The sequence below is a fragment of the Anolis sagrei genome, chromosome 2 (genome assembly GCF_037176765.1).
Source record: "Anolis sagrei isolate rAnoSag1 chromosome 2, rAnoSag1.mat, whole genome shotgun sequence".
NCBI classification, from domain to species: domain Eukaryota; kingdom Metazoa; phylum Chordata; class Lepidosauria; order Squamata; family Dactyloidae; genus Anolis; species Anolis sagrei.
Genome location: NC_090022.1, coordinates 243778723 through 243900399, shown reverse-complemented (window position 1 = coordinate 243900399; position 121677 = coordinate 243778723). Strand labels below are relative to the sequence as shown.

Here is a 121677-nt window from a genome sequence, read left to right as displayed (position 1 = left end):
ACAGAGGGCCAGGTCACAGTCATTCAAACTGTTGGAGGGCCGGTGCTGAAGATGGAAGGCCGACCGGACTCTGTACCCGATTGTTTCCATCAGTGCCTCGAGGCCATTACTGGATGGCTGCGTGCCAGCAGGTTGAGGGTGAATCCAGCAAAGATGGAGATCCTATGGCTGGGTGGACCGGGCAGTGGGGACATCCAGCTGCCTACCCTGGATGGCGAGGCGCTATGCCCGTCATCATTGGTAAAGAGTCTGGGAGTCCTTTTGGACCCTCTGCTGACGATGGAGGCCCAGGTCTCCACCGTTAGCAGAACCGCCTTCTTTCATCTGCGGCAGGCTAGACGGCTGGCCCCCTGCCTGTCCAGGGATGACCTAGCTACGGTGATCCAGGCTACGATCATCTCAAGACTGGACTACTGTAACACCCTCTACATTGGCCTTCCTCTGTCGGTGATCCGGAAGCTCAAGTTGGTACAAAATGCAGCTGCTCGGCTTCTTGCGGAAATTCCAATGAGATGCCACATAACCCCAATCTTACTACAGCTGCATTGGTTACCAATTGAGCACCGGATCACTTTCAAAGGGATGGTACTCACCTTTAAGGCCTTGCATGGTCTGAGGCCGATGTACCCGAGGGACCGCCTCACCCCCTACCAACCCCAGAGATCCCTCCGTTCTGAGGACCAAGATCTATTGGAAGTTCCCACTGTCAAGACCTTGCATCTAACGGCAACCAGACGCAGAGCCTTCACAGCAGTGGCACCATCACTCTGGAATACTCTGCCACCTGAAGTCCGTGCCTTGCGGGACTTACCAGCTTTCCGCAGGGCATGTAAGACATACCTGTTTCGACAGGCTTTTAATGTTTGATACTGCTGTTTTTAAATTGTTTTAAATTGCTTTTAAATTTTGTTAGATTTTAGCCATTCTTGTAAGCCGCTCCGAGCCCCAGGGGAGTGGCGGCATATAAGTTCAATTAATTAATTAATTAATAATTTGAAAAAAAAAACATGAATGAATTCCTATGCACACTGCACATATCTTATTTGTAGTGCAAAATACACTTAAAAACAATACAATAATTAAAATGAACAATTTTAACAAATATAAACTTATTAGTATTTCAATGGGAAATGTGGGCTTGCTTTTGGCTGATGAGATAGGATTGTTGTTGTGTGCTTTCAAGTCGTTTCAGACTTAGGTTGACCCTGAGTGAGGGCCGGGTAAATGACATTGAAGGGCCGCATCCAGGCCCCGGGCCTTAGTTCGAGGACCCCTGCAGTAGTCTGTTCAGGATGTAACAAGAGCATGGACCACTGTGGCCAAGTCAGACTTCCCAAGGTACGGGCGCAGCTGGCGGACAAGTTTTAGTTGTGCATAAACTCTCCCGTCCACCGCCAAGACCTGGGTTTCCAGGCTCAGCTATGAGTCCAGGATCACTCCCAAGCTTGTCATGTCTAAACATTTCTATTCAGAAGTACAAGCCATTGAGTTCAATGTCTTCCTCCCATGCAAATGTGTACAACAGTGCAGTCTTACAGCACAATCCCATACAAAATAGTGGTTTTGTTTTGATTGTCACCCAGTCCGTTCAGTCGTACCAGATTGCTGATCCTTGTTGTGATTTTGTATTTCTTCAATGCCTCAGTGGTAATGTAAGTCTGGAATAATCTGGGAAATCCAAATAGCAGCCCTTAATGTGAGTTACCAGGGCCCACTATAAAGCCGAGAGACCTTCGCAGTCCATTTTGCTCCGTTCTCTTTCAAGGCCAATTGAGAGACAAGGGGCCAGTTAATAACAACCAGGTCACTGCAAATGACTGGGTACTTAACTGCAATTAAACTAGCACAGTATTGATTGGATAGATCTGGCCTTTTCATGTTTGGGAGCTGAAAGCGTTTCATCTTTGTTAAAATACACAAAGGGTGTAATGGGTGTCATGTTCCAAATATCTGCTCCCAGGCATAATGGGTTTGTTTATACACCTCAGCAGATTGGAGACGAAGAATCCCCTTACAAAGCCTGTTCTATCAATTTTGCTGAGGAGCAAATCTCTTGGATCATAAGAGTTACTCCCAAGTATGTTTGCATACAGATGTAGCCTCAGATTCATATTTGTTTGCACTGCTAAGAAGATATCAGGGACAGAATAACCTTTGCCCAATACCCTAAAGCAGGGATGGGGAAACATGTGAGCCTTATGACTTTGTTGGACTACAATCTCCATCATTGTTTCCCATTGATCATGTCAGCTAAAGCTGGTGAGAGCTGAAACCCAAGTATGTCTGGAGGAACATACATGCAAGCAAACAGCAAACAATGCACAAGTATCTATAATGACATAGAACAAAAATGTAGGAACATACATTTCTCAACTCTTCTCTGAAGAGTTAGACCAACTTGTTTCTGCCATTATGTAGATGTTACACAGTATTTGTTCCTCTACCCAATACAGTAAGTAGATAGGTAAATATAATTTTGGCTAGAGTCTATCTGTGGTGTAGGATCTTCCAAAAAGAGATACATAAAGATATCGCACTATCAGGTTTGTTTGTTTGTTTGTTTGTTTTTGCAGTAAACCACATCATGAGAAGAAAGGAAAGCTTAGAGAATTATGCTGGGGAAAATGGAAGGAAAAAGGAAGAGGGGCCGACCAAGGGCAAGATGGATGGATGGCATCCTTGAAGTGACTGGATTGACCTTGAAGGAGCTGGGGGTGATGACGGCCAACAGGGAGCTCTGGCGCGGACTGGTCCATGAGATCACGAAGAGTCGGAAATGACTGAACAAATGAACAACAACTATCTGATAGGAGGCCCTGGTAGCACAACAGGTTAAACTGCTGAGCTGCTGAACTTCCTGGCCAAAAGGTTGGTGGTTCGAATCCAGGGATCGGGATGAGCTCCCACTGTTAGCCCCAGCTTCTTCCAATCAGCAGTTCAAAAACATGCAAATGTGAGTAGATCAATAGGTACCGCTTCTGTGGGAAGGGAATGGCACTCCATGCAGTCATGCTGTCCACATGACCTAGGAGGTGTCTGTAGAAAAAGCTGGCTATTCAGCTTAGAAATGGAGAGGAACACACACACACAAACACACCAGAGTTGTCAGCTAAAGCTGGTGAGAGCTGAAACCCAAGTATGTCTGGAGGAACATACATTTCTCAACTCTTCTCTGAAGAGTTAGACCAACTTGTTTCTGCCATTATGTAGATATTACACAGTATTTGTTCCTCTACCCAATTATATTCGGCTTAGAAATGGAGATGAGCACACACACACACACACCAGAGTTGGAGCTAAAGCTGGTGAGAGCTGAAACCCAAGTATTTGGTTTAGAAATGGAGATGAACACACACACACACACCCCAGAGTTGGAGAAAACGACTTATTATCAAGGGGAAACCTTTACCTTTAAACCCTAATAAAATTCAAACTTAAAGATGATTTCTCACCAACATCATTATAAACAAAAGTTATGCTTATATATAGTCTATTTAGTTGTCCCCGTTAGCAACAACTCCAGTCCTGGGACGTACTAGTTCTTTACATTCCAAGCTATAGTAGAAAAAGGGTGTGGGGGAAGGGTGATACATAACTAAGGATTGTATAAAGTGTCATTTAAGAAATATTTACTTTTGGAATAATATATACTGAAATAAGTTCTGCATGGCAAAAGTTTGTTAATTGTTGGGATGTATCAAATAAAATGTGTAATAAACACTATCGTAGAAAAATATCTAATATTCTGAAAACATCCTTAACTAATATGTGTGAATACATTTCATAAAGTTCATGAGTACATGTGTCTCTAAATCACCTGTCAACCTAGGGCGACCCCATGAATTCCCCAGAATTTTCTTAGGCAAGAAATGCCTCCGCCTGAAACTTACAGTACCTGGTATTCTTCATTGGGCTCTTATTCCAATACTAATTAGGGGTGACTTTGCTTTGTTTTCAAGATCAGGCAGGATGTGTTGTCTTCACGATATTTTGCCCCCATCATAAGGCTCATACGGGTGGCCTGAGACTGCTGGATATGTTATGCTCTCTGCCGGCAATGTTCAGAATACCTGTATTTCTTTTGCCTTTTTTCCCAGGTCATTGCTAACACTCCAGCATGCAGATTTACAACAATGTGCAAATCATGTTGCAAATGGTATCAGCTGTGCATGAATCAATGAGCCATAGGCAAGGGGCAACATCAAGAAACCAGATGGTATGAGAATCACCTTCTCTGTTTACATTTCAATAAATCTGAGTGCTGATTCTTATGAAACTTCATCAACTTACAACCATTTTGAAGCTACTTTATGCATTTGTCTTTGTGCACACACAAAAGCTTATATTTATTTATTTTATTTATATCTCAACTTTTGTTTTTCAACATGGGGCCCAAAACATCTTTCAGTATTACTTAAAACAAATTTTCTGTACTGTTCCATTATCCGGCAGACTCCAAAAGGGGGCCAATTTTCGCTAGTTTATTTACTATTTATTTACTATATTTGTACACCGCCCCACTCAGCCCAGAGGCAACGCGAGGTGGTAGTTATTCCCTCTGCCCCCCCCCCACCATACACACACTTTCCCATATCATAAATGATGGTTGTTTCAACTATAGCTGATTTCTGTTCTGCCTTCATTCTAAGTAGATTTGTAGATCCTCCAACATCACAAGTTACGCGATAGAGTTCCACTGGAGGATCTAGAGCACTGGTTCTCAACCTGTCGGTTCCCAGATGTTTTGCCCTTCAACTCTCAGAAATCCTAACAGCTGTTAAATAGGCTGGGATTTCTGGGAGTTGTAGGCCAAAATACTTGAAGACCCACAGGTTGAGAACTATTGATCCAGAGATTCCTAGAGAGTATACTTCTCAAGGCACCTGGAAGTCCTCTAGTGTGTCTCTGTGTGAGCTTGCAAGAGAATGTAGACATACCTAAGTTATCTGATTTTTTAAAAGTCATGTTTAAATTTGTGGGGTTTTTTTCACTTTTGTGGGCATCCTGCACCCTTAACCCCATCCTGATTGAGATTGATAATTCTAGCTCAGGCAGCAAAATATCTTAGGCCACCCAGGGTGTTAAGCAGCCTCAGCAAAATTAATAAATACATACATACATAAAAATGCAGAGGCTGGGAGAGTTACTTTTTTGAACTGAAACTCTCACAATCTTTTAGCCAGCATGACTACTGACCACCCAAGACTAGGAATTGTAATTAAAAAGTAACTTTTCTGAGCTGTGATTCATGTGATTGTCTATGCTTGCACCATTCAGTTAAATAATACTGAACGATGGTACTGTTTTTCAGTTCACGACTTCAATCAATCTTCACAATGATTCCCAAACATCAGTGTTCCAGATGTTTTGGACTTCAAATTTATGACCACTGGCAAGGTTGACTGGGGTTGCTGGGAGTTGAAGTCCTAAACACCTGGAGGACCGGCATTTTGGACGACTGATGAAGAGAAAGGTATCTGCAGCACTCTACTTGAGGAAATCCCTCCGGTGTTCCATGTTTATGTTCCAAGAAATAGGTCCCACTGGATGCTGTGGTACTTACTTTAAAGTAAATACATATGCTGATACTAAACAATGAGGATGATTCCATGGCCATAATGTTGTGGTTGAAGCATTCAAATCTTTGAAATGTAGGTCCAACATAATTGTTTCAGTAGCATTTGAATGCTAGGTTGCCTGGTTCCCTATTCTGGAGGAAGCTGTGCATCTCCTTTTGCATTTAGAGATCCTGGAATTGAAATGGTGCCTTTCTGATTTGCAAATCAAATAACCAGCAGTTGTTTTGTTCAGGAAATAGTCAGATATAATGTGTGCCATGCAAATTGCTGGCAAAGAAATTACTCAAGGGCAAATTTTGAAAAAGTCACCTTTTGACTGCAACAACCACTCAACTATGTATAATAACTAGTAGCTATGTTGACTGGAGAAGTCTAGAAACTGTAGTATTCAAAAGTAACTGTTCCAACCTCTGATCAGGAATACATAGAAGCTTTCAGAGGTCCAAGACAATGCTGTTTATCTTAGGATTCACCCAAGTATGCTGACACCATCCCTGCATTTCTCTATGGACCTGTTCTTTCTCTAATTCAGTTGACCTTCTGCCAATTGTGTTGTTGTTTTTAATGAAATGTTTTTGATATGTTCATAGGAAAGCAGATTCATTAAAGAAATATAATTTTATTGAAGCCATCCTCTTATATGCAAATGATATTTCATTGAAAAGACAACTTTTTTTATGCTCGAGGGGCTTTTGGCTATTTTTTTTTAAGCCTCCCATTTATTGTTGTTTGTGGTGAGAACTGCAATTTGGCAAATGTGACTTAATTGAACAAATTGGAATCCCAGTGAAATCTGGAGTGGGGGGAAGGTTTTGGGGTGGTCACTTCAGTCAGGTGAATGCCTAGGTCACTGCGACTTAAATTATGGGTCCAGACCCCAAATGGGGTCTCTTTACCTCAATGTTGGAGTCATGAAAAATTTGGCAACAGTAAAAGGTTTCTGAGTGCTACCTAGGCATTTTCACAAATCTGTTAGCAACAACATGCAATATTTACAGAGGACTCTGCAGAAAATGCTTCAGCCAAACTTCATAAAAAGGAAAATCAGTCTGCTTAGCATAGCTTGGAAATGTTGATTTATTATCACTAAATGTTTAATTTTAGTAACTATTTTACATACCATCATTTTCGGGGTCATGTTAAAAATTATGGGGTGGAAAGGAGTCACAAGTGGAAAAAGTTTAAGAAGCCTTGACTTAGGTCACCTCATCACTCCCACCACTGAAGTGTAGCTCTGTATGAGTGTCTGGAAAAGTTAATGTCACCCCTTTTGGGAAGGATTTTGTGTTGAATATGATCTTTTGAATAAATACTGCTGCACAATTTTGCAGGTCAGCATTTCATCTCCACCAGCAATGCCGACTTCATTTTATAGAAGTGCAGGTAACCAATCAGAACAATGAAAATTAAGCAAATATGTCCATGTATCGTGGGAGTTTAAAAAAACAGCACCTACACATAGTAGAAACTCCCTCTTGTACATAATACAGATCTTGTGTGGCTTCCCCAACTGATTTTAAGTTAGATTAAAACAGGTATGCTTGGCATTAAAGGGGTCAAACCAGGGCAGGGATAATGTGCAATGGAGCTGGGATACAACTCTCATGTAGATTCAGTCTTGGTTGGTTTAATGTTCTAAAGAGCAGTAAGTTCTAGTGTTTCGTGTTGGAAGAATATAGATTGCTTCCTTCTTCTGCAGGTTCAGCTGGCTTGTCCTGCAGTTATGTTACACTTTCTTGATATCTAAACATTTGACTGTTTAGATCAGTGGTTTCCAACCTTTTTTTGACCAGGGACCATTTTACCAGGGACTACTTTCCAACATTAGTACCAAAGGGGTTACAAATCAGTTTTTGGTCAACTTTAGATTCAGTTTGGTTATTTGGGGTGCTGATTCAGAAAATTGTATTGGATAGACCACGTCCACTCTAGATTCTGATACAGAATATATGCCATCCATTAATCGCCTTCTAGAGCCGATGTGGTAGTAGTAATCTTTCGTGAGTAGTCAGCCTCTCCCCTCTCAACAGCCACGTTGTCTCAGCACTATAAAAGGGTTTTGCAAGACCAGTCACTCTCATTGCCGCATGGTTTTGAGGCAACAATGTAGTAATGGTGAGGCCGCAGACTATATTTTCGTTCTTGGGGACCACTAGTGGTCTACGGACCACAGGTTGGGAACCACTGGTTTAGATAGTCCTAGATTTTCAGCAGAACACAACATCCTTAGAGATTGGGAGCTAATTTGGTAGGAACCTTCCCTCTGTCCAGCATGTCATTTAACTTTATTAAATCTGCCTGTTGAATTTATTTTCTTCCTCTTCAGAACTGCAGAATGGCTCCTTTCAATGGCTCCGCGGTTTAGCTTACTCTCGTAATGCTACTCCATTTCCATTCTACAGGTTGTCTCTGACATAATATACTCTTTTATTTCACAGGAAACTGAGAGCATGAATAGATATCAGGCTCATTTGTTACCAGATACTTTGCAGTTCCAATCGAACATGCATTAGCTAAATAGCTTGCTTTTCAGCCCTCTCGGCACATCTCCAGTGCCTTTTTCAGCACTCTCTTCTCCTCTTGTCACAAAGGATGCAGGCTAACAGTATTATTCTAAGGAGAAGCCAGAACAGCCATCAACCAGTGCAGAGGAGAAGGCCTTCATAAAGGTGGTAATGTTATACTGTTGGCTTTGTTTGGATCTAGACAGCAAAACAGATAAACTTTTCTATTCATGGCAGATGAGACCTTTCCGAAGTTCTGCCAAAGTCCTGTCACCTCTTTCTGAGTTGCAGGTCAATAGACATCCTAGAGCTTCATGCAGAAAGGCAAATTACTCTCTTTTCCAAAAATAGCCCCTGCTGTGCCTCTGGCAGAGCAAGAAGGAGGAATAGTTGGCCACAGCATTAGAACGAGGCAGCAGCTGTGGTGGGCACCAGGCACTGAAAGAGACTATTTTTGGACTACGATCCCCTCATGTCAATGCTGATTGGGGGATCTGGAGTTGTAGTTTTAAAAAAGGAACTTATGCAAATTATGCTAGAACTTATAGCATAATAACTTTAGGATGGTTTGCTCCTCCTGGCTAAGTCCTCCCTGTTCAACTGTTCCTTGGTTCTTCTTGCCTTAGTAGCCTCGTGTTGACATCTCATGCCTGTGCAGGGAATATCCCCTTTCCAATTTACCCACTTCAGGTTTGATAATCCCCCATGTCCGTTTGATACATGAGGCAGAAAATACCTGTCCCTGTCTGTGATAGTAAAAGTAAAATACAGGCAGTCCCCGAGTTACAAACATCTGACTTACAAATGATTCATAGTTAAGAACGGGGGTGAAACAACAGGAAGTGAAATAAATCTACCCTTGGGAAGAGAAAATCACTCTTGGAAGAATTATCATGGGGGAAAGGTGTCCCCACTGAAGCTTTATCATCAATTCTTGTTTCCACAACAAGCCACATTTTTCAAAATCCGATCATTATAGGAACAGAAGGTGAGGTGAAATTTTCTGAAGAGGAGCACAGACAGAAAAACAAACACCACTGGGGTGTTAACCTTTCACTATGGTGTTGAAAAGATGTGTGTATGTGTGTGTGTGTGTATGAGCCCCCAGTGGTGCAGCGAGTTAAACCACTGAGCTGCTGTACTTGCTGACCAAAAGGTCAGAGGTTGAAATCCGAGCAGGGTGAGCTCCTGCTGTTATCCCCAACTTCTGCCTACCGAACAGTTTGAAAACATGAAAATGTGAGTTCAATAGTACCGCTCCGGCGGGAAGGAAATGGTGCTCCATGCAGTCATGCTGGCCACATGACCTTGGAGGCATTTACAGGCTCTTGTTGTTGTTTATTCATTCAGTTGCTTCCGACTCTTTATGACCTCATGGGCCAGCCCATGCCAGAGCTCCCTGTCAGCCATCACCACCCTCAGCTCCTTTAAGGTCAAGCCAGGATACCATCCATCCATCTTGCCCTTGGTCAGCCTCTCTTCCTTTTTTCCTTCCACTTTCCCCAGCATCATTGTCTTCTCTAAGCTTTCCTGTCTTCTCATGATGTGACCAAAGTAGTTCATATTTGCCTCTAATATCCTTCCCTCCTGTGAGTAGTTGGGCTTTATTTCCTGAAGCATGGACTGGTTGGATCTTCTTGCAGTCCTAGGCACTCTCAGAATTTTCCTCCAGCACCACAGTTCAAAAGCGTCTATCTTTCTTTGCTCAGCCTTCCCTATGGTCCAGCTGTCACATCCATAGGTTACTACGGGGAATATCATTGCTTTGACTATGTGGATATTCGTTGCCAGTGTGATGTGTCTACTCTTCACTATTTTATCGAGATTGGTCATTGCTCTCCTCCCAAGAAGTAAGCGTCTCCTGATTTCCTGGCTGCAGTCTGCATCTGCAGTAATCTTTGCACCTAGAAATACAAAGTCTGTCACTGTCTCCATGTTTTCTCCCTCTATTTGCTAGCTATCAATCCATCTTGTTGCCATAATCTTGGGTTTTTTTTAATGTTTAACTGTGACCCAGCTTTTGTAGGCTCTTCGGCTTAGAAATGGAGATGAGTACCACCACCACCCCGCCCAGAGTCAGACATAACTAGACTTAATGTCAAGGGAAAACCGTTACCCTATCTATCTATCTATCTATCTATCTATCTATCTATCTATCTATCTATCTATCTATCGCAAACCACTTTGAGTCACCTGTGGGCTCAGAAAGGCGGTATACAAATACAGTAAATCTATATCTATCTATCTATCATCTATCATAGAATCATAGAATCAAAGAGTTGGAAGAGACCTCATGGGCCATCCAGTCCAAGCCCCTGCCAAAAAGCAGGACTATTGTATTCAAATCACCCCTGACAGATGGCCATCCAACCTCTGTTTAAAAGCTTCCAAAGAAGGAGCCTCCACCACACTCTGGGGCAGAGAGTTCCACTGCTGAACGGCTCTCACAGTCAGGAAGTTCTTCCTCATGTTCAGATGGAATCTCCTCTCTTGTAGTTTGAAGCCATTGTTCTGCGTCCTAGTCTCCAGGGAAGCAGAAAACAAGCTTGCTCCCTCCTCCCTGTGGCTTCCTCTCACATATTTATACATGGCTATCATATCCCCTCTCAGCCTTCTCTTCTTCAGGCTAAACATGCCCAGCTTCTTAAGCCGCTCCTCATAGGGCTTGTTCTCCAGACCCTTGATCATTTTAGTCGCTCTCCTCTGGACACATTCCAGCTTGTCAATATCTCTCTTGAATTGTGGTGCCCAGAACTGGACACAATATTCCAGATGTGGTCTAACCAAAACAGAATAGAGGGGTAGCATTACTTCCCTAGATCTAGACACTATGCTCCTATTGATGCAGGCCAAAATCCCATTGGCTTTTTTTGCCGCCACATCACATTGTTGGCTCATGTTTAACTTGTTGTCCATGAGGACTCCAAGATCTTTTTCACACGTACTGCTCTCGAGCCAGGCATCCCCCATTCCCCATTCTATCTATCTAAATCAATCAATCAATCATCTGCAGTTACACTTAAAAATGTACCTGTTCTGACTTGCAGGCAAATTCATCTTAAAAGCAAACCTATGGAACTTATCTTGTTTGTAACTTGGGGACTGCCTATAATAGCAAAGAAAATATCGAAGCCCTTTCATATAATCCTAAATCTGAGGAAGGTCATTTGGTGTAACTACTAGCAGGACAAGACCTGTATTCATCTATCTATATCTGTGATGGTGAACCTATGACACACGTGTCAGCACTGACACGCATGGCTATTTTTGATGACACGCAGACACATGCAGCCGCATACAGAGAAGTACACCTTATAAGAGCCAATCTAATTCCATCCTTAAATTTGTAAAAGGCTCTACAAATTTAACATCTGCACATCTGAGCATTGTTCACTCCATAACTCAGCATGGATTATATATTTTTCTTATTTAATCTATAAATATTGCAAAATTATGGTGTGTTTTTCTCTCTCGAAGTGACACCCCACGCAAGTTATGCTCAGGTTTTGGGGGAATTTTGACACACCAAGCTCAAAAGGTTGCCCACCACTGATCTATATGCTTCCCTCCCTAAGAGGGACACTAAAGGTGTAACTAACTACATTGTAGAATTAAACAGCACACTTCAACTGCCATGGTTCAGTGCTGTGGAATCACGGGAACACTGTACAATCAGGTTACAAGACATAATTTGCAAACCCCTAATGCTACAGAAATTTATTCCGAATGACCTGTTGTTGAGGTATCCACCAGCATATCATTAAAGGCATTATAGTCGATGGTAAAGTGCATAGTAATCATCACAGACCACTTTCCATAGTCACTCTAATCATCATTACAAATTAAAGTTATGTTGAATACTAAATTAAATATGACTACAAACGATTTTCAAAAAGCAAATTAATTTTTAATACCAAGAAATTTTATTATAACAGCTATATCAGAGTCATTCTTATACTAAGAAATAATCAATTTGATGAACTCTAAATTAACAAAAATAATTAATTTGATTATTTGTGAATGGTGGAGCACTTTGTTTTGCTAACATTCGGAAAAGTAAGCAAGGTCTAAGGCTCAACATTTCTGTTGTTGTGCGATGTGTCCCAGTTATGCCTCCTGCTAAGAAAAGTATTAAATAACAAAGCTTTAAAAAACTTAGATAAAATAGGTGTGGCTCTGAGTCCGTGTGGCTCTGAGTCTCCTTGTGGAGAGAAAAAGCCGGATATAAATAAACATAATAATAATTGTTGTTGTCATTGTCGTCGTCATCATCATCATCTCAAGCATTTAACCAACCTGAAAAGTGGCCACTGGCCCTCCCACAATTGTATCTCCACAACACATTTGTTCCACAACAGTCTAATGCAGTTGCCCTTCTGGAAATCCTCATTTTAAAAGCTATGGCCAAAATAAAAGGCATCTGAGAATACATCAGGCAAGACTATAAAGTATCCCATATGCATCTCATTTTCATAAACCTATTACGTTCTGATCCAGCAGAGCCAATCTTTTAAAAAACGGTAAATCTTATTAATTACATTATCTGCCTGGGGGTGAAAATGGAGAAATGGAATGGGCTTTTATTCTGCCACTTGCATTAAGAGAAAACATTTTATGCTTCTGTGTCCAGATCATTTGGTATCGAAGTGCTTTTGCATTAGCAGTTTATTAATTTTACATAAACTATTCCTGCTTCAGTGGAAAGGCATTTGGAAGACACTTGGAGTAGCAGCAACAATAAAGCAAGATTCATCCTACCCATCTCTCCGTCCTCCGTTTTATGGGAAACCGAAATATACATTTAAGGAAAACAATACATAATGCAATTTCTACTGATTGTCAATTCAACTTTTGTATTCATGATAGGCCACCCAAATGCAAATTAGGAATATGCTTCACAGGAGTTTGTAATCAAAGCTTTGGAAACAGTGTGTTGTCGAAGTCTTCCATGGCTAGAATCAATGGATTGCTGTGTGTTTTCCAGGCTGTATGGCCATGTTCCAGAAGCATTCTCTCCTGATGTTTCACCCACATCTATGGCAGGCATCCTCAACCTCTGAAGATGCCTACCATAGATGTGGGCAAAACTTCAGAAAAGAATACTTCAGGAACATGTCCATACAGCCCGGAAAACTCACAGCAACCCTTTGGAAACAGTTCTCACAATGAAGAAAAATGCTGTTATATTTCTAGAGCTGAAAACAATGTCTATTGCATGGCTTATCCTTTCAGCAACTCTACTGAAAGATCCTATTCCATGTACCATGCAAGAGAAAGTTCACGTCAGAAATATGGGTCAAGTATGTAGACCAATATAAATATTTCATGCATAATGTCCAACCTGCTATTACATATTTATAAGGAGCAGTCCCAAGCACATAGCCACACATGCAATAAATACGCAGCAGGTTGGGGAGGAAAAGCAACTCAAAACCAAACTAAAGCCTTTCTTGGCAGATAATGCCCACTGCAGGTCTAACTACTCATCTTGAAAGAAGGCCGCTGAATTAGTGGGATTTATTTCGAATTAATCATGTATAGAAATGATGTTGCATCTGAGACAACTGCAGGTGCATCGAGGGTTAAAAATATTATATTAATTAGCTTTAGAAGTGTTGGTTGAGTGTGCTAATTGTGCTCAAGAAGCAAACATGATATTAAAGATTTATGGAAATAGGAGGAAAGGAGACTTCTGGGACAATTAAAAGTAACCCAGGCCCAAGGCAGCATCTCTCAGAAGAATTTTCCGCATAATCAGTTGTGCTTTGAAATGTATCAAACAGCAGGACACCTCTGGTTCTTCCACAAATAAATGTACAGAGGAGAGGGTTGGGATCACTGTCCACTTTTCTAGGTCTTTCTTTTATCACCCCGTTTATATCCATCTCCTATCCATTATTGGTTCTTGGCATCTTCTTTGTTTGCCCTGCACTAAACAAAAAGATGATTTCTTTTTGCTCCACTTAGGCAGAAAAAAATGAAATGCAAAGATACAGAATGAGTGACGCCTGGCTCGAGAGCAGTACATGTGGAAAATATCTTGGAGTTCTCGTGGACAGGAAGATGAACATTAGCAAACAATGTGATGTGGCAGCTAAAAATACCAATGGGTTTTGGGCCTGCATATATAGGAGTATAGTGTCCGTCTAGATGCAGGGAAGTCCTGCTACCCTTCTATTCTGCCTTGGTCAGACCACACCTGGAATACCGTGTCCAATTCTGAGCACCACAATTGAAGGGAGATGTTGACAAGCTGGAAAGTGTCCATAGGAGGGCAACTAAAATGATCAAGGATCTGGAGAACAAGCCCTATGAGGAGCAGTTTAAAGATCTGGGCATGTTTAGCCTGAAGAAGAGAAGGCTGAAAGGAGACATAATGGCCATGTATAAATATATGAGGGGAAGTCAAAGGGAGGAGGGAGCAAGCTTATTTTCTGCTGACTTGGAGACTAGGACATGGAACAATGGCTTCAAACTACTGGAAAAGATTTTCCACCTTAACATTAGGAAGGACTTCCTGACTCTGAGAGCTGTCCAGCAGTGGAACCCTCTGCCCTGGAATGTGGTGGAGGCTCCTTCTTTGGAGGCTTTTAAGCAGAGGCTGGATAGCCATCTGTCTGGAGTGCTTTGAATGCTATTTTCCTGCTTCTTAGCAGGGGGTTGGACTGGATGGCCCACGAGGTCTCTTACAACTATGATTCTATGATTCTAGAACAATTTGTGCAACTATATGTCATCTCACTCTCTAAGCACAATCATGGTGCTATTCAAGAAGCAGTAAGGGCAAGAGGTATTACTAAGGAAATTGTAAAATTGAAGTATTACTTCTCTATATTTATCAAAGTCCAGAGGAATTTGGAGAGGTGTAGTGTGCAAAGGTGAATTTATAGGCTCTGACCAAATACCTGTGCAATGAAATTAAGCAAAACAGAAAGGAGAAAAGCTTGGGAACACAGGATTAGTAGCATGTACAGATCTTAGGAATAACAAATGTTGCATCTCTTCTTACATTAGTTTCTGTACCAGTAATAGAGATAATATTTTCAAATTCTTTGAGCATGCACAGGGAAAGCTGGGGTGCCTGTCAGCTATAGCTTTGAAGGATCAACCCTGGGAATACTTGGATGAGAAACCACCAATGAGTCCTGTAGGCTGTAGGCTATCTTTCAGAGGAAGGAACTTGGAAAACCAACTCTGAGTATTCCTTGCCTAAGGAACTCCTTGAACTAATGGCACTCCCTTTCCGTGGTGGTGAGAGGGAACAGGCTATGTTGATAGTAGCAATACTGCTGGTAGGGTCTCCTATTCCAGACATGCTTTTGCCAAGGAGCCAGACTAAATGTGCCAAACAGCTACTGGGCAGCAACAGTAGTGGGGAATGATGCTACAAGAGGATCTTTCAGATACAAAAGCAGTGACAGTGTGATTAATGCATGTTAGTGCTATGCAGAAGGAGGCACCGTGAATTTCTGTTAAATATCTTTTATCATGAAACCCCTATGATGAGACAGTCCAAAATGAAGCAATAGATAGTGCCAGAAGACAAAACTCCCAGGTCAGTCAATGAGCTACTGGCATACAGCAGAAGTTAAATACAAACACGTAGAATTGTGGATAATGATGCAACTGGACTCAAGCCAAAAAGAGATCCAGCTGTTGATGTGCTCAAGGGTGAATGAAAATCACCCTTGAGCACAGTACATGCCATATGAACATGGGATGTGAGAAGCATGAATCAGGGGAAGCTGGGCATAGCAAAACAAGAAATGGGAGTGAGCAAACTAAACTGGACAGGAACGGGATGTTCTGAGTCAGTGTTTTACTCAGAAAGCATAATCTAATAAGAAATTTGGTGGCATTAGTAGTGAGGAAAGATGCAGCAAAAGCAGCCAAAGGATATAATGCAAAGTCATCAAGATCAACTGGGGCTGCAACTGCAAGACCCCTGTGGAAGTGGAGACATGCAAATAGAAAACCTGACAAAACACCTCAATAGAAATCTCTAGGTCCTCCAGTGTGATTCTATGGTCTATTTCCAGCAGAAGTTTTTTGAAGCATGTAAAAATCAGTTTGTGAGTGTGTTAAGTGAAAAATGCAAAGCATGAAGCTGATTGATTGAGCCATGCCCAGAAGCTAGCTGAGCTTGAGAATTTTGGCAACAGTTACATGTTTAAGTTTTCTGTGTAGGAGCTTGCCAAGACATGTTTGTATTTTTGCTTCTTGGTTGCTGGAAGATGATCCTTCACATGAACACTTAAGGACCATTTGAATCTCTCTCAAAGGACATAGTGTGAGTCAATACAACTGTTCACATGACGGTATATATGTTGCTCTGCATAACAAAGAATAAACACCTTATTCTTTACTGATCATCTGCATGGCATATCTTTTCTCTAGCAAGACAGTGTGTGGATTGGTAAAGACGTGAACTACGCGTGATTTCATTCCACCACAAAGTTTTATAGAGTCACCCTGGAAGACCTAAGGATTCCTAGAGAGAACTTATTAAGTAATCACATCTGTAAAAGTTAAACCTGCAATTGTGCAGACCCAAGTGTACTTTACAACAGTTCGGGAAAACATCTCAACTACTCAAGTGAAAGAAGTGCAAGAGAAGAGCAAGCAGAGGAAAACTTGGCTGCTTCCTTCCTTCTGCTGAATGTGAGCAACAGCTTGTCCAGCCTATCTAAACTGTTTCCATTCAGGTGGGCATTATAAGCCCTGAATTTAATTCTCTCCCACCTCCCCCCCCCCATCCCCTTTTCCTTCTGTGTTTTATCTCAAAATTAGATGGTTAACATGAGAGCAGGTTACTGACCTTGTAAGCAGCCCTGGGAGCCTTTCTGACTTAAGGGCAGGTATAAACATGGATGAATGAATAAATGATAGGATGGGTGTGGATACAATTATTGCCTTGATTTTTAATCCGAGGTAACACCTTACCAAAGTTTAAACACACCACTTATGCATTATAAATGTTTTAGATGAGGTGGGATTTAAAAGAAATGCTAAGATGCGCATTATAGGAGCGGAAGGCAGTCTTGCTAGTAAAAGGAATTATTTATAGCCTGCCCGAAGTGTTTTGCTCAACATGCACCACACACAGGCAAACCTTCCTTCTTCATCTTGCCTCCCCTTTCTGTCTAAACACAAGGAGAGAAAGAGATTCTTTGCTTCACCCTCAAAAAAGAGATTTCATTCATTAGTAGTAAAAGTGTTGCAGCTGCCGAGAAGGGGACAGGGAGGTAGAGGGAGAACGGGAAAGCAAAGCAAGAGAGCCCAATCCAACTTTGGGATCAGACCGACAGCTGCAGCAGAATTTCGTTGCCTTTTTTAGAACAAAAACCATGGGAACTCTTCCGTCCTGATGGCATTCCTCAGTCTGCATGTGCTCTTGAGATCAACATACAAGGGGCCCACACGACATGCATCCAAATTCCATAGTACCATTACACTCCAGAGCTAAACTGACAGAACTACAATTTCTGGCATAGAAAAACTTGCTATTTTTCAACTGTAAAATTATATGAGGTGTGGAAAACTAATTTAAGGACCTATAACATATTTAAGGAAGCTTCAAATAGTAGACTTGACATCCTATACTATAAGTAGATTTCTGTCTCTGTTCGGTTAAAGACTCCAAGAAATAATAGGAAGAGGTATATCACATGATGGAGTCCGCAGTAGGTTAAACCGCTGAACTTGCTGACAGAAAGGTCTCCAGTTCAAATCCGAGGAGTGGGGTGAGCTCCCACTGTTAGCCTCAGCTTCTGCCATCCTAGCACTTTGAAAACATGCAAATGTGAGTAGATCAAGAGGAACTGCTCTGGCGGGAAGGTATGCAGTCATGCTGGCCACATGACCTTGAGGTGTCTACAGACAACGCCAGCTCTTTGGCTTAGAAATAGAAATGAGCACCAAAGCCAGAGTCGGACAATATTGGACTTAATGTCAGAGGAAAACCTTTACCTACGATAGCACATGACTCACCAAAGAGGAGCTAAATATGTAAATATGTATAACAAACATTAGAAAGTTATAATCTATTGTTGAAGGCTTTCATGACCAGAACCACAGGGTTGTTGTAGGATTTTCGGGATGCATGGCCATGTTCTAGAAGTATTCTCTCCTGACGTTTCACCTGCATCTATGGCAGGCATCCTCAGAGGTTGTGACCTCACAACCTCTGAGGATGCCTGCCATAGATGCAGGTGAAACGTCAGGAGAAAATACTTCTAGAACATGGCCATATAGCCCGAAAAACCTACAACAACCCTATAATAAATCTGTTAAACATCCTGGTTCATACAGCATGTTCCTAAATCCCTTCTGTCTCTGTAGCTGGAAAAGCAACTGAACCCCAAGTAACTAGTTATTTTTAATTATTTGCTTCCAAGCTATAGTCTACCACTATACGGTGGGCCCTTGGTATCCACTGGAGTTGGTTCCAGGACCACCACCATCTGTGGATATAGACATCTGTAAATGTTCAAGTCCTGTTATATATAATAGTGAAAATAATAATAATAATAATAATAATAATTATTATTATTATTATTATTTTATTTATATTCCGCCCTTCTCCCTGAGGAGACTCAGAGCAAATTACAGTATATAACCAGACATAGGCAAACATCCAATGCATTACAATGACATACAATGAGAAACAAACACAGAGACAAAGGCAAAGGCTTCTCCTTTAATTTCTGGCTCTGAAGGCAGTGCTCATCTCCACCTTTGGGGAGGTACTTTTTCTCCATTTCCAAGCTGAGGAGCCTCCATCCATAGACACCTCCTGGTCATGTGGCCAGCGTGACTTCTTGGAGCATCCTTTTGCCTTTTCCGGCCAAAGTGGTACCTATTGATCTACTCCCATTTTTTCGAACTGCTAGGTTGGCAGGAGCTAGGGCTAACAGCAGGAGCTCACCCTGTCCCGTGGATTCAAACTACCAATCTTCAGGTCAGCAGTTCAGCAGCACAGGGGTTTAACCCATTGAGGCCCTGTAACATGGTGTTCTTGATCTAAAATGGAAAATCGTTAGCTTTTTGGAATTTTTTTGTGGAGGGGGAGAAGGGGGACATTTTCAGGTTGTGGATGCTAGAACCTGTGGGTGCAGAATCCATGGAGATGGTGGCTGATTGCATACAAAAGTTTCAGTAAATTAGAAAAAGAGAAACACAACAATGTAGTCTTATGACGTTCTTAAGACAATTTATTCCAACATAAGATTTGATATGCATCTGAATGGGCAAGCTGAATTAGTTTTAAAAAGAGTGCCTGTGTAGTGCAGTGGTTTGAGTGGTGGAGTGAGACTGAGGGAAAACAAGCATGAAATCCCTTCTCAGCTGTGGAAATCCAGAGGGTAATTTTGGGCAAAGTCACCCTCCCTTATCCTTTGAGGAAGGCAATGGCGCAATCCTCCACTGGGGAAAAAAAATCTTATAGTAATATTTGGCCTTATTTGATATTTCTTCTGTGCCTGTGTTATTTTAGAGACTAAAGAGGTTGAATAGAGGCAACACAGTTGGGATTCCTGTAGCAGAAATGTGAGAGGACATTACGCTGACGGATCAATGACTGAATTGACATTGTGTGAACTTTTGGTATATGTGATTTGCCTAGATGAATCCTCTTACAGTTGTGATGACGATATCCTTGCCTCTCAAGTTCTGTTCTATCTACAAGCAATAGCAATGAAGCCAGAAAATAATGAGTCACCTTAAACACTGATTATTATTATTATGAACATGGAATTTTAACCATCTGCAATAAATGTAGAAGAGAACAAAACCAGCAGACAAGTACTAAAACGTGTATAGTGTGTTGACAATTGGCAAAGAAGAATGCTATTTCAATTAAAAAAGGAACACTTGCTTAAAAAGGCTAGTTCAGTCAATCGTCCAGGCAGCCAAATGATGTATTAAGAGCCATCTGTTTGCTTTTCCATAATTATTTTTTAACAGCTTAAAAATAAACTCTTTCTATTGACGCAATACCTTAGATCTCATAACTCCCTGCAGCAGACATTACGTCACCCTTTCCAGAGCTTGGAAATAACCATAGTTCATAATAATTTGTTGCTTTAAGAAACTGTAATTCCTTTTTCCAGAAATTTTAAACCACAGGTGAATGGCCTGTAAGATTTTTCTAAAGTAACTAAAAGTAACTAGTTACTTTAAAGAAAAAAACTTTCTTAAAAATAACTAATATCAACTGAATACTTTGTGGGACTTGGTTCAGGTCCTTTCATACATTTTTTTAAATAGATAATATCAGCTTAAGAAGATACAATAAAAAACAAATAACATATATATTCCAGTATAAGCTGACCTGAATATAAGCCAAGGCACCTAATTTTACCACAAAAAACTGGAAAAACTTATTGACCCGAGTATACGACGAGGGTGGGAAATGCAGCAGCTACTGGTAAATTTCAAAAATAGAATTAAAAATAGGTATCAATAAAATTACATTAACTGAGGCATCAGTAGGTTAAATGTTTTTGAAATTTTACATAAAACTGTAATTCAAGATAAGACTGTCCAATTCTGATTACCGTATATACTCGAGCATAAGTATACTCACTTGAGTATAAGCAGAAGGTGGCTTTTTCAGCCCTAAAAGGGGGCTGAAAAAATTGGCTTATACTCAAGTATATATGGTATACATAAGAATGAAACAGAAAAAAGGCTATTAACTTTCCTACTGATGCCCACTTTTAAAAGTTTATCATAGGGCTTGTCTTTATTCCTTTTTCTTGTTTTTAAATTTAAGATATTACAACTACACTAAAAAATACCATATAATAAAGAAGAGAGCAAATACATAAAAATAATAAACTTAAACATAAGATATAACAGACTGTCAAAGAAGATTGGGGGATGGAGAAAAATTCCTACTAATGGTTATAGAGGTTATAAAGTTTTCATTTTGTTATAGAATATCTTCAATGCCCGTTACTTCTACTACTAATCTAATTTTCAAATACTACAAAGTCTGCATTATATTTACCAAACATCAATTAAAGTATGTTGTCTTTTGTATTGCGATCTGGCTGGACTCATTGGGATGAACAGAAATAGGAAATGTTCCAAGAATTTTTCTAAGTTCAGTCATGTTCTGTGTTATTTTCTTTCAAGTGAACGCTGAGAGCTTGTAGGGAAGTGCTGTGCTCAACAAATAACAAAAAAGCCAAAATATGTGTTTCATAATAAAGTTAATTGCTGGGTGAAGCCAGAATTACCTCAACTTTATCATGGCTCAGTGCATTTTGAGATCACGAAGGATAAGAAGAAATTGGCTGAGGCTCACAAGAGACAAGCACTATGCCCATTCTTTGGTACCTAGCCATATAAAGAATGACTGGGAGGGAGAAACTTACTTCCCACATCCCTACATCCTAAGTGAGCTTCTAGACTTAAATAAAGCCATGACTCTGTAAAGGGTGTCACTCATTGGCAAATGGATACCTGACAAATTATCCACAAGTTTTTCCTAGAAGGGAAAAGAATCCTTTGCTTCATTTTTACAGCAACAAAAATAAAAAGGAAAGGGAAAAAAGGCAGCATCCACTATACATTACAATTTAGAAAGGAATTGTAACTTTCTCATTGCTTTAAAATTTGCCAACTTAGGTCAGAACTATTTGATCACTTGTTTTTTCAAAGATGATTTATGATTATAATTTCTTCTTTTGTTTTTCATGCTAGCTAATTTTTTTTAAAGTGAATCTCAATTAAGACTATATTAGTAAAGGTAAAAGTTTCCCCTGACATTAAGTCTAGTAGCATGACTACATGGAGCACTGTTATCTTCCTGTATTAGCAGTACCTATTGATCTACTCATATTTGCATGCAGAAGCAGGGGCTAACAGGAGCTCACCCCACTCCCCAGATTCAAAAACTTTCAGTCAGCAAGTTCAGAAGCTCAGCGGACCCACTGTGTCACCAGGGGGTCCTAGACTATAGTACTTTAATACAACTGTTCTCAAGGTCATCTAAGTAAGGGATGAGTAAGTGTGAGCTGCTGGCCCATTTTGTGACCCCAAGTGGTAATGGTGGTGTCCATGTACCATTGTACCACAATTTGAGTCTGCTTTGAGTCCCCCGCTGGAGTGAGAAATACGGTATACAAGTAAAGCAATCAAGTAAATAAACAAACAATAAACGTGATATTCGGTCCAGGGAAAGCCTTTTTTGAAATCTAAAACATAGTCAAAAGGCTCCACATCTGCCAGAGGCATTATGGGGCAAAATGTATATCCTGCACCCTGCCACCCAGCCTTCCACCGCTGCCCAAGTGGCAACAATCAAGATGCCCCACAAATACACCACCACACAAAAGTTCCGTATAGAATCAATAAAATAATTTTATTTTTTTACAAAGGTTATAGACTTTTCTAATTTAGAAGAACACCTTTTAGCAATCAAGATTTAATTTATAAGATTTTATATGAAGTATATGTCAAATAGGTGTCTCTAGATTCAAGCGACTAAGTATGAAAATATGTAAATACATTTTGAAGAGCTTTTTTACTATTGTTACACTCCACCATTGCACTGTTTAAGGTAATACAATAGAACTACATGATTAATTTTGCTCGGAAGGGATTCTCTGAAACCGAGTTTGTTACTCTGCCGAGAGTGGGAAGCTATTTCTTTTCACTCCCAATCCAGAATTGACTGAAGGCCATTTGCTGTCAAAATGCTGACAGTAACATGAATCTGATTGTATGAGTCCAGCGCTTTAGAAAAGAGCACATTGGTTATACATGGCTTTTAACCTTGGGCTACAATTATGCTACCAAGCTCAACTGGTGTGTCAGTCAGTCATGTGGCACTGGGTAGCTCCTCTGAACAGTATTTAGAGTCTTTAGTTGTCCAGGTCTGATGAAGGTGCTGAAGGCGCTCTGAGGTCCTTGTGCTTACATTCAGGGCAGGGTGAACCTTGCGAATACCAGACTCATCCATTAATGACAGGCCACAGATCCCAAAGTAGGCATGAAGAGCATCTGGGAAAATGAATGAGAAGTCATGGTGTCAACTGTGCAGTAGTACCAAGGAATTTCTTGATTTGCCATCTTTCCATAAATATAACCTACATCAGAGGCCCCTGTCTGAAAAATACCTATAGGGGTTATATTTTGCAGATGACAATAAGGACCTCTTCACATGAGCATTTTAGCCCTGTTTTGCCACTTTTATTTGCAGCTTGGATGGGGCCTGCCATACGCCATCCAACAACTCACGGTAGGTCCTGCCCACATTCCTCTCAAAGTGGAGGGGAAGTGCCGAAAGGCGCTTCCTCCACCACTACAGGGAGGAAAGTGTTTTTGGGTAGTCTGATGGAGCTATCCGCACTTTCCTCCCCTTTTCCCCATATGATGGGGGAAAGGCTGACAGAGCAACATACGTTGCCAAGTGCCCCCCCCCCTTCTCCATCAGATGGGGACTGGATGCCAATGCACCCTGTCCCATCCCCACCACATGATGGAGGAAGAAGGGAGAGCATGTGGGGCACCACAAGCTGCCCTGAACGTCTTCTCTTTCAACAGTGATTGCTGGTGAAATGGCACAGTCCAAAAGGGCTGTGTGAAGAGGTGCTAAGTTTGGGCATGTAGAAAGAAGAGAAGGGACAAACCAAGAGAGCTGAATCTGAATATCTTCAACTTAGATCAAGTCATTCAAGTGAGCAAATTGTTGTGTACATTTTTGAAGTATTTTTGATGAAACAATACATATTTGCAAGTGCTGAATCTAAATAGCTAACTTAATGGAGTAGGCTTCTAAATTGCTAGCAAGCTCTTCTTTTCCCCATACTACTAACATAAATACATTTTGCACATGTAAGCTTATAATCAATACAATCCTGCAGAAAACTGCAAATTTATTTTCAAACTTTGTAAGAAAAAAAAGGTATCACGGAAACAGGTGTCTTAAACATTTGACACCCATAAGCTCTAGAAAGTCCCAAATCAATGAAAATCTATGGATTTGCTTTATAGCCTCAAACAAGAAATAAACCCAACTTAAATCTTTGCAGACTCTTAATTACTGCTAGAAAGCACCTGAACACCAGGATGGTTCTATGTAATCCAAGAAAGTACCACACGGCTCTTTTATCTCCTTTATTTTACCACTTCTGAGCATATAATTATCTATCATATAGATATGTGTGTGCGTGTGCTTATATGTACAATCCCAATGCTACATTACTATTTGCACTCCATACCAACATCCCAAAACCACTTCAATTGCAACACATCTTTGAAGTCAATTTCATTTCAAACATTACTCATCTATTCTAGCGAAGTAACTAAACCACTCAAGAGCCAACATGGCAGTCGTTTTAAGAATTGGACTTTAACTCTGGAGGCCAGGGTTTCAATCTCTGCTCTGCTATGGAAATCCACTGGGTGATGTTGGAGAATTTATTTCATTTATTTACATCATTTTTACCCGCCTTTCTCACCTGAGGGGACTCAAGGTGGCTTACAGCAAAAATTCAATGCCGGTAAAACCCAACAATAAATAGTAAAAACATATCTTGCAGTTAAAACCATTCACAGTTAATCAATAAAACACATAAAACAGTATACAAATTAAAACATATAAGGTACATAGTTTCATTTATCTGATAACCTTACCCAAATCTTTAATTTGAGAAGTCACACACTCTCAGCCTAAAAGGAAGGCAACCCCCCCCCCCAATTGTGATGTGTTCACCTTAGAGTCACCATAAATTTGAAATGTTTTGAAGGCACAAACCAATTTTATTGCTATGTGAGTAGAATACATACTCAGTATATGACATTGATTCTGAAAGGCCAAACCATGAATGTATAATAGTCAAGAAATGGACATTAAAATAGTTAAAGTCTACAGAGTGTTTTGAAACACTCCACAAATAAGCAAAGGCTATATGAACAGGACAGATATGTACCAGTGCACCATTTTCATTTGACAGCTTTTAAACAGAGGCTGGATGGCCATCTGTCAGGGGTGATTTGAATGCAATATTCCTGCTTCTTGGCAGGGGGTTGGACTCGATGGTCCATGAGGTTTCTTCCAACTCTTTGATTCTATCATTCTATGATTATGTCCTCTTTTTACTTGCTCTCACTGACACACAAGTGTTTCAAGCGATAGCAACTCCTGAACAAACTTTCACAAACACAGAATGAAAAGTGAAGGGTTATGTCTTGAATGGGAATTACTGCCTTTTCATTCACACAAGATGCTTTTTGTTTCAGCTTCCAGATTTCAGGCTTTTCCCAAACTTTTCAGCCATATTTGTCATCTATGAAAACAGGCTTCTGGGGAATATTAAATTTACATAGGGTTTGCCAAGAATCTTCTGGTACCCTTTATGGCCCATTTGAGTCACCGCCTTGAATCATCTGTAAACTTTGTTACATAATGTATTCATGAATATCTAGAATCAAATGAGCAGAACTTATTCACACATTGTTCCCATTTCAAGTCCTTAGAGGTGATGCCCACTGCCCACTTCCCTTTATTATGACAACTGCCCATTCATTCAATGCTTGGTTCTGTTTTTATAAACTGTTTCTGACCCCTAGGAGGATGAAAAGTTTGCCTATGAATCTTCAGGAACCTTGAGTGAGAGATTGTGCCAAAATCTTTATGGAAACCCAAGTTTTATCTACTGTATTTGTTGACAAAGCTCTTCAAATGTAAGAAATAGACTATCTTCTTCTGCACATATCACTTTCTCCTTATTGTCTTTTAACCTTTGCATCATTCTGCTTTTAAAAAATGATAACTTTTAACAGTGACTTGAAGTTCAATCAATTAAACAATGAAGAATTCTTGTATAAACAGGTAAAGAATGGTTTAATAACCAATCCAGTCCTTCAGTTGATGGCACTGCTTCTGTTCCACACATGCAAAACTACCTTTGAAAGTATCCTATGGAGCATTTTTTGTGAAACGTGAAGAGAGTTGTAAGAAAAGAATCCCACTGTGCTAGAATAGCCACATTAGTTCCATATATCTTCCTTAGTTTCTTGTTGCTCCATTTCTGTACATCCCATTAAAAAAATGAAGTATTTTTTGTCAATTTAGGAGTATCTGGAGGCATTTTTCTCACAAACAATGACCCACATTCCATAGACAAATTAGAAAATGAATTTACCTGGATGACTATCTGGCCATTTAGCAAATCCACCAACAAGGCGATCTTGGGTTGATAAAATATAATTTCTGTTCTTTTCATAATTTGTATACTGAAATATTTTCAGAAGCTGAAAAAATAAATAAGCCATTTTAAACATGCTATGAAAACATTATATACATGCAAAGTGTTTTAAAGACATCTGTTTACTCTTACATTTTAAAGGCAAAATATATTACTAGAGTTGACAACAGAAAATAAAGCATTTGTTACAGAACTGACAGTCTGACATATGCTAAAGTTTCCACCCAAGAAATGGAGCACCTTGGCCCTGCTGTTTGTATTTTTCAATTACCTTAAGAGTTGCTCCAACCCAAAATGAGTAACATGTATCCACAGGTTTGTTTGGCCGACCATGATAGCCATTTTGTTGCCTCATGATGCACCATCTCCTTATCCTGTCAAGTTCCTTCTCAGAGAAGACTTCCTCAAGTTTACCCATCAGGCACAATGATGCAATACCACAAAATGTAGAGCCACCTATAATATGAAGAATTAGTTCAATATGATGTTCAGCCTCTTAGGGGCTATTGATAAACACTGTACCACCTCGAAGGATGAGATCATTTTTGATGATCCAAAGGCATTCATTTGGACAGAATGGGGAGGTACACATGTAGCTTGAGAAACAATTTTCCAATAAAAATGTTATGGTAACTCTCGTTGGGTCAGATAAAGTTCTGTTCTTTTGCTACATAGACATCACTGTTCTGATACCTGGTTGTCAAAAAAATCTCTCAGCAGTAAAGCATTAGCATTTCTACAACAACACAGAAAATAAACTCAGTAGGATCCTGTTGCTACTGCTCCATCATGGCAGTTATTTAGTCAAATCAAGCCATTATTCTTTTCAGAAGGTTTAGTTTATGGCAGCTAAAGGCATACCTGTACAACCCAGAACTCACTTAACTACTGTTTAATATTGTGAGATCAGGAGCCTAAATACTTATTTGTGAAATCAGTTCCAATGCAATGGCATATTAAGCTCACCAAAAAACGCTGGACTTTTAGTTGTCTTAAACTCTAATTTCTTTCGCTGGAAAAAGCAGGACTGTATTTGTTTATGTGGGGTAAGAACTGTTTAGCAAGGAAGAGGACAGAAAAGTTCCAAAATGTAGGAAGAAGTTGCTCTTCTTGTCAATATTAGAAGAGCAATGAAGCTGTTGTTTCCATGAAGGGGACTCTGAACACATGATTCACAATTTCCAAATTTTGTAGAACTTGTGTCAAAGCCAAGCTCAACAAATGAGATTATTTGAACGTGAAATCTCATTTTCAAACCGGACACAGTATGTGCTCTATTTGAGTACACTGAGTACATGCAATTTGAATGCTGTTGGATTACAACTAATGTTAGATTTACTTACAAGTAAACACATAGAAATTATATAATTCATAGGCATCCCAATCACTTAAACACACATACTACTCTAATTAACAGTACTATTAAATTTGGCTTATTTTAAAGTAGCTGATAATGTAAATAACATTCTTACCATGAGATTCAAGTCCAGCTCCTTGGGCAAGTCCATTATCATAGGACTGGAAAACAAAAAAAGCAATAAAAGTGAGACAAATATAAACATTAATACAAATATTAATACTCATTTTTGAAGTATTTGAATGAAGTATTTGCCCGGAATCTAATTTCAACTAATTATAAACGAAGTCTTATCAGGAACACTGAAAACATAATGTGACACATTCACTTTCTGCAATGAAAAAAGATCATCCTTGGATAGTTTTATCCTATTTTTCAGTTACAAGACTACCTCAATTCACAAAATCTCTGGCAGAGCCCAAAGTCTTTTAATGTGCTTCCCCACTCTTTTTTCTGGCTTGCCACTGGAAGTTGTTTGCTTTTGTTTTTGTTTAAAGACAGCACTGACATTGGGAGGATTGTGAAGGAGGGCTGGAGAAGCACAGACTTTGAGTCCTAGAGTGCAGTGGTATTTTCACAGTAAATAGCACAAAAAACAGGACTGTGCTCTCCGGGAAATACTGTAGTTGTATCAGCCTGTCTGCAAGAAGGAAAATAAACTGAAGGTGCTTTCAGGGATCTTTGTTCTGTGTGTAGGAAGAATAAAACCAAAAGAAAGAGGAAGCAGATAACTCTGTCTTATCACCTCTCACCAGCATGTTAAAGAAAGATAGATCTATATGTTTGGCAAGCAAAATGTAAATCATAAAAAGGAGGTTGGTGAAAGGAAGAAAAATTGATTCATGGATGCATTTTGGAAGAAGTTTTTGTGTGCAGTAGAGTCTTGTTTATTCAACATAAAAGGGCTGGCAGAACGTTGGATAAGAGAAAATGTTGGATAATAAGGAGGGAAAGCCTATTAAATGTCAAATTACATTATGATTTAACAAATTAGGCACCAAAACATCATGTTTTACAACAAATTGACAGAAAAAGCAGTTCAATACACAGTAACATTATGTAGTAATCACTGTATTTACGAATTTAGCACCAAAACAGACAAGGGTTCTTTCTTTCTCCCACCCTGGACTGCATTGGATAACACAGAATGTTAGATGAGTGAAAGTTGGATAAGTGAGACTCTACTGTAGTTCCTAGAAGGTTGAAATACCAAAAATCCTCTAGCTAGTTGAATGTGAAATGCCTCATCTGCCAATGCTATGAATGAATATACAGAAGTATGTATCTTATAATTCCACTTTATAAAAACAGTTAGGTTAGATATCACTTTTTTTAAAGGGAGTTCAAAAATAGTTCTTGCAATTATAAGGATGACATTTTAAAAAGTGTACACAAAGAACTTACTTAAATGCACTTATGTGCATTAATTATGGTCAGGGTAGTGAGAACGATAAATGGGGAACACATCAGGACTACTTTTCTACCAGTAACTTTAGAAAAATTTAGTTGCAAATATGGAGTAGGGTCCATACTTTCTGCAAGCAAACTTCCACTCACAGGATGCGCCTTTTAAAGAAAGTGGGGGAAATTCTGGCTAGTTTCTCTTTTATCCTATGTCTCTTGTAAATGTGCTCCTGAAAGACCAAGTACGAATACTGGTGACTGCAAAGGGGGAAATGAATGGGGGGAGAGAGAACTCTCCCGAATTCCATCCAGCAAAAGCACTGGTCGGATCTCAGTCAGTTCTGCAAACAGAGAGAGCCTTTTGATTTGTGAAAGGGAAAGTTGGAATAAAATCATGATGCACAAAGCATACAATGAGAGCAAAACACTATGCCAAGTTGAGGACAAACTCTGTACAATAGACTTAGCCAAGGGGAGGTACTCAGTTATATGAACGACTACAAAACTAATTGCTTGATGTTGGTTTATCTACATGTTGTGAGTAAAATAACTAATAATGTTGCCCTTTTAAAAAGGGGGAAGTGCAAGCCTCCACTTTCCAATGGAGATTGTAATCGTATTTTAAACTGCTGCAAGACAGGAAATGCAGAGAGCCAAAGTAGCAGTTTTCATTTTACTGTTCAATTAGAATGTAATTTATAGCCTAATTACACAATCCTAATTCCATTACTGAACTGTAAAGACGTTTGCTTCAAAAAAGGGGAATTCAGTCCAAAATAGTTAGGAAGGCAGTACAGTAAACCCGTAAGCAAAGGAAGAAAGGAATTTCCATGGGCTTGTTTATTTATTTATTTAAACTTATATGCCGCCACTCCCCTGAGGCTCAGAGCGGCTTACAAGAATAGCTAAAATCTAACAAAATTTAAAAGCAATTTAAAACAATTTAAAAACAACACAATCAAACATTAAAAGCTATATTATATGGTCTATATTTTATTTTAGGACAAGCCTTAATGACTACAGTATTGTATTATGTGAAAAGCCCAATTTTGGCCTATACACTGAACTGAATGGAACAGCCTTCTTCAGGGGCTACTCTGTTTTCATGATGACTTATCTGCTTGAAAAACCATTAGTAAATCAAGGAATCCTCCGCAGTAAGTTATGGGCAATCTGCATAAAAGAAGGAAAATTTGTACAAGAGGGGAATACTGCACAAGCAGAGGTGCCTTCTGTTTGTCTAAGAGCAACATTGTATCCAATGGCTTGAAATATTTGACAGGTCAAAAATGGTTGCCTAAACGAACTACATAAACCTCAACAGTATGCTAATTTGCATTGCAGATAATTAAGTTTAAAAACTGTTAACAAGCCTCATTTTCTTGGTGAAACAATGCCATATCTATGTAGTGTTCTCCCAAACAAGGGCATCTATTTTGTGTATAGTGAAGATGACCATATCAGAACAAATTAGAATTGTATTAGAGCCAACAAAATCATTTGCATCCATGATAGTTATTCTCCATTACAATGAGATACTTCTCCATGTAAATGCAGTGTTGAGGAGAAATATTCTCACTTTCTATTATACACAGTATCGTTTTTGAGAAAGCGTCAGGCTACAAGATGCTGCTATTCTGAATGCTGGACAATGGAAGTATTATTATACACTAACTTGAGTATGGAATATTATTTTCTTAAATTAATTATGCAATACTTTTACTATATGAGTTCCTGCCATGAAAAACCAACTTCCATCAAAGTTGTGATGGGAAATGTGAGAGATATCAAGTAAACACCTGTATCATAAATATATCTGAACTGATCTCAATGCAAAACCCATTACTGGAAAGGAAGGATATTATTGTAAAATAACTCAGTAATCCAAAGAGGGAAAAATTAAAATGATGATTATCAGAGCAATTTGCCTATGAAGTTAGAATGCATCATAATGAATAACTTTGTTAAGTAAACAGGGTTCTAAACCTGTACTAAAGAGGGATGGGCTTTTTCCAAAAGGTGCTTGTTAGTAGGAGGATAAAGAGAACGCTATCTTCCACCTCTCCCCAAATGACCTTTGCCTCTACTTTCATGCTGGGAGCAAGATATGGGGTGGGAAATCCTTTATTTGTTGCCAAAGGCTAAGCTGTCCTCGTACACAATCATTACAGCGAACTGCATTGCTCTATATTGCATAAATATAGGGCAAGGCAATTAATGCACCAAATACATACATAGTTCTATCTCCCATTTTCACTCACACACATACGAGCACAACATTTTCATCTTCTATTTGCATATTTGTTTTTTCCAGCAACCTCTCTAGCAGGCCTTCAATGTTTCAGCTTTCAAATTACATTTTCTCCATGAACACTACCTTACACATTTTTGTGGAATAACAATACTGTAGGGGTCAGGAAAGAATGGTAACTGATGATGATTTTTCACTTTTTCGCTCAAATTTCATTTGAATAAAATTGGACACATTTTAAATCCAACCTATCAATAAGCTCTGGGACAAGAAACCACGTGCATTTCTCAGGTATGAATTTGGACCTTGCTCTCCTCTCTCAAGTACAGCTAATAAGTGGAACTACTTCTAAATCAGGTAAAAAGGAATCTGGCAATGCTCCAAACCGTCTCAGAAGATAAAATGTAAGATTCCTGGTAAGGAATGCATGGCAGGGAAAAAGCTGAGTAAAATCCTTGGTCCATCCTATTAGATTAACCAAGCCCATAAGAATGTCAGTCATGGTGTCAGATCTTTTCCGTACAGAATGTGTTCAGGTTTCTGTAAGTAAGTGTTATAGTATTGTCCATGCAAAGATTGAACTTGTAGATTTGTATTACCCTTTGAAAATTTAATAAAATTACTAGTGACAAAATTTTCCTCATTAACACATATAAAATTACAAAATATATGAAAAGGACATTATTAAAACTATATGACTTCCCAATGTTTTAAATGTTATGCCGCTTTTAACTATTGTGTTTGATTATCTGTTTTTGTACTGATTCACACTTCAAATCATTTTATTTGTAATGTGCCTATAAATTTAATACTGAAGTACGGAAATTCACCAACTAAACCTAAAATACAATTGAGCTGTTCCAATCCTAATTTTTAATTTAAAAAGAAATCTGCCATTTGCCAAAACTAATCTTGATGGAAGTACAAGTGGGAAGTCAAACTAAGTGCAGTAATCTTTGTTTCAACAGCATTTTATATTATGTTCAGATACAGTTTTAACTATTTATTTTTGTACAGAAATTGATATGCTCTCTGCACTCTGATAGAATTTTAACTGGAGGGAAGACGTAGAGTGGCTGATTTGCTTTTTCAAGACTACTGTTTTGGCGGACAGTTGATTTTTGAAGTATGTACTCAAGTGCTCTTGAACTCTGCTACCTCACTGTCAATGCTACTCTAGTGACATAAGTGTTTTCTCCATATCACACCAGGACTAAAATACTTCCTGCCAGATTCTTGAACTACAGAGGACAGATGATGCAGACAGATGGACCAACTGAATTTCCTGATTTGCTGAAAGAAGCACAAAGAGGAGGAAAGCTTTATTTTCTATGATTTAAATGTTTGTTTTGCACTGTTATGGGTTCTTAATTTGATAAAAAAGTGACGTAAGGACATATTTGAGATGGTGCATTATTTCTACCTCCACATTTTAAACAACTAATGTGAATTTCACATTTGCTGAATCAGACAAAAGGACAGAAGAAATAGAGAATGTAGGTAATTATTTGTAAATGTACACCAAGAATGCAACTATGTTAGAAAAGCTACTTCATGATTCTGTGTTCCATGTTATGCAAAGCCAAACTTTAAATTTTAACTGTTCATAAATCGGTTTGAATTTAAGCCAATCTCACAGATTAAATAAAGCTGACAAAGAATACATATCTTCATATTAAGAGGAGTGCTGCACTAGTGCAATCATAGTAATATAGTGTGTCAGCATAAATATGAATGATCATATTGTTTTGAATGATTTATTGACAAACTTGATAAAACTCTAGTCACACAAGACAGCTATATCTCTGCCTATTTATTGGGCCATTAAATACCACCAAACTAAGCTGAAAATGAGAAATCTTTCAAAAGTGCCACTTGGGAAAAACTCACCATGCTTCTTCTAATATAATCTATGGCTTTCTTCGTATCCATCCCTGACCAGTCATTCAGCATGTAGCATATACAAGCAGCGCAGTATATAAATCTCATGTCATTTTCACTTCCTTCAAGGACCGCACAAAAACTGAAACAGGTTTAAGTAATAGTCAACAATAACTATAAAAACAAGTCATCACCAGTTCATTTCAAAGCTAAAGAAAAACTTACATTCTCCACAAAACATTCATTTCTATGGGGTAATGATCAACTCACACACTGCAAGGCAGCAACCTGACTTGGGACTGTAAGACCTCTGCGTGCTCTGTTCAGTACAAAGCCACAATACTCTTCAGCCTTGGACCAGTTTGACAAACCAGATTATCCAATATTCAGCCATGAGATTTGTGAGCTCACCCCAAAGATAGGTCCTGTGCTTCTTTAGAATACAAGGATAAGGTTGCACATTTGGATCAGTTCAAGAGGAAAGAGAAAGGACAAAATCTATGAATGCTCAAGTCCCATTCTATATAATGATATATTAAAGGGTGTCCCTTATATAAAATGGCAAAATCAAGAATGTTTTTTTGGGCGGGAAGGGTGGGTGGGGGGAAAGGAATATTTTGTATAGCATACACATACATAGGTACAGCATACTTTTCCAAGTTGCTTTGATAGTCATGGTACCAGAATTATGAAGTGATTAACCAACCTATTTGGATTTTTTCTTCAAACAGCAATTAATGGAAGGCAGAAAAATAAGTTCTGCTTCCACTGTTCTAACAAAATATGAAGAAATAAAGATGATCTCAATTTAACATAGCCAATGAAAGTTGAGGGAAATCCAAGTGAAATAAGGGATTCATTCTACAGGAAGTAAGAGGATGAGAAGTGGATAGCACATTAAATGCTGGTAGTATTTTTAATGCAGCTTTTAAAGCAGGGATGGGAAAACTTCAGCCCTCCAAGTGTTTGGACTTTAACTCTCACAATTTCTAACAGCCAATATTTCTTAACACCTGGAAGGCTGAAGTTTGCCTATGCCTGTTTCAAAGCACTCAGTATCAAAATGCTACACTTGAATCTCCAAGTTTTTAGTTGTACTTTTCTAGAAGCAGTTATTATTAGCCTAAAATCTCTCAGTTCCAGCCTTGTCATCCACTGGTGAATGGTAAAGCACATAAGGAATCAAAAGCTGGTTGGTAAAGATTGAACTTTCAAACCACCAGTGATTGGCATCATTAAAAACAAGAACATATGCTTGTCCTCTCTACACTATGTAAACTGATGAAAAAACACTCCATTCACTGGCAGGTCCTTGTCTAAATTTGCCTTTTCCACAGAGGAGAGTACAAAAACATGAAAGCAAGAGAAAGTGCCTTTTTCTTGCTTTTCATTCTCCAAGCTGGACTCAGCCTGGCTAATTCCTACTTTACAATACAGTGCATTATGTATTTGGACTCAGTTTTTCCCTTCTAAAAATATGAAACACTATGTAACACTGAATTCACTGTACCTTCCATCTTCCAGCTGGAGTGCTCTGAGTCCTGCCAAGCAGGCTTCTTTATTTACTCGGCTTAAGTCATCGCCAAGAATAACTAAGCAGCAAAGGCCAGTGTAAGTCATTGCTATGTGCCCACTATCATAGGGATGAGAAACACCAGGCCCCTGAAACACAAGAAAGTAAGTTTTTGAAACAAAATCATAATTATACACTCATAAGATACAAGCATTTATTTTAGAAGAAAAATAAGGATGTTTCCTTGAACTATCTTTATGGGAAATGATCAGAAGGAATACATCCAGAGAAATTAGTCTAAAAGGTTATACATAATCTCAATATATCTTGAAATGTGTTCGACAAAAATAAATAAAAATTCATATCTAATTCTATATCATTCTATGGGAGTTATTTTTTAAAGAGCCAAACACTTCAAGATGGATATATTACAACTCAGATGGCCTATATGGAATCAATGGTTCTGCAAACCTACCACATTTCTTTCAAACACCCTTCTATCCCTCACAACTAAAAAAAAGTGTGATCATATGTTGGGGTTTGTCTGCCGCTCATACTATTTTTAATCAGGAGACCATCTATTTTGGGCCTTGTGCACAAGACATAAACTGATGCTGTACAGTAAGAAGAAATGTTAGGAATGGAATGTCTGGCTACGGATCCAAACTGTGAGCAGAGTGACACCATGAACGCAGATTCCTTGAGTCTTGCACTTGTACAGTTCTAGACAACACACTTAAGAAACTGAAAACATTGATGAAGGAGGCAAGCAACATGGCCAAAGGGCTGGAACAACTGTTAGAATCACAGAACCGTAGAATTGGAAGAGACCTCATGGGCCATCCAGTCCAACCCCCCACCAAGAAGCAGGCAAATTGCATTCAAAGCACTCCTGACAGATGGCCATACAGCCTCTGTTTAAAAGCCTCCAAAGAAGGAGCCTCCACCACACTCCGGGGCAGAGAGTTCCACTGCTGAACAACTCTCACAGTCAGGAAGTTCTTCCTAATGTTCAGATGGAATCAGGAAAGCTTACAATATTTGGAATTGTTTAGATTTTTAAAAGGCATTAGGTTGGCCATTGCACAAAAGGAATGACAGACTACATAGGCCTAAACAGGGCTCCTCTGTGTTCCTGTTGTCTAGGAATGTCACTTGCAACGTCTTCTACCCAACTCTTTTAGGGTTAGAGGAGGCTTTTTTCAAAATCCAAAGTGACTGATAATATTCTGAATCAAACGTAATGGAATTACAGTTTTCAGTCAATAAGGAAGTGACTAGAATATACCAAGACAAGAGGGACAAGCACAGGCCCCGTGCCACCAAACCACAGTTTGGAATTACTTACTGAGTGGTAAAAAGCTGCTCTTACAACTTCTAATTCTTGATCTCACTGGTTTTATAATGTAAGAAAGAAAATTAAAGTTGCAATAATTTTTAATTTTATTAAAATATTACTTTTATACCTGTTCTCAATTTCTTATGTAAACTCTAAAGTATTTCCGTTTAGAAAATGCTACGGTTTTCAGCAAAGAAAACATAATACATGTTTTTTCTCTCCCTATTCCAATTCCCATTGTAAAGTTTCTAAAATGTTTTGAGAACTATGCCCATATCAGAGACTTATTTCATGAACATTAGACAAAAGTGGAAAAAAGAAAACAAGCTTTCACAAACCTTGGATGGATTGAATGGCATTCCTAAATATGAAGAACCACGGAATCCACAGCGATGCATGTTGGATCCTAAGGAAGAAAAAAAAAAACAAATTAACTTTGCACATTCATTTGTGCAGCAAGAAACATCCACAAATTAGCAGCTTATGGAATTCGCTCCCCAGCGAGATTAGATCGGCGTCCTCCCTCCTTACTTTTAGGAAAAAACTAAAGTCGTGGTTTTGGAGCCAGGCCTTTGGCTAGTGGGCACAGCAGCACTTTAGACACTGAACCCGGACCATAAGATTGTTATGACAATTGGAAATGGCTATGTGACTTTGTGATTAGGCGACTATGTTATTATATGAGTATGTGATTTTAATTAATGTTACTGTTTTAATTTGCTATGTATTTGATCTTACATTGTTGTATTGATATTGTGGCATTGAATTGTTGCCTGTGTTAGCCGCCCTGAGTCCCCTCTTGGGGGTGAGAAGGGCGGGGTAGAAATGGTGTAAATAAATAAATAAATTTAAGATTACAGTTCAACTTAGATCTAAAGGCATTCTAAAATCACTTTTGATGCCAGACTTTGTCCTTCATATATATAAGAACTCTATTTAGATAGGATTAATTCTGACTTAATGTATAGGACTGTACTTTCTGATATTTTTTTGCTGCAAGAGACAACTGACCTAATAAACATCATCATAAAAATACAGTGATGATGTCAACACATTTGTGTTTGAAGACACATCTCAACAGAACAAAACATGACATATGTAACTAAATAGTGAATGTTTGGCAAAGATCAGCAGAAGTTCAGAAATCATTTGTTAATCATCATTAGTTGCATTTTTGTCTAGCTCCACAAAAAGAACCAAGAACATGTTTCTTCAATATGAATACTACACATCACACACATTACCAAATATTTTATTTATCTGGGATTGAACAGCTGTACCAAAGTGAACCAAAATCTGTCGCTTATCACAGGAAGACATCAGATTAATTTCGGCATAAGTTTTTATCGAGACCCAATTAGCAGATGTATGAAGTGTTTAGATTGAAAAACGTTTACAGAATTTATTTTAACTGATGGGGCAAAATGAGATAAAATACCAAGTAAGTAGTACATCTTTATATTTCAATGCAATGTCCAAATGCACAAAAGAATTCTAGCACCACCTAATTCTTATAGTTCAGTCTAGAAAAATGCTGAATATAATTCATAAGGTTCTATTCATAACAGTAGAAGATTTACTGTATATAACCATTAAATGGCATGTTCATATACCACAATGCATATTTTCATGATGAAGGTGCTACAAAATTTTGTTGCTTCTATGCAGAAGAAAATCACTCTCATAATTGTAAATTTTAGACAGACGATTGTGATATAGCACCATCTAGTGTATGTTCTCTGCCTACAATCTTTCCACTGATATATGATGTTCCTTGTCCTTAATCCATAGTGAACTTTGAGCTAGGAAAAAGTTTTTGTTGCTTTTATTGTTTATGGTAGTAGTACCTGAAAAAAACTAAAGCACCTGCAATAGGTTGGAAGACACACCAATATGTATATAAACATGAGTCTTCAAGTCGCATGAACTTTATAGTATTTTCTTATGTCAAGAAATATTTAGAAATGACTTTGCCAGTTTCTTCCTCTGAAATATAGCCTACATTACCATTATTTGAAGAAGAAAAAAGATTTATATCACTGTAAGGATAGACATCTGCCAGTAAAGTGCCACAAAGCCGATTTTGTGCTAACTGTAAAATAACATGTTTGAAGGTTAGCTAAAATCAGACCTCCAAGAGAGGCTGAAAACTATTGCCAAAATGCAAAATATCATATCCTCCATTAGGCCTGAACACAATGAAAATGAAACATGACTATGGATTTCCTTACACTAAACTTTGTTAAATGACCTCAATACATTCCATAAAGTATCAATGCAATTATCAGCATATATAAAGCTCTTTGTGAGGGGTGGCTGAGGCTGATCATTAGTAAAGATGTAAAACAAGGTCAATGCAAGAACTCTGCCTTGGGGTAAACCATTCTTTTGCCTCCTCTATCTACTTTTCATGCCTTGAAACTATATAAGCTGAGGTTTTCTAGGAGGGTCTGGACAGTTTTTGTAAAATCATAGTCCTGGGTAATATGGTAGACTTTATGCAGCATTTTTCTATGTTGCACAATGTCATAGGCTGCTGTAAAGTCCACAAAAACGGTTCCCATAATGCAGTTTTTCTCATATATATGCTGATGACCTTGTCCTAACAACACAAGTAAAAGACTTTGAAACAGTGGAAAACCAACTTACTAATGCTCTGAAAGATCTCTCCAGCTACTACAATGATAACCCCACCAGAAGCCTAACCCTGACAAGACACAAGTGTGTGCTTTCCACCCACGTAACCGTAAAGTCAATAGAAAATTTGAAAGTGACTTGGGAAGGCCAAGAGCTCAAATCTAAATAACTCAGTGTCACTTTAGATTGAACACTAACATTTAGGAAACACTGCATGAGCACCAAGCACAAAGTAGCTGCACGCAATAACATCCAGTGGAAACTTACTGGCAGCGTATGGGGTACAGATCCAAAATTAAGAAGAACATCAGCCCTGACCTTGTCTTACTCTACTGCTGAGTATTTCTGCCCTGTTTGGCACAAGTGTGTTCACATGAAGCAGGTGAACATAGCACTGAACAAAACGTGCAGAATAATCACAGGAAGTCTCAAGCCTACACCTATTAATAAACTCTACAAGATAGCTGGGATTCCCCCCCCCCCCCCAAAGTTACTGCTAACTGGGAGAGAAATAAGGCTGAACACTGTGAAAAACACCCACTGCATGCATGGTTATCAGCCTCCACCCAGTAGACTCAAATCAAGGAAAAGCTTCATGAGAGTCACCACTTCTCTTAATGTTGCCTCAGCAACAGCAGGGGTATCCCAGGAATTCCCAATTGGATGCCCCCACCCCCCCAAGAATGGGCAACTTGGCTGGAGGCAAACCAAGAATGGGCAACTCCAAGGCAAACCAAGAATGGGCAACTTGGAAGACCCTGAACAGACTCAGAAGCAGAGTGGGCAGATCAAAAAACAACCTGGCAAAATGGCACTACCCAGAGGAATCCTCCACCATGTGCGATTGTGGAGCAGAACAGACAACTCCACATCTGTATGCTTCATGCACAGAGGAAGAATTGTTTAAGGCTACAGACAATGCGGTCACTTTTGCCCATTTTCGGTCAAAAATTATTTCGCTGCTTGTGCTCTTTCTATTTTTTATAAGTTTTATACTTATTTATGCAATGGTTTTGACAAAAAATAAATAGTACAATTATAATGTGAGCCCATGAAAAATTGATATTGTACCTGATCTTTTGCTAAACTTTTAATGTTTAATGTTAAATAATGCTTCAATGTTTAAATTTACAAAGCACTGGCATTAAAGTCAATCATCTGAAGAAACCTCAAAAAGAAATCTGTTCAAGTTACAAACAAGGGATGCTTTTTTAATATTTTCTTGTTGTTTCTTCTTAAAGTGTACAGTATTTCTGCCATGGCCACATTGATATAACTACAAAGGAAGTTGCAACAATATAAAAACCAATTTAAACAGAATTGGGGAATAATATTCTCTCAGGAATATTCCCAAGCCCTGGGTTAGGTCAGATCAAAAAGTAGCTTTAGATATTGAAGTATTTCAGTTGCATTTAGCAGCCAAAAATAAAATACAGTAGGTCCTCCAGATCTGCAGGGACTAATGGGAGCAAATTCAAGTGACTGGCTTGTTCTCTGGTTTGCTACCACCAATCCTATAACTCTGCAGAGATGATCTTGTGCCAGACGTAGTCTGACATCCACCACCACCACTCTTTTCTCCCATTTAATTATCCCCATTTAATTATTAATAATAAACTCATGAATAATTGAATCCACAAAAGTTAAATCTGCAAATGTGGAAGGCTGACCATAATACTGAGGTTCAACATACATATCACATTGAAGTATACACACACACACACACACACACACACACACACAAGCATGCATATGTATGTCTTCAAACTGTTTGCACCCACCATTAACTCTTGATGTTAGAAACTGTGGAGAAAGAGAAAAGTGCTTCCAGTCCAGCACTTTACCCCACAATGTTTGTCAAAGAGATGACATAGGGTGCATTTACACTGGAGAATTAATGTAGTTTGCCACTTTAACTGCCATGCCAGCATGCTATGGAATTGTGGGACTATTGGCAGCTTTGTGAGGCATCAGTTTTTATAGTTAGTAGAATTGTATGAAGTATTTTTATTAGTTAAAGATTTTATCTTAAGATTTGTAACGATTCTAAAGTAAGTTTGAATTCATTGCTGGTTGTTTCATTGAGCTTATTCTGCCTTTTTCTCTTCTTTTTTTTGGGGGGGGTATACTCTTAATCTAGTTAAACATTTTTAATAAAAATGTATTTTAAAAATATGAGAAAAGCTAAAAACTCACTCACTATCTTCTGTCGGAAGGACCTGCAGAGAATAAATCCACTCTATTATATCTTCTTTGTTCACCAGATCTAAGGAATCCAACATATCCAGACCAGAAAGTGCAAAAAAGGCAACTGTTAACCTGAAAAGGAAAAAAAACCCAACAGTATTTTATTCCTCATCAAGAGTATCAAACTGGCTGCAAGCATGAAAATTCATACTTCAAACCACACAAAACTCATATTTCTAAACCTCTAGCATAAACTGAAGCAGATGTGGATGCTATAATCTGACAATCAGCTGCAGGGGACTTGCTGGCATAACAACTCTGCAAGCAAGGTAGCTGCATGGCTGTCAAACTTAGCTTGCCAATTCCACTTGGAAGGCAAAAAGTGAAGGCCACACACAGAGAATGCACAGCAACATGTCTTTTAAAAGCTGTGCAATGAATGATTTATTAACAACAAAATCAAGGAAGGGCAACTTTTTCAGCAATGGTCTAAATACCATAAAAGCACCAGATTCTATATGATCTTGGAAGCTTAAGCAGCAACAGCTCTGGTTAGTATTTGGATGGGAGACTGCCATCCTGAGACCCTTTGGGGAGATGGTAGTGGGGTATAAATAAAAGTTTATTATTACTACAGAGATGCTTGTTTGGTATAATTTGTTTTTCTGTATATGTCTGTTTTTTTGTTTGTATGCTTGTAGGTTTGTTTCTTAGTATAAAATTATTTTTAAAAGAGATTCTAGAAGGCCTTAGAAATTTGTATAGCTGGTATCATTGATGGTCCTGTTGAAGACCTGGTCAAAAAGTGGAATCTAAATCTAACCTGGGCTACTGACACGGCTGCTCCCAAACATACTCTCCAAAACAATATTGATCAGACTTCTTGGTATACCAAGACCCTCAAGGAGCTGAAATGGGCAGGATACCTACAAAACAGATGGGTCTAGTTGTCCTTTAACTTCTATACTACAAGACACAATATAGAGGGCATCTTTGTTCCTATAAGGTAGGAATATGGGCAGCAAATAAATTTTGCTTCTCTGAATGTATTGCATCTCCAAATTCATACCCAGCTGCACTAGTTAGAGTTATTAATTTACTTTTAGAACTGTAATGTCTTTAATAACCATTTTGCAGGCAAAACATCTTGCATAAGAACTGTCTTAGATGTAATCAATGGAACAGAAGTTGGTAATAGGGTGTCCAATGACTGAGTGGGGATTACACTAGATTACTTTAAATTAGTGAGTATTGCTGATATGGACAAGATGTTTTCTCGATCCTTACCTCTCTTACTTAGTCATCCAAGGTGAAGATGCAAATATCCTACATTATTAATGTATCTCTTAGGAAGGAGAAATTTTCAACCTGTTTTAAACAAGCAGTAATCAGACCAGTTCTGAAAAATCCCTCCCTGGATAACTACCTTAATTTTCATTTTTGGGCTAGGTGATTGAGAAGACAATTACTTTCCAACTCTAGGTAGTCTTGGATGACACACATCCATGAACTACTTCAAAACTGCTTCAGAACAAATTATGGAGTTGAAACTTTAGTGGTTAATCTCCATTTTAACACTAACAGGGGTAGTGTGTCTCTGTCAGTGTTTTAAGATCTCTCAACAGCAGTTGATACCATCAGCCATGGTATCCTACTGGAACACCAGGAAGTGAGTTGGAAATCGGAGGCACTGTCTTGTAGTGGTTCCGGTCATACCTCTCAGGCAGGTTCCTAATGGTGGTGCTTGGGGACAGCCACTCCTCATCAAAGGAGCTGTTATGTGGCATTCCAGAAGATGCGGGCAGTATCAGTAAGCTGATGACACCCAAATATATTTCTTAATGCCCTCAAAAACAGCCTTAGCTAAGGATGTATTTGAATTAATGCTTGGAGGAAGTAATGGGCTGGATGAAAAATAACAAACTGATACTGAATCCAGATAAGACCAAAGTGGTTTCTATTAAGGGTCCTAACCTACATATGGAGATGTGTCAATCAATTCTGGAAAGGGTTACACTTCTCTTGAAAGAATGTGTTCACAGCTTGGGACTGCACCTAGATCCCTCTCTCCAAATATAAGCCTAGGTAGATGTGATGATCAGGACTGGTTATTACCAGTTTTGGCTGACTTTCCTAGAACTGGAGGACCTAAAATGATAGTGTACGTGCTGGTAACCTCAAGATTAGGCTTCTGTAAGTTGCCCTACACTGGGCTACCTCTGAAACCAAGTTCAAAACTCCAATTAGTCCAAAATATGGTTGCTAGAATGGCTCCAGCGAGCATATCACACCTTTATGAAAATTACTCTACTGGCTACCAATTAGTTTCCTGGCAAAGCACAAAGTGTTTTAGATCTGCAAAAAGGAACATCCTTGTGTAGCGCTTTGCTAACTCTAGTATGCCTCTATTAACATGTATTCTATATACTGTTCCATGTATTAGAGTTAAGTGAAAAAACGTATTACTTCAGAGTCTTTTGCACAGTAAGCAAGTCAAACCTATATCTGATAAGATTATTTCAAAGTATGACACAACAGGTTGAGCAAGTGATTTCTCAATACAATAGCATTCCTACACACAAGTTGTAGAATACTAAGAACACTACTGAATGTGTGTGTGATTGTTTTTCTTTAGGAACCTAGGTTCCATCTAACTTTATTCTGAATGTTGTGTAGAAAGAGATAATCAGCAGTGTGCTACGAGTATTTGTCTAGGACACATTCACATTTTATAGGATCTCCACATAACAGCCCATTAATTGTGCAAGATACACTTTTGCTTACAGCTTTGCTTAAAAGGATACTCTATATCTATCCAGGTTTTGCAATATAATTGTCATCAAGTAATAAATAACCACATGGAGACTAATTTCTATTACACCCATTTCAACCTGTTTTATTTCAAGGCTTAGACAAGATTCCTCATTAATTATACTTCTTACACCCTTACTTATTAATAACCATGACACAAGAATAGTAAGTGTACAAAACCTGATGAGGAAGTGTTTACATGAAATATTAAACGGGCAAGCATTTTTCAACCATTAGCATGAGGGTTGCTCTGGAAGTGGTGAACATGTGTTGTACTGCCTCTATAGATGCCCCAACAAAGTGCTCCACCATAAATATTATACTCACTACTCTTCAGTCACCTGGAGCTTATTCTGTTAAGAAGACAATGAATTACAGCTTTCATTCCCATTATTTAGACAGATTCCCCAAGTTAAAAAGTATTTAGTTTAAGCAAATAAATCTTTTAAAGTAATTAGCAGAGAAAAGGTCCTTATTTTCAAGTTAAGTCCCTTCATAAATAGAACTACTTCAGTCCTTTAGTAAGAGGCACAGCCCTTATTCTTGTTGCTTGAATTACATCTTTTCACACACAGCATATCTCAGTTAACAAAAAATTTGGTGCCAGAGGAAAAAAAAATAACATGAAAAACTAGGAATAGCTTTCTATTATCAAAAAAAGAACATTTTGGCAAAATTTTGGCAAACATTTAACCAAAACTAACACTATGTTAAAATAAAAAAACAGGGCAAACAAACCTTGAATAAGTTTTAAAAACAGCATTTTGAACCATTCAGACACCATTTAAAGTTTCTTTCATAATATATCCACTTTTCTTGTGACTTATTTTAGTGAGCCAAACATATAGAGCTATGCTTTTTAAAATGTGGAGGTAGCAGGCAGATCCGTTTTACCCTTTCTGTTTTGCTCTTTACAAATGCTGTGTCAGGGATTCTGGATGAAACTGTTACTTATGCAAGGAGCTACACAGGATCAGTTCAAATAGAATCCCATCCTTTATTAGCTCAAGCTTTACTGTATTGTTTACTACAGACATGCTGTAGAAGCACAGACCTTTAGTGCCAGACTTGGCACTGAAGGTCTGCGCTTCTTACAACTGTTTGACACTGTTTTGTGGTTCTGGAAGTCCTGGAAAATATGGAGGATTAAAGAGATGTTAAGAATGCAACTTGTCCTTATCATATATGTTCTTTCGCAGTAGATAAATTGTTGAGAGTTACCATAGTACAGTGCTTTGAGTGCTGGATTAGAAGCTTTGGGACTCTGGACTCCCCATACCTGCAGGATGACGCGGAACTAGTCATACTCCCTCAGTCTAAGAAGAAGGAATTGAGAAACCTCCTCTGAACAAATCTTGCCGAGAAAAGTCTAGGTCTGGGATATTATAAATCTGAGACAACTATGAAGGCACAAATCAACATAGATCCACACAACAGCAACAACCTATATACTGTATAACTCCTCCCCCTCTAATGCATCAATCTCACTTTGCTTATAATTGTAAGGACTAAGAAGCAAGCAGGTACATAAACCTACATCCCTTAAAAGGCCTTCAAATCCGGTTCCCAAAGAAACACAGATCAGCTCCATGCCATAGGTTGCTCATTATTAAGTAATCTTCCCAGGTCATATGACTGAAGATACATTAGGTAAGGAAACCTCAGAGGTGGTTTTGCCAGTTCCCTCCTCTGACATATAGCCTATGGCATATGGTATTCACTGGCAGTCAAAGTATTTACCAGAGCTGACCTTGCTTGGCTTCCAAGATCAGGAAGGATCTGGCGTTTTACTCGTAAAATACAACACTTTTTAAGGCAGTGCTTCTCAAACTGTGCTTCTCAAACTTTAGACTTCAGCTCCCAGAAATCCCAGCCGGCTTACCAGCTGGTGGGAATTGTGGGAGCTGAAGTCCAAAGAATCTGAAGGAGCATGGTTTGAAAAACACTGTTTTAAGGCAACTGTAAAGAAAAACTGCAAGTACCTCACTCCACTGTTGTTGTGTGCCTGAAAGTCATTTCTGATTTATGGTGGCCCTAAGACAACCTATTATGGGATATTCTGGGCTGGCAGTGTGTCTCTCACCCATGGTAACACTGTGAATTTTGACAGAGAAGCAGGGAATCAAATCCCGCTTTCCAGAGTTCTTGTCCAACAAACCACTATACCACACTGGCCTCACTCCCTGCTGATTGATACTTAAAGGCACCCTTTCCCAAACTGGGGACTTCTATGTCCAGACCCAGAGAGTGCTGAGGAAAGGTTGCCAAAGACCTGTATTCGCTTAAAGTGAAACAGAAAGTGATAGACAGTACTTATTTCTTGGTTAGTCGTGCTTTCTTAAGACCTCCTGCGAGCACTTTACTTTAATCTGATCAGAAAAATAGAAATTGCTTATAATCTTCAGTTCATGAAGCTATTTTTACCAGAAGCTTGCTTGCAATAGTCACCCCTTGCATCACTGAAATTTGGATCAGGAAGGAAATGTGGCAGATAAATTCAATTGCTTGGATACAGGGAACACTAAAAACTTTATGTCTACATGAGGAAGGTGTAATGTGGCTCCTATCTGGGCTAAAATTGAAGGAGGAAAAACAAATATTTTCAGTACGTTCATCCCTATGAGGAGTGGGTTAAGAGCTGGGTATGCTTTGCTGGAGAAAAGTCTGAGAAGCAATATGACAGCCATGTTTAAATATGTGAAATGATGTTATCTTAAAGAGGAGGCCAGCTTGTTTTCTGCTGCTCCAGAGTTTAGGACACTGAACAATAGATTCAAATTGCAGGAAAAGAGATTCCATCAAAACATTGGTAAGAACTTCCTGACAGTAAGAGCTGGGCAGTGGAATATGTCACCTCAAAGTGTGGTGGAGTCACTTTCTTGAGAGGTTTTAAGCAGAGGCTGAATGACCATCTGTTGGGGGAATTTTAATTGTGTGTACCTGCATGGCAGTGAGTTGGACTAGATGGCCCTTAAGGTCTCTATGATTCTAGACATTTCAACATCTAAACTCTTTCTGCTATGATCACGGAATCCCTGTAAGTAGTTTCAATCAGTGGCCATATGAACAGGCACAAACTGTAACAAATGTGCAAAAAAAACTGAAAACAGACCAGAAAGTATCCATCGCAATTTCAGGTGATTAGATTGTGTTGCTGAACCAAAGCTGGTTGGAGTTAGTAGGATTAAGGGCTCGAAACACAGGAATCAGATTATCCCTGAGTCCGTGTAAAGCGAGCTCCCTGAGTACGTGAGCTACTGCAGACACAAGGCTCAGGGGAGAAAGTTTTCTTCGGCGTGAGGGGTCGCGACTTCCCATAATATGCAGCCACAATGGGCTCAAGATTACACACTGAGGGTGACCAGAGTGGTTAAAGGTCTGGAAGGCATCAGCCTTAAGACGCTGGGTATGTTCGGCCTGGAATAGAAAAGGTTAGAAGGGGATGTGATAGCCGTGTTCAAATACTAGAAAGGATGTCATACTGAAAATAGAACAAGCTTGTTTTGTGCTGCTCCAGAAACTAGGACACGGAGCAGTAGAGCCAAACTGCAGGAAAAAAGGCTCCAATTTGGGCAGGTCACATACAGTGCAGAATTAGTGCAGTCTGACACTACTTTAACTGTCATGGTGTAATGCTATGGAATTACTGGGAGTTTTACAACAGGCTTGGGCAAACTTGGGCCTGCCAGGTGTTTTGGATTTCAACTCCCACAATTCCTAACAGCCGGTAGGCTGTTAGGAATTGTGGGAGTTGAAATCCAAAACACCTGGCGGGCCCAAGTTTGCTCATCCTTGTTGTGCAATGCTTATGGGCTGTTAGGAATTGTGGAGGTTGAAGTGCAAAACACCTGGAGGTCCCAAGTTTGCTCATCCTTGTTTTGCAATGTCTTTAGACTGCTCTGGCAAGCAGTGGTTGGGGGTGAGGGGTGCCTCACTAAACTACAAATCCCAAAACATTGAGGACAGGCAGTTATAGCAGCATCAAACTGCATGAATCCCACAGTGAAGATGCAGCCCAGAAAAGCCCTAAATTGGAACCGACTAGGAAGGCACACAACCTCAAACGTTAAGACGTTCCTGACGATAGGAACTGCTCAAAAGTGGAGCATGTCAACACGGGGTGTAATGGGGTCTCCTCCTCTGGAGGTTTTATAGCAGAAGGTGGAAGGTCACGCTTTGGGAGGGCTTGGGGGGGGGGGGGTCCCTTCTGGTTCCAACTGCGGGGAAGAGCTCACTCCCGTGGCGCCCCTGAGGAAGCCAGGCCCACCAGACTTCCAGAGGGAAGGGACTTCTCTCTCTCTCTCTCTCTCTCGCCTGTCAAAGAGGGTACCTGCTGGTCTCCAGGGACGAATACCGCTCCGGCAGAATCTGAAGGCAGCGCTGGAAGAAGCGGACGTGCCTCTCTTTGAGGAAATCCAGCCGCTCTCCGTCCCCGAAGCCCCCGTCTTCCTCCTCAGGGGCCGCCGGCGTCCTGCTCGCTGCCGCATCCGCCATCACCGCCGCCATGTTGGCCCGAAGCTCTGCTCCTCTCTCCCCCCGCCCTCGCGCGCAGCGTCCTTCCTGTCGCCGGGTGCACTCCGTTCACGTGCTATGCTAATGAAGTGGGCGGGGAATAAAGGAAGGGCGCTCGGCCCCGCCCCTTCTGCGGCTCAAGGGGGAGGAGCCAGGCAGCACACTGCTTTTGCTTTCCCTCTCTAGAGGAGAAACATCAGGAGTAGAGAATGCTTCTGGAACATGGCCATACAGCCCGAAATTTTTACAGCAACTCTTTCAAGGCAGCTTTCTTATACTGTGCATCCATACTATTAAAGTGAGGTCAGACTTCATCTTAACCAGGCATGGGCAAACTTGGGCCCTCCAGGTGTTTTGGACTTCAACTCCCACAATTCTTCACAGCCTACCGACTGTTAGGAATTGAGGGACTTGAAGTCCAAAACACCTGGAGGGTCCAAGTTTTACAACAGGCTTCCTGTCTGGAAGGGCCTTTAGTGGTGTCCAACTGCATTATATCATTCTACAACAGAGATCCTCAAGCTTTTTAAACAAGAGGGCCAGGTCGCAGTCCCTCAAACTGTTGGAGGGCCGGATTATAATTTGAAAAAACATGAATGAATTCCTATGCACACTGCACATATCTTATTTGTAGTGCAAAAACACTTTAAAACAATACAATAATTGAGATGAAGAATTTTAATAAATATAAATTTATTAGTATTTCAGTGGTTGAGTGGGCCTGCTTTTGGCTGATAAGATTGTTGTGGTTATTGGGTGCTTTCAAGTCGTTTCAGACTTAGGTTAACCCTGAGCGAGGGCTGGGTAAATGATCTTGGAGGGCCATATGCGGCCCTTGGGCCTTAGTTTGAGGACGCCTGTTCTACAGTGTAGATCAGGCATGGACAAACTTGGACCCTCCCGGTGCTTTTGGACTTCAACTCCCACAATTCCTAACAGCCTACCAGATTTGTGGTTTGGTGAGGCCTCAGCAATATAACCTACTCATCAGAGTAGGTTAAAGACCTTGGTAAAACAAGGATGGTAAAACATCAAAGCATCCGGGCATCCCCTGGGCAATGTCCTCGCAGACGGCCAATGCTCTCACACCAGTAGCAACTTGCCGTTTCTCAACGAAAAAAAGTGATGTACCCTAAGTTGTTCTTTAAATAATAATGAAACTTTCTACTGTAGGTTGTTGGATTATAAATAATAATAATAATAATAATAATAATACTTTATTTATACCCCGCTACCATCTCCCAAGGGACTTGGTGCGGCTTACATGAGGCTGAGCCCACAATACATCAATACAAGCAATAACAATTACAATACGAAGCAAAATACAAATACTAATACAAAGCAATTAAAATAAATCTCATACACAAATAGCATAAACATTGAACAGTGGCATAAAACCCATTTAAAAAACTATGGCTGGGCCAAATGTAATTAAGTTAAAAAATAATGCTGGGCATCACTTTACCAGTTTCCATCTGTGTGTGTGTGCGTGCCAAAAACATAATTAGAAATACCAGGGTTGAAAGGTTACCATGGTGCATTGTTAGAAATAATGAGCAATGCAACTGTCAGAAAGCCCAGTAGGGGCTCTCTAAGCATGACTCTGCTTCTACATCAGGCACGGGCAAACTTGGGCCCTCCAGAAGTCTGTTAGGAATTGTGGGAGTTGAAGTCCAAAATAACTGGAGGGCCCAAATTTACCCATGTCTGATCTACACTGTAGAATGATATAATGCAGTTTGGCACCACTAAAGGCCCTATATCCCAGAATCTGATCTCAGGTTTTCTGCTTTAAACTGGATTAAATGAGTTCGCACTGCCAGATAATCTGGGACAAATAGAAAACCTGGGATCAGATACTGGGATATGAGGCCTGTCTGGAAGGCCCTAGCTGACATGGCGCAATGCTACGGAACCCTGGGAGTTCTCGTCTTCAGCCTCCTCTGCCAAAGTGCTGGTGTCTCATCAAACTACAGATCCCAAGCTTCCACAGCATCGAGCCATGGCAGTTAAAATCGTGCCAAATTGCATTAGTTCAACACTGTTGAGGCAACCCAAGAACCTCTGCTCTCCAATGAAAGTATTTCTTATCTCATTTCATAACTTTGATTTTCATAATTTTAAGTGGGACTTTTGTAAAAAAAAAAAAGTTTTAAAAAAATTATTAGATGCTGTTTTGTTTTGAAAAACTTCTGCTAAGTTATGTGTTTCAGAATTAATTTTACCAGTCTGAAAACTTTTAACTGTAACCATTTCAGAATTCAAGTGTGTGATAACATGACTGAATGCTTCCTCAAACAAACGTTACTTTCTGTACCTGGTTCTTCTACCTATGCAATCCAATTCTATTCTCGTTTACTTCTGTGCATTTCCTGCTGTCCCGAATTGGGCAAAAACCTACCTGGCATAGACCGTATATTATATGGAATATAGCAGGAACAAGCAAACGCACGCTTGCTTCTTGTGGGTTTTTTTATCGTGTCAGGAGCGACTTGAGAAACAAGTTGCTTCTGATGTGAGAGAATTGGCCGTCTGCAAGGACGTTGCCAAGGGGACACCTGGATGTGTTATCCTGTGGGAGGCTTCTCTACGTGGGGTTGTCTCTGAAGACTGCCCGGAAGCTGCAGCTAGTCCAACGCTTGGCAGCCAGACTACTAACGGGTGCTGGGTACAGGGAGCACACCACTCCGCTGTTACACCAGCTCCACTGGCTGCCAATTAGCTTCTGAGCACAATTCAAAGTGCTGGTGTTAATCTATAAAGCCTTAAACGACTCCGGCCCTGTTTACCTCTCCGAACGTATTCTCCCCTATGAACCATCAAGATTATTAAGATCGTCTGGAGAGAGCCTGCTCTCGGTCCCACCGGCCTCGCAAGCGCGTCTGGTGGGAACGAGGGACAGGGCCTTCTCGGTGGTGGCCCCTCGACTCTGGAACTCTCTCCCACTGGAGATCAGAACCGCCCCTTCTATCCTGACATTTAGGAAACAGATGAAGACTTGGTTATGGAGACAGGCATTCGATGAGTGAGCCAACACCCTGAGATATGGATGGAGGATGATAGGCAACGATTTTAGTATGACGACTGACCATTATAGTTATTGATTGTAATTGCTGTTTTAATGTTTTACTGTAATATGTATTATGATGTTTTATTGATTGTGATATTATGGTTGGAAACCGGTTTGAGTCCCTCAAGAGAGGTGAGAAGGTTGGTATACAAAACTTTGAAATAAATAATAAATAAAATAAATTCCCTCATGTCCCTGCATGGTGAGCTGGGGCTGACAGAGGGAGATCATCCTTCAGGTCATCAGTCCAGCTGGCACAAAGGTTTAACGCATTGCTCTACTGCAGCTCCATGTGTTTAATTGTATGATTTGGAACAGAAGAATTTCTTATTGTTGTGTAAGGGACTTCTGGAAGCCTGAAAACAAATACTTGTATCTTTCCCCTGCTTGTATTCCCAAGGTAATGAGGCACATTAGAATGTCAATAAATTAACCATATTTAAGATTAACTAAGAATGTGTTATGAAATTTATAACAAACGAAGGCCACTAATTTGTGTTCCAAAGATAGGACAAAACCCACATCGTTAGATTCAGGCTCTAGCAAAGGGAGAAGGAAATCAAAGAAAGTCATTCTGCTATTTGTAGGAATTACCATTCACCAAAATTAGGACCTTTTGTGGAAAAGTATGGAATTATTAACAATAAAAACAACAATAACGTGATTTATAAAGATACAGTTTATATTTGCTCTTTTATAGACATTAAATAAAATTCATATAACTTCACCCTCAACTCAAAATGAACATGTTTAAATCTCATGATAATCCTTATAAAACCATAAAATAGCCAGTAATTGTACACATGTACATGTTTTCTAATATTTCTTTGAGCAGATACCCAGTTATAGCCCTTGTCGCCAGCTCGGGACAGCCCTATAAAGAAAAAAAATACCAATTAAAGTATATTGTAATGAGTTTTATAAAACATTTCAATGTCTTTTCCCGCTTACCTGTGTGGAATATGCAGGACTGGTCCTGAACCCTCTGGTCCAATCTCTTTGATCCGTTCTTCCCAAACTTTTGTAGGTCTATACAACCGATATGGGTCCCGGGTTACATTAATTTCCACCTATTAAATTGGATTTTTTAAAGTAATAAAAATAAGCTGTTAAGAGATAGTCCTTTAAAAAGATTGACAACAGTGTTACTCAAAATGTTGGCCCCTGGGCCAACGCTGATCCCCAAGTTTTGGCTGTCAATGCTTGGTAAGTTTCCAGGAAAAAAAATGTAGCCAATGGGTACAAATATAGTGCCAGTCCCTGGTACACTGGAGAAAAATGACTGCCAGAAAAACTTTTGTCATTTTAATATATTTCTTTTTTACAGATATTGAGTGAAGAAACTTAAATACACTATAATAATCTAACATATGAATTGTCTGACAGATTTCCAAAAATAGCTTGATGAATAATGAACAAAACCATTCCCTAAATAATTCACACCAGCTTTTAATAGTGATGCCATTATCTTCAATTTTCTTTAACCTTCGTTTCAACTGTTCATCCATGGACAAATATATTTATTATTTATTTATTTACTATATTTGTATACCGCTCTTCTCAGCCCTCAGGGCGACTCAGAGCGGTTAACAAAGCAAATACAATACTTAAACATGATAAAAACAGTTAAAAACAAGTTTAAAGAATAACATTATAACAATCAATAAACATCATAACATCTCATCTCATAGTTAAAATCAAGATCTAGTCTCTTCATCCAAATGTTCCATATTTCTATATTAGTTACATTGCCTATTCAAATGCCTGCTCAAACAACCAGGTCTTCACTTTCCTCCGAAATGTGAACAGGGAGGGGGCCGATCTAATTTCTGTAGGAAGGGCGTTCCACAGCCGAGGGGCCACCACTGAGAAAGCCCTGTCTCTCGTCCCCACCAACCATACTTGTGATGCAGGCGGGACTGAGCAGGGCCTCCCCAGACAATCTTAACGTCCTAGCTGGTTCATAGGAGGAGATATGTTCGGACAGTTAAATTGGGCCAGAACCGTTTATATACCACCCATCTAATGTTTTGGAAATATATATATATATATATATCTCCACACACACACATACACACACACACATACAATATATTATATTATTGGCATAGCATTCTAACAGTATTATTATATATTACTATAGTGTACTATTATTATTATTATTATTATTATTATTATTATTTCTAGTATCTGTACCCCATCTTATATTATATTATTAGCATAGCACAGAAGACAAGGTGGAGCTGTCTTCCTGGCACTTCTCTCTATCCAAGGGCATGATCAATCTACACAATGCTTTTCTCAACCAATCTCAAAGCTGCTACAAGATCCCTTTGTATATTCAAACATTGGCAAACTGAGCTTATAGAGTTGCTTCCCAAGACTGCAGTACAAAGGAGAAAGCGTCACTGAACTCATTAGGACTTGGATTTTTATTAGATGTGTACACAGAGAGTAACAGAACAAAGTGGAATACCTCTGAGGCGCCTAACAAATGAATGCATTACCTTCTCTCTCAGTTTTGACAGTCTTTTTTCTTTCTCTGTCTTCTCATTTTCTTTTGCTTGTTTTTCTTGAATCTTTAGCTCAAGTTTATGCAAATCCTAAATAAAAATACAAGTATTTGTAGGAATAATAAAAAATAACTCTAATGTAGTACGAAAGCACTTCAAATATCGATGTACTTTATAGTGGTGTCCTGTGACAGCTGTTTTATTTTCTAAGAGTAACTTTTAGTAAAATATCTACACAAAATAGCCACAGCTTAAAGCATAATTCTTCTTTTACAACATACATGCACACTTCCTTCTCCAACTCGAACAGGGAGGAAGGAGCCAAACAGATCAGGTTTGTTTTATCCACAACCCTAATAACTCATTTATTTTGTGGGCTCAGTTGAAAGTGCTTGTGCTTATACTTTATGCACCATATCATTAGGATTTGACCACACGGGACTGTCCTTTTTTATATCAAATAAAATATATTTGCTGCCTTCAGAAGATATCTTTGACTTGAAGGCCACATCTTGAGTTGTGGTGGAGGAGGAGGAGCAATGGGTGAGTCCCTCTCCTTCCTAACAAGAGAAGGAACGCAGCCTAACATTCTGCTTCAGAATTACAGGAAAACTGAATGGGCTATTTTGTGTTATATCAGTTCATTTTTTATTCAATCACTCCTTTATTTATTTAAACTTCTGTTAGTCATGTGTCTAAAGAAAACAATGAAAGAGATATTTGGGGACATGAGTGATATTTTCTCCCCAGTTGAAAATTGTCACCAGATCACTAAAGATAATAAGCAAATAATTTCTGGCACTCAGCTACAATATTCAGCAATAATTTCTGGCACTCATCTGCAGTATTCAGCACAGCTCTCTTCGTTTCCAGCCTTGCATAAAAATACAATCCAACGTATTTGTAAGCCAATAGGTTGGGGAAAATTGTATTCCACAATGAACCTAAACCTAAAGTAAATAATAGCAGAAACAAATGGGAACACTCACTCGTTCTTGGAACTTAAGAATTTCTTCTGCTGCAATTTTTTTCCTCTCTTCCCTTTCAGCTTCCTCCCTTTTCTCCTTCTCAATTCTCAATAGCTCTTCCTCTGCCTTTTTCTGTCTGGTGTAATTTTCCAGCAGCAACTTGATCTGAAACTGCCGCCGACGTTCCCACTGTTTTTTCTTCTCTTTCTCTTCTTCCTCTTGTAGCTGAGTGGCTTGTTTCATTGCATGTTCAATTGCTTTTTGTCTTTTCCATGCTTCAAGTTCTGCCAGTCGTTTCTTTCTTTCTTCTTCGGCTTTCTGCTTCTGAACTTCTTCATGGTGAAGTTGAATTGCACTGAGAGACTGCTCTGGTTTCTCTTTTTGGGCTAAGACATTCTCTCTCTCTTCTTGCTTTTTCATCTTCCATTTCTGAATGGACTAGGGGGTAATAGTAAGAACGAATTATTGTCCAAACTCAGTTGTTAATCTCAATTAAAGTAGGCCCATTAAATAAACAAAAACCTAGTAATTCATTTATTTATTCAGTGATCAAAAGAGCCAGTGTGGTGTAATGGTTTGAGTGTTGGACTACAATTGTGGGGACCCAGGTTCAAATCCCTGTTCAGCCATGGAAACTCACTGAGTGACCTTGGGCAAGTCACTCTAGCAGCCTCAGAGAAAGGGAAAGGCAAGCCCCCTCTGAACAAATCTTGTCATGATGGTCATGGCTTTTCATACACAAATCGAGCAGAAAAATGCAATTTGCAGTGCAGAATTTTGGACACAGGACATAATTAACCCTTTCACCAGTTGCCAAGTTTCATTTATGAAAACCCACTTTTTCCCACTAATTGTTTCTAAACCAAATGTTAGGAAGTTGTGGCCCTCCAGCTGTTGGACCAAATTTTGCAACACTCATCATAGTTGGGAACTGCAGCCAAACAGTATTTGGGTGGCATGTTTTTCCTGCAGTTCTATATCAAGTTGATTTTTTAAAAAGATATAGGTATTTTTATCCTGTAGATTCCATCCACAGTTTTAGACCTTACACACAGCACATCATATTATTCCAGGTCCATATGGGGATTAGCAACTTGAATTTAGAGAGACATGTTTGGAGAAGAATGTGTAGTTCTGCAATTAGGTTGCCAAATTCAACAGAATGCTTTGAAATAAATTGCATTGAAATAAAAAAAGGTATTATGTTAATCAAAATGACATCACCCAGCACAATTCAGAAAGTAAAGTCTTGTCCAGGCAAGATCAAAACAGCCCTGTCAGTACATTAATCCATGATATAGATGACTTCATAGAAATGTTTCCTGCAGTGGAGGAGGTCAAAGGAGACAGGAGCCTTTAGCAGTAATCAGTAGACACCAAGCTGTAGACAAGAGGCATCTAAACAGCTAATTCAGTGCGCAAGGAGAGCTAAGGATACAAAAGGCTATGAAAAGGGCAGTTGTTGGAACTATCGGAGCAGCACCAAGTTAAAGTTCAGAGGCTGGAACCTCCCAATTTCCCAGTTGTAACTTCAGGGAATTGTATAGCGAAGCAGGAAAGTATCCTCAGTTATGGCTAAGCTGCTCGCCAGGGACAAATTACTAATCTAGTTAAAGATCAAGAAAATTGGGAAGAATTCGTTATCTGGTGGACAGCTAAGTGACAATGCTCTCTGAGGGTACAAGCACTGGACACATGTAATAAAAGGGAAATAGTTAGCAGGAGAAATGTGTGGTTCTACCTATAACCAATGCAAGAACTCATCCTCTTTGTGACTGCAAGGACGCAACATATACATACTGAAAGAACACCTTCACATGTAAGTAAAAGATAAAAGTTTCCCCTTGACATTAAGTCTCGTTGTGGGGGTGGTACTCATCTCCATTTCTAAGCCGAAGAGCCGGCATTATCTGTAGACACCTCCAAGGTCATGAGGCCAACATGACTGCATGAAGCACCATTACCTTCCCACAGAAGTGGTACCTATTGATCTACTCACATTTGAATGTTTTCGAATGCTAGGTTGGCAAAAGCTAGGCCTAACAGCGGGAGCTCACCCCACTCCCCAGATTCGAACTGCCAACCTCTCAGTCAGCAAATTCGGCAGCTCAGTGGTTTAACCTGCTGCACCACTAGGGGCCCTTCATGTGTACCTACTAAACATTTAGCAGATAATAGGTCTTGTTTACTAGCTGAAGAAGAAATCACTGCACCATAAAGAGGTAGAAATGAGAAAAAAGATGAACTGTTTGCATTAGCGCTGATATTCACAATCTTAAGAACTAAAAAACAAGCTTCATTAGAAATCACCTTTACCTCTTTTTTTCGAGCCTCTAAAACCTGAAATTCTTGATACCATTTCTCATGCTGTTGAATGTTCTCCCTTGTTCTGTCAGGAAGGCAATCAAGGGCTTCATTCATATATGATGGTTTTCCTTTATGCTTTATAAATATCTTCAAAAAAGTTTGATGATCATATTCATCCCAGCCACCTTGTTTCCCTCCTGTTTGCTGAAGGAATCTTTCAAGCTCAAGTACTTCTTCAGGCAGATGGCTCTGGACATCTTTCTCCGAAGGAAGTAAGCCTTGTTTGAATATCCTTCCCCTTGATGAAGTACCTAATGCCCACCTCTCCATTTTTTTCTCCATGGCATTAAGTTCATTAGTGGCAGACTTTTCCTCTCGCATAAGCTCCTCATAGCTATTATGATGATAAAAGTAACTGTTAACTGTTTGCTATCCGCAAAATTATTATCCAACAATACAAAACAATAACAACAACAAAGAATTATGTGATTTAGTTTTGAAATACAGGACATTCAAGAAGCCGTTCATGATCTGGCATGGGGTATGTTTCTCAGGGTCAAGCATTATTATGGGAGAAAATATGTATTTATAAGAGGGAACGGGAGGGGAAATTATGCCCTCACTAAGTCTGCTGATGTAAATATACATTAGATCTTATAGCATTTTAGAGACTAAATTAGAGAACAAAGTTGGTAGCATAAGTTTATGTCACCAATTTCTATATCTTACTCTTTAGGTCTACGAATCCCTTTGCATACCCATGTCTTGGAAATAGTTAAACCTGTTTATGAAGCTAAATAGACGGCTTTCTTTCATGTGCAACAAAACTTTTTAAAATAAACAATGCAAAATCAAATTTGTCTCTTCTTAAATGTTGATTTCACATTAAAACAATAAAATTAAAAAGGAAAGAATAGAGAAATATTGCTGGACATAACACCTGTAGGTTCAGAATATTTTGCAAGGTACTGCTATGTTCTAGAGCAGAGCTTTCCAAACATTTGGTGTTGGTGACACCTTTTTAGGCATGCATCATTTTGTGGTACAGGAATTTAGTTTCACAAGCAACTCAAGAGGTTAAATCAACCCCTTATAAGAGATACAGACACATCCATAAATTATATATAATGAAATGTATGTGGACACAAAGTATCTCATAAAAACCTTTAATTTATATTTTTAAGATATATATATATATATATATATATATATATATATATTGTTTATTTCACATAGACTCATATGTCACATTCATGCTATACACTGTAGCCAACACACTAACGTGTTGTGACACAGAGTTTGGAAAGCTCTGTTCTAGAGTGAAGTGGCTAGCTTTAAAACCAGAGCCCAAAGAATACTGCACCAGTAAGCAGCCTTGAATCTCATTATTAGGAGAAAAGCAAAATGTAAATGAATATATAATAATAATAAATAACAATGTTTGAATGAAATCAGGTTTATAGTTGCTGTTTCCGTTCTTTTTTAAAAGATATTTTCTTTTCATTATTTTTAGATTTCTTTTTGTTGTTAGTCACTCTGAACTCTGAAAAAGCTGTTAGTAATACTTCGACAAACATAAATACACACATTGGTCGTTGTTCTTCTTTAAAAGCATTTATTGCCATTTCGGCTTCCTCCATCATTTCTCTGAGTTTGTCAACAACTACGAAATAAACGGAATATTATTTATTTAGAGTAAATTCTCTAGAGAATATTAATAGATTTTAAACATTTAATAAACAGGGAAATTGAGGAAAACATATGACTCTAGCTTCCTAATGCCTTTCTCAAGCTATCTGAATTCGTCCCAAGAAAAACTGTGTAACTTTTTCTGACTGAAATTTCTCCTTCTAGGCAACTAATAAAGGGGCAGGGGATTGCTCTCATGTCCATCTGGCTACATTGACTTGTCTTCTATTGAAGAAATAACATTTCCATCCATGACTGCTAAACTGGAATTAATTGAAACTGAAAGAAAGCAAGCTAAGAAACGTCCTCGTTTGTATATTGAACCAAGCCACCATATAATCTCTGAGAAGAAATTCTCAGTGATTTCACAGACACTGCTTTCATGTGAGCACACATGGGTGGGCCAATAGTAGTAGTAGTAGTAGTAGTAGTAATAGTTTTATTTCTTGCCTGCCACTCCTTAGGCTCAGGGTCATCTTTGAAGATTTAATGCAACTCTCATCACACCTACCCTTACCTACCCTTATGTCTGTATAAGTAATGTTATTGTTTTTAATTTACTGTGTATTTATGGTTTTATACTGTTGTTATACTGTGATACTGCGGCATCGAAGTGTTAGCCGCTCTGAGTCCCCCCTCGGGGGTTGAGAAGGGCAGGGTAGAAATGTTGTAAATAAATAAATAAATTACCACCCCCTAGGCCAAAAAAGGGACACAATCAAATTCCTTTCAGATGTAAAGATATTGAAATTTTACAAAGGCAGAGAGTTCAGATGATAGCAATGCAAAGATCTTGCTCGCTTAGGAAAAACATCAGTAAAGACTTACATTCCGGGGTTGGTTTCACATCCTTTAACTGTCGCTGAAGTCCCTTGACATTGTTATAAATTCTGGCTAGTTTCTGCTGGATTTTAGCTTCTGCACAAACAAGCAAAACCCATAAAATCCCATTACTTTTTTACTGCAAGACTATTCCATTACCTTTTCTTTAGACAAACTTCTTTTTATAGCTTTTCATGCAATATACACCTCATGTTTCTGGCTCTTTGAATATTCATTCCATTCTCTTTTCCAGATTGCTCCCTCAATGGCAACAGCATTCGTTAATACAGACAACCTGATCTTATGAATACTTACATTCAAATTTGTCCCGCTGTGCTCAGTAAGGTTTGCTCCAGATAGTTTCATAGGTTACAATCTTGTGAACATTTTCCTGAGCCTTACCCTTGCTGAACACTGTGGAACTTACATGCTACACAAAATTGTCCTGTTAAGAAATATGTCCATGGCTCTTCTGTGCCAGATGTGGATGATGCCTTTTTCAATGTCATAATCACTCCTATTTCTGATTAGGACAGAGGGAATGCTTTATAATAGATGGGATTAAATTTATTTTGGTCCTGAACAAGAATTTGGAACCAGTTTTTAGCTTAGCAATAAAGAAGTATGGCATACAGAAGAGGAATATAGAACTAACCCGTGAAGGGCAGCAACCACCATCCAGGGACACTTTCCAAATTTAGAATTTCAGATTTCAAATATGGGTAGCAATGGCTCTGGTTCAGAAAGTCCTCCATATAAAGCCAGTCAAAATGACAATAGTGTGTGTGGACTGAGCATGTTATTTCTTTCTTGTATGTTTAAGTTGAATAAACGTATAATAATATTGGCAGCATATTGGTCCCAGAACTCCTGCAGATAGCAGGAAATGTGCATACTCAAGTCCCCATTAAAACTGGTATAAGGTAGCAGTGGAGACTGAGTTTTTTTAATTCTTCCCCAGGCCAGTGCAGAGTCGTGTAGAGATTGCAAATGACCCTTCTGCAAAGGCTTGCTCATGCATGTTTGCTTGAAGACCAACCATCCGACCAAGCATGACTTGTGATGTTAACATTTATATTGATATATATTTAACTCTACGTTTTAATTGTCTAAATATTGTGATGTTTTTATGATCTAATTGATAGTTATATATTATAGTTGTTCTATGTTAGGTTTTATAAGTATGTGAGGCATTAAATTTTGCCATAAATACGTTGGAAACCGCTTTGAGTCCTCCCCACCCCACCCCCATCCCCCAGGGTGGGAAAAGCAATATACAAGTGAAATAAATAAATAAATAAATATTTCATTTTTAATGAAAAGTCCACATCTACCTTTAAAAACATTAGAAGCTAATAAGAATTCGAACTTAAAATCAAACATACGTATGCTGTTAAAACGTGCTCATGACTAAGTTATCATTAGTTTAATACATGATACCATTTTAAAATGCTTCCAAAATATGATTTTATGAAAATACTTTGTACATTTTAAATGTACTAAAACATGTGCATATGTATCTTTTGGGAGCAGAAGTTTTAAACCATCTTGCAAAACAAATTTTTAGATATATATTATTCAAAGGCTATAAAAGCCACAGGAAACTTTTTCCTGTTATTAACAAAATAGTAAAAATGCATAAAAATAAAAAGAAACATTATTTTACTTTCTTCTTTCCGGTTTTTGCTCAATTTGTGTTCCAGTTCTTCCAGTGTGCAATATTCTGTTCTAAATTCACTCTTCTTATTGAAGAGAAGGATGTTTTTATCTTTTTCAGTGTTCACCAGCCTGAGGGAGAAACATATATTTGATGAATTACATGCTAAATATTAATACCACTTAAAGCAGACTTTGAAAGTTCTGCCCACACAGGTCTTTTTCTAACAAAATTCCAAATTACTACTCATCATTTTGAATTAAAAGCATTCACTCAAAGAAAACAAACATAGTGAATGCTTTTAATTAATCCATCTAATGTGCAAATTATTCTAGCAATATATAAAACATTAATAAATAAATACCAGTCATCACTCACTGATAGGCAAAGATGATGCAATTAGAATTGCTAACATTTAAAATACTCTTTAAATTAAAAAGTAGGTGTAGGAGAGATATCTAGGAGAGGGGATTTCCTTCTTGTAATCTTTTCATAATTAAAATGCTTTGGAGGATAATTTTCTTGAAATATTATATAAGGATAATACAGTCAGGGTTCTCTAGAACAGCTTCAGTAAGAAGTCTTTAAAAATGCCATTTATGAACAAATATTGAACTGATTAAAATCTTAGAAAAAATGATATTTTGCAGAATATTTTTTATCAGTAGGAACACATATAAACACCGAAGCAAGACATTCACCAGTAAAACAAACCTTAAGAATTGATATTTTGTTATCTAATTATAATATTTCACGAACCTTGTTTGCTTTGACCGATCTTTGCTAAAAGTTTACTACAACCTTATGCCTATTTACTGGTGTGTGAGCCTTATAATTCTTTCTGAGAAAACATTCATGGGATAGGTCACACATTTTCTAAAACATATATACCATATATACTCGAGTATAAGCTGACCCAAATATAAATTGAGGCACCTAATTTTACCACAAAAAAACTGGGAAAACTTACTGATTCCAGTATAAGCCAAGGGTGAGAAATGCAGCAGGTAAACTGGTAAATTTCAAAATAAAAATAGATAGCAATAAAATTACATTAATTGAGCCATACAGCTTCTCCTCTCCTCTTGGCACAGCAACCCAGCTGGATTGCTATGCCAAGAGGAGAGGCCGTGCGTCTTCCTCTCCTCCTCTCTAGGCACAGAGATCAGCTGTGTACAGAAAGGGGAAGGAGGCACACAGCTGGTAGAAACCCTTTCAGCTCCATGTCTTCCCGCCAGGACCCTCACTCAAGTATAAGCCAAGGGGGCCCTTTTCAGCATTAAAAATGTGCTGAAAATCTAGGATTATACTCGAGTATATACAGTAAATGCTATGGGAAGGTTACGCCCATAATTCTGGATAGATCTCTGTAAAGGTTCACAAGCTTTTAGTATTTAAGAATATTAAGCTTCATGTACTGAGAACTCTATTCTTTCTTACAATGCCTAGCTAAAGTTAATGTTGCTCTAATGTGTTTGTTCCTCTGCAGCCTTACTTGTTTTAGAAAAGTTAACTTCATTCTGAAACTTCCTTCTATCGTTGCTCTGGCTCTGACACTGGTCTATTTTGCTGTAGAAGAGCACCTGATGAAAGCCCCTTCCTTCATGCTACAAGTGCCATTTTGTTTTGTTTCTGAGGGCGGAATGAGCAGCCATCATCTGCCAGACTGCCCCACTACCATTCCCTTTTCCTTATGTGTTGTATCTCATTTAGACTCTAAGCCTGAGGGCAGGGAACTGTCAAATTAATTTTATGCAAGACACCTAGGGAGCCTTTCTAGCTAAAAGCAGAGTATAAATATATAAAATAAATAAACAAATAAAAATGAACCTACTACAGAACTTACAGATTCTTTAGCTTATCTCCTGTTCTGAAATATTCAGCTTTCCTAAGTTGGTCAGCTTTCATCTTGTGGTTCTGAAAATGCTGAACATCACCTTGACCACTGAAATTGCTAGCATTCTAGGGAACAAAACAGTGGCAAGAACGATTGTAATGAAACATGTTATATTTTTCTTGAAACGATAATTCTGGCCTGAAAAGTATTCAATCTCAAAAATATTGATAACTTTAATAACACTAGACCAGTTTATACAGGCCAGCCTTTCCCAGCCTAGCGCCCTCCTTCCCAAGATGTGCTCGACTACAATTCCCATCGGTCACAACCAGCATGGTCAACAGTTCATTTTAACAGAAGTTCATCACCTAGGATAGGGTGGCAATCATTCTCAATTCTAGCATGACAATTTATTACAATATTAGATCCCCAAGGTGCTTCAGCAGAGCGAGGCAAAAAGAAACATAACAGCAGAAAATTCAGAGCTATCAGAGGGTTTGATGAGTCAAATATTCTTTTGCAGTATTTACATCTTCACAGTTTATGTACACAACAGGAATGCAAATATAGAACGTCCCTTGCCACAAACAAATAAGAACCCTCTTATATGTTACGTAAATATACAGCTCACCTTTCTGCCAGAAAATGAAGCTCACTGAATACACAACCCAAACCCACCAAAATTCAATTCTCTTCAAAGCAGATCCATGTAACAAGTCAAAAGGCTTGCCTCCAAAAAAGGTATTTTGCCTGAAAGCAAAAGAGAAGTACAGGGGTCCAGCTTCCCTCAGAAAGATTTCATGCACCTATGAGCAGCCACTAGGATGACCCTCTTTAATACAACAGATCCTCATATACTTCTACACTGCCAGATAATCCAGATTATCAAAAGAGATAATTCACGTCTGATTTGAACTGGATTACACTGCCATATAATCCAGTTCAAAGCAGATAATCTGCATTTTATATGGCAGTGTGGAAGTGGTTTCAGGCCCCTTCCACACAGCTGATTAAAATTCACATTGAACTGGATTATATGGCAGTGTGGATTCAGATATAACCCAGTTCAATGCAGATATTGTGGATTATTTGACTTGATATTTTGGGTTATATGGCTGTGTGGAAGTGCCCTCAGTTAACCGGAACTCAAACAACCAGAATTCTCAAAAAAAAAAACAAAAAAAAAACAAAAACAAAAACAAAAACAAAAACACAAAACTCCAGCATGAAAATCAAATTATTGGCACTATAATTTTTTTAAACTGTTTTATAATACAATAAAACAGTAAAATTGTTATATTAACTATCAAGCAACTAGAAACTACATTTATCCAGCACTTACCAATCCCCCTGAGTGCCGGTTACCTGTGGGCCCTTCTACACTGTCATATAATCCAAATTATCAAAGCCAATAATCCACATTATCTCTTTTGAACTGGATTATATGAGTCTACACATATAATCCAGTTCAAAGCAGATAACCTTTATTTTATATGACAGTGTACATGGGGCCTGGGGGCCCTTCCTGACAGGCTCTATATCCCAGGATATAACCCCAGGTTTTCTGTTTAAACCAGAATATCTGGCAGTGCAGACTCATATAATCCAGTTAAAAGCAGAAAACCTTGAATCAGATCCTGGAATATAGGGCCTATCTGGAAGTGCCCTGAGAGTCTACTGTATCTTTACGTTAATGTACCTCTGATGGTTGCTGGGCTCAGAGAAAGGCCTCCTCCAAAGTCCATAAAACATGGTAAGACCCATATGGCAGAATGTGGTCTTTCAGGCAACTTGGGGGCCTTCCACATAGCCCTATATCCCAGAATATCAAGGCATAAAATCCCACATTATCTGAGTGTGGACTCAAACCACCCAGTTCAAAGCAGATAACGTGGGATTTTAAACAGGTGTGTGGAAGGGGCCTAAGACACCAGTGAAGTCCGAGAGTCCAATTTAACTTTCCCGCGCAAAAGGAAAGGCACACACACACACACACACACACACAAAAGGCCACCGCGATCTAACCAACGGGCATTCATTCACTCTGAACCACTTGGGAAAGAGGCTGAATAAAGACAAGCGGAGGGGGGCGGAAGGAAGGAAGGAAGGAAGGAAGGGCCGGGGTCGGCGGCCTTCTCTTTTTACCTGGCGGCCCTTAGCGACCGCTCCGCGGCTCCTCGTTGCTAGGGCGGCCATTTTGGAAGCCGAGCGAAGGGGCGGGGCGACGACAGAGTGACGTCACAGCGGGGAGGGGAGGGGCAGCCTTGGGGCCTCTTCTGCTCCTTTTGCCTTTTTCTTCCAAGGACTTTCTTCTCAGGGCCCTGTCGCCCAGAATAGCCAGGCAGGAAACCCCACAGTATCTGCTTTGAACTGGGTGCCCTTCCACACACCCCTATATCCCAGAATATCAAGACAGGAAATCCCACATGATCTGTTTTGGCAGTGTGGGCTCAGATATCCCATTTCAAAGCAGATATTGGGGGATTGTTGGCCTTGATATGCTGGGATATTGGGCTGTGGGGAAGGGCTCTGGGTTATCTAAGGACCCTTCCAGAATATCAAGACAGGAAATCCCGCATTATCTGAGTGTGGACTCAGATAACCCAGTTCAAAGCAGATATTGTAGGATTTTCTGCCTTGATGGGCCCTTCCGCACAGCAATATAATGCAGAATATTAAGGCAGGAAATCCCACAATATCTGCTTTGAACTGGGTTATCTGAGTCCACACTGTCATATATTCCCATTCAAAGCAGATATTGTGGGATTTCCTGCCTTGATAGTCTGGGTTATGGCTGTGTGGAGGGGCCCATAATTTGGGGATATAGGGCTGTGTGGAAGGGCTCATAATTTGGGGATATAGGGCTGTGTGGAAGGGCTCATAATTTGGGGATATAGGGCTGTGTGGAAGGGCTCATAATTTGGGGATATAGGGCTGTGTGGAAGGGCTCATAATTTGGGGATATAGGGCTGTGTGGAAGGGCTCATAATTTGGGGATATAGGGCTGTGTGGAAGGGCTCATAATTTGGGGATATAGGGCTGTGTGGAAGGGCTCATAATTTGGGGATATAGGGCTGTGTGGAAGGGCTCATAATTTGGGGATATAGGGCTGTGTGGAAGGGCTCATAATTTGGGGATATAGGGCTGTGTGGAAGGGCTCATAATTTGGGGATATAGGGCTGTGTGGAAGGGCTCATAATTTGGGGATATAGGGCTGTGTGGAAGGGCTCATAATTTGGGGATATAGGGCTGTGTGGAGGGGCCCATAATTTGGGGATATAGGGCTGTGTGGAAGGGCTCATAATTTGAGGATATAGGGCTGTGTGGAAGGGCTCATAATTTGGGGATATAGGGCTGTGTGGAAGGGCTCATAATTTGGGGATATAGGGCTGTGTGGAAGGGCTCATGATTTGGGGATTTAGGGCTGTGTGGAGGGGCCCATAATTTGGGAATATAGGGCTGTGTGGAGGGCTCATAATTTGGGGATATAGGGCTGTGTGGAGGGGCCCATAATTTGGGGATATAGGGATGTGTGGAAGGGCTCATAATTTGGGGATATAGGGCTGTGTGGAGGGGCCCATAATTTGGGGATATAGGGCTGTGTGGAGGGGCTCATAATTTGGGGATATAGGGCTGTGTGGAGGGGCCCATAATTTGGGGATATAGGGCTGTGTGGAGGGGCCCATAATTTGGGGATATAGGGCTGTGTGGAAGGGATCATAATTTGGGGATATAGGGCTGTGTGGAGGGGCCCATAATTTGGGGATATAGGGCTGTGTGGAGGGACCCATAATTTGGGGATATAGGGCTGTGTGGAAGGGCTCATAATTTGGGGATATAGGGCTGTGTGGAGGGGCCCATAATTTGGGGATATAGGGATGTGTGGAAGGGCTCATAATTTGGGGATATAGGGCTGTGTGGAAGGGCACTGAGGCTCCTTCCACGCAACTGAATAAAATCCCACAGTTTCTGCTTTGAACTGGGCTATATGGCAGTGTGGACTCACATAACCCAGTTCAAGGCAGATATTGAAATCAAAACAGTAATAATAATAACAACAGCAACTTTTTCTGGAATTTGTATATTTCTGCCACTTTTGTGATTGTTCATTTATATTTTGATTCTGTAGCCCACTTGTCGATGGATGTCCTGAATCAGCAGCATCCACTGTGGTCCTTTTTATCCTGGGCATTGACCGAGCCAGTATAGACTTTGTTTTGGTTTGCTTCTCCATACTGCTAATGCAATGGTTCTCAACCTGGGGTCCCCAGATGTTTTTGGCCTACAACTCCCAGAGATCCTTGCCAGTTTACCAGCTGTTAGGATTTCTGGGAATTGAAGACCAAAAACATCTGGGGACCCCAGGTTGAGATCCTTAGCTGAGACCTCTCTGGCTTGGTTGGGCCTGCTGGTAGTTACACTACCGCCAGCACAGCTCTCAGCGTCCTTGGAGCAGTTAAGCCCCCCACCACGACAAGGTGGCACCCATTAATTAATCAATTAATCAATTGCAAATAATTAATGCAATTAAGGCCAGGATTGAAAAATCAGCTGATGACCCAAAATGCCGACTGTGCAAGGAAGCTGATGAAACCATGGATCATCTCCTCAGCTATTGCTAGAAAATCGCACAGACAGACTACAAACAAAGGCACAACTCTGTGGCCCAAATGATTCACTAGAGCAGTGTTTCTCAACCTGGGGGTCGAGACCCCGGGGGGGGGGTCGCGAGGAGGTGTCAGAGGGGTCCCCGAAGACTATCAGAATATACCATATTCTGTGTTGATCATGGGGGTTCTGTGTGGGAAGTTTGGCCTAATTCTATCATTGGTGGGGTTCAGAATGCTCTTTGATTGTAGGTGAACTATAAATCCCAGCAACTACAACTCCCAAATGTCAAGGTCTATTTTCCCCAAACTCCACCAGAGTCCACATTTGGACATATTGAGTGTTCGTGCCAAGTTGTTCCACATTGATCATAGTTTGAGTCCACAGTGCTCTCTGGATTTAGGTGAACTACAACTCCCAAACTCAAGGTCAATGCCCACCAAGCCGTTCTAGCATTTTCTGTTGGTCATGAGATTTCTGTGTGGCCAGGTCTGATTCAATTCCATTGTTGATGGAGTTCAGAAAGCTCTCTGATTGTAGGCGAACTATAAATCCAGCAACTACAACTCCCAAATGACAATATCAATCTCCTCCAACCCCACCAGTATTCAAATTTGGGCGTATTGGGTGTTTGGGCCAAATTTGGTCCAGTGAATGAAAATCCATCCTGCATATCAGATATTTACATTACGATTCAGAACCATAGCAAAATTACAGTTAAGAAGAAGCAACAAAAATAATGTTATGGTTGGGGTTCACCACAACATAAGGAACTGTATTAAGGGGTCGCGACATTAGGTAGGTTGAGAACCACTGCACTAGAGCTTATGTCACAAGTACCATCTGCCAGCAGTAAAGAATTGGTGGGATCATAAACCTTCAAAGGTAGTGGAAAATGAACACGCAAAAATACTGTGGGACTTCTGAATCCAGACTGACAAAGTTTTGGAACACAATACACCAGATATCATGATTATGGAAAAGAAAAATTGGGTTATTGATGTCGCCATACCAGGTGACAGTCATATTAAGGAAAAACAACAGGAAAAACACAACCGTTATCAAGACCTCAAAATCAAACTGTAAAGGCCTTGGCGTAAACCAGTACAGGTGGACCCAGTGGTCATTGGCACACTGGGTGCCTTGTCAAAAGATCTCAGCCGGCATTTGGAAACAATAAACATCGACAAAATCACGGTCTGTCAACTGCAAAAGGCCACCTTACTTGCATCTGCACACATCATTTGAAAATACATCACACAGTCCTAGATGCTTGGGAAGTGTTCGGCTTCCAGCATATAGATCTCATTTGCTGTGACATACTATGTTTTTGTGTCGGTAAAATAATAATAATAACTTTATTTTTATACCTCGCCACCGTCTCCCCGAAGAGAATCAGGGCAGTTTAAAAGGGGACAAGCCTGGAAATACAGAGTAAAAACATACACAATAAAATAAAATGAAAACAAATTAAAATCACGGCAACATCAGAAAAACAGTTACAACCACAAGTACAACATTTTAAAAACAGTATAATGGCTGAGTGATTAGGTGCTGAGTGCGGAGGGATCAAGAAATGTGCAATCGTTCCTAGATAGAGCACAGGGAAAGTGATTCAATTCAGTTCGGATCACAGCTGGAAGGGGAATGTCCTTAAAAGTAAATAAAGAACAACACTCAAAACAGGAATTCCAGACAAGAAAAAACCAGGGCCAATAACAATACCCACCCCCCTCCCCTGAAGCCCCCAGACCCCTTTGAAAAGTAATGAAAACTTACCTGGCCTCCATTACAGGCTTGGAACACGTCTTGCAACAGGAGGGGGGGGGGCATTAAATACTAATCAAGGTGTCCAATTGCAACATTCACACCTGCCTCAAACAAACAAGTTATTTCCACAGATATATAAACCCCACTTGCTTATTTTCCAACAGAACTCACAACCTCTGAGGATGCCTGCCATAGATGTAGGCGAAACGTCAGGAGAGAATGCTTCTGGAATATGGCCATACAGCCCGGAAAACTCACAGCAACCCAGTGATTCCGACCATGAAAGCCTTCGACAATATTGTGGGATATTGATATTCCACACAGACCTATATCCCAGAATATCAATGCAGAAAATCTCACAGTATCTGCTTTGAACTGGGTTATCTGAGGGTGGATCCAGACAGGCCTTTATCTCAAGCGAATCCGTGTTTAAAATTCGTGGATTTATCTGGTGGGCTGTTCACACACACCCCAGAAAGTGCGCGCTTTCTGGGGTGAGTGTCCAGAAGTTCTGCCCGGACTAGCCTGGAAGAACGTCTGGAGGCCCTAGCGTCCTTCCCCGAAGCCCCCAGACCCCTTTGAAAAGTAATTAAAACTTACCTGGCCTCCATTACAGGCTTGGAGCAGCTCTCCCGGCACGTAGAAATGACGTGCCAGGAGAGCAGGGGGGGAGGGAAGCAATTTTTCTCTCCCTCCCCCCCCCTTCCTGGTGTGTCATTTTTACATGCTGGGAGACGTGCAATTTTTGGGAAATTTATATTGGGAATTTCAAGGGGGATGCAGTTGATGATGGCTATTGTGGAATTGTAGAGTAAAAAGAGACCCCAAAGGCCATCTAGTCTAACTAGGAACACAATCAAAGCATCCCTGACAGATGGCCATCCAGCCTCTGCTTCAAAACCTCCAGAGAAGGAGATGCCACCACACTTTGAGGCAGCAGCAAATTCCACAGTTGAACAACATTTACCATTAGGAAATTCCTCCTGATGTTTAGGTAAAATCATTTTTTCCACAATTTGAATCCATTTACTCCATGTCCTAATCTCCAAAAATGCACCCCCTCCTTAATGTGCCATCCTTTCAGATAGTTAAACATGGCCATCATGTCACCTCTCAGCCCTCTTTTCTCCAAGCTTAACATGCCCAGCTCCTTAAGCAATTCCTCATAGGGCTTTTCCAAACCAGGTTGTTGTAGGTTTTTCCGGGCTACATGACCATGTTCTAGAGGCATTTTCTCCTGACGTTTCGCCTGCATCTATGGCAAGCATCCTCAGAGGTAGTGAGGTCTGTTGGAAGTAGGACAAAAACAGACCTCACTACCTCTGAGGATGCTTGCCATAGATGCAGGCGAAACATCAGGAGAAAATGCCTCTAGAACATGGCCATATAGCCCGGAAAAACCTACAACAACCCAGTGATTCCGGCCATGAAAGCCTTCGACAATACTTTTCCAAACCTTTTGGTCACCTTTCTCTCTGGACATGTTCTAGCTTGTCAATATCCGTCTTGAATTGTGCTGCCCTGAACTGGACACTGCATTTTAGCTGAGCTCTGACCAAAGTGTCAAATTCAACACTATATGCCCATTAATGTAGCCTACAATCACATTGGCCTTTTTAGCTGCTGCATCACACTATTGACTCATGTTCAACTTGTGGGCTACTAAGCCTCCTTGATCCCTTTCACATGGACTGTTTCCAAGCCAAGGGTCACCCATCCTATACCTGTGCATTTTGCTAGACTCCAGCTTCTATCAGTCAGATAACAGAAGTTGGAGTATAGAAATGCACAGCCGCAGGAACCCCACCTCTGTTCTTTAGTGTTCCCCTCCTACTGTAGCACACAAAGATTGTTCATAGGTACAAACCAAATGGTTCATGCTGTCTAATTGATGTTTTTAGAGCACTTTCTGGCTGTATTTTTTACCCTATCCTTGGCACAGCTGCAATTACATTTGATGCCTTTGTCCTGGAGATTTTTTATGTAGTTCACATTGAATGGTAATTAGCAAGTGGTGGGAATCATTTGAATGCCTGAAAATAGTCATCAGCGCACATTAAAGAGAATTGTTCTTATTGATTATTTCACCAAGTAGATTGGAAATTCCTTTTTGTTGTGTCACTTGCAGTGCTGTTTAATCCTTTGTCTCAAGTTGCACCACTGTTATTCCAAGGGAACATGTTGTTCTCTCTACACAAGATTTGCTTCAGGGTTGTTGTTTTTCTACCGAGTTGCCTGTCATTTTGTTCTCAAGTTAGAACAGGGTTGCAAGGTGTTTCAAACTTTGTCTTAGGCCTCATCCAAATAGTTGATTTGCTTGAAATGAGGAGTGCAGACATGGTTTATATATACAGGCAGTCCCTGGCTTACAGACATCTGACTTACAAACGACACACAGCTAAGATTGGGGGTTATTATTTATATGTTTATTGTGTCAGAAGCAAAATGCAGTTATAATGTATTTAAAAACACAACCAAGATAAAAACTTGGCATTATACTAAATGTCATTTGACCAGAAGCTGGCCACTTGTAGTGCTTTTGGTGTCACTGTGAGAAGGTCCTCCACTGTGATTGTGGCAGGGCTCTTTAGCCCCATTTCATAAGATTGGCTCTGCATCTCGTGGTCCTAGAGTGTAGCCTGTTCAGTGCTTTTCAGGTTGCCCCGTCTTTTGTGTACCCAGGGGGGAGTCTCTCATTCGGTATCAGTCACTGATTGAGGTTCCGGGGTTTTGCCTGCCATTTTTGGACTCTTGCTTGCTGAGGTGTTCTTGCAAGTATCTCTGTACTTGCAAGAATTAGAAAAAAGACCATACTTGAGAAGAGTTATTCCCATCCTTTGCATTCACAAACCATGTGTTTTGGAGGACGATAGTTTTGTAGTCCAGTTGAAGCTCACTGGTTGCCATCAAGAAATATGAAAAGGAGAGATTTATCTTTATATAATGATTTCTGTCAATGCTCCATTATCTAATTAATAACATAAGTAATCCATGCACATGGAGGAGGGAGTGGAACAATCCCTCAAAGGGCCATATTTCTTCATACAAATGGCAGGTGTAGCCAAGTTACTCACTTCTGCCCTATATGGACTCTGCGCCTCCCCTTCTTTCCAAGTACAGGCAATGCACAAGTTACAAACAAGATAGGTTCTGTTGGTTTGTTCTTAGGCTGAATCTGTATGTAAGTCAGAATTTTCTCAAGTATGGTCTAGGTCAGTGTTTCTCAACCTGGGGGGTCAGGACCCCTGGAGGGGTCACGAGGGGGTGTCAGAGGGGTCGCCGAAGACCATCAGAAAACGCAGTATTTTATTTATTTTATTTACTGTATTTGTATACCGCTTTTCTCAGCCTTTCAGTCATGGGGTTTCTGTGTGGGAAGTTTGGCCCAATTCTGTTGGTGGGCTCAGAGTGCTCTTTGATTGTAGGTGAACTATAAATCCCAGCAACTACAACTCCCAAATGTCAAGGTCTATTTTCCCCAAACTCTGCCAGTGTTCACATTTGGACATATTGAGTATTTGTGCCAAGTTTGGCCCTGATCCATCATTGTTTGAGTCCACAGTGCTCTCTGGATGTAGGTGAACTATAACTTCCAAACTCAAGGTCAATGCCCACCAAATCCTTACAGTATTTTTTTCTGTTGGTCATTGAAGTTCTGTGTGCCACGTTTGGTTCAATTCTCTCATTGGTGGAGTTCAGAGTGCTCTTTGATTGAAAATTAACTATAAATCCCAGCAACTACAACTCTCAATTGACAAAACCAATCCCCCCAACCCCACCAGTATTCAAATTGGGGTGTTTCAGGTATTTGTGCCAAATTTGGTCTAGTGAATGAAAAAAAAATCTGCATATCAGATATTTACATTACAATTAATAACAATAGCAAAATTACTGTTATGAAGTAGCAACAAAAATAACGTCATGGTTGGGGGTCACCACAACATGAGAAACTGGATTAAGGGGTCGTGGCATTAGGAAGGTTGAGAAACACTGCTCTAGATTCTCCAGTTCCTCAGATGGAAAACCTCATAATCTCCTGATTTAATGATAATCAGAATGTTTTTAGGAAAAATTGATATATAAGTAAAATTCATTTTGCTAAAATAAGAACAAGTCAATGGTAAAGAAGCAAAAAAAGGCAAAGAAGCCAGGAAAATAATAAATTTCAGCATGATTTAAGTGTAAAAACATTTTATTTTCATAGTCTGTGTTAGTATGGGTTATACTTGATTAGTCCAATGCCAAAGCCACAAATCAGTGTGCAAGCTTTTGAGTTTATCAGGCTTCTTAACCAGGCAGATTGTGAACAAAGCCAACAAAGGAAAGGGGTAAAAAATTGTTGATGTTGAAGCCATGGGCATTTAGTCACAACCTTAAGACGAAATGTAGGACATGTCTGCAAATATGAGGAGTTGAGTGTTCCAGGTTTGTGATGGTTTCAGATTGTAACTGGAGCTGCTCCAAGGGTTGCAGGGATGAAGAAATCAATAGTGTTTGAGCTTCCATTTTAAAAAAGTAAAATTTGGTTATAATCCAGAATGATCTCCTCTCATGGGTGAAGCACAGGTTCCCTGGTAGGTAGAAAACAGAAAGTGAAAGAAACAAGATTGCTTTTGTGTATAACGTACTATATAATTTACAGTGACTGGGGAAATGCATGCAAACAAAACTGGTTTAAAATTGCTTTGCAGGGAACTGACCAGCAGGTGTCATCTAAAAATCACAATGACAAGTACAGTAGTGTTCAACACAGCCGATTTTCTTTCATTCACGCCAATATAAGCACAGTCAGCACTCTACAGTCTCTCCACCATAACTGGAGGAATTTTACCATAGAATCACATTGGAGGACCTAGAGATCCCTAAAGAGAAAATCTGTGGGGAATCAAATCTACAAAAATCAAAACCATTTTGACAGTCCCAGTTTCTTGACAGTCCCAGTTTCTGGTTTTCCCCTTGTTCCTTTCCTCTCTTTGTTCAATATGAGTTCAAAGTACAAAATAGTTTGCACTCAGCAAAGGAAAGAGAAAAGAATTGTTGTTGTTGTTCATTCGTTCAGTTGTCTCCGACTCTTCGTGACCTCATGGACCAGCCCGCGACAGAGCTCCCTGTCAGCCGTCACCACCCCCAGCTCCTTCAAGGTCAGTCCAGTCACTTCAAGGATGCCATCCATCCATCTTGCCCTTGGTCGGCCCCTCTTCCTTTTACCTTCTACTATCCCCAGCATCATTGTCTTCTCTAGGCTTTGCTGTCTTCTCATGGTGTGGCCAAAGTACTTCAACTTTGTCTCTAGTATCCTTCCCTCCAATGATCAGTCGGGCTTTATTTCCTGGAGGATGGACTGGTTGGATCTTCTCGCAGTCCAAGGCACTCTCAGAACTTTCCTCCAACACCACAGCTCAAAAGCATCTATCTTCCTTCGCTCAGCCTTCCCTAAGGTCCTGCTCTCACATTCGTAGGTTACTACAGGGAATACCATGGCTTTGAAAAGAATTGTAGATGTATAGATTTGGAAGGAACCTAATGGACCATTAAGTCCAATACCCGGCTCAAATCATTCATAGAATGAGTACAGTAGGAACAAAACGTGTTTCTTTGCCACAACTTTGTGCTTCCACCATTTTAAAGTTGATCTTTCTTTTTTTATTGTTTGGTGTGAAGATGCAGGATTTGTCCTGCTGTTCAATGGGAAAATTTGCAGAGAGATAAGAACAGTTTGAGTTAAGAGTTCCGTCATGGAACAAATTAAACTCTTAACTCAAGGTATCACTGTATAAAAACACAGAAAATACGTATATTAAAATACATAATACAAAACTTAAAATGCAATACTACAACAACAGTTTTATTAATGGGTTTGATCAATATGTATCCTCTAGGAATATCTATCTTCTCCAGCACAACTCTGTGTTCAGTGTCTGTCAGAAGTTGACCACAGAGTCATGCTGGAGAAAATAGGGATTCCTCGAGAAGTGTTATCTCAGGGAAAAAAGAAAGGGGGTGGTATTTGTAGAATTTCCCACCTCTTCAGGGCCCTGTGCCCTGAGACCCAGTGAATATGGAGAGCCCACTGTATCCATTAATTCAGTAACATAGAGTTCACTTCCTCCCCCCAGAAGCCTCCCTTCTTGGATATTCAATTTCCTCTCCAGTAATCTGGGGATAAAATTACTGCACTAGTCAGAGTACTGGGCAGTAGAATCAGTTTGTGATATTCCCACTGCAGAGTAAGGTGGAAGACGCCTGAAAAACAGAGCTAAATTAAAACCTGAAGGCATTAGCAGAGGTCTGCTGGATGCCTCCACCTAGGCAATATTTCCTTCCAGGAATGATAATTAAACAGATGTCCATGAAATAATGTTTCGCAGTGAGCCTTCCAAGATGTATAATTAATTCTACTCATCCGCTGACAAAGTCTTAAGCAGAAGCATAAACAATTTCATCTTACCATCTGAAATCTGATACAATTTTATTTTTGTAGCCATTGATTTCTCCTGTCAATATTCCTTTCACTTATTAAGTAGCCAAACAGGAAGGCATTTCAAACAATTTCAGAAAGGCCCAAATCCAATTATTCAGCCCAATTAGAATAGATCTGCTTAATAAATGTAACTTACCTGTATTTGTTGATGCACCAAATTCCCATTTATTCGAAGCTGTTTATGCTGGTTGGGACTAACAATAGAATTTAGATCAAGTATAAAAGCAAGTGTAATGCAGTGATTTTAGCATTGGACCAAAGTACTGGAGACCAGTGTTTGGATCCCTGCTCAGCCATGAAAACACACTGGGAGGCAAAGCCAAAATCCCCTCTGAATAAAGCTTACTAAGAAAACAGATGCTAAATTCCCCTCCGATTGCTGGAAGTTGGAAACAACCTGAAGGCATACAACAACAAGCAACAAGCATATGACAGCCAAAATGTTTCTGGATGCCACTTAATTAGTTAATTGTAATGAACATGTTCCATTACTTAAAACCTGTTGTTTCTCCACAATGCAGAACTGTCTGTAAACATTATCAAAACAATCATGGCCAGCTAATACCTCCCAACAAAGGATTCCTCCACGTAGGAAGCAGCCAGACTCTGAGGCTGCAAGGCTATTCAATGCTAATCAAGGTGGCCAATTGCAACATTCACACTTGCCTCAAACAAACAAGAGTTCTTTCTTCCACCCTGGACATTCCACAGATATAGGAAACTCACTTGCCTAGTTTCCAATAGACCTTACAACCTCTGAGGACGCCTGCCATAGTTGTGGGCAAAACATCAGGAGAGAATGCTTCTGGAACATGGCCATACTACAGCCCAGAAAACTCACAGCAGCCCAGCAATTCTGGCCATGATGTGTTCAACAACACATTGCAAACATTATGTTTTCCTAATGCACCCCTCAGTTCGACTTGTTTGGACAGAAAGAAATTTCTTTCTGTGTGATACATGGGTGAAGAATATTGAAAATGAGCACAGTGGTGGAGGGTACGCAAGAGAGAATAAATGAGAAATTAAACAAGACTGGGAGGGATAGCAGAAGGAAAGCAAAAGAAGGTAAAGCACGACACAAAGGAGTACTAATCCAATCCTTGCTGGTTCTTCTGTAGACATAAGAGCCTCATTATTCAATGCATAAAAGTGACAAGAGTCCCCAAGGTAAGAGGGCTCAAAACTCTGAAATTCAAAATACAGAAAATCCTCATGGGGCTTCTCTTGTAGAATAAGAAATCAGAGAGAGAGAACTACCAAGTATGGAATAGCTAAGTTACTTTAGTTTGTGAATATTCAAAATCTCTGGTGGTACTCTGCTTTGTGCTGTTTTGAGTTTTCCGGGCTGTATGACCATGTTCAAGAAGCATTCTCTCCTGACGTTTCACCTGCAACTATGGCAGGCATCCTCAGAGGTTGTGGGGTCTCAGAGGCTGTGACCTCACAACCTCTGAGGATGCCTGCCATAGTTGCAGGTGAAATGTCAGAAAAGAATGCTTCTGGAACATGGCCATACAGCCCAGAAAACTCACAACAACCCAGTGATTCTGGCATGAAAGCCTTGGACAATACAGTGCTCTGTTTTGTTTTTGCAGAGTCATGAAACCAGTTTAATCAGGCCTTCTTCTCCTCTTTGGCAAAAGGAAGACTGCCTGCACCAGCTGCAACCCTGTTTCTCCTGCTCCTGGGCAATCTTCAAAAGGAGCCATCAGAAACTGGACACAGTCGGATCTTTGTTTGAACTGAGGGGTGAAACGAAGAAAAACTCTAAAATTAGGACAATAAATAAAGCGCAACACTCAACAACAATCCCCCTGTTTTCTAACAGGGGGATTCCAGACAAGAATCAATCAGAGCCAGCTAACACCTCCTAATAAAGGATTCTCCCAGACAGGAATCAGCCAGGCCTTGAAGCTGCAAGGCTTTGCAATGCTAATCAAAGTGATTAATTGCAACATTCACACTTGCCTCCAACAGACAAGAGTTCTTTCTCCCTCCCTGGACCTTCAACAGATATACAAACCTCCCTTGTCTAGTTTCCATTATACGTCACAACCTCTGAGGTTGCCTGCCATATATGTGGGTGAAACTCCAGAAAATAATGCTTCTGGAACATGGCCATAGAGCCCGGAAAATTCAACCCAGAAGAGGTGGCTGGTTTTATACCTTGCTTTTCAGAAAAAAAGTGGGGGAAGGTATTCAATCAAAATGAATGAATGAACAAATGAATAATTCTGAAGGCAAAATTGTCTTCACGACTGGTTCACAAATAGTCTTGTGATAAACCATTCTAACTGCCTTTTTGAAGGAGATTATTCATGTTGTCCCTTTACAATTGAATGTCTGTATTGCAGCATTTATTGAACAAGATATCAACATCTGGCACTTTATATGTGCAGCAAACCCTCTTCAACAAAGCCCTGCTTCTATTTATGTTTCCTACAATAAGCAAAAGACTTGTGAATTTTGAGCAGCTATTAAAACTGACTTAGGATTGTTCAGCAAGTAGCTGAAACCGATTATGCAAATCAAAAACTGCAGAATTACAAGGCTAGGTGGAAGCTATCTGGTGCAAAACTTGGGAATGTTACTGTTTTGATTGCAAACTGTGACTTGCTGGTCTTTCTGGCTGGAAAGTTCAAAGTGTTGTAGCCCCAGCTCTGTGCCTCATCACACTAAAGCCTGTATCCACTTTACATCCGGTTGTTGCCTCCTGCAGAATTCTGGGGTTTGTAGTATAGTGAGGCCCAGGACCTGCCTGGTTGAGCGGTTTAAAGCCCTCTTCCTAAACTACAAGCCCCAGAATTCTGCAGGAGGCAGAAACTGGATTTAAAGTGGATCCATGTTCTAGTATGATGAGGTAGAGTGTGACTGCATAGCCACATTTGGAAAGTGTTGGGAAGGCAGTCAGTGGGATGGGATACTGGACCCCTCACAAATTGCTACCAGAAGACCCCAATATAAGTTTGCCTTAGGATTGCCATAGATCAGAAACAACTTGAAGGCACACAGGAACAAATAAGGCATGCTGCTGTAGTTTCAGTAGTATCGTCATCTCGGGGCTAGCACTTCCACTGTTCTAAGGTTGAAGTGGAAATCAACAGAAAAAAATGGAAAAGGAACCAAAGGAAACTGAATAAATCTTGCCAAATAAACTCTATGAGAACTTCACCATAAATGGGAGCAATCTTGAAGGCACATAACATCAACAGTAGGGCCAGACCAGTAAAGCCCTGTAGCTGGAATTTTTCCACCACATGATAGTTATACTCCTTTATTCATCCAAAAGGGGGATTAAAAAGTGTGACTATTATGTGATGAAATGCAGTAGCCCTCCCTAAACGAAACTGCAAATTCCAGGATTCTACAGAATAGGATTTTGTTTTTCATAATACCTGTACTTGCATATAGGTACATAATGAGATGTCTTAGAGATTGGATCGAAGTCTAAGCATAGAATCATTTTGGTTTAATATACACCTTACACACTTAGCCTGAGTGTAATTTATAAATTAAATATTTTTTGTACATGAAATAGAGTTTGTGTACAATGGAGTCATCAGAAAGCAACGGTATCTCTATCTTGGGCATCCATGTGGACAATTTTTATTTTGGAGAACTTCAGATTTTGGAATTAGGGATCAGGAATGTTTGACTTATATTTCAAATTTTATCAGGGGAAATCTGCTGCATCTGTGAGACTATTAAATGAGAAAATGCCTATCTTCTATTAACATAAAAGATGAAGGAAACACAGATTTCAGCCACAATTAATGAAGATGATATTCTGTTTATCATCTCAAATGCCAATGTTCCCAAATGTTCTCATTCATTCATTCAAAGCCCAAATGTTCTAAAACTAAATTATCATTTAATTTTTCACTAGAACATACAATTATCATATCAAAAGAAGTTACATTGCACTCAGGGACACTGAACATTAGTTAAAATCTGCCAACAATTTCCCCTTATATTTGATTAGTTGTCTGCAAATCACATATGATATAAAATGTCACTGAACAGGAAGTAAGGGAGAGACTAATACAACAAATTATGCTGTCTACAGAAGTACAGTTTCAAGACTCATGTTCTCTTCTTTATTTACATGACTTAGCTGTACATTGGTAGCAAAAAAAGCCAGGCAAAGAGGATAGAGAAATTCCTACATGTGAGAAAATATTTTGGTGCATAATAAGATTTCTTTCCCCCTAGTTTTCTTTTAAAATTTTAATAGTAGTAGGGATTGTATAGTTGTTCTGCATCCCACAACATAAATTTAGAAGAATAAACTACTGTTTAATAGGTCCCCATGGTGGCTTTTCAGTGCCCTTCCACACAGCCATATAACCCAGAATATCAGGGCAGATAATCCACAATATCTGCTTTGAACTGGATTATCTGAGTCCACACTGCCATATAATCCAGTTCAATGTGGATTTTATACAACTGTGTGGAAGGGGACTCGGCCACATATGATTTATTGGGGATAATTGATCATGACCTGTTCAGATCACTGACTATCGGGGTATATATCATACTGTTAGGATCACAATCTAATTGGAGTAGCAGGGTTTAATTGCTGAGCATGTCGATACTTTGTTTCTGTTTGGTGCTTTCAGCAGATGCCGGGCCCTTCCACACAACCATATAACTCAGAATATCTAGGAAGAAAATCCCACAATATCTGCTTTGAACTAGGTTATCTGAGTCCACACTGCCATACATTCCAGTTCAGAGTAGAAAATGTGGGATTTTATTCAGCTGTGTGGAAGGGGCCAATGGTGCAAGCAAGTAACAAGTTTTGTTTATGAATAACTTCATGTATTTAAAGATACAGGCACACTTCTTGTCAAGGGTTAAAATCTTCAGTAATGTTTCAGAGAGTTTGTATTTTGAGTTTATAATCTTTAACAGTTTCTTCATAAATTATGTTGCTTTGTACAGCTCTCTTTAATAAGAGTATACTTTCAAATAAAACACAAGCCTCAACAGTTTCTAACTTCCTAACATGAGCTTCTGCACTCTAACAAACTCCAGATATTCTCTTAACAGGCTCAAAGCTCAACTGACATTTCTAACTGTCATCCTGTTTAAACCTGAACATTGAACTGTCACTGAGTCAGTCACGTGACCTACAGCCCCTCCCACTGCTTTAGGTATATAGAGTTAAGGAAACTGCAAATCAAATAAGACATACATAAACGTCACATTATAAAACAGACAAACATCATATAGAGGAGGCTTGAGAAAGCTGAGTCCTCCAACATGATTGTTATCGTAAGCTTTATTTGTTCCTCACCATTCAAGACTCCTTCCAAATTGAAATACAATTATAACATACATAAGATCAACATTAACATGGAGTTGCATTAACTATAACATTTTGAAACGATGAAGAAACAGAAGTGTAAATAACTGCTCTTATAGAACAGTAAAGCACACTCTTACAAACCCTTAAAAGAAACAATGACAAACTTTTACTTCCAAAATGTTGTCATTATAAAAATGTCTTTGTCAGCCAATGAAAGACCAATAAGTATGCCATTCTAGCTGACCTAAGAAGGGAGTTCCAGGGTCTAAGGATAACCACTTAGGCTGCTTCTACACAGTCATTTAAACCGAGTCAGGATGTGGATTAAAGAAACCCATTTTCCTGCGGAGCACCTACACAGGTAGGCCTGGAAGTTGGGATGATGGCCACAAGATCTGCAGATCCAAGGAACATTTCTTTTTACCTTGTCCAGTAGGATACACTAATAAGAAGCAGCCTGTCCATTGAGAAAGGAAAAATGAGCATTCCACTGTGGCTTCCTCTCCAGTGGGAAGTGTTTGTTTCATTTACCTTCGCTCTGAACTGTGTACCCAGTTTATTCCCCTGAATGTTTTAGTGCTAGCCCTGTCCTCACAAGCACTCTGAATTTTGGTCTTGGGTTCTAGTTCTCCATGGGATATTTGCTGGCTGGCTGCAGTGGATTTTATGGCTCAAACCAGAATTTTCGGTAGTTTTTTAAACACACTGTTTCTGGCAGAATGAGTATTGCAGTGTGCATTGGAAATGTATGTTTTGTAGACACCCCAACATTGAGCTGGTTTGACATTGGATTTTAGTGGGGTTTTGACAAGGCACTGAGTGCATCTACACTATACAATTAATAGAGTTTGATACCACTTTAACTACCATGGCTCAAAGCTATGGGACAAAAGTCTTCTCTGCCAAAGGGTGTTGGTGCCTCACCAAACCACAATTCCCAGGATTCCAAGCATTGATCAATTACTGTTAAAATTGTGCCAAATTGCATTATCTCTACAGTGTAGATGTACCCTAAGATTCCATTCTTAGCGTATGCAAGAAAGGAATGAAAGCTGAAACAGGGATTTCTCAGATCCATTTTTTTCTTTAGCAATTATGCTACATCATTATTATTTTTCTTGGAGTATCAAACCAGAACCTACAAACCTGAAACACAGATGATTCGGGCTCTTTGGTTTTTCTTATTCATGTTTGAGGTCAGCCCGCATATTGTTTTTCTGCTTCTCACATTTTGTATTCTAAAAATGACAAAATCCTATTTTAATTGGTGTAAACACATACTAATATTGGGATTGTTTTTTTATTTGCCTGGAACTGTGTATGTGCCATGAATGAGAAGTAATTTTTTGTTTACTCTTGTTCAGAAAGACTGCAAGAATAATTGTCTCTTTTGCTGTGCCCTGTGAAGCACGGCAAAGCTTCTGTTATGCTTTGTTCTCACTGTTTCTGATGGATCGTTTTAGAATTGTGGTTGCTTCAGTTTATCATATTCACCGATGTAATAAAGACATGGTACTTTAGGGTAGCTTAAATTGAGCCTTGGGCTCTTCACAAAAAAAAAAAAAAAAAAACCATTCTGGATTACAATTAGCATAATCTCCAGACAGCAGAAATTGGGAAATTTCCTTTTAGGGAGTGCTAATCTAAAATATTCCTGGAAACCTTATCTTTTAAGATAAAGCTTTCCACCCTAATTCCAATACACATGCCCAGACATGTGATGACATAGATATACTCTACAACTATGCTGACACACAACCCTGAACTCATCTAATCCACGGTTGGCTTTCTACATTTGCTACTTTTACTTTCGCAGATTTAATTTTCAATTGATTTGATTAACATATTCTCTCTAATAATCTCTAGGTCCTCCATTGTGACTCCACGGCTGACTTCTGCCAGATGTTGACCATACCATTTTGCTGAAGCACTTCTGTAGTCAACTTCTGTCAGATATTGACCATAAAGTTGCACTAGAGATCCTCAAGCTTCTAGAAGGGTGGTCCCTGAAGTTTAAAAAGGTTTTTTTATCTACAGTATTTCCACTTTTTAAGGAAGTCCTGTGCCTCTAACTTCAGCAAATGTGGAAGGCTGACAGGAATCTGATCTAGGAAGAGTCAAATGTGGTGACCAGCTGGATGAGAGACAACCAGGGAGCTTCAGAAGGGACTGAAGTTTTGTCTACATTTGTAAGAATGTTTCAACAGTGGATTAAGATTGCCTCAGAGGAGTCTGGATTCTCCTTCATTGGAAATTTTAAAACAGAGTTGGATGATCATCTTTCAGGGATGCTTTGGTTGTGTTTTTTGCATGACAGGGGGTTGAACTAGATGTCATTTGTGGTCCCTTCCATTTCTATGTTTCTCTGAAAATCCTGGAGAACCTTCTGTCAGTCCATATTGAGCTAAATGGACCCAGTGGTCTGATTCATGGGAAGGCTATAATATCTTTCAGACATACAGTCTCGAGCAGAGATTGTTTCTAGGACAATACTGGCCTCTACAGAAGAGTGGAAAAAATCTTTGGCCATAGGAACAAGGGAAGGAATTGCTCCAACTTCAGTCAGCTGCTTTTAAGGTGAATAGATCTTCCCCATTGTGGCTTGCAAGGATTTCAGTCTGGAACTTTCTGAAGCAGTCTAAATTTATGGTGCCTTTCTAGCCTAATGAAATGAAAATGAAAGTCAGTCTATATTCTCTAGAACAGTCCCTCAAACTGGTGGAGAGCTGGATTATAATTTGAAGAAAAAAAACATGAATGAATTCCTATGCACACTGTATACATTTGTGCATTGGGTACTGTCTGGACTTGTCGCTGCTGTTCCGTGTTGAGCATTGGGTTTGGGATCTGCAGGTTGCTGCTCCTGTTCGTGTGTGCTTTTAACTCGGCTTGGATTCTCGTGAGTGTGGATTTTTCTCTTCCTTGACCTTGGACCGGTTTGACTACGACGTTGCTTCCGTGAACTTTGGAACTTCGCTATTTCGGATTCTGCTTGTTACGACCCTGGACTTCGCTTGACTACGCTTTCTTCCCTGCGGCTTCTCTGTTTTGTTAACCATTTGCATGCTGTGCCGTTTTGTGTGACTTTCGGAGTACTTTGTTTAATCCGGTTCTTTTCTCCGGATAATCTGGATTATTGCTTTGGTTAACCTTTTGAAATCAGGACTGAGTTTTGACCAGAGGCATTTTGTTAAGTGTCTCTGAGTCTTTTTCCTTTGTTTAATAAACTCTGTTTTGGAACTAATTTTGAGTCTGGCCCTTTAAGGCGTCTGTGTTCCGACACTGTCTCCATGTGTGCATCTGCACAGAATAATTAATGCGGTTTGATACCATTTTAACTGCCCTGGCTCAGTGCTATAGAATCATGGGAGTCGCTGTTTCACAAAGGTTTTTCGTTTCTTCTGCTAAAGACTACTGATGCCTCACCAAATTACAAGCCCCAGGATTCGATAGTATTGAGCCATGGCAGTTGAAGTGATGTCAAACTGCACTAATTATTTTTTTGAATTGGTTTTCAAGGCTGAAGGCAACTGGTATCTATTTAAGGGGGGGGGGGGAAGTGTGACAAAATCTTTGTCAGCAGCTGCAGTGTATATATTTATGTATTTTTTGAAATAGCTGTCTGAAAGGACTAATAGACCATTCCCCATTGTCCCAGCTTGGATCCAGGATGATAAGATTGTCAACTCTTCTGTAAAAACAAAAAACCGCAAAAGCTTTATCATGGAGTTCAATGCCATTGAACTGAAAGCCAGAAAACTGCGTTTTCTCCAGTATATGGTTATTATGGAGCCAGCATGGTGCAGTGGTTGAGTGCTTGACTATGACCCAGGAGACATGAGTTCGAATCCTTGTTCAGTCATGGAAACCAACTATTTGTCCTTGAACAAGACACACTTTCTCAGCCTCAGAGGAAGACAAAGTCAAACCCCCTCCAAACAAAACTTACCAAGAAAACCAGCTTCAGAATCTCTGTAAGTCAGAAATGGCTTGAAGGCACATAATAATTTATTATTATAATTTATTTATGTAATGGCATCACTTGTACATGGTGCTTTATAAGTAAAAGAACACGATTCTGTGATTTGAACATCAAAACAGTTTCCTGCCCTCAAGATGACATTCTAAATCTAATCTAAACTTAGAAGAAGTTGAATTCTCTATTGAGACTGAAGATTAGAAACCCAAATAGTACATCCCCTGGCCCAATGAGAAGATAATCCCCTAATTGTCTCAGATAATAATAATAAAAATAATCACCAAAAAAGAGGGCAGAGATATGCATAAAATTTGTCAAAAAGTGGAAGGATAAATTGAGGGCCAAAGTTTCTCCATGCTTGCTCTAACCACTACCCACACTTTTGTCTTTCCTTTTTTGGTGTGCCCCTCTCCCCCTGCCTTTTGCAATATTTGAAAAGCTTGAATGTAATGTTGTGCTTTCTTGTTTGTTATTTTGTCGTCATGAAGGCATTATTCTAAAATAGAGTTTAGATTCGGATCATGGGAAAGATTATCCCAATACCTTCCATTTTCAAAGGAACTCTCATTAAAAAAGACCCACTTGAAAAGATTGTTTCAGTACCTTCCATTTTCAAAGGATCTCTAACGTAAAGAGACCCACTTGATATATCCCCCCCCCCCCCACTATCTACTATGTGCAAACTAGCTGACTCATTGCTTTCAACAGAAGAGAGTTCTCATATGTGCATCAACAGGGAATGAAATCAATACCCCTTACTTAGCCAAAGTGCTGAGTGGGCCCAAGTCATTAATAGTATGCAAGGGAGAAAGCAGCTTCTCTTAACAGATCGACACATTGCTTTTGCAGAGCTTCCCCCCATTTCTTTAACGTGAAAGGAAACCTGAAGAATGACTAAGAAGTGGCTTTGCGGAGAGACATAGAAGAAGAAATAGTGGAGCAGGAAATGGAATCCACAGATAAAACTGGAACACATGCCTCAAGGTGTTCAAAAGCTAGCAGTTCTGTCAGTTTAAAAAAATAAGTCTTATGCATTTTGGCCTGTGTACATTCCCAAGACCTTCCTCAGATATTATGTAGAATCAACTTTTAGAAATTTAAGGACCAAGAACCAAGGATTCTCAAATCATTTACTTGATTTGAGAGTCCCTGAAAAAAGGTCTGTGGGATATATACATACCCTCCAAAGTTTCCACAGATGAAAATGGGGCCAAATCTACCAAGCCTTTTTTCCATCTCAGTTTAATTGCACCTACCGGGAACCTTCTCCTCCTTGTTGAGTAAATGGAGTGCAAACTACATTTTCACTTTAATAGTAATACTAATAATAATAATTTTATTCTCATGGAGCTGCATAGTGTGCTGGCTCTGGTAAGTAGCCTGTTAGTTTGAATTGTACACCTTAAAATTAATGTTATTCGACACCACTTTAACTGGTATGGCTCAATGTTATGGAATCCAGGGAGTTGTTTGGTGAAACACCAGCATACTGGCAGAGAATGCTTGTAAAACTACAGCTCCCATGATTCCACAGCATTGAACCACAATAATTAAAGTGGTGTCAAACTGCATTAATTCTACAATGAAGATGCACCCTTAATTTCCAGTCATTGAAGTAAGTATTATTTTGCTGATACAAAAACACAGCAAACGAGATATATATGCTGGATTTCATATCACAAGCCAAAAACTTCCCAAGCGTTTAGGACTGTGTGATATATTTTCGAATAATGCGTGCAGATCCAAGTAAGGTGGCCTTTTACAGTTGACAGACTGAGATTTTGTCAATGTTTATAGTTTCCAAATGCTGGCTGAGATCTTTTGGCATGGCACCCAGTGTGAAAATTACCACTGGGACCACCTGTTTATGCCAGAGCCTTTGCAGTTCAGTTTTGAGGTCTTGAAAATGGCGGAGTTTTTCCTATTGTTTTTCATCAGTTTGGCTGTCACCTGGTATGGCAACATCAATAATCCAAACTTTTTTCTTTTCCACAATTGTAATGTCTGGTGTATTGTGTTCCAAAATTTTGTCAGTTTCGATTTGAAAGTCCCACAGTATTTTTGCGTGTTCATTTTCCACTACCTTTGCAGGTTTATGATCCCACCAGTTCTTTACTACTGGCAGGTGTTACTTGTGACATAAGTTTCAATGAATCATTTGGGCCACATAGTAGTAGTAGTAGTAGTAGTAGTAGTACTTATTATTATTATTAAATGTCTTCCAAAACTGTCTGAACTCAAACAAGTAGGGAAAGAGAAAGAAAGGGGAATGATTCCTGTTTTTTTACACAATCATTGTTCAGTTAAATGATCCCTATGGTGTGACTGGCCCTGTAAACTGCTCTTTGCCATTCTCTCTCAAGAAACAGGAATAGCAAAACAAAACTTTTCTGGAATATGTCACTGTCCTGAAAAGCCTTCTATATTCTTACTAACTAACAAACAAATAGGAAAAAAAACCCTCAAAGCTATCTCTGGAAGGTATTGTTTTTGCAGTGTGACATTAATTGCTTAAATTGCTAGAGATGTTCTGTTTCTGACTGATGGGCATAGATGTTTCAGAGTGCTTGTTAGCTAACCAACTGCATGTAAACTTAAGCTTAAAATAATAAACTGTCATTGCTTAAAATAATATTAAAGGAGGAATCTCCTTTCTTGGCTATATCCCCAGTCTCTCATGTATTAGTGCTTCTTCATCACTGGATGTAGACTGAGCCAGGGCTGATCATAACATGCCTTGCGGTCAAGCAGATCTTAGAAGGAGAGCAAGATTAACAGCTGCTCTATGTATCTTGCTGTTGTGGCTCAGTCTGAGCCTGAGTCTGATATTGAACTGTCTGGGCCTTATGCTGGGCCTTCTACACCTGCTGGGCCTTCTGAGCCTGACTTTCTGCAAGATGATGAGGAGGCTGATGGGTTACAGATTTCTATACATGTTCCAGACGGGGCTGATAGTGTGGTTTCTGAGGAAGAAACAGCAAGTCTGTTCCCAGGAGAAAGGAATGTGCCTTTAGATAAAGATAGTGAAACTCCACAACTGCAGGTGGAGACTCCTTTTGGTTCCCAGGGTGATCAGGCCCAGCTGGCCCAAGATAACGAGTTGTCTAGCCTTGAAGATAATAGTGAATTAATGAGTAGACAGAATCGTTTACAGTTAAGAGTTCGCAGAAGCATGCACCTTGCCAGCAAACGTGAAGCCAAAGGTCAACGCAATGCTTTCATGTCAGGGAAACTTATTTGATAATGTAGCCAAGAGGTATTTTCTGTCAGTCCAATGCTGCTCTTTCTTGGTTAACTTCTGTGGAATCACCTTGGCTTTTGCGGAACGTTTCCGGCTCCTTTGAGACTTGGATTTTGATCCTGATGTTACCTGTCTACCATAGACTCTTGTTTGACCATTGCTAAGGGATTATGCTTCATGTTATTTGCCTTTGGATCTTGGGAACTTTTCCTTTGCATTTAAGACTCTGTTTTGCCTATTGAACTTTTGCATCTTTATTTCTCTGTTTTGATTTTGCTTTTTCTCAATAAACTACAAAACCTACAGCCTTGGTGTGTGGTGGTGTCTTGAGCAAGGTGAAAATTACTCTGAGTTGCGACACTTGCAACTTCTTATTTTTCATTCTGTGCTGGCATCTTAACATTAGGGATGCATATTCACATTGCTTCATTGTCTGCCCATCCAATGTCATTTCTCCAATGTAATTTCTCCGAAGGATACTCTCTCACTAATTCAAATTCCTTACGGTCAGAGGTGGCAGCTGTGTTTATGCATCTTACTCTTCTTATTCCCACTTATCCCCATAACTTTCTAACTGTTGGGAAATGTAAGATCTCAAAAGCAGAGTAATTAGAATTAGCAAACAAAGGGTGAACAACAACCAGTACTACTCCACCACTCTACCCAAGCAAGCAAAGAATGTGTATGTGTGGAGGGGAGTTTGTGTAAAAATGATATGAAGTACAGTCATATTTTCATATTCATTGAGGTTGAGGGCAGATAACCCCCATGAAAGTAGAAGTGGGCATGTAAATAAAGGCATTGCAATTTACTTGTATGTGGCAGTGTATCTATGTTTATGGGCAATTTATGATATGGCTCATAGAATCATAGAGTTGGAAGACACCACATGGGCCATCTAGTCCAACCCCCCTGCCATGCAGTGAAAACACAATTAAAGCATCTCCAACAGATGGCTCTGTTGGAGCTCAGCATGTGATTGTGTTTCAGGATCAGGTGCTTTGGATGTGGGGCGTGATGGCAATGAGTTTCAAGATGGCAATGGTTTGGTCAATGATATTGATGCAGTGAATGACCTGGAGATCTTTGTTCAAAGTGTAGTTTCCCATGAGAATGTCCCTGAGGGGTGTGGGGATGATGGTGTGCTCTCTGAATTGTTACCAGAGAGTTCCCATGATAGGGAACATGAAAACAGCTCGGCACTTGACCCAGCTGCAGAAAATAATTAGCATATAGATAGATGGGAGGAGATCAGTCAAAACAGGAGAGCAGAATAGTGGCTTCGGCGTTCTGCCAGGCTCCAAGAGAAAAAGATAAGAAATTCTCATCTAAAGCAAAACTAATTTCTGAGTGCTAGAGACATAGCTAACAAGGAGATAAAAGTCCCAAGTACAGGATATGTAGTCAGATGAAGCATCGTTTGGAATCAAGTCAAGGTCTCGTCCTTGTTTCATGGAAGCTTTGCTTGGAAAATTAAGTACCTTTGTTTCATGGGTTTGATTCTTAGATTCTATGCTTTTATATTCATGCCTTGGATTCATGTTTCCTGTTTTCTTGCATTTTATTTGGGAAGTTTTGACTTTGTTTTTATGGACTTTGCTGGACTATTACCCTGGACTACTTTGTTCCTGCTTATCTTCCTACCTAATTGGAATTACCTTTTTTTAAAGTGCTTTTTTAACTTTACTGCTTTTTAATTATCTTCAATAAAAGGATTGTTTCTCAATGGAGTGGTATTTAAAGTCAGAGGGCTTTTCCTGTCCTGGAGTGCAACAGGCTCCCCCTTCCAGGAGTGCTGTGACAATGGATCTGGATCTAACTTGGCATGCACCCCTCATGATCAACAGAAAATAATGAAGGGGTTGGGGGGGGGAGTTGGCCCTGGTTTGGGGGAGTTACTGTTCACCCCACATCCAGATAGATCTGTGATTCCCACCAATGACAGATTCCATCCAAATTGGGCACACAAAACCAACATGACCAATTTTAAATGATGGTGGGGTTTGGGGAGAATTGCTCTTAGAGTTCATCCACATCCAGAGAGTACTATGAACCCAACCAATGATGAATCTGGACCACACTTGGCACACAGACCCCTCCCCCTGCAATGAACAACAGAAAATACTGGAGGAGTTTGAGGAAGGTTGTCCCTGGATTTTGGGAGTTACAGTTCACCCCACATCCAGAAAGCCCTGTGACTCCCGCCAACAATGCATCTTGACCAAACTTTTGCACACATGCCCAACATGGCCAACTATGAATACTGGCAGGGCTTGGGAGGAATTGATCCACGATATTGGGAGTTGCATTTCACGCACAATCAAATGCCACTCTGAACCCAACCACTAATGGATCTGGACCAAACTTGGCACACATGCTCAAAATGACCAACTTTTAATACTGACAGAATTTGAGTGGAATTGACCAAGAATGTTGGAAATTGTAGTTCACCCATATCCTTATGCATTTTCTAGTGGGACCATTCATAAAAACAAATGCAAACAGTATTATACATAGTGAGCAATCAGTATTTCTTACACATAGCATTGCTGGGTACATAAGCTGGTGGTTAATAATTTTGGCAATGCCTTTGCACCTTACAGCATTTCTTATGAGCATCCTTGTAACACTCGTAACACCCTGAGTGTACAAGGGTTTTCTGAAGGGTTCATCCTTGCACCCATGTGCATTCACAAGCTTGCTAAATAAAAGGAGCACAAGTTAAAATTTCACAGAGAATAGCAGAACTACAACAATAAGAAGAGCAAACATTATTTTGAAATAACACCAAACGTGACTCTGACATTCATCTCTCCTCTCCTCTAAGTTTGCTGGAAATTACCCAACTTAATCATCTTGTCTGGAAGTTGAATAATAAAATTATCTTCAATAAAATGTGGGTATTTAAAATGCCTTCATATATTACAGAGAAGAGAGAAGATGTTATAACACATTTAATTAGTCTTACCCGACAGTAAAAATAGCATTGCTTGGATTATGCAAAGATATCATTAAGTGAAATATAGAATCTAATTATGATGCTAACCTTTTAGAGATAAGACAGAATTTCACCAAGTATTAGTTTCTGTCTAAGTCAATGTTTCTCTGTGTAATCTTTTCTCAATTGTATAAAATATTAATAGGCACGTAGTCCTGATTCCACAGTTGAAAAAGAAACCATATGTAGAAAACACAGGGTTATGCACCAAAGTGACACAAATGTCAATATCGTTGAAAGAGAAAGATGAAATTAAGCACAATTACATCCACCAGTGGAATCCAGTTCAAAATCTGATTTGTCTCCTTCTTTCCACAATTCATTCTACCTGTCCCTTTTGAAAATTTCGGGGTTTTCTGCCCTGAAAGCCATTTGCTTGGAAGTGGCAATGATAGGAAAACCCTGTTGTTGTTGTTGTTGTTGTTGCTTGCTTGGGTACCTTCATACAACGTAAAACTACTTCTGGTTGTCATCAGTTGTACTTCATCCCTGAAATGTAGTAAAAGTATAGATGGGGGGGGGGGGAGAGAAGAGAAACCATCTTTTGAGCTCCTGATGCACCTGGAAAGGAGATAAAATGATCAAAAACACATGGAATGGGAACTGTCAGATTCATTTCAGTGACGTGGAGGAATGGGTGTTCCTATGGACAATCTCCTATGCTCCACTTCTTTTACAAAATTCTTCTGCATCAGCCTGGAAGAGTAATTTTTTAAAAATTAATGTAATCCTTTTGGAATAGTATTGTAAGATACGCATCACCACTTTACTTTCACTGTATTTTCAAAACTGTGCTATTGCTAGATTTTTAACGTAACACTGGGAAGCAAAGCCTGGGGCCCATTCCACACAGCTGAATAAAATCCCACATTCTCTGCTTTGAACTGGAATATATGGCAGTGTAGACTCAGATAACCTAGTTCAAAGCAGATATTGTGGGATGTATTCTCAAATCTACAGCATATTGTGGAATGTACCTACAATATCAAGAATCTACAATTTACAGACCCACTAAGAAAATCTAACAAATGCTAAGTTCAACTAAGGACAAGAGGGATCCCCTCACCACTGAAGGAGTCTACCGTACACCATGCAACTGTGGACAAGTCTTCATAGGGGGCTCAAAATGCATCATTGCAAAACACGAATCAAGGAACATGAAAGGCACTGCAGACTAATTCAACCAGAGAAGTCAGCCATAGCAGAGCAGCAGATGAACCAACCTGGACACAGCTTATTATTTGAGAACATAAAACTTCTGGACCACTCTAACGCCTACCATGTCAGGCTACACAGAGAAGCCATTGAGATCCACAAGCATGTGGACAATTTCAAAAGAAAGGAAGAAACCATGAAAATGAACAAAATATGTGTTAAAAGTCTCTAAAATCATAACAATAAATAAAGAACAACACACAAACACAGGGGAACTCCAGACAAGAAATAATCAGGGACAGCTAATCACCTCTCAACAAAGGATCCCCCCAGGCAGTAACAAGCCACACCTGAAAGGCCATCAAATGCTATCAGGCAATCAAATGCTAAACAAGGTGGCCAATTGTAACATTCACACTTGCCTCCAACAGACAAGAGTTCTTTCTCTCACTCTGGACATTCCCCATTTTCCTAGTTTCCAACAGACCTTACAACCTCTGAGGATGCCTGCCATAGATGCAGGCGAAATGTCAGAAGAGAATGCTTCTAGAACATGGCCATATAGCCCCAAAAACCTACAACAACCCAGATATTGTGGGATTTTCTGCCTTGATATTCTGCGTTATGTGGCTGTGTGGAAGGGCACTGGGAGAAGGGGATCATGGCAAAGTAGTTTATAATAATACTAGTCTAATGGAGGGAAGACAGGCATGGGAAAGTCAGGGGTTTAATATTCCCTTCCCCCAAATGGGATGAGGTTCATAGTAATCTTTCAATACTGAAGTTTTCCCTGATTAAAAAAAATAATATGTGGAGTGGGCGAGGATTGTACTCAGTCATGCGATGGTTCAGAATGTCTTTTGAAACATAAGGGGATGATATGCTTTGCTAAGAAGACAACCCCCTACACACGCGTGCACACGCGCGCACACTTTCTTCAATGTGTCTGATGAAGTCCAAAGAGCTGGCCATAACCCTTTAACCTTATCTTCTTAGTTGCTGAAGCAGTCACATTAGAGGGTACTTTGGTTTCTATTCGCCATGATTTATGGAAATGGAAAATAACCTTAAGGGAACGGTCATAACTCAAATGCTGAAGCAGGTGCTTTGCACACTGCAGTTCACTGGTTCTATCTCTGGCATCTATGCTATGGGGAAGTTTTCCAACCGAAAACCTGGAAAGCTGCTGTTGATATATTAAATGGACCCATAGTCCATTTAATTCTGATGCCCCTCAAGGAAGTACTTAAATCATATTAAATTGGATTTTTTTTTTTACAGTACCCTGATGTAGTCATCCAAACCAGTGGCTTTCAGCAGAGTAGTTATCTAGTCTGGTTTTTATAAGAATTTTCCGCTACCAGTGGAATGTCCAAAGCTTTCATGGCTGGATTGTTGTGAGTTTTCCAGGCTGTATGGCTATGTTCCAGAAGCATTCTCTTCTGTCATTTTGCCTGCATCTATGGCAGGCATCCTCAGAGGTTGTGAGGTCTGTTGGAAACTAGGAAAATGGGGTTTATATATCTGTAGAGTGTCCCGGATGGGAGAAAGAACTCTTGTCTGCTTGAGGCAACTGTGGATGTTTCAATTGGCCACCTTGATTAGCATTTAATGGCCTAGCAGTTTCAAGGTCTGGCCTCTTACTGCCTGGGGGAATCCTTTGTTGGGAGGTGATTACTAGTGGAAATATTATTTCTGTTTTGTTTCTGCTCTCAGCAATACTATTACAGTTTTAATGACTATCATCTTAGCCATCTCCTAAACTTGTGACTGCTTTGTATTCATAATCCCTAGGTCGCTCCCAGTTTAGGTGATGACTATAGCTTGCAAAAGTCCCCAGAACTCACTTACTGAGCAGCTCCCAGTCTCCCTCATGGTCCCAAGACAACTGGTTTACAGACCAAGGGGAAATTGTTACAGAGACCTACTTCTGCCTGTTGTAGTGGAGACGGCCAACAGGGAGCTCTGGTGTGGGCTGGTCCATGAGGTCACGAAGAGTCGGAAATGACTGAACGAATGAACAACAACAACAACAGCCCACATTTGGCTCAGGTTATACCTAACATTTAAGGAAAATGTTTACCCCAACAACTCCCAGAATGTGGCATTTAACTGAGAAATTTTTTCCTGCCCTAATTTGTGAAGCAAAAAAGTGTGGTTGTCAAAGTCTCCCACTGCCTAAATCTTATTTCCCAACAGCCTCCACATTCCCTGCATTTCTAATATTTTTCTCCTCAGTTAAGCTGTGACTCCAGAAGTGATCAAATTGGTTGAGGTGGGGATCATGGAAGTCATATCTTGGCATCGTGATGGAGAAGGTTCAACTTCCTTCTACAATGCTTCCCTCTGCTATAGGAAAAACAAAATTAAACCAGACCTCCCCATCCTACCTTAATGTGTCATTAGGACAGAGGCCCAGATTGAAACACAGATATCTTTTGTCTCTACATGTAGGTTGTGACTCACAGAGGCTGATTTAAGAAGTGACATTCTGGGGAGCTCTCAAAGGATGACAGAAACTCCTCCAAAGTGCCAATGAATTCACGAGTGAGTCTTTTTACCATCTCAAGTGTCATAAAAAGAAGTGACATTCCTCTGGCCCTGACACAAGCTCAGTTTTAAGTCCTACATGACAATTGGAGAACAAAGAAAGAAAATACTGCCGTTCAGGTATCTCACAAAACCATTTCATCTTGTGTTTTACTGAGTCACCTAGATTTTCACCCACAGAGAGATTTCCCCGGGTGCTTCCAGGCAACACTAAACCATGGGTTTTAAACAAGGGCAAAAAATCCGGAGACTTCAGAAGATGTCCACATACAGACCAGTTGGTCCTGGGATTTCTACCTCCGTTGTCCACACTTGATGCTTTGTTGCAAGATTTAGAGGCTCCCAAGATGGTCGCCACAGGACATCCACCTGAAACTTTAGCAGAAGTCCCACCAACGATGTGGATATATAGATATGCGGAGAATCACTGCAGCAAATTACTGGCCAGAGAAACGGTGCCCTCCAGACATTTCTTGAAGTATCTGCCACACAAACAAAATTTACTGGGTAGGACCACTTCTGCTCAAGTCAACACTGCACAATCAAACAGGAACACACACTTTCAAGTCAGGAACTGAACTTTGTCATTACTTACATCTGGAAATCTCATGGTATTTTTGCCTTTTGTAGTGATTGCTTTCGTGTTTACGGGGAATGTTGTCTGGCCACACTCCTGTTTGCCGCAGAAGCTCCTAGGATAAGGGTACTGTCTGGATGGGTCCCCAATATGTTCCTTCACACAAGTGGATTTGGAGTGGAAAATTATTTGAAAAATAGCATGCATTTTTCCAGAAAGTGAGCTAAAATGAAGCCACTGACTATGTATACTCATGTACTGTATAAGTCTAGCAATTTTAGAAGAAAACTTGGAACCAAATAAACTGAGTCTACTTATGAACAGCTCAATGTAAATACCAATACTTTAACTCTGAGTAGAGTGGCAAAAGGTATGAGCTTAGTCCTTCCTGGGAGAACCTAAAAGAAGCACTGACCCCTTCTACTCTCTTTGCCATTGTACTGCTTCTGGACTTTTTAAATGTCTGGGCAGGAAAATGCTGGTGGTGGCAACCAGGGGCATTTGGCCACTGAAGCAGTACTAGCATTTTTTCCTTTCTGTGGGATTGCCCTCAATTCATCTACGGCTTATATAAAAATCCATGATTTTACTCACAAACCCTGCCTTTGACTTATACATGAGGTGGAGTTATGCAGATAGATAGATATTTCACACTTCAGGGCCACACTTTGCGGTAGCACCACTGCAATAGTCGTTCACATCCAGAATAAGCAGAATACAGTGGGTTCATGTACCACTTCAGATTTTGTTTCACAACTCAGTCTGAGTTGAAACAGCATATTAATAGCAGGTGCCAGGATGAGAAAATGGTGCAACAAGCAACTCACAGAGAAGACACAAAGCAGTGAGAATGCGTTGAGTTAATATGAACCCCAGCTGTCCTGGTCTTATCATAACCGTTTTCTCCTCTCGTTAATGTAGCACTTGGCCAAGCATAGCTAGTAATATAATCACATGTTATATTTAAGCATTCTCTTATGGAAGTGAAACAGAGGAACTCTGAAGTGAAGGTCACAAACATAAGCTGTCAGTGTTGAGTGACAACTGGGAAATAAAACATTTCCTTACACTAGACTTCCCCAACCTTGCTCCACACAGTTGTGTGAGAATACAACTTTCACCCTCCCCATCCAGATTGACTTGAGGTGGTAGGAACTGAAATCTCACACATCTGGAAGTGATAGAAGTTGCAGTTTGACACCTCTGGAGAATAAGCTTGCAGCAGTCAACTCACAGGAATGAAACCTATTGGTACTAAAAAAAAAACCCACAATTTTTGTGCTGAATTTTCATAATATTTATATAAATGTTGTAATTTAGTAGTATACAATAAAATGTGCCAGAATGTGCCACGTTTACCTACAAAAGAGACAGTGTATGCATGGCTCTCCAGATATCATTGAACTGGAATTCCCATCACCTCTTTTCATTGCTTATTTACTAGGACTAATGAGAGCTGCATTCCAACAACATGTTGCCCAAACTTGCTGACAGAATTATTGCTGCTGTTTGTGCTAGACAATTATTTGAACATTTTACATATTGTAATGACTACTTGATCTTAAAACAGTGTACCCATTTGTCCAGTTGTGTTTTTAGGTACAGAATTTTCTTTGGCAAAACATTTATTCTCTTAGGGCACATCAGCACTGACCACTTAGGTCAATGTGTGGTTCATTCAGCCCCACAGCACATGGCTGATCCTGGTTAACCTGAGGGAGAACCCAAATTCTGTAGCAGGATTTGGGTTACCCCCAAGCTAGGGGCAGTTGGTAGGTTCCTAAGCATTTCCGTCTCTTCCTCCCAGACTTCTTTGCAAGGTCCAGAGGTCTTCTGCACCACCTACCAAGTAGTTTAAAAGCAATGCTTTTGGATTAATAAGGTTGAACACTGTGAAAGCCACCCACTGCACAGCTATCAGCCTCCTCCCAGTAGACTCAAATCAAGGAAAAGCTTCATGAGAATCACCACTTCTCTTAACGTTCCCTCAGCAACAGCAAGAGTATTCCTCTGAGTAGCTAAACATAGGGGTTTAACCCACTGCGCCACCGGGGGCTCCTTATGGCACTACCTAAAAGAATCCTACACCTTGTATGTCTGTGGAGCAGAACAGACAACTCCTCATCTGTATGCTTGTCCACTATGCCCTGCCTCATGTACAGAGGAAGAATTGTTGGAGGCTACAGACAATGCCATTGCTGTTGCCTGTTTTTCGTCAAAAGATATTTAGCCGCCTGCACTCCTTCTATTTTTATCAGTTTTATACTAATTTATGCAATGCTTTTGATACGAAATAAATAAATACATAACCAAATAGTTTTAAGGTTGCTGTTTTTATATCCTGATGTTTTAATTAATTGTATTTTATCTATTTGCTATGGTTTGCTATGTTTTATTTTAATTATATTTTTGTTTTTAATGGATTGTTTTTGCTTTGATGTTTTTGTTTTAATACTTTGTGGACATTTTGTCCCGTGCGTAAGCTGCCCCAAGTCCCTTTGGGGAGATGGAGGCGGGGTATAAAAATAAAGTTGTTGTTGACGTTGTTTGAAACATAACAAGATTATTGTTGTTGCTGCTGTTGGTAGTCATATCAATGGTTGGAGAAAGATACATTATGGAGAGGTGACAGTTAGAGTGTCTTCCCAATAGTGCCAAACTGTGTTTTCTGTGACTGGCAGTGGGATTTCCCTGCCGCCACCAAGGTGGCTCAGAGAGCCCCTTTTGGACTACTATGCGAGCTAGATCCAGCATCTGGGACACCAAATCAAGCCTGCTTAAAAGGTCAGCATAGAAGGGTGTTTCGTCATACTCAGCACAGATATGCTTTGGCTAGATGCACTTTGATCTCTCAGCCATCAGGAGATTAGCACATTAGGAGTATGAAAGGGTGAGTAGAGTGTGGCCTTTCAGAAGCTGGACTGAACATATAGGCATCCCTCGGCATTGGCTATAGTGGCTGGAGCTGCCAGGAGTAACAGTCCAATGTGATCTGAAGTGCTACACTTCACTCATCTCAGATTTTCTTATAATTATCTGAGGGTATGTTTAGATTGATGGGGGCACTAGGGGGGAATCCTGTTTGGAACCACATTTTTTCCAATCCACATTAATCTCACAGTACCTCAATTAATGCCACAAACATCAAACACATCCAGTGACATTGCCATACATTTCCCCTTGGCAAACTCATCCTGGTGTAAGGAGGTGGTTAACAATCTCCAATCCTTCACATTATTTTTGGCCACACAACCTTGGCCACTCCTGTATGAGATGGTGGGTGGTGGTGTTAATCCTGATATACTGATATGCAAGAATCCACACACATACATCTCCTAAATAAAATACAATAAAATACAATAAAATAAAATAGAAAGTCAACCATGCTGGCAAACTCGAAATTTATAATTCACACTGGGAAATCCAATTCCCTCTTTCCCCAGCTCACCTCCCACCAACCTTTTTGGCCACCACTATCATCTTCCCCCAACTCCACAGCAATGCAAGACTCTTTCGGATGGACAGTCAAATGAGAAAAAAAATAAATAAATCAAGATTTTCTGGAAAGCTGTGGTGTAAAAGGCAAGGTGTGTTGAACTGGATTAAGGTCCAAATAACTGCATTCCAAGTGAATTGTTAAGAGTGCCTGGATTGTGATGACTATAAGATAAGCATGATCTTTTAAAATCCAAGCCCTGACAAGCAAGATATTCCCTAGTGACTCAAATATATAATAATAAAGAAGTGACACTTGTGTGATTCAAACCAGGAAACTTTGTTTATGCAGCCAAGGATTTCTACAAATCTGCTCCTTTATAAAAGTGCCACATAAATATAAGTTATTCAGAACTACTTGGAGCTGTTTTGTCCCATAGCAACTGATGCTCTATAAATAGAAAAATGGTTTCCAAGAGCCCAGGCTCTTATTAAGCCACAATTGTTTAGTCTTTTGCTGGTGGTAGCCTACAGAGTTCTTAGAATGGCACTTCTGAAATGACTCAAGATCGGTCTCGCCCCCTCCTCCAAAAGCAATGGGAGAGAGAGCGGGGGAGAGAGGGACGGAGGCGTGGTTAACATACTTTCTCAAGCACTTCAAAGAATAATGGAGAAAAGAAAATATGTATGCCAGTGGATTCTAATTGTCACGAGCACTCTTTTTCTGGGATATAGCCCTAGGAAATCCATGTCCCTATTTATGCACTTTCCAGATATACATTTTCAAAATGTTGTTAACAGAAGTATCCATAATCATCCTTGGTGTTTCGGCTATGTCCCTGGGTATCTGTATTGGTCTCTGTTATGTCTATGCATAAAATCACCCTTGATCATTGCAGGAAATCCAGAACTAATGCATCCCGAAGGGACGACTGTCTAGCTGATGCTTGAAAACCTCAAACAAGGGGGAAAGTCTGCTACCATTCTTGGCAATTGGTTCCACTGTCAAAAGGAGCTTATCTTTCCTTCTCATGAGGTTTAGATTGAATTTGAACACTAAGGTACCACAGCATCTGCTAGAGCAGTGTTTCTCAACCTGGGAATTGTGAGGGGGTGTCAGAGGGATCGCCAAAGACCATCAGAAAGCATAGTATTTGCTATTGGTCATGAGGGTTCTGTGTGGGAAGTTTGGCCCAATTCTAATGTTGATGGGGTTCAGAATGCTCTTTGATTGTAGGTGAACTACAAATCCCAGCAATTACAATTTACAAATGTCAAGTCTATTTTCCCCAAACTCCACCAGTGCTCATATTTGAGCATATTGAGTATTTGTGCCAAGTTTGGTCTAGATCCATCACTGTTTAAGTCCACAGTGCTTTCTGGATGTACGTGTACTACAACCCCAAAACTCAAGGTCAATGCCCACCAAACCCTTCCAGTATTTTCTGTTGGTCAAGGGAGTTCTGTTTGCCAAGTTTAGTTCAATTCCATTGTTGGTGAAGTTCAGAATGCTCTTTGTTTGTAGGTTAACTATAAATGACAGCAACTACAACCCCCAAATGACAAAATCAACACCCCTCTCCCAACCCCACCAGCATTCAGATTTGGGCATATCAGGTATTTGTGCCAAAGCTGGTCCAGTTAATGGAAAAATCCTGCATATCAAATATTTACATTACAATTTGTAACAGTATCAAAGTGACAGTTATGAAGTGGCAACAAAAATAATTTTCTGGTTGGGGGTCCCCACATCATGATCATAGAATCATAGAATCATAGAATCAAAGAGTTGGAAGAGACCTCATGGGCCATCCAGTCCAACCCCCTGCCAAGAAGCAGGAATATTGCATTCAAATCACCCCTGACAGATGGCCATCCAGCCTCTGTTTAAAAGCTTCCAAGGAAGGAGCCTCCACCACACTCCGGGGCAGAGAGTTCCACTGCTGAACGGCTCTCACAGTCAGGAAGTTCTTCCTAATGTTCAGATGGAATCTCCTTTCTTGTAGTTTGAAGCCATTGTTCCGTGTCCTAGTCTCCAAGGAAGCAGAAAACAAGCTTGCTCCCTCCTCCCTGTGGCTTCCTCTCACATATTTATACATGGCTATCATATCTCCTCTCAGCCTTCTCTTCTTCAGGCTAAACATGCCCAGTTCCCTAAGCCGCTCCTCATAGGGCTTGTTCTCCAGACCCTTGATCATTTTAGTCGCCCTCCTCTGGACACTTTCCAGCTTGTCAATATCTCTCTTGAATTGTGGTGCCCAGAATTGGACACAATATTCCAGATGTGGTCTAACCAAAGCAGAATAGAGGGGTAGCATTACTTCCTTAGATCTAGGACTGTATTAAGGGATCGTGGTTGAGAACTGTATTAAGGGGTCGTGGTTGAGAACCACTGTGCTAGAGCTTCCTATTTCCCAGACAAACTGATTGTAAACGAATGGCAAGCAACTGTGCAACAATTTTCTTTAGCATAAATTCAGTCAGAAATGGGAGGCTGTCTCCTGCTTTTTACAATGGGGAACAAGAACTGCCCAAAAAGTAAATTACTTCATGTTACAGAAGATAAAATACAGCCCTCAGCAGTATATAATTAGGGAGGAAGGAAAGAGGATTTGGTTGTAAACAGGTGTTTTCATCTATGAAGGATTTAACAATCCTGCATGAGAACATTCTGTTTCAGGAATACTTGGTTCAAAGGCTAAATTATGCCTGCAGTACTTTCCTTTTCTATATTCATTGTCTTCAGTCTTTCTGTCTAACATAGATTATCATGCAGTTGCCTTTGAAGCCCAGAAGACTATTCAGAAATAACACTGAACATTTTTTAATGTATTTTACTCAGCTGGTTGTTAAAACTAGTTTATATGTCTTTGGGTACATCTACACTAGATAATTAATGCAATTTGACTCCACTTTAACTGCAATGCAATTAATGCAATTTGACTCCACTTTAAAATTATTTTTATGGATTTTAACTGTGATTTTTTAAAATACCATTGATATTTGATTTTGTTTTAATATTAGTATATTTGTAGATTTTTAATCGTATTGAAATGCTTTTAATGTAAACTGCTTTGAGTCTCCTTTGTGGAAGGAAAAAAGCAAGGAATAAACAACAACAACAACAATTGCTCTATGGTGTGGAATTGTCATTAACTTCAATCTCAAAATCCAGACAGAAATGCACAAGGTCTAGCTAATTAATCCACAGAAGTACCAAACTCAAGGAAACAAGCAGGAGGGAAAGCCCAATGTCCAGTCCAGGGTCAAGAGCCCATTGCTAGAAAACCAAGTAACAAAGTTGAGTCCACAAGTACACAGCTGGTATCTAAGCGCAGTCCAATATTACAAGAGTGCACAAGGGTCCAATGTCTTGGCATGGATACTAAGTTGCAGTCAGCAATCGGGTAACACTCCACTCCCTTAAAGGCTACTTTCACAGGTGATCTCTGGTGTTGGCAAGCCTGAAGAGCTTTTCAGCTGAGACAGGAACAGTTAATTCTTTCTCAGCCTGCTCAACAGAAATCTCTTGTGTTTGGCCAGCAGGCTAAGTAGTCATTCCTTCTGTATATGGCTAAGGGAGTTGCTGCTCATGGAGAGACTCCAGTTCTATAGCCAAGCCATCAGTCAGTAAACTCTCACCCACCCTATCCATGACAGGAATCATGAGAGTTGTGGTTTTACAAGGTTTTTAGCCTTCTCTGTCAAGGGGTACTGGTGCCTCCCCAAACTACAACTCCCAGGATTCCATAGCTTGAGCCATGGCAGTTAAAGTGAGGTCAAACTGCATTAATTTTACAGTGTATGAACCCTTTGTGTAACAGACTTGAAGAGATATCTACTTAGTCTGAAGTACATAGCAAGGGTACCTAGACCGCAGGAATATACATGAGATAGATATGTGAACTGATAGATACTTGTTCATTATATATAAGGTGAATGGGTCAGCAATCAGTGTACATTATGGATTAATAATTGTACAAGTATACAGGCCACCAGTCTGTTTGTATCTACACACTTAACTCTTCATATTTTCCCTTATTGTGTTTCAAGGTACACACCAAATCCACTTGCTTTTTAGAATGTTAATTGGAGATGCAGGCAGCCATATTTCTCAGAGGCATCACAACAGCTTTGAAATTAAAAACGGGTACTCTCTCTGCCTTCTGCTCTGATTCATTCTATTCACAACCCATATTGAAGACAGCATATCTGTCCTACCTTTACCCTAGTTATTTTTCTTGAATTACAAACCCATAAGCAATAGACGCAAGAATTACTGCAGTCACAGACTGCAGCCAGGAAATCAGAAGACGTTTACTTCTTGGGAGGAGAGCAATGACCAATCTTGATAAAATAGTTAAGAGTAGAAACATCACACTGACAATGAAGATCTGTATAGTTAAAGCAATTGTATTCCCCAAAGTAACTTATGGATGTGAGAGCTGGACCAGAAAGAAAGTTGAGCAAAAGAAGATAGACGCTTTTGAACTGTGGTGCTGGAGGAAAATTCTGAGAGTGTCTTGGACCACAAGAAGATCCAACCAGCCCATACTCCAGGAAATAAAGCCCGACTGCTCATTGGAGGGAGGAATATTAGAGATGAAGATGAAGTACTTTGGCCACATAATAAGAAGACAGGAAAGCTTGGAGAAGATAATGATGCTGGAGGAAATGGAAGGAAAAAGGAAGAGGGGCAGACCAAGAGCAAGATGGATAGATGTTATCCTTGAAATTACTGGCTTGACCATGAAGGAGCTGGGGGTGGCAACGGTTGACAGGGAGCTCTGGTGTGGGCTGGTCCATGAGGTCACGAAGAGTCGGAAGCGACTGAACGAATAAACAACAACAAGCAAATGGATCTTGCAGCACCTTTTAGATCAGACATGGGTAAACTTTGGACCTCCAGGTGTTTTGGACTTAAACTTCCACAAATCCTAACAGCTGCTAAGGTGGCTGGGATTTCTGGGAGTTGAAGTCCAACACACCTGGGGGACCAAAGTTTGCCCATGCCTGTTTTAGATCCATCTCATTCATGCATTAAAATAAGTGGTCTTAAGTCTATGAAAGCTTATGCTAGCTATTACTTTCTTTCAGTTTCAAAGTTGCTCCTAGTTCCTTTTGCATACTGATCCAGACCGACATAGTGAAGTTTTTGATTTCTACAAACATTTAAGGTATGATAAGCTCTAACCCAGGGGTCCTCAAACTTTTTAAACAGAGGGCCAGGTCACAGTCTTTCAAACTGTTGGAGGGTTGGATCATAATTTGGGGGGGGGGGGGGGGGGAATGAATGAATTCCTATGTACACTGCACATATCTTAAGTATAGTGCAAAAACGATACCATAATTAAAATGAAGAACAATTTTAACAAATATAAACTTATTAGTATTTCAATGGGAAGTGTGGGCCTGCTTTTAGCTGATGAGATAGGATTGTTGTTGTTGTGTACTTTCAAGTCATTTCAAACTTAAGTTGAACCTGAGTGAGGGCTGGGCAAATGATCTTGGAGGACCGTATCCAGCCCTCGGGCCTTAGTTTGAGGACCCCTGCTCGAACCAATACATGTTGGTTAGGCTGTCCCATTTCATTCTTTGAGAAGATTTTTCTTATTTGTATATTTCAATCTAGTGCCCCTCTTTTGTTGATCAACAGAATATATTTGCATTCTGCTTGATTAATCATCATGGGCCCCGTGTGCACTGCAGCGTGCATTAAACCACACACACACAAAGCAAAACCTGTTATTTCAAACAATTAAGTACTCCATCAGATCTCTGCAATCCAATGAGCTTGGGCTGATGAGTCAAGGTGAAAATCCAAAGCTTGTCTTCTAAATTGATGGTTTTGATCTGTTACACTGAAGTTCTTCTTTTGAAAGCAGGCAGTGTATTTTCTGATTCATATCCATACCCACTGTCATAATTGCAAGCTAATTCTGTTTTAACACCTACTTCTACAACTTGTGGGTTTTTAAAAAAAATATATCATTGAATGCTTAATTATTTCGTCTTGCCAACATTCTGGCAGATTATATATCTTTTCTAAGCAGCTGCAACAGAAATTGCCTTCTTAAAAAGCTTCCTATAAGGGAGTCTTGATTATCCTCAATTTTACTCACATATATTTAATTTCACCCATTGGCTTTCTTAAGCTACTCTGTGCTGATGATAAAATGCAAAGCACAACGGAGGCCAATAATGATATAAAATGATGTAAAACTGTTCTTCTTTGTGCAGAGCTGAGGAAGTTTTTATATATGATGCTCAAAGCTGGGACAATCTCTCTTCACATTTTTTAAAATGACTAATAATAAGTCTCTGATTGCACTTCTGTTACAAAAATGTGTTAAAGCATGGAGTGGGTGTTATTCTCAGAGGTTTCTGTGAAGTTATGCTTTTTGTTTTGTGCTTTTCCAGGGACGGAATCTAGTTCTCTAAAAGAAATAGCTGTCTCCATTTCAGATTTTAGTAAACCCATCATAGAGGAGATAGGAATATTTAACTGTCATAGACCTAACTTAACTCAAGAGGGCTAGTACTGAGGTTAAAAAAATTGGGATGAAGGTCTTTTGTACTGGTTTGTCTCTGTAGGACAGGGTTTCTTAACCTTTTTTGTTCCATGGACCTCTTTGCCAGTCAGGTGAAATCCCTTCTCAGAATGTAGAAGCAGATGGTTTTCTTCACTCAGCAATGATAGTACAATACACAGGAGGACTGTAATAGCATAAGCTCTAGCATTGTGTCCAAACGACACCATAATTTTAAAGTATAAATTAACATAAGCACTTTTTTGAGATATGCAACAACTGTAATGCAACATGAAATGAATACTTCTGTAATTTATTGCATACATTCATAAGTGAAGGAAATACTAGGTTTTACTTAAAGGTCAGATAATAAGTTGTTGTTTTGTTTGTTTTAGTTTGAGCTCATGGACCCCCTGAAATCTTTCCATGAACCCCCAAAGGGGTTAGAACCCCTGATTTAGATGAAAGTTGGGGTATAATTGTAACCAAGAAATAAAATAAACACACTTATTTGTTTTAAATATTGCTTCTTGGGCAAGCTTCACAAATTGTTTACATACAACTTTTTAAAAATAAGAGATACTGCTTCTGCTTTTTCCAATGGAGATTGCTCATGGGCAGGAGTAGGGCTATCAGTCAGTTGCTTCCTGATAGTGGTTTTGCATAGGAGCCTCTGGCGGCACAATGGGTTAAACCCTGGTGCCAGCAGAACTGCTTACTGAAAGATCATTGGTTTGAATCTGGGGAGCGGGGTGAGCTCCTATCTGTCAGATCCAGCTTCTCCTGCAGGGACATGAGAGAAGCCTCCCACAGAATGGTAAAACATCCGGGTGTCCCCTGGGCAACGTCCTTGCAGATGGCCAATTCTCTCACACTGCAAGTGACTTGCCATTTCTCAAGTCACTCCTGACCCAAAAAATTGGTTTCGCATTTAGGTCTATCAGGAGCAACTTGAGAAACTGTGTGAGGGAATTGGCCGTCTGCAAGGCTGTTGCCCAGGGGACGCCTGGATGTTTCAATGTTTTAACATCCTTGTGGGTGGCTTCTCTTGTCTCCCCGCATGGGGAGCTGGAGCTGGCAGAGGGAGCTCATCCGTGCTCTCCCTGGATTTGAACCTCTGACCTGTCAGTCTTCAGTCCTGTTGGCACAAGGTTTAACCCATTGTGCCACTGTGGGATCCTGCTTAGTTATGTTTACTTAACTAAATAAACTTTTGTGGCCCAAATTTCAAAAAAAACATAATGGAAATGCCATTCACTAACAGAATGAACCTCCTTACCTCCATACAGCTGATGCCCACTAAAGTAGGAGATGGAGGATTTCCAGTTATTACAATTGTGCCACAATCATGGCTAAGTAGTGGTTGCAAACACATTACGGTTCTCTCGATTTCTCATCTGGCTTGGAGGGAAATCAGGCCGAGAGAGATTGCTTAGTTAAGCGTACTCAGGAAAGCATACTTAACAAAGGGGCTGAAACTGAATTCTGTCCAAAATAGTCATCATCACACATCATCTCAGTATTACTGCAAGTCCACTATTTATATGCTAACAAAGATATTGTGGCAGCTTAAAGACTAACAAGGTTGACTCAGCATATGCTTTCATGGTCTCCAACTCACTTCCATCAGATGGGGTTATGAATATGTTGTTAACTTGTTAACAATCCCTGCCATCAGCAACACAAAGTGAGACCTGCAACAGATGATGCAATGTGGAACTTTCCTGTTTGGTTTGCCATTCTGATAGCCACATGCTTCCTTCATTTGCTCTCCATCTGTTTTGCCATTTTCCCACCAGCAGTCGGTAAGTACCCAATGGACACTGATGATATTCAGTCCTCATTCAGCATTCCTGTTTTTCCTTGGCAGTTGGTAATTTGTAAGCCTTACCTCCCTAACCCTGCTTTGGATTCCTTTTTGTACATAGATGGTGTTGCTTTGACTCATAGCTATGGGAAGAAACAGAAGAATGTTGGAGTTCACAATAGTTCAAGGAGCTGGAGAACTCAACATCTTCACCTGAGAATTGCCTCTAAGAGTCCATAATTAACCAGTTACTTCTGTCTTCCTTATCACAGACACTTAAGAGAACATGCATTTTCTGATGATTACAGGACTCTTTCAAATTGCTGCTTCCTCCAGTTTTCTTACACTTTACTGAGCAATAAGTCTGCTGAATCAGTGCACCTGTTACCCAGAAGCCAGGCGCAGATTGTGCAAATTCCCTGCCTGAGTGCTACAATCCAAAGAAAGGAACTGGATCAACCTCAAACTAACCTTTGAGGAGTTTCTCCAGATGGGTGAAAAAGGTCAGAAGGTTGTAGTATTTCTTGCTGTAGCTCTAAAAGGTTTTAACTATCCAAATGACATGTTGGCTGCACTAGCTGCAACATGTTTTTTCTACCCTCATGTGGGTTTATTTTTCATTCTAAGATTTAGCGTATTAGAAAAAGACATATGTTCCTTTCTCTTCCTTTATTGTTAAAATGTATAGCTCATCTGTGAAATAGAACTTTTGCATTACAGTCAGACCTCCACATTCACTAGGGTTAGGGGCACAGGAAAGTGAAAAAACACATTGCTATTTTTTTACCCAAGGGAACACCTCTCTAGAAAACAGGACTTTATGGTCAACTTCCACTGGAATCACACTGAAGGACCTAGAGATTTCTAAAAAGATGTTCTCTTGAGAAATCTCTAGGTTCTCCCATATGACTGGAGAGAATTGACATAAGTTAAGGGTAAAGGTTTCCCCTTGACATTAAGTCTAGGTGAATCTGACTCTGGGGGGTGATGCTTATCTCCATTTCTAAGCCGAAGAGCCGGCATTGTTCATAGACACCTCTTGGGTCATGTGGCTGGAATGACACATGGAGTGCCGTTACCTTCCCGCTGAAGCAGTACCTATTGATCTATTCACATTTGCATGTTTTCAAACTGCATGTTGGCAGGAACTGGGGATAACAACGGGAACGACACTGCCCCGTGGATTTGAACCGCTGACCTTCTGGTCAGCAAGTTCTGCAGCTCAGCGTTTAACCCTCTGCATCACTGCGGCCCCGAAAATTGACATAGACATACTTGAATAATTATTAATATTGACATAGATGTAATTAAAATATATATGCCATCAGTGTAAGCTTACCTATTAAATTATAGGTTAATAAGAAATGCTCATTTTTTTACTTTGACAAGTGCACCTTTGGAGAATTTCAGGACTGTGAGGTAGTACTGTGAACCAATCCATCCAATGCTGTCTTCTCATCTCACTTTGGTGCATAGGATCTTCCAACTAACTAGAGAACTTTCTTCGCAGATGTGACAGTCCATATTTCACAGATGCTTTCAGTGAGCTTCTATACTAGTTTTAATTGGTGCCCCAAGTGACTGGGCTAAGTACCATATAACTGAGTCTTTAAGCAGCAAAATATTTGTTAAAACCATATGTATAGGTGAGGAAGATAATGTGATGTTTATTTATTTGTTTGTTTGTTTACTTCACTTGTATGCCACTTTGATCACCCGGGGGCGAGGGGGATAGAACACTCAAAGCGGTTTCCAACATATTTATGGCAAAATGTAATGCCTCACATACATATAAAACCTAAAGCCAGCCGCCCTGAGCCCCCCTGGGGGGGGGGGGGGGGGGGGCTGGTGAGAAGGGTGGGATAGAAATATTGCAAAAAATAAATAAATAATATAGAGCAACTATAACATATAACTATCAATTAGATCATAACAATGTAACAACATTGAGACAATTAAAACATGGGTTATACTTGCCAGATAAACTGCATTTTATTTGTAGTTTGTTTGGAGAACCACGTGTCACCTCCTCCTGCTATGCAACACACTATATACTAGCTTCCCAAAGTTAATATCCTTCTACTGTGTTAGGCTATGGCCCCATTATCCACATCCAACTTGGTGACCAGGCTGATTGGGGATGATGGGTTTTGTAGTCCAGAAAACATGGTCCTCACTTCTGGAAGGCAGCTGTGTATTCAACAGACCCGACCTGCTTTATTATCAAAGCCATAAAAATAATATGAGATGTTCTTAAGATGACAAATTAGATTGAAAATCCAATTAAAAGACCCTGGAAATCCAAATGTATATGTTCATGCGTACAGCCTGATGGGGAAGATACTCCAGATTAAAACAACAATATGTAAACATATAGCTCCTCCCTCCCCCCAAGATTTCCTCTTCATGCAAAGCTATCCTCTTTGTTTCTCATTCTTTTTTTAAAAAAATACAAAGGCTTGCCAAATCAGTGACAGAGTCGTGACTGAATGGAAATGCTCTCAGTTCTTTTCTTTCTTTCTTTTAAAAAACATCAAACACAACAATTTAGCAAATTTCCCAGAGTGGGATTGAATTGTGCCTCAGTAGAGGTAGCAGGAAAATAAAAGTGCAGTCCTTTAAATCCAACAGTTCTGCAGTCTATTGAGAAATGAGACCTCTTGAACCTGCTTGCATGTCATAATAAGAAAAGGGTTGAGTGAGGGGAAGAGGCTAAAGCAGATGGTGGAAGAGGTGAATACAATTCAGAAATCACTGAGAGTTTAAATGAATTGCAGAGGCATGACATCTTAAGATGAAAATTCTGCTTGTATCACCCCTTAATTTTTATAAGTCCCATTTCAACATTGTGAATTATTTTTGCGCCACTAAAAGCAAACCAGTAGGAGGAAGGGGAAAACTGCAGGGGCGGACACAAATGAGTCAGGTCAGGGTGTATCAGCACAGCATGTTTTTTGACTGGAAGCTTTAGGTCATCAGCTTGGTTGTTAGATGACATTGCCTGGATACCATGTGTGCACTGCCTGCAGTTCCATAAAAGCGAGGCAGGCTAGAAAAGTAATATATAAATGCATTGACTGAATGGGCAGAGTGGTTGCTGTGTATTCAGTCAAGATCAGCTGGGGGATGGAAATGAGAACATAAACTGGTTAACCAGTATTTATGTTCTTTATATAAACAGAGTCGATCATGTGTCAACATTTGAGTCATTTTTCAAGCTCTTCCATACCTTTTCAAGCTGTTCCATTGGCCAAGGATACATCTTTTGTTTAATGTATTGTCAAAGGCATTCATGGACAGATTCACTGAGTTGTTGTGTGTTTTCCAGGCTATATGACCATATTCCAGAAGCAAACATCAGGAGAGAATGCTTCTGGAACATGGCCATACAGCCCAGAAAACACACAACAACCCATCTTTTGTTTATGTTTCATTAAAACACATTGAATTCCTCTTTTCCTACTGCCTTCCACCTTGCCAAACATCACTGTCTTTTCTAGTAAGTCATGTCTTCTCATGATATATCCAAAGTATGGCCCCATCTACACCACCATTATAATGAAGATTGAACTGGATTATATGGCCATATCCTGCAACAACAAACCAGGGATGAAATTCTAATACTGTCTAGTTTGGAGGGGCAGCAAATCCATCAGCTAACTAAAAAATAAAGCCAGTGAACCTGATAGGATCTCTGCAGGAATCTTTAAAAAGGGTGAACCTGAGCTGACACAACAACTCCACCAGCCCATTGAAAAAGTGTGGGCAACTGAGAAAATCCCAGCAGACTTCAAGGAAGCCACCATCATTATCCTTTTCAAAAAGGGGGGAAGAACAGACGGTGGAAATTATCAAGATATCTCCCTTTTAACCTCCGCTGGGAAAATCCTCGTAGGAATCCTTGCAAACCACATTCAATCTATCTCAGAAGATATCCTCTCAATGGCATCCGCCCCTCCAGAGAAACAGTGAATATGATCTTCACTGCACGACAGCTCCAAGAAAAATACAAGCAACGAAGTCAACCTCTGTACATGGCGTTTATTGACCTTGCAAAGGCATTTGACACAGTGAACTGCAGTGCTCTGACAGATTATTTCCAAGATGGTATGTAGGAAGCTTCCCATCAGCAAGGTACAGTATTATAGTGATGAAGATGGAGAATAAGGTTTTAGAGTTCAATCTGCATTATAATGGCAGTGTAGAATGGCCCTATGACAGCCTCAGTTTGGTCATCTTGGCTTCTAGGGAGAGTTCAGATTTAATTTACTCTAAGAACCATTTATTTTTAGCAGTCCATAGTATATGTAGAACACATCTCTAGCATTATATTTTTAGTCTATGTAAATCATTTCTATTGTTTTAATCTTTTATTATGATATCATGGTTCCATGGGCCCCGAGGCCTCACAACACAAGCCAAGGTATAAATATTTTAATTTTTTTTGTCGTGTCAGGAGCAACTTAAGAGACTGCAAGTTGCTTCTGGTGTGAGAGAATTAACCGTCTGCAAGGACATTGCCCAGGGGACGCCCAGATGATTTGATGTTTTTATAATCCTTGTGGGAGGCTTCTCTCATGTCCCTGCATGAGGAGCTCGAGCTGATAGATGTATTAAATTATGAGGGAGAAAAATCATTCTGGATGGAACTTCCCACATCCTTGAAAAGTACCCAAGAACATACCAATTGCCTTGCTATATGGCACCCAGCATCCACTTGTCTTCGGCATTGTGTTTCCACTGATAGCCAATCATATGTTGTGTGAAGCTTACCACAGATACCACTTTTGTATATCTAACAATGCACCAAACATCCACACTCCACCCCCCAAAAAAGATGCACTTCCCATGTCAACTGTTGCCAGCTACAGTTTATCAACTGAACCAATTGTTGAATTGTGAATCACAATGTAGATAAATCATATTAATTCAGTGAATCGACTCTTGGATTAACAACAGGATTGAAGCCATGCCCAGGTGCTATTGCTGAATGACATATATCTCAAGGCTATGCAATCAGCACCAAATCAAGTATTTGTGTTAAGCATCTGTGTGGAGCATGCTTGACACAAACTCCTGCTTAAAGGTAAAGGTAAAGGCTTCCCCTTGACATTAAGTCTAGTCGAGTCCAACTCTGGGAGGTGGTGTTCATTTCCATTTCTAAGCCAAAGAGGCGGCATTGTCCATAGTCACCTCCTAGTTCATGTGGCCGATATGAATGCATGGAGCGCCGTTACCTTCTCGCCAAAGTGGTATCTATTGATCTACTCACATTTAGATGTTTTCAAACTACTAGGTTGGCAGAAGCTGGGGCTAACAACGGGAGCTCACCCTGTCCAATGGATTCAAACCGCTAACCTTCCAGTCAGCAAGTTCTGCAGCTTAGTGGTTTAACCTGCTGTGCCACTGCGGCCCCAACTCCTGCTTAGTTTTCCTAAAAATTTACAAAAAATGATGTAATTATTAAATATACTGACCTTTTAAAAAGAAGCCTCACAAACTCTTAATTAGATCTTGAGAACTATATGCAATGTTTAAATATAGCAGAACATTCTGTAATGCATCCTGTTGGGACTCAGAGGGGTTTCCCTGTCATTTTGAACAAACCACCAACCCACAATACTTTCTTGTTACAATTGCCAGCTTGAGGGAAGGAGTCAAAGAGTACACATAAAATATCTTCAAAATTCAATATGCTTCCCTTCTAATAAATCTCAGCTTTTCTTGAAATCTGTTAGAGTACAATTTGTTTAGATTAGATCCATAATCTTTCCACACAGAATCCTGTCTGGTGGAGAAGAAGGAGTTGAATATTCGAAGCCATGCAGTGATTCATGGCAGAGAGAAAGGAAGCCAAAATTACAAACTGCAAAACAGAATATTATCTCTCTTCCTCCCAAACATTCTGTCGTGGTAATTTCAGTGCCAAAGAGTTTGATTCTCTATATAGTTTTTGGTTTATTGTAATCGAAGCAATGAACTATAAGTGACACAATTATCTGCAATTACATAGTCTGTGAAATGGAGCAATGGGTTAAAGAAATTCTACCTAAACTTTAAGGAGAATTTCTTCACCAACAGAGGAGTGGATTGCCAGAGAGCAGGCAAATGGCCCCTGGGATCCCTTCAAACGCTAGGATTCTGGAAATTCAGAGGACAAGAAAAGAGAGTCCAGCTAAACATAGAAACCCACTGGGTATCTTTAGGCAATCCACACTGTCTCAGCCTCATAGGAAGGTAAGGTGGCAACCTCACTCTTTTTTTGAGTATTTTTATTAAGATACTCCCATTCTTTACTACGAGTCATATGTAAATTGATGTTTATAACTTGGGGACTGCCTGCAGTGTGATGCCACTTCTTCCTGTCTTATGCTTTAGAACAGTGGTTCTCAACCTTTCTAATTCCATGACCTCTTAATACAGTTCTTCATGCCGTAAGGATCCCCAACCATAACATTATTTTAATTGCTACTTCATAACTGTCACTTTCTTGCTGTTATGAATTGTAATATAAATATCTGATATGCAGGATGTATTTTCATTCACTGGATGAAATTTGGCACAAATACCTGATACACCCAAATTTGAATACTAGTGGGGTTGGAGGGGATTGACTTTGTAATTTGGGAGTTGTAGTTGCTGGGATTTATAGTTAGCCTACAATCAAAGAGCATTCTGAACTCCACCAACGATGGGATTGAACCAAACTTGACACACAGAACTCCCACAACCAACAGAAAATACTGGAAGGGTTTGGTGGGCATTGACCTTGAGTTTTGGAGTTGTAGTTCACCTAGATCCAGGGAGCACTGTGGACTCAACCAATGATGGATCTGGACTAAACTTGGCACAAATACTCAATATGCCCAAATGTGCGCACTGGTGGAGTTTGGGGAAAAGAGACCTTGACATTTGGGAATTCTGGTTGCTGGGATTTATAGTTCACCTACAATCAAAGAGCATTCTGAACCACACCAACAACAGAATAGGGCCAAAATTCCTACACAGAACCCTCATGACCAGCAGAAAATACTATGCTTTCTGATGGTCTTTGGCGACCCCTCTGACACCGCCTCGCTTCAGAAGAAAATGAAATGCAGCATGTAGAACACTGTCACCTATTATGATAGAGTGCATCCACTTTGTGGGCTGGAGTATAATCCAGTAAGAGAAAAAGATTTACCTCTGGGAGGCAGTTATTTTATAAAACAGGTTTGTTCAACAAGGTACACAGTATTAAACCACATCCCACAAGCTTCCAGCTAAGATGTTCTGCACACAAAATTAATCTCCTCATTTTAACATAATGAATTCCTACCATCTCATCTGTGACAAATTGTGTCAAATTGTCAGGAGAGTGCAAAGCCAGAACCTTCTGCAATGAAATAAATCTTCAGTTCTCTGATGTTTTCAATTCTTGGTCAACAAAACATGGCATCAAAGCAGAACTGCATCAAAAGGGACAGACCAATAAAAATGCCACTCTCAAATGCCAGGTTTCTGTAGATGATCAGATTATTCAGAAATAAACAGAGTTGGGAAAAGTTACTTTTATAAACCTAATTTCCTCAAATCTCCCAACTAAGATGACCGGTGGGATTCTAATTGGTGTATGCACAAAAATAATATTTTCAAATTATGGAGCCAGGTTAAAAAAAAAAGGGTTCCTTTTGCATTAGATGGAAACCTTCAGGGTCTTGAGGTGGTTTTGATTGCCATAAAATATTAAGAGGAGACATGAATTTAGATAACTGGGATTCGCTGTTCAAACATTATTGTGCCTTGGAAGTAATGGCAACTGGAACCTGATTACTTTGGACAGCAGTTTTCCTCTAGATGAGTTGGATTCCAACTTCCAGAAGCCTCAGGCAGTTTAGTCTACACTAAGGGATTCTGGGAGCTGAAGTCCAAAGAGGATCAAAGAATGAGAATCTTTCAGACCCACAATGCCACGTGAAGAGGCCCTTCTTGTATTGCTACATACTCCTGATATCCATTTGGTAGTCATCTGGAGCAGAACATTCAATGTAGTGGTACCTGCTCTGTGGAAGAGTCTTCCATCAGAAATGTCATATGTTCCAAAAGTCCTTAGTTCAGAACATACTTATTTGGGCATGTTTCAACCTTACATGTATTTATTGTACTTCAACAAAACTGTGCTTGTGTTCTGTGACTTTGTCTACAGAGTATACATTACATTTTATTTAAATTTTTGATATAGGTGGAATATAAAAAAATGTGAATAAATAAAATAAATGTTATCATTAATCCAGGACATTTTTTTTTCTGCCTGAGCATAAGGGCAAGATGTTGGCTCCTCCCTAGTGAACATTACAGAATTCAGCTAACTGGACTGGTAGTCAAATTGCAGGTTAGTACCTATAAAGCCCTAAATTGTTTGGGTCTTGCCTATCTTCATGACCACATCCCCACTATGAACCGGCGCGAGCTCTAAGATATGCCAGGGAGGCCCTCCTCTCAGTCTCGCCAACATCACAAGTGTGGTTGGTGGGGATGAGGGAGAGGGCCTTCTTGGTGGTGGCTCCCTGGCTTTGGAAGGCCCTCCCAGGGAGATTAGGCAGGCTCCCACATTGTCCTCCTTCCATGGGGACCTGAAAACTTGATTGTTCAAACAAGGTTTTGATAATGCCTAGTTCATATTTGTTCTGTGCAATACTTATGCAACCTTGCACTTCATCCCATGCCTTTGTTCCATGGTTCCAACTCTCCCCTTATCCCATTCCCTTGTCCTATTGTTTACAGCCTGGCCACATCTTACAGGAGCTTGCTGCCATTCAGTTGATGAGCACTTTGAGTTTTATGTTGCTGTTTTTTTATGCCTGTATGTTTTGTTCAATTGTATCTTATATTGTGCTTTATTTCATATTTTGTTTTTAGGCATTTGTGCCATGTGTAAGCTGCCCCGAGTCCCTTTGGGGAGATGGTGGCAGGATACAAGATAAATAAATAAATAATTTTTATTTATATCCTGCCAACATCTCCCTGAAGGGACTTGGGACAGCATACAAAGGCACTCCAGGGTGCATATATGTTCTGTCGCACGCTGGGCTTGAAACGAATTGCTTTTAAAACAGGACGTGCAACTTTAGCCCAGCGGGAAGCCAGGGGGCCCGAAGAGAAATTCGTAAGGATTTTCCCCATAAACAGTCTTTAGAGGGCTCGTGAAATATAACAAAGTCTTTTATTGGTGAACAATCAACAGAAACTTCCTTTGTCTTCAAAAGGTTAAACAAATGCTTCTAGGCTTTTGTGCAACTGGTGGCTTCTAGCTGTTACTTTTACTCTAAAGGAAAATCCCTTTCCAAACTTCTCCCAGGCTAACTGTGAACCTAAATCTAATTGATGTGGGCACCACTACCGGGTTGAACTGCATCTCAAAGCACCGAGTGGACCTACCAGTAGGCCTGTAGTCACTTCAGCTGGAGTTCTTAGACATTCAAAGCTGTTTTTCCCTCGAAATTCCTCAGAGCTTTAGGGCTGTTTCCCTTGGAATCTTTGGGAATCCTTTTGCTCTTAAGACTGTTCTCCCCTGGGAGGTCTTAAGGGTTGAAGCCTTTGTACAGGAGAAGTCTGTACACGTCCTATACATTGATTTTCCTTGCTGAGACTAACTAAAAAATGGCTCCCTTCCCTCCCCAATTGCCCTGAGTAAGGGGCGGGACCAAAACTTAATGATGATGGACAGGGGGCCTGCCCTATAACTGCAAACTTTAACAGGAAGCCACCCTTCTGCAGAATCCCAAGCCTTAGGCTGCAAGCAAACACTTAATACAAAGCAAATAAAGTTGGAGCTTCTGGTACAGCTGTACCAGCACAATATATAACAAACACAGGCAAAAGTGGTACATAAGTATAAAACAAGTCACATAAAATTATAACAACAACCCCTGTCAACACATATAGCATAAAATCAAAATAATACAATTTTAAAAAAAGAAGATAAAACTTGCTGCCATCAATTTACAAAAGAATACAAGAATAAAGTTGTTGTTGCTGCTGCTGCTGCTGTTAACTTTCTTCCACCATACTCCACTTTGAATCCATTGGTAATCTGCAAAGTGCCAGGAAAGACTGTGGTGCACAAACCACTTTGCTCTCCAGCAGAGAAGAGAAGTCAAATAGTTCACGAGAAAAGCTAAGTTACCACCCTCAGCCCCAACATCTACCACCTGAGGCAGTCTGCTCACTGTCTAATGGTATGGAGTACATTAGGACTACAGTTTATTGTCAGTTATATCTCAGTTCCATTCATACGTTTTGTAATTCAAATCCATAGCTAGTTCAGCCATTCATATGACTGATGTACCAAATGTCTATAGAGCAGCAGGAGTGAGAGAGGTTCTTGAGTCAAATACTTGGTTTTATTGTCTATTCTGGCTCTTTCTCTAATTTTCTCTACTTTCCATTTTATCCCACACATCCTCTCCAATTGGGAATGAAAATTATTTTTCACCACTTACCTTGGCTTACTAATATGAAAAATATATTAAAATGCAGGCTTTGGTATATTCATGAATTCCTCAGACCGACATTTACAAGATTCTTCATCTAAAATATTGTCATAGTAGTATAGCTGCCTTTCTGTCAATGAAGTTTGAGCTGAGTTTCAGTTTGTCCACACTGTGTTAGCATGTAGACATCTCAGTAATGTCACTGTTTACACTGCCTAATTAATACTTGAAATGCCTCATCATAGCATATGGGAATCAATAAATACATTATTTGGTTACTACATTCCTCAGTTACTAACCAGATGCTGTGAAGACTGGAGGTGGATCAGAACTCAAGTAAACAGAGTGCTTGCCTCTTGTATGATGACAAATGCAATGTTAGTCTGCAGCATACTTGAGAACTTAATGCTGTTAATGATGGTGGGTAACTGGATGCTGGAGACTTTCACATGTAATGACTACCAGATTTTTAGCTCACAGAATGTCAGTTATAGATACTGGTGGTGTGTACATATAAATGTGTAAACTCTAGTGGGATTGAATAATAATAATAATAATAATAATAATAATAATAATAATACACGTTATTTATATTCCACTCTATCTCCCTGAGGGGACTCAGAGTGGAATACAGTATACACATATATAGGTAAACATTCAATGCCTTTTATACAATGAACAACAATAACATACAATACACAAACAAAGGCAAAGATTTCCCTCTCCATCTCATGCATCTGGAGGCAGTGCTCAACTCTGGCCATAGGGATGTGCTCTTGTTCCATTTCCATGCCAAGGAGCCTTGTTGTCCATAGACTCTTCCTGGTTGTGTTTTGCCTGCATGGGAGCCTTTTATTTTCCCACTGAGGTCATACCTATTTCGGAGGAAAGTGAAGAGCTGGCTGTTCGAACAAGCATTTGATTAAACAGTGTAATTGAACATAGGATTACGGAATAATGGATGATGAGACTGGATTTTGATTTTACTGTTGAGGCGCTGATTGTTATACTGATGTTTAATGATTTATGTTACAATTGTTTTTAATTGCCCTATACTTGTCTCATGATGTTTTGTATCAATGTTGTTTACCGCTTTGAGTCGCCTGAGGGCTGAGAAAAGCGGTATATAAATAAAGTAAATAAATAAATATACTCATATTGCATGTTTTCGAACTGCTAGGCTGGAGGAAACCAGGGCTAACAGCAGGAGCTCACCCCGACCCGTGGCTTCGAACTGTTAACCTTCTGATCAGCAAGTTTTCTGCAGCTAGCAGTTTAACCCGCTGTGCTACTGTTGCACACTAGGGCTGGAGTAGGCATCTTTGCTCCTGTAAACATACCAATTTTCTTTAATAAGCAAGCAATTTATTGAAGATTAATATAGCAGCAGGCCCGTTGCCAGGATTTCAATTCGGGGGGGGGGGGGCTTAGTTTGATTCGGGGGGGGGGCTGAGTCTGAGTGAAAGAGGATCTACCCTAGCAAACCTTTTCTATCGTTACCCCAATACCCCCATGCATATGGGATATATTGAGTATGGTGATCAGATCATGATATGAATAAACATAACAGTTTAAATCAGGGGTCCTCATACTAAGGCCCGGTGGCCAGATGAGGCCCTCCAAGGTCATTTACCTGGCCCTCGCTCAGAGTCAGCCTAAGTCTGAAACGACTTGAAATCACACAACAACAACAACAACAACAATCCTATCTCATCAGTCAAAAGTAGGCCCACACTTCCCATTGAAATACTAATAATTTTATATTTGTTAAAATTGTTCTTCATTTTAATTGTTGTATTGTTTTTAAGGGGTTTTTTGCACTACAAATAAGATATATGCAGTGTGCAGGAATTCATTTATTTTTTTTCAAATTGTAATCCAGCCCTCCAACAGTTTGAGGGACTGTGACCTGGCCCTCTGTTTAAAAAGTTTGAGGACCCCTGGTTCAAATAATGCACCAGTAAGGCCTTTTTGCGAACCACCATGAGAATTTGGGGGGGGGGGCTGAAGCCCCTCAAGCCCCCCCGCCACCCCCGGCTACATGCCTGTATAGCAGTAGTCAAAAAGGTAAAAAGCATCCAAATAGAGAAAAGGTAATGTCCACAAAAACATCCATAAAGCAAAGTAATGAACTCCAATCCAAATCCAAGTCAGGAGACAGATCAGTCCCAAAATCCAATAAACAAATCCATGGAAGAAAGTCCTTCTTTTCCAAAAGGTTGCAAAGGTAAAAGTTCCTTGATGATACAGGAAAAAACTTGAACCAAATAATCCAAATGCAGTAGCTTGAAATCAGGAAAACCAGCTTACAAAAGTCTCAGCATGAACATGAATACAAGGCAAGATTATACATGATTCTCAGCATGAACAAGAACACATGAAGCAGACTTGAAATCCAAATGTTGGACTCACTGAAGCGTATAGATTCACAGGCCCTATATTTATTCAGAGAGCCATGGCAAAAGCATTCCGTTTCCCTTGGGAAACCTCTCCCTGACCCCTTCTTTCTCTTAATCTTTCAGACTGTCTTCTACCTCCTTCCAGGTAGCAATGTTGATTGATTTGACTTCTCCTACCAAAGAGTGTCTGGTCCTCCCTCGGCTTGTCAATTAGTACATTCCTTTCACTATCGCTATCTGGCCTTGGCCGTTCAACCTTTTCCTCGGCCTCTTCTTCTGTTAGCATCGAAGCAACGATCCCAGAATCCTCTGGTTCACTCTGGCTAACTGTACTTTCTTGACCATCATTTCTATTTCTAAACACAAACCCTTGAGAGTCAGCAGAAACCTGGTGATTTAACTCAGACATTGGAACCTCTGCAGACTCCTGATCATTCTCCCTTGAATCCTGTTGCAAAGAGACAATCACAGCTTGAACCCCAACAGCTATTGGGAGTTGAAGGTCAAAAGATCTGGGGACCCACAAGTTGAGAACCACTGCCATGGAAGAAAAATGAAATCTTGTTTTATAGACAGGAAGTTACACTCTTATGAACACAGACATGTACACAAGAAAAAAGAGATGGCTGTTAGGGAAAGCAGATGTTGAATGCTCTTCTCTCCCTCCAAGATCTCAGCAGTAGCAGTTAGAGTGGAGGGAGGACTTCTTACAAGCCACTGGGATCAAGGCATAAAAGCCATCATGCTACAAGGACACTTCTATCATGTGTTGTAAATCAATGCTTTTGGGGTGGAAAGATTAGCTGTTTACAAGGAATGTTGCCCAGGGGACGCCCAACTGTATTTACTCAGTCTTCAAGGAGATGCCTTTGACACAAAATAAAACCATGTATTATCCAATAAAAGAACACAATAAAAAATCCAGTAGGAAGTTACTACTTTGAACAATATCCACCCACTTGCAGGTGTGAGGCCCCTTCTACACTGCATATAAAATCCAGATTATCTGCTTTGAACTGGATTACATGGCAGTGTAGATTCATAATCCAGTTCAAAGAAGATAATGTGAATTATCTGTTTTGATAATCTGGATTATACGACAATGCAAAAGGGGCCTGAGTCTGCTCTAGGAGCAAAGATAGATTTTTGAGTGCATGTATAAGTGATGTGATGCAACAATGGCAATGGCACCTTCCCATGGTGCAATGTCCTTTCCCCCCCTTTTTTCACTGAATCCTATATTATATAATAATAATAATAATAATAATAATAATAATAATAATAATAATAATAACTTTATTT

At 39.9% G+C, this 121677-nt stretch overlaps 2 protein-coding genes across 4 annotated transcripts; both read right to left on the bottom strand.

The window, feature by feature from the left end:
• Positions 1 to 22428: 22428 nt before the first annotated feature.
• PGGT1B (protein geranylgeranyltransferase type I subunit beta) lies at positions 22429 to 48270 on the bottom strand. Its single transcript, XM_060761925.2, has 9 exons — positions 48015 to 48270; positions 40887 to 41005; positions 36388 to 36455; positions 34708 to 34859; positions 33207 to 33339; positions 27777 to 27822; positions 26576 to 26760; positions 26242 to 26350; positions 22429 to 23095 (listed from the first exon to the last, which is right to left on the bottom strand). Exons 1-9 carry the CDS (start codon positions 48188 to 48190, stop codon positions 22914 to 22916), a joined length of 1170 nt encoding a protein of 389 aa, XP_060617908.2. The 5' UTR covers positions 48191 to 48270; the 3' UTR covers positions 22429 to 22913.
• A 3659-nt stretch (positions 48271 to 51929) lies between these two features.
• Positions 51930 to 65275, bottom strand: CCDC112 (coiled-coil domain containing 112). 3 transcript variants are annotated; one of them, XM_060761927.2, is made up of 11 exons: positions 65205 to 65266; positions 63691 to 63809; positions 63069 to 63184; positions 61232 to 61353; positions 59572 to 59661; positions 58642 to 58717; positions 57064 to 57448; positions 54769 to 55185; positions 53774 to 53869; positions 52218 to 52336; positions 51930 to 52140 (listed from the first exon to the last, which is right to left on the bottom strand). In XM_060761927.2, the coding sequence occupies exons 3-11, from the start codon at positions 63128 to 63130 to the stop codon at positions 52110 to 52112; spliced, it is 1398 nt and encodes a 465-aa protein (XP_060617910.2). In that variant the 5' UTR covers positions 63131 to 63184; positions 63691 to 63809; positions 65205 to 65266; the 3' UTR covers positions 51930 to 52109. The 3 variants fall into 3 exon arrangements, with proteins under 3 accessions (XP_060617910.2, XP_060617909.2, XP_060617911.2); XM_060761926.2 differs by lacking the exon at positions 63691 to 63809 and having other exon boundaries at positions 65205 to 65275; XM_060761928.2 differs by lacking the exons at positions 63691 to 63809; positions 65205 to 65266 and adding an exon at positions 64759 to 65052.
• Between the last annotated feature and the right edge of the window lie 56402 nt (positions 65276 to 121677).

Bases quoted from the DNA above. Each gene is read 5' to 3' on its own strand.
- PGGT1B (XM_060761925.2), bottom strand. From the start codon at position 48,190: ATGGCGGCGGTGATGGCGGATGCGGCAGCGAGCAGGACGCCGGCGGCC. The intron at 41,006-48,014 runs GTACCCTCTTTG...TTTCCTTTTCAG, and splicing joins TCGTCCCTGGAGACCAGCAG to GTTAACAGTTGCCTTTTTTG. The intron at 26,351-26,575 runs GTAATTGAAAAA...TTATTTTTTCAG, and splicing joins GGGTTGGAGCAACTCTTAAG to CTTCTGAAAATATTTCAGTA.
- CCDC112 (XM_060761926.2), bottom strand. From the start codon at position 65,255: ATGGCCGCCCTAGCAACGAGGAGCCGCGGAGCGGTCGCTAAGGGCCGC. The intron at 58,718-59,571 runs GTAAGTCTTTAC...TTTATTTCGTAG, and splicing joins TGTGAAACCAACCCCGGAAT to TTGTTGACAAACTCAGAGAA. The intron at 52,337-53,773 runs GTAATGCATTCA...CCAATTTAATAG, and splicing joins TGTCAAAACTGAGAGAGAAG to GTGGAAATTAATGTAACCCG.